The sequence below is a fragment of the Salarias fasciatus genome, chromosome 14 (genome assembly GCF_902148845.1).
Source record: "Salarias fasciatus chromosome 14, fSalaFa1.1, whole genome shotgun sequence".
In the NCBI taxonomy this organism is placed as follows: domain Eukaryota; kingdom Metazoa; phylum Chordata; class Actinopteri; order Blenniiformes; family Blenniidae; genus Salarias; species Salarias fasciatus.
Genome location: NC_043758.1, coordinates 26,903,669 through 27,047,847, shown reverse-complemented (window position 1 = coordinate 27,047,847; position 144,179 = coordinate 26,903,669). Strand labels below are relative to the sequence as shown.

At 42.8% G+C, this 144,179-nt stretch overlaps 5 protein-coding genes across 5 annotated transcripts; 2 read left to right on the top strand and 3 right to left on the bottom strand.

Annotated features, from left to right (window-relative positions):
* Positions 1 to 32,414: 32,414 nt before the first annotated feature.
* Positions 32,415 to 33,258, bottom strand: kcne4 (potassium voltage-gated channel, Isk-related family, member 4). The gene has a single exon (XM_030108889.1). The coding sequence runs from the start codon at positions 33,256 to 33,258 to the stop codon at positions 32,713 to 32,715; it is 546 nt and encodes a 181-aa protein (XP_029964749.1). The 3' UTR covers positions 32,415 to 32,712.
* A 5,432-nt stretch (positions 33,259 to 38,690) lies between these two features.
* On the bottom strand, positions 38,691 to 72,417 carry acsl3a (acyl-CoA synthetase long chain family member 3a). The gene is made up of 15 exons (XM_030108376.1): positions 72,308 to 72,417; positions 65,206 to 65,644; positions 62,287 to 62,464; positions 58,235 to 58,344; positions 56,944 to 57,082; positions 53,476 to 53,626; positions 52,022 to 52,145; positions 51,757 to 51,828; positions 47,019 to 47,158; positions 46,766 to 46,938; positions 43,371 to 43,445; positions 42,459 to 42,650; positions 41,271 to 41,385; positions 40,372 to 40,529; positions 38,691 to 39,204 (listed from the first exon to the last, which is right to left on the bottom strand). The coding sequence occupies exons 2-15, from the start codon at positions 65,578 to 65,580 to the stop codon at positions 39,047 to 39,049; spliced, it is 2,160 nt and encodes a 719-aa protein (XP_029964236.1). The 5' UTR covers positions 65,581 to 65,644; positions 72,308 to 72,417; the 3' UTR covers positions 38,691 to 39,046.
* A 21,598-nt stretch (positions 72,418 to 94,015) lies between these two features.
* On the top strand, positions 94,016 to 112,863 carry farsb (phenylalanyl-tRNA synthetase subunit beta). The gene is made up of 18 exons (XM_030108902.1): positions 94,016 to 94,135; positions 95,330 to 95,385; positions 95,530 to 95,684; positions 97,491 to 97,563; positions 97,643 to 97,758; positions 97,843 to 97,993; positions 98,079 to 98,187; positions 98,416 to 98,486; positions 98,568 to 98,629; positions 99,198 to 99,249; positions 100,737 to 100,798; positions 100,940 to 101,147; positions 101,217 to 101,297; positions 101,390 to 101,482; positions 102,028 to 102,145; positions 102,393 to 102,545; positions 111,321 to 111,468; positions 111,867 to 112,863. The coding sequence occupies exons 1-18, from the start codon at positions 94,078 to 94,080 to the stop codon at positions 112,639 to 112,641; spliced, it is 2,541 nt and encodes an 846-aa protein (XP_029964762.1). The 5' UTR covers positions 94,016 to 94,077; the 3' UTR covers positions 112,642 to 112,863.
* A 380-nt stretch (positions 112,864 to 113,243) lies between these two features.
* On the bottom strand, positions 113,244 to 132,030 carry sgpp2 (sphingosine-1-phosphate phosphatase 2). The gene is made up of 5 exons (XM_030109469.1): positions 131,722 to 132,030; positions 127,717 to 127,878; positions 119,887 to 120,066; positions 116,987 to 117,076; positions 113,244 to 114,423 (listed from the first exon to the last, which is right to left on the bottom strand). The coding sequence occupies exons 1-5, from the start codon at positions 131,923 to 131,925 to the stop codon at positions 113,878 to 113,880; spliced, it is 1,182 nt and encodes a 393-aa protein (XP_029965329.1). The 5' UTR covers positions 131,926 to 132,030; the 3' UTR covers positions 113,244 to 113,877.
* Positions 132,031 to 134,868: 2,838 nt separating this feature from the next.
* Positions 134,869 to 137,709, top strand: rnf228 (ring finger protein 228). Its single transcript, XM_030109180.1, has one exon. The coding sequence runs from the start codon at positions 135,218 to 135,220 to the stop codon at positions 135,992 to 135,994; it is 777 nt and encodes a 258-aa protein (XP_029965040.1). The 5' UTR covers positions 134,869 to 135,217; the 3' UTR covers positions 135,995 to 137,709.
* Positions 137,710 to 144,179: the final 6,470 nt, after the last annotated feature.

The window sequence follows — 144,179 nt, the reverse complement described above, 5'->3', positions numbered from 1 at the left end:
TTATGAGTTGATTCAAATTCCTAATGACACCACTAATGTGTTTGTCGTACGATTAACTCGCGCACGTTTTCCGACCCTCGTCCTGCACATAGTTTAGGAAACTGAGAGGTACGTGATCTGATACTGCACACTCTGGTACAGTAGGAGGCGGTATACACCTTAAAGCTGTTTGTGATCCACCAAAACAAAAGAAGAAGAAGGAGAAGCCCTTTGAAAAAATCAGGCATTATACATCATGTGTGGAAGCGAGTGGCCCCTCCACAAGACGGCGCCACATAGGATCCACTCCAATCCGCAGCTTCTCCGGATCTGAACTTCGAAATTTTCCATTTAGAGTAGATAAAAAAAAAAAGTGTTATCAGTTTGAGATTAACTGAGAGTTTACTATGGACAATCACGCAAAAACTCGCGATTAAATATTTTAATCGATTGACAGCCCTAGTTTATATTCATCTTGACACTTGGATGTCTCATTGAGATACTGTTGATGGATTGCCGGAGGAAATGGACTGGAAGTCATGTGACACTGTACACCACCATTGTGGTCATTGTCTATCTATTTCCACATGTGCAGAAGAACTATTGACTACGGCAGTGGCCTGCATGTGCGGAAGCGGCATTTCAAATCAGTTGCTTCTTTTTGTTTTCCACCATTTCTATGTAGACAGATTTCAAGCATTTTTGAAATGTTCCATTTTGGGGATTGTTTTCTAAAAGTTGTGTTTTCAGTGGCTCTGAGCACCAAAACACAACGAAAGTTTTGAGTTTTCACTTGGAAATATCACCATGTAAAGAAGACTGTAGAGAAAGAGTTACATAGAAACAAGTTCATTTATTATTCTTGGAAGTCACTCTTAATGTCACAATGGAACTGTATTATCTCTGAGAAGTAAATAAATCAAACAGTTTGCTTTGGTTTCTGTTCCAATGGTGTTTATTCAGGCTCATGCAGCTCTCACTGACCTGCAGTACTTGTAAACTGTGGTCCAGATGCACGTAGTTTCCTTTATTACAACCACAGAAAATCAATCCAGGAAACAAGCGAGACAGTTTCAAATTCCCATTAAGCCCAACTGACTCACACCAAAGAGATTCATTTAGATTTCAATTAAACCTTTTTTCACTTGATTTCTCACTCTATCTATTCACTCCGGGCTGAAGATGTGACTGATTGAAGTCAATCAGAGGCTGCAGGTAATCTCTCTGTCTGTCCAGTCCTGCGACTTCTTCATGCTGTGACGAATCGCCCCTTTAACACGCTGGTTGAAGTCTCCCCTAGCTGAGCGGTTGCTAAGTGCCCAGAGAGAGACAGGAAGCAGCATTAGGACTGCGGCTGTCTGCTGCATTCATCTGTGACATCCAGTGGGTTAGGGAGGGGGGGGGGTCTGGAAGTAGAGCCAGGATGACTCATAGGTCAGCTCTGCTTGGGTGAATGAGGGAGCGCGTGCATGCACCTGCCTGCGAATCCACATCTTTGTGTTTGCACGTTATGCAAAGTCGCCTGGCTTGATTTGTTTGTGAGTCTCCAGCAGAAAGCCCTCCACCTTCCTCCGTCTGAAAAGTTCACCGTCTGCAGTGCTGCAACACAGGCTGGAAAATACATTCAAGCCCTCCCTCTCTTTGTTGGAACATTTACACTTTATTCTTGTCTTCTCTCACATGTGTAATTTCAGTGTGTCAATAATTGCACGCAATTTACACTTTGAGCAAGTTAGCGAGCTTCGCTCTAATCCTCATGTCACTTTTTTAAATTATACCTTATGAAAGAGTAGGTTTGATTACTGCCAGCCTTGGATAACAACACCTACCATCATGAGTGTCTTTTAAAGGAACAAAGACCAAAGACCGAATTTTGGATTTCCACGTGCCATATGATGTTGACGACCTTAATCTCCTACTTGGTGGGTGAAAGCAGAATATCACATCAAGCTACAACAGGCTATTTCAAGAGGCAGCTACTTTCAACGTTGATTCAACAAGACGAAGGTCCTGTTTACGGTGCAATGTTTTCAAGTGAAAACGCAAAAAATTAATTGCTTTTTGGATGTCCTTTTTAACTGACAACAGAGCCACCGAAAACACATTTTTTTTTAGCAAGTTTGGGCTGTGTCGGAAAAGCTGCTATGATGCGTGAACACTATGGCTATGTGCTACAATAACAATGGCAGCCTCCAGAGTAGCATGACTCACAGTCCATATTCACCTGGAACTGGAACCTGGTAGGTTTGTCACTGAGAGTCACCCAGAATAGCTATCCATGGACAGTCTTTGTTGTCTATCCATACAAATATGCATACTCTCTGTTTTTAATGTCTGTTGCATATTGTTCTTGTCCATGGGGCTTCATTAAAAAAGGAAACAACATCCACCCACTGGTGGCCCTACAAGAAAACTACCTCGATTTCAGCTAGTCTGCTGTTTTTAAAACTAAAGCAAGGCGTTCTCACTCCAAAAGTTGGCACATAAACAGGCCTTATTCTCCCGACAGAATATGTGCCATGTGTTTATTTCCAAAAGGTTGGAATTAGGAGCTACATTTAAGTAAGAAGTACATGTAGCTTTCTGACCCCGCTCATTGCTTCAGGATTAACCAGACCGAAAAGTCAAGCCAGGAGTGTGTAAATCAGATTCTCTGCTTGAGTTCCACAGATCCACAGCCTGGACGGAATTAACACTGTACAGGAACAAAAGATAGAATCACTGTGAAACAAGAGAAATACCCATTAACCCATTGTTTTGCTTTGGGGAGGCTTTGTCTCCTTAAAATATGCCTTATAATACCTTCCCAATTGGTTTCAAAATGTTCCTAAAGCTTTTTTTTAGTAGTACAAATGGGATTTCCAGAATCCTGTTTCAACACAACAGTAATTTTAGTATATTATTCTTCAATAAATTGTAGAAAGTCTTCACCCTGCAGTTTATTGTTTTAATGTTGATTATCATGTTTGGAAGTGGAAGGTGCATGAAGAAGTCAATGAGCCAGGCACTGCTGGAGTTGCACCTTTACCCTTTAAACATGAGGGAACAGACCGACCGTATTTTAGACCCAGCTGTATCCTCCTGCTCTGACATCCTGCACAGCCCCCCCAGGGGCCCCCGTGGCGTAGAGGCCGACCTCCAGAGGAGTCCTGCTTCCAGACTTCTCCTCTCCTGGACAGACCCGTCCGGAGCCGGTTCTTGAGTCAGAGGTGATGTCGCAGTTATAATTTGTCCTGTCTGTGTTTGTGTTGTTTCTAACTTTGTCTCTCTTTTCAGGCTCTGCGGTTCCCTCTCCTCGTGTCTGATTGCTGTTCCTTGTCCTGATGTCATCCACCTGTGCCTGATTGTGTGACTGCAGTCACCCGGTGCTCTGGGTTCATAAGATGCTGTCTTTCTGTGTCTTGGTTTGTTGGTCCATCTTGTCTCCTGCTTTGGCCCGTCAACATCAGTCCATGTGTGTGTTGTATCTCTGTGTTTCTGTTCCTCGACCCTCTGCTGTGGCATTTCGAAGTTTTTGAACTAAGCTCTTGAGACTGTGGTGCACTCCTTTTTGGCATCTTTTGTTTTTGGACATCCTGTCATTGTTTTGCTGGACAATAAATATCAATTTTTATTGCACCTCTGGGAGTGCCTGGCCCCCCTGCATGAACTTTCCTCCTCTGAATATGACATAATTGACTTCAAAATGACTTTCAATGTGAAACTAACACAGATCTTTGGAGCAGAAAAGGTTGAGGCCCTGCAGCTGCATTAGATGGTATTAACTGGATTAACACCAGAAGCATGAGTTCAGTATTACACAGCGGGTGGCCATTATTTCCAGAGGAGAGGGTGATACAGCCGTTAGCTTTACCAAGTTCAACTGCACTGATTGTTCCTTGGTCATTTTGTGAAAAAAAGAGGGGGAAAAAAGACACATTATATTACATAATTTCATAGTCTGTCAGCTCATTATTGGAGACAAGATTGACAGTACTAATCTGGTAGAGATCCATTAGAGACCCCCAAATTCCCTCGAAGAAAGGCTGCACAGCACATTTCTTAAATTCCATTTCAGTGAAACAATGATGGACACATCCACTTTCACCAAAGTAATCGGTAATTGCTCAGATCTAGATTCTTGAAAGTCCCTTCTTAAAGTTTGTTTGACTTGTGCAAATCTAATTTTGACAGTCTGGGAGCAGGCAAAACGGCACCACCAAGTGTTATACTGCAACTATCCAAAAACCCAACTGTTGGATTTTTTTTCTGACTAAGAAAAGTTTTTTTTCCAAGTTAAAAATATGACACCCTGCTGTACAGGAATATTCACATGAGTCCAGATTCAATGTCTTGCATACTTTAAGTCGGTATACAGAAGGGCAATATGCTGCAAATCATATTGCTTGTTTGGATTTGCCACAGAGTGATTGGACATTTTGGTCGAGGAAGTCATGAAACATATTGCAATATGGCAGTTTTTCAGTCAGAAAGTCAATGCTGTGAGATACAAGAAGCCATTCAGAACAGATTCTAAGTGCTCAGGAGTAAAAGAAAGAAGATATGCTATCATAAATTCTCCCTACAGAAATCATGAGGAGCGAGCTCTTTAAAATGACTTTTTTTGTTTTATGTCTTATAAGTTTTCAGTCTTCTCTCGCTTTGGTTTAATGTTCCGATCGCTCTAAACCTTCTCCAGATATTTGTACCTGTCAGGAAACCATTTAGGTAACAAACCACCCACGGCGGGACATAAAACGAGCTCTGGCTGGCTGTCAGAATATGTTCGTGCAGCGGTCGAGTCTCTGTTGTCACACCTCACACAGCCGGCGGTCCTGACCATTGAAACAGCCAGTCGATACGTCTCTTCATTAGCTATGTAATCTTTTTTCTTTTTTTTTATCTCCTCTGCTTCAAATAGAACACACACACACACACACACACACACACACACACACACACACACACACACACACACACACACACAGTCTCGTATTTCTATCCTTGTGGGGACCGTCCATTGACTCCCATTCATGTCTAGCCCCTAACCCTGACCTTTACCCTAACCCTAACCCACACTAAAACAAAGCCTAACCCTAAAGAAATGTTTTTGCACTTTTACTTTTTTCAGTAACAACAACATGGTCAAGAAAACACTGTTTCTCCTACTTAGGACCGGAAAAAGGTCCCCACAAGGCACGTCGTTCCACGTTTTGCTATCCTTGTGGGGACATTTGGCCCCAACAAGGATAGAAATACGAGAACACACACACACACACACACAAACACACACACACCTTTGTGAAAAGCGTCCAAATATTTGTGTTATCTGAAGAGTGTTGACAGACATTCATTGTGAATTTAATTAGCTTCCTCAACACCAAAGAATGAGAAGTAAAACCTCTGACTTTTTTTTTTTCTCGTGTCACGTTGCTGCCCACACAAAGAATCGGATCTTAGCGAGAAAGAAAAATGACTACAATTACACAGAGTCACTGAACAGAGCGAGAAAGTACGAGAGAAGGTTGAGGGGTGTGTGTGTGTGTGTGTGTGTGTGTGTGCAAGCTCCATTGGACATATTGTACTCTGTTCTTACAGCCATATCAAAGCTGTCTCACACAATCAGACACAAACACACGCACACACACACACACAAACAGATCTTGTATAATATCTCCAGGTTCTTTGTCTCTTCCACCCAGCAGTGATTTGCTCAGGTGAACAGCTGGTATCCATGGAGACCAAAACTAGTGTTTCTATGGCTGGATGTGGACTGCGGGGCCGCTAACATGTAATAACACTGGACCGGGTGTGAGGCACACACAATACCCACAGTAACAGAGCGCTGATTGCAAACACAAAGTGTGCACATGGGAAAACACAGCAAGTGTTGATTTATCCCTGAGATGACAGCTCATTAACACAGTTTCAGTCTTACAACACAGAGGAAGGGCAATGTAAACCAGAGCAGCAACAGCTTTATAGAGATGGGTGGATGGAGAGAGATAGAGATAGATATGATAAAGTGAAGTCTCATGAATTTATGACTTTCTTTCAAATGAAACTATACAGGTCTGAAAACCACTCTGGCTCTGTCACGTATAGTAAATATACTTATATTGCGTCGACTCTTTATACCATTATGTTGATGTTTCACTAGAAGCCTGCTGGTTATGTAAGAACCTCTAAGCACCGGCCTTGAAGGCTGAATGTATCAAAAGAAACCTTTTCCAGTATTTACCACAGAGCACACACACAGTGACGGCGCGGCGAAGGAGATGGAGAAGAGACGAGCGTGGTGAAATGTCAAGGCCCGCCGCGATGCAAGACGCTTCACGTAAAGCTCTGTTACGAAAGTCCATTTTTATCTCAGGTGTGTGCCAAGTGGAGACCAGTGACACACACACAGCTCAAGCTTTGTCTGAGTTTGTGAGGCTGTAAAACTGGTTTGCAGAGGAAAGTAGGACGTGGCTGAGGCTGCTCTCATTAGAGGCAGAGGAAGTGTGTGTTCAGCTGGGGATACTGCTAAGAGAGTTTTTGTGCGTCCTAAGCTGTCCGAGGAATAAAGTTGATTTGCAGGATCAGAGGTCGGCGGGAGAGACCTCAAACCTCTCAGGAAAGAGACGCAGAGGATGGAGTGAAATTGTGGGGCTGCTGTGGTCACCACGCAGCAGTGCAATGGGATTTCGGGGATCATTTTGCGTTGCAGTCGATTCATAATCTATCCCCTCAGCTTTTCAGAGCTGGGCTCCCAGCAATGTTGTGGACTTCAAAAGGATTAGCTTATCCGTGAAAACAGTCTTGATTTATCTTCAGCTTTCATGACTTCTGTTGCCTGACTGACACAATGAAAGTTTACATTCCATCTCCAGCATGCAAAATTACTCAAAGGGACCTCGAGTCCATTTTCTCTGCATAGTCTCCAGTCTTACTGAAGGATTTCAGTTATAGACTTTTCCTTGCATGAATATTACACATAAATACTCCACCCACACGGGTATTTTTCATCTCTCCAGTTGAGGCATCGGAACTGCTTTATTGTACTGACACTCAGAGAAAAAAATCTCTTCTACAAAGACTTCTTATTTAAGTTTCCAGTCCAACAGGTGCACAAAAATCACATTAATATTAACCGCAGTGCCAGACAGAGCGCACCCGGTGCCATGAGGGAAAGCTTTTTCAGTGAGTCTACTGATAATGAGTTTTCAGGTCTTGAGAGAGCCAGCACAGACTTTATAAATGTCACTGACTCTGTCTTGCTTCACACCTGCTGTAATATTTTGGCAATTTTTTCGTCTGTGCAGTATTATCATTTTAAACTGAATGTATTCTTCAGGCTTTTGCCCAAATATTATCTTCTTCTTAGTGTCCATGAATGCTTGCTATGGTCACATTTGGTCATCCTCCAGCAGGCTGGAGAGCTCACAGCTGTGGTACAGCGTCAGTTTGATCCTGGTGCTCAAAGTTTTGAATTATGAACCTGTAGTAACTTGACCTCTCAGTTTTATTTGTTGTATAGTTTAAGTGTAAAGCGGAACATTGAAATATCGCAACAGTGATTTTGATATTTGGCAATTCATTTGGCTACACAGCAAATTTTCCAGTGTTGAATTAACTCTGAAAGTGTTAAAGAGTGGTCTCATATATACACTTTTGTAGTGTTAAAATCTCAACACTGACCAGTGTTAATTTTCTAATGCTGACACTCTGTAGAGTTATATTAATATTCCTCTCTGTTGACCAGTGTTCCTATTTAACTCTATACAGTGTTAATTCTTAGAATGAACACTTTAAAGTGTATATTTTAACACTTACGTTTAACACTACAACAGTGTATATATGAGACCACTCTTAAAGCAACACTGAGGAACTTTCAGTTTTCGTTGATTTTGGCGGCGCCACTGGACAAAAGCGGTAGTGTTTTGCCTGAAGGAATACTACAGTTCCCATGAGGACTAGCGCGTGGCGTCGTAAAATGCTGCCCCCGGTGGCATGCTGTCGGACTGAACTCGCCTACATTTGTTTCCAGTGGCTGTGTGAAGGACGGATAGCGACGAGGTAATGAATCTAATGGTGGATAAACAATGTTATATCATGATGTGACGCATGCCGTAAAGCAGTCTGCACATTTGGAGTTTTTTAGTGTGCAGGGTTCCTACCACCCTCCTCACAGCTGCTTAGTCCAAGTGAAAGCAATACTGACGCCCTCAGGCCGTGACAGAGGGGTCATTCAACTAGTTGTAAGTCGATGTATCATCACAAAAGATATTAAAATGTTTTATTAAGGTTGAAAAGTTCCTTAGTGTCGCTTTAACACTTTCAGAGTTAATTCAACACTGCAAAATTTGCTGTGTAGTGTTATTGCCATACAGCGATATCTTGTCATCACAGAGGGTTTATATCAATGTCTTTTTATATAAAAGTAACTTTTTAAAGTGTTATGTTACCATCTATGCAGTAGTTTTACCTGAAATAATTAATAGTATTCACTTACTGGCTTATTATTGTCAGAAATAGTGATGTTATGTGATAGCACATTATATATATAGCATTGTCAAACACAGCTCTTTCAGTCTGCTTTACACACATTTAAATAGAAAAAATGATGGTCAATTGTCTGCCTCCAGTTCCAATTACAGAATCTGCTTTGGGTCATGACAGTGATTGTTCACACGCTGTCATGTCTGCAGGCGAAAATACATGAAATTAATCTGCACTTTCACAAGTTTTCATTTTAAGACGCCTGTCCTTCACTGTCACTGCCGCTTTTGTCCCTCCGTCTATTAATACGCCAAGTGGATGAGTCACCCAGCAGATCGCATTTATTGTACTTTTTTTAAACTCTCAAACAGTGAGTGTCACTGTAACCCTTTGTGCTCTTGCCTCACAGTTAAAATTTTCTCAGTTAATACTAATACTGTAGAGTATTTTTCCTGAGGGAAATTTGTTTCAAGCAAACGACAGAATAATTTGGAGAAACATTTGTCACCTCACTTGTAATAAACCTGATCTGTTGTGAATTTATGCATCCAACAGTGCCTGTTTATTCATGTGGCCAGTCTCGTGGCAGCAGCTCTGTGCATGAAACCATGTGTTTTTTAGAACGATTTTATTTAGAACGATAAAATAACTGGAAAGCCAAAAAACAAATTGAATGTAGAACAGTCATGAATGTCTGAGGGCCACGAGCTGCAGAGAAGTAAAATCCTCTAACCAGCACAGATCCCTATGATTTAGCCATGATATTTCTCATTTTGAAATATAACAAATTGCATGAGTTTCACCATTATTTGGTGAGAAGTGAAAGTTTTGTTTCATTTCCATTTCACAATACATTCATTTGATGTGATTTTGTCCAATCCGCTGGAGAAGTAGCTTTAATCACCATTCAGGAGACACATCTTTGATCCCCTCTGCAGCTAAAATAACGAAGCAGGAGTCCGGAAAGATCAGGTCTCAGGGACTTTCACTCATGGATTTTGAGCGACTTACTCAGGATCAAAAATCTAAAAGATTTCCTGTTATTACTGCAGTCAAATAATATAAATTGAGATTTAGTTTGGTGTTATGTATTCATGGGAGAAATTTGGATGATAGAAATCTCAAATGGTGAATGAAAAGACTACTATTACTGCAAAATCACAGTAATTGCTAATATAAAAATTTTCCAAAACAGATTTATAGTTCATTTTATTCAGGTTTCAATATTGCATTAACTTTACTGTGCTCTTATCTCTTCTTTGTGTGTTTTTCTGAGGCAGAAAGTGAGATTTTAATCAGAAAATTTGACACAATCTTGTTCAGGAGACTTTAATGGGGAAGGTAAAGGCCACTGCTTGATCCAACAATCATCCCCACCATGGTGGAGCCTTGAGTGACGCCCCCAAACCCCTGAACATGACTATTTCAGTGGTTATAAGTAGATGATATCTTTTTTAAGTGATAGTTTTTTTTATTGGAGCTTTTACGCCAGTCAACATGGCAGCAAAATAACACATATGCTACGTGTTACTGAAAAACAACTTAACTTACAGTTTCCCTTACTTTCATACAAAAAGCATTTTTTTTCAAGGAGGCTTGATGGTTGTTTGGATAAAATGACATCTCTTCACAATGTGGCATCCTGTGATGCAACGTATGAACAAACAGTTTCATTGTGATTAAATCAAACTTTTGCAGTGTTTCATTTTCCATAAAATATTTGCTGTACTTCTTGCAACTTTTTGCTATTAAAAAAAAAAAAAAAAATCATTATCTAATCTTAAACAATCACCAGCTGCAAACAACCCCGAGTGGCCTAATTCTTGAGATTCCAGAATGCATATCTAGGGCAAATCCAGCCGACAGTGACGCCTGGTCTGAGGCGTTTTGTGTTTGTTTGACGCTGCAGATGGTCCGCTCTGCTTTTGACCTCAATGGCACAAACCCGTGCTCCCAATCTGCCCCGTGTAAATGATCCAAGGAGCAGGTGGTGTAAATGTTGCAAGAAAAGATGTTTTTGTGACCTTGTGCCCTGGAAAGCTAATCTGTCTGCTTAGTGTCTCCAGATGGTCCTGAACTGACCTAAGGGCTTCATACCAGTTGAACCTGCCTGGTAAACCCTGAAAGGGAGGCAAGAAGGATGAATCATCATGTCTGGCTCCACCCAACAAGGACCGAAAGTTCATGAAAGTACCTGAAAGTGGGGATCTAAAATGACCAGTAAACCGAGAGATTCGCTGTACTGCTCAGTTCGTCTTTCACCACAACAAGAAATGCAACATCTATGACCAGTCTCATGACCTTTATAGACTTTTATAGACAAAAGGTTACCACTGCGAGTGACGGAACGAGGCCTTTGACCTCAAAACAGATCCTAATATGTGCCATCCCATGGCTCCTTGTTCATTCAATGCAATTCCTGGAGAGCCACTGTCCTGCATGCCTGCTCTCTGTCCCTGCCTCAACACACCTGAATCTAATGATACTGTCCTCACCAAGCACTGAACAAAGGCCAGTAATGAGCCCGTCAACGCGTCTGATGGATAATTGACTGAAGAGCCACATTGAGGTATTGAAAGCTGGAGATAGACTACTAAAGTGACCGTTTAACTCCATGATCCGGGAAGAAGGACATCCGTGAGTGATCTGCTGTTACTACTGAATGGAAATGAACAGTCTACTCTGTTTGTAACCTCGACGATGGGGCTAAAGAAATCCCATCAAATGGTCCGTTTTTTTTAGATTTGTCAGCCTTCAACTCTTTTCATCTGGATCTGTTCATCTTTTCAGACAGTCTCACATGAAACGGAGTTCTGAGCGACGGCTGACCATGCACACACACACACAGCATGTCTCCCTTTAGCCCACACGTCCCCAAACAGATGGGTTCAGGAGCTGCTTAAAATTCATATGAGTAACCATGCGATCCAACTGTGCACTATGGATGAGCGCTTCACTAGAAATGGAACAAAGGGGGGTAAAAAAGCGAAGGAACATGCGGCACGTGTTTCAATATCATGCCTCACATTCAACACAAACTGTTGACGCTAATTTACAGTACGCTGACTCCGAAGAATAGATCGCGTTTACGCTGTGAGTCACTTCCACACAGCAAAGTGTCGGAGTAACCTTTCAAAGAGCTCACAAGCGATTCCCCGATTAATCACATATATACTCAAAGTAGAAGTCAAATAAGAAATTAGGCTCGTCTTCTCATCAGGGCTTCGTTGGCAAGTTTGTGGGTGAGAGCTTGTTACAATATGGGGGTGTAGTTTGGAGAAAGATACTGGGCAGGAAACATCCAATTAAAGAAGTGGAGAAAAAGTTGGATTGTGTTTTAAAAGCTTCCCTCAGAAATATTCTTCTTGCTACTAACTGCAGTGTCACTCATAACAGAGAGTTATTTTAATAACTGAATCATAATTGGGAAAAAATGTAAAAAAAAGAAACTGTAATAACAGCGTGGTGACAAAGTGTTTATGTCTAATAATAATAATAATAAAAAACAGGCTTTCAGGAAGTGTTTCTTACTTGGTTTAGGTTTCCAGCTGGTATTTTTAGATCTGTGTCACAAAATGTATTTCAAAATTGTGGTTCAGGTTGTCTTCTGAGCTCACGTTTTGAATTCTGAGTTCAATAACGCTCCTCCTGTTTGAGATCTCACCTCTCTGTATTCCACTCCTGTGACTGTCATATTTACATAAGCTTTATTGTTCCTGCTCCAGACATCTAGTCTTTGTCTTACCAGGTCTTTACAGTCATGTAAGGTCTTGAAAGCTAGGTCATGAACTAAAGGAAATGAACTTGTTGAAACTACTGAGCAGGTGGATACGTTAAAGGAGATCATGGACTCAAGCTCAAGTACTTCCCAAGACCGTCTTGTATTTGTACTTTCTACACTGTTACACAATGAAATAAATGGATTTTCATAGATCTGAGAATTAAGGAAGATATTTTGTTCTTTATAGCTTTATTTTTACTTGTGGGTCGTACGATGGACTAGTGAGGGGTACTCTGGTCTCACAGCAAGCCTCTCAGTTCTGCTCTGGCTCTGCATGGTGTGGGTTTTCTCCAGTCCTAAAACATGCATGTAAGAAAAATTGGTGTCTCTGAATTGCCTGTTTCACTCTGTGACCCCTGCGGTCGACTAATGACCTCTCCCAGATGTACGTTACCTTTACCCATCATCAGATCGAAATTGGTTTCAGCCAAAAGACGTTAAAGGTGCTGTAGGCAGGATTTTGCTAGTCATTGCTAATTTTTCTGTGTTTTCTTTGGATTAAATGTTAGAGTATCCATTGATAATCCTTCAGGAGTGTAGCATAATTGCACTACCGTGAGAGCGCAGCGTTTCCATCTGTCTCTGTTCTGAGCTGAAAAGGAATCTCGACAGCTCCAGGTATCTTTGACCAATCAGAAGAACCCATGAGGCTCTAACCGTGATTGGTCGAGGGGCGTTCGTCGCATGTTCTTGTGGGAGGAGCTTAACTTGCGTAAGGGCATGATGTCAGAGTAAACAGGACCGGATTGGCTGTGCTGAGTTTCAAATCGCCCTCTTAGATGGGTCAAATCGCCATCTTGCTTAGGTAACCCTAAGAAAGATGGCGGAGATGCAGAATCCTGCCTACAGCACCTTTAACCATCAGTGGTTAAAGTCATCAATTGAGCATCAGTGTCAACGGAAGAAAACATGTAACGTCAGAAGAAATGGAAGGATGTGTGACTGAGAGCAGAAGGTGTGCAGATCAGCAGCAGACTGGCCTGAAGAATCATGAGTAACATCATGAAAAAAATAAAAAAACAGACACGCAACAGCTTGAATCATCCCATCAGGCCACTCAAAAAGGACCAAGTATGCTGTTTGTGGGTTATCCTCCAGAAACCATTCACAAGCTCAGCGGCTGAGCCAGTAAGACTGAAGTTTGATAAAAGAACATTCAGAAGCTTTGAGAGCGACGTGCTTCACACGAGTCCAAAATCATCCTACAGGGAAGTGCTGGTCCAAAGACAGAAGCTATTCCAAGCAGACTGAGTGAAAAGAGGCTGTCCAAGTGCACTGTTGTTTTCCCTTCTACAGAGTGTCAAGTAGATGTATGTTTATTGATGGATTCACTGACACAGGAGTGTGTCAGAGGATATGGATGCAAACCTTAGGGAGTAATAGAAGGTGATTACCTGAGGACCATCTCTGAAAACAATGTCAGCTCATCAATATGGATTACCTGAAAGCATCGCTGGCTGCAATCAGTGCTGTTCCCTCACCTAAAAGAGCCGTTTCACAGCAAGGAAAGCAGAGCCACTTTCTACAGATATGACTTTTATTTGTGAATCAATTCCAACAAGCACATGTAAAGGTAAAGTATGAAAAACTAAATGATATGATAAAATATTTTTGGATATTTCAATTGTAAAATGGAACCTAAATTATTTAACTAGTAACTAAACAGACTTCATCACAGTTTAAATCACACAGCCTGCCAAAATTATAACATGCAGTGTCAGAGTCATAAGCAACAGGAAGCATGATGGAGCAAAAGACAATCTCAATGACACAGAGGCACGAAGACAATCTGGAAACTGAGCCGGGTTTAAATACTCTGACAGGAAGGGATGTGGGCAAGACAGGTGACATTAAAAATAAAACACCAAGGAAGAAAAATAGGTGAAATTTGATCTTTTTAAATGTAATAAACACCTAACAAAATAACTTTCTTCAACCATAATGAGATATTGAATCCATCACTGTAACAACATTGTACCAACACTGTATTGTCAATAAATGATTGAACAAGCATTAAAAATCTCGTTTAAAATGGTGTTCATATTCATTCATTGAGAATTCATAATACATCCTCATGTTATTACTTTACTGTCAGTTGTTGGTTGTCACATGCTGCCAATTTTATTATTTTAAAATTACTATACAGACATTTCCACCTGATAATATAATACTGGTGTGTGGTTGTGCAGCACTTCAGTCACCAACTAAGAAAATGATCATGAGAATTATGTTCCCATATTTATGATCTTTATTAGATAATCGTCCCATCCCAGCATAATTGGAGATTATAATCACTTATACCATTTATCAGGTAATATACAATTAGCCTGTGTGTGCTGTCAGCTTAAATACAGCTGAAGTGTGATAAAGAATCTAATTGATAGGGCTGCTGCCACCTTGAAGAGACATCAGAGGCTTACATACACTTCATAAGAGAAAAATCAAAACAACTCCTGCATGATTCGGCTTTGGGCACACCATGTTCCAGCGCACAACCTCTCCTGTGTACTCAGCAATGTGACTCAGACTCTTGACTTCAGTATCATGCCAGGCGGTCACAAGATCTGACTTCAGACCATAAACAGACACACACACACACCGCAAGCTGTTTTTTTTTCTTTCATAACATGCAAAACGGGTTAATCCGTCCACCGTCCGTGCGCATAATGATGCAGAAGCTTGCGTTGATGTGTGGTTGTCATGGTGACACGGCCTATAGGGGACATCACTTTCAGTGTGCAATTAGCAAGTGCAGCTCGATTTGCCTTTCATTAGTCAGGTGTGTTGAACCAGCCAAGTGCCGGTTTGTGGGGTTTTGCTTCTCCATCAAAAGAGGAGTTTGTTTTCTTTAAATAGCCTCCAGACACAGCAAGAGAAAATGTGGAGAAACGAAGAGACTTTTTTTTTTCTTTCTCCCTCCACCTTGACCGTGAACCATGACTGTGCCTCATTAGTAGAGATCCAGGCCAAACTGGTGGGAAGGAGCAACACCTCCCACTGACTTAACAACGCTTCACGCAAACAAGCTCCAGCAAAGCCGGGACCGAGTATTTTCACGACCTGGGCAGGACTTGCTAAGCCCTGTTCAGCCGTGTGTGTCCACACAGCCGTCATCGTTCACACATTAGTCAGACGCTTTTCTAAAAGGACCAGCTCATCCAGTGGGTGCCGTGGTATTTGAAGCAAGACATCTTTCTCATAATTCCACTTCTTTTGGGATAAACACAAGTGACAGAAAGCAGGAGTGAGGAAGAATATTATAATATTGTTGGGGATTAAGGGCACAGTTTGCATGACTTCATGTGAAATAAAGAGAAAATAATCATGATGTCAATCCATTCACTCAGTGGTTCCCCACTAAGTCGTTACCAGTGGGAAGCATAGTTGAAAAAAAAAAAAAAAAGAAATATGTCAAATATTATCAGTTTGACATCTTGGTTTCATTTATTTTGTCAAGTTTGATTTAATATACTTATGCATTAGCTTTGTAACCGGTCAACACTCTTACAGAGACAAAAAAAAAAATTGCATAAAAAAACTAAAAGTATCATTAAAAAAATTTCATATACAAAAAAATGTAATTGTTAAAAATACACTTTTATTGTTTCATTTTAAATAAATAAGCACAAGAAAAAAATAGATTTGAGCACAGAAAATTTTAAAAATCAACATCAGCCTCAGTTGAACTGACAGTCAGCTGAAATGTTTTCAGAAAGGTCCACCTTGGGAGCTTTTTTCAAAAAGCTGCAATTTTAGTGACTTCAAGCACTGTTGGCATGAAAATGGCCACTAAATGTGACAAAAGTTTTCTTTTTTCTCTTAAAATATTTTGGAAATGGACTTGATCCCTGTTTGGGTCCTGGGTTAATTCTCCCGTTTAGCTCCTGCTGCCTACCTGAGCATGGTGACTGGTTCAGTCTTCCAGACAGCATGTCCCGGTACCTCCTCTTTAGCAGGAAAACAATGAAGAAAGGGTTTGAGGAAACACTTTGATGTCTTGATTTGGTCTCAACTTCTGTGACCCGCAGCAAACTTTTTGGTGGGAGATCCGGCAGCACACACTCAGAGCTCTATAAGAGTCCATGCCATGATGACTGTTGGCATCATTCTCAAATTACGGGCGAATGCCGGTTCTTGACCAAAACAAACTACACAGCAAATTTCCCAGTGTTGAATTAACTCTGAAAGTGTTAAGAGTGGTCTCATATGTACACTGTTGTAGTGTTAAATGTAAGTGTTAAAATATACACTTTAAAGTGTTCATTCTAAGAATTAACACTGTATAGAGTTAAATAGGAACACTGGTCAACAGAGAGGAATATTAATATAACTCTACAGAGTGTCAGCATTAGAAAATTAACACTGGTCAGTGTTGAGATTTTAACACTACAAAAGTGTATATATGAGACCACTCTTTAACACTTTCAGAGTTAATTCAACACTGGAAAATTTGCTGTGTACCAGAGTTCAGAAGCAGCTCATTTGTACTCTTATTTCAAGCTTAAATCAATAAACAGTTTTCAAGCTGGCTCGTATTACTTATAAATAACAATCGCAGCCACGTGCAGCTCTGTGAGGTAATTTAAATTAATGAGAAGACTGACTGTCCTTTCTGTTTATTTGTGATTTTACCAGCTTTCGTTTCTCTTGCTGACTCGTGGCTATCCCACCAGACCAGCAGGACACATGCAAATTAGCCTTTGGCTTACGTCTCCATGGTAATGCTCATTAGGTAAAAAGGGTGAGTCCTGGCTGGTGTTTGTGTACTGGAAAACAAGGCTGTCTTCGAGACACATTTCATTAGCAAACGGGCTAAACGTTCCCGCCTGTTTGCTTTCTCCTTTGATGCAGAAAAGGAGCTGCTGACAGAGACTGTCAGTATAAAATTATATTCAAAGAGGAGGAGGAGGAGGTCAGTTCTCAAAGCGATAATTACGCTGCGACAAAGGCTTGAATAACAGCCATCACTTCTAGACAATATCTCATTAATACTTGTGAAAAAGTTATGATGTTTCAGGGAGGGTGGCATTTTCAATAAACACGATTTAATGAGAAGGGTTCCCGAATTAGACTCTAACGTGGTCCGAGATGAGGATCAGCAGGTCAGAGTCGATATGAGATCTCAGTGGAAAGATTTGGTAATCAGATCGTCAGCACGGCCATGCGCCTCAAAGCTCATCTCCATCCGTTCAGCTTCCGGCCGACACATTATTACTGTGGACACAGGAGGATGAGCTTAAACATGCAGGAGGCTGCTGAGGCTCAGGAGAGGAGTGCTGCAGAGTTTCAATAATGCTCAGCTTGTCAGCGAGGCGACAAAGGAGAGAGACACAGCATGAGAGGAAAGCTTTACGTAAAGCTTGTGTCTGTTTTTATGACAATGGTCGTCTGAAGTCACTGAAAACTGAACTATTTGAAAACGTCTCCCAAGGCGGAACTTTTTGAAAATGCTCCAACTCCATCCCCATAGATATGGGGTAAAACACAACTTTTCTGAAACAAATAGCAGCAATGGCAGCCTCCAGAGTGACATGACTCCCAGTCCCAGTGTGTGTGGTTTCTTTACAAGAACAACCAACTGTGCCAACTTTCGGGCTTGCATCCTAACTACATTATTCTTAGCACTTGTACCATTTTTGTGCAAACGGGCATCACTTTAAAAAGCTTGCCTTGTGAACGCGAATCTTTTCTGAAACCAAAATGCAAAAATTATGCATTTTGGCAAAAGTGTTTTCATTTGAAATGGCAAACGGGCCCTCATTGTCATGCACGCACAGGGGTAGTGCAGCAGATAAGTGAAACCACCGTTCTAAATGTGATACAAGCAACAAATTTGGCATAAATACTCCCAAGGGTTACTTAAAAAAAACATACAGACACCGGTCTCCTGAAATCCAAGAAAGCTGCCATTTTTTAAAGATGGCTTCCACAATCAATAGCAAAATAATACTTTATGCAATAAAAATGCACAGACTTGCTCAATACCAACGATTCTGGGACCAAATCATACATTTTAGATCATGAAGAATCTGATTTTTGAGAAAGGTGATGTTTCTAGAAACCATCTGGTCAACATGAATGATATAACTCCTTGTAAGTTTTCACTGTTTTGGTCTAGAAATAGTGAAAAAGAAACTTCAAATTTATGTTAGTTTTGGATTTCTTATATTTGAAAATCTCCTTTCTTATAGCAAGATCAACTGAATCGGTTAATGCAGTGACATTCTGTGGTAAAATTAGCAGGTTATATGGAAGAATGGCAGTCATCTTGAGAAAATGACAGACATCTTGAATTTCCAATGGCCGGCTTATTTAAAATGTTACCCCTAAGGAGTATTTGTGCCGACTCTGGTGCTAGTATCACATTTTCAACAATTCAACTGAAAGAAAATAATTTATGTATTGCACTAGAAAGACATGTAACCTCCACACAAAGGAATCAAAACAGGGTGGTTCTTGTTGTGAGGAATGAGTGCCTCAATGGACAGGGAGCCAACGCATTTTTTAAAAGTTGCATTTTCAATGCCTCCGAGCACCAAAAAAGCGTTCCATTTTTACTTATTTTATTCAGATGCTTTGGTTCGCCGTCCAAAAAAATAATATATTAATGAAAACATTTAAGGCTTATCCCTGACTGTAGACCGTCTGTCTCTGTCAGGTAATTCACTGCTAACCTGTCAGGTTGGATGGATGGTTGGATGGATGGATGGATGGATGGATGGATGGATAATCTGCAGTGTAGATGGATGGATAATCTAACAAAGACGTTCACATTGTACCCTGGAAATAGCCTTCAGCCTTGTGAGAGCCCGAGTGACGCAGATCTGCTGCTTTGCCTTAAATGATCCGGCATTGAATTGTAATTTGTTCCATCTTCATGACCCACATAAAGTCTGCTAATCGAGCTGCGCTCATGCCAGCTTGCACTGCAGCCGATTTTATCAGGAGGAAATGTGAATCACTTCCGTCATCACAAACAGTTCCAGTAATCATAAAACTCTCCTGTAACGTGATGTGTGGTGGTCGGATCAGGGTTACAGGATGGAGACGAGATTTTTTGCAACTTAGTACATAAATGCGTCGATCATCATCGTACAACCAGCTCAATTATATTACAAAGTATTAAAACGCATTGATTAACTTGTAAGCTTTGCACCAAACTTGACACAGCTGTTATTTGTCCTGAAAAACAGAAATAAGATGGTATTTCAGAGAAAAAAATCTGCAAATGTGACAGCTTTTTCTGTGATGTGTTTCTTTTTTGTAACAATTTAAAATCACAACAGAAAGGTATGTTGGAAAGGTGAAAAAGAGAATGCTTAGAGAACATAGCAACCAGGTTATTATATAAAATATAGGGAGGAATAATTACAATGCTGCTTTCATACCTTCGCCAGCCTGTTAACATGTAGGTCATAAAGTAATCAGCCATGAAATGTCTCAAAACAAACCTTTTTTTTCTTGCTCAGATTATTAAAACCCACTACAAATGGACCTGTGAGTTCACTTCTGCATGTGATATCTTTTTATTGTGAAACCACGTGACATGTTGGTATGAAATCATCTATTACCGCAATGTTTTAGTTATTATACAGATGTTTTCCAGCTGAGATGAAATCTGACATTCCGAACACATCTCAAGAGATATAAATAGCCTTTAAATATAACATTATGGTCAACTTTGAATGTTTTATTTCATGGAAATGCTGGAAAAAAAATCTTTTCAGTGCATTTACTTTTAGAAAAACATTCTCATGTTGAACATTGCACAAAATGTTCTGAAACTGATTCTCTGTTTGCAGTATGTTTGATGTTTGTGTTACTTGGTCAGTGAGCTGCTGCCGTTACAGATGTTTCTGGTCGAATACGGATATTGTGTCGCATTTGTCTGCAAACCAACCTTTTCCACCAAATCAATCATTGTTTTTAAATTTAAAAAAAGTACACATTAACTTTTTCATTTTGTTGAGATCATCCCAGGGGCTAGATCGGGTCCAGTTTTGGCCCCCGAGCCATATGTTGGAGCCTCCTGATTCAGCTGAATCAGCTTCAGTCGGTTGGATTTATTAAAAGCAGACAGTCACATCATAAAACTCGTCTCTTTAATGAAACATCTGCTTAATGAAAAGTTTAATGCGATGACAGACGGGAGGAAGGAAGGAGGGAAGGAGAGGAAGTGTGGGTTTGGGGGGGGGGGGTGAAGATGGAGGATTGTGGGATCTGAAAGCGACTCATTAAAGCATGAGGCCCGAGGCCGGTCACAGGCCCACCATCCACTCCCGCGGGGGGGTCATGGGTCACGTGGTGGATTGTGTGCGGGGGGGGGGGGGGGGGGGGGGTGGATGTAATGACAAGCATCCTGTTTAAGGGTGAGAGACTTTCTTTCTCATCCTCTCTCACATTTCCTTCTTCCTTCTGGAGACAACAGACTTTAACTTCCATGTTGATAATGCATGAAGGCTTTGTGTGTGTGTGTGTGTGTTTGCAGCATGAATAATTCAGCAGAGTGTTTATGTTGTACCGGAGAGAAGATTTTCATCTCTTGTGCAGCTGAAACGATGACCTGCACGGACACTCTTTTACTTTTTGGATGACTTAGCGCAGGTTTTTGGACACTGATCGTTTCCCTCCTAATAACACAACTAAATCATCAGTAATGCAGCCAGTCAGGCTGCTTATAGAGTGAACGTAATGACCATCACAGCAAGGGACCAGGAACTCTGGGGACCACTGGTCTCATTCCAAAAACATGATTTATATCCTCGAGAAAGGTCCAAAGCGAGCAAACTGAGATACAAATGAAATACAGTGAAATACAAACACAGAAAAGGTGTTAAGATGCAGAAATGAACCACAAAATAACCTCAATGCCACACAAAATTACTTAAATGAAGAAAATTCCTCAGAGGAGGTGAATAAATTGTTGATATTTGAAAACTGACTCATTGTAAAAATTAATGCAAGATTAATTACAGCACGCTTGAGTGATGATTCAATGCAAACTGAATTGCGAGTTGCCTTATGTTATGCTTGTAGTATTTTGAATTGCTGTATTGAGTTAGCTTTAGTATTCATTATGAATTTAGAGTTTGCGTACCCATTTGAGACTCAGCCTTATTGTATTTCTGATTGTTTTTTCCATCCACTGCATTTTTGAATAATGCACCAGGCCTAATTGGTTTGATGGGACGTGCTTGACCTTTTTCTTCTTTCAGTTTCATTTATGAAACACTAAAAGTGTAATTTGAGTTCCCTGATTGGGCTTAGAATTTATTTTGGACAACATGCCCTGACTCAGGTTTCATTCATCATCAATAAAAATGTGGATCTCAGTGCATCTGTATTACAATTACTGATGAGTCATGCACTAGAATTTTGTAATGTCCGAGAATTCAAAGTTTTCATTTGGGACCTACAGCAGACATAAGATGGATTGTGATTAATTCAAGTGATTAATTAAAAATCATGTAAGTAAATAGATTGATATTTTTTGATTGCCTGACAGCACTCATGTGAATACTAAAAAAAAAAAATTATAAAAAATAGGTATAACAACAAAATGTTGTTTGAGAATTTCTAATTTAGAAAAACAAAGAATTTATTACAGTGATGAAGAAAACAATGACGTCAGAAAAAAATAGATGTTTGACATACCAGTTTGACTTATGGTTTCAGTAAAATGTCTTCATCGATATGCGGAACAATAGTGGCAGCTGACGAGAGGAGGCAGATGTCAAATGTTTGCTCAATTAGCTGCTGAAATAAACTTGAAAATCATCGAAACATAACTTAGTATATTTGTGAGAATTCCCAATCGAGAGGATTTATTCCCTCCTGTCAGGAGCCAGATGCCCCCGAGCCCGTCAGCTTCTGTTTCGCAATCAATACATACATGTCACACACAGTCCGGGCGTGTATTCCCTGTGCTTGTTACTGTTGCTGATGCTGTTCTGGTGTGGTGAGCTGTCACTGCAGCGAGCTGCGGAGACGTGAGCCTGCAGCACTGCTGACAGCCTGTTTGTGTGTGTGTGTGTGTGTGTGTGTGTGTGTGTGTGTGAGGGGTGAGAAGAGTGACGCAGCTGAGAGAAAACACAAAGGAACAAAGAGATAAAAAAGCTGCACCTGTGTGATGACATCTCTCCCTTCAGTCTCTGAAGGTGTTGATGGAGATAATCAGAGATGTGTTGCATCGCATCTCTCCTGAAAGGAGGGCTACCTTGAAAAATTGACTTTTATAAGCTTTTAACTTTGTTAGTGTTTGATTGCCTCCTAAAAGCTTAATTTATGTCATTATTTCTCTTCATTTATGCATATCTGAGTGATCAATTTACAGCGGCAGTGCTAGACTTTAATTCTTGGGGTGGCCAAGGCGAGTTCAGGGGGTCCACAGACTGTGACAATAAATTAGTTTCTCGAGCAATCAATTGCAGTTGGAGTCGTTACAAACCGCAAATCATGTCAGCGACAACACACATCCCATTTGGAGACAAAATCCAAAAGGCCTCCTCAGGAAAATAAAAGTAGAAATGAAACGCTTGCTTCCTCATATAGTAGTAAATGTTCTATATGTTCATGGCAGACAGCAGCAGGAGTTTGTCTCTCTTCCTGTGCAGGACTGTACCCTTCTGTATCAACAGTAAAAGTTCGGCTTAAAGGAAAAACAAAGGCACAGTCAATAGTGAGAGACGACACAAATGCCCTCAAGGTTTTAGAGAAACAAGTTATCTACAAACTTGAGGCTGCAGCGCGGCAGTAGGTGGAAAGTTGTTAAGAGGTGCAATATCTGCATAGAAAGACGGCGGGCTTTGCCGGGTCCCTGCAGTCTTGTATTTCTTGCAGTCTCCTCTAGATAGAAGTCCACCCTCCATCTATCCTGAAGGTGTTATGTGGCAGCAATATCAGCTTGGCATGATAATATTGGGAGCAACGACCTGGCGTTAGATTTCTCAAAGGGGCTCTGAGGCTTTGGCCCCCGAGGACCCCATGGAGTCCAGCATGGATCCTACATTTAGTGCTTCCCATAGAGCCTCCCTTTGACACCTTGGCAACAGCAGAGCTACAGTGTGTGCGACGCAAGACTACTCTTCTGCTGGGCATTACCTTGGCAAAAAGTGTGGGTGATGTACACGCTTTGTCAATCAGTTCATAATACCAGAGGTGGCATCCGGATGTGAGGTGTGCCACTCTAAGTCTGAACGTTGTTCTCTTCTCTTGTTTTTTTTTTGTTTTTTGTTTTTTTGCCCAGGACAGGCGCCTGTTCAGGGCTGCCAGGGCGAAAAAGAATTTTCCCCTTGTCGGACTAATAAAGGCATAATTCATTCATTCCTAAAGGTGCCTCCGAGTCTATTGTCTATTCAGCCTATAATACCCCTTTCCCACTGAAACTAGTGGGTCGACCCGTGCTTTTTAAACAGGTTGACACCTTTCACGCTGCCTGCAGACCCGGGTCTAAAGCCTGGTCCATGCTTCCCAATTCCAATCAATCGCCTGAGCTGCATGGTTGCGTTTTTCCGCGCTGATGCTGTACCACATTGATGACATCATCTGTGTGACAGAGCACAGCGAGCTAAACAATGGAGAGAAGCATGGAGGCCATGGACACGGTCAAATTTTTTCCATTTTTTGTACTTTTGTCCCTCAACAAACAACAAGGGTCTCCTCACCTGCGAGCGTATAATTTATTGCCCAAGTTACAGGTGCACCTTTGTGACATTGAACTAAAGTTGGCCCTCTACATCGGCGTCATCATGTAAATTTGTCACGCCCTGTGCCCCTGCCACCAGGTCTTGTCTTGTGTTTGTCTGCCCTCATGTTCTCCTGCCTCCCTCGTTACCACCCTAATGGGTTGCACCTGTCCTGCCCTCTATATAAGCCCTGCTCTCCTGGTGTGTCTTGTTGGTTCCTTGTGGGTCTGTCTGCATGCTTTGTGTCCCTGCCTGCATGTCGGCTCAGCTCAGCCTTCCTGAATCCTGCGTTCCTGAATCTTGCGTTCCTGTATCCCTGCGTTCCCGTTCTTGAGAATAAAAGACCTTTTGAACTCTGCCTGGCTGCCTGTGCGTGGGTCCTTCCACTTCGCACCGTGACAAAATGACCCAGTTCTGCTTTCCCACTGAACGACGACGGCTGACGAGCCGATTCAACAAGCCGTTTCGACCGGGGTCGCTTGCAGGGTCAATCGACCCGGGTCAAAATGCTGATTAAACTGTTTCCCACTGCCACGAGGAGCCGATTATTAGCGAGTTTAAACAGGTTTTTTTGGCCAGTGGGAAAGGGGGCTAAGGCTCACACGATATGGCTCTCCAGTGAGCGTTCCTTGAGACAGGGGGAACTCTTTTACCCAATAAGAGCCCTGGGATGCTATATTGACACTACCACAGGAATTAGTATCTCCAAACATTCTTCGATCTGTTATGGAGGCTCTGACGGAGGTTCTGCTCTCTAGCAAGGAGGTGTTATCCCACTGGATCATGGATACCACATTCCTGTCAGGTGGTGGACCGCCTTCTACTTTCGGGTTTGTGCTGCCACTCCACCAGAGTGGTGTCCACACCTTGGGCCATCCTGAGGGGAGTACCCTGGGAATATGACATACATGCCACTGCCTCCTGGGTGACGGCAGGCACCCTTTTCTAGGTTGAACGCCACCACTCCCCATCCACTGGGTGTAGTCCTTGGTTCTGCAGAGGCTTCTCAGTAAGGTTGGTCTGGGATTTCTTTGTGACTATACAGGTGAACATCATTCAGTGCTTCATGGCTGCCTTCTGGTGGTCAGTATGGATGAAAAAGAATGAAAATTACGAATGTAACTATGTTCTATAAATCCCAGATGACCACCAGAATGCTCTGTCACTCTGATTCCTTGTGATCACGCAAGAAGATTCTGTAGGAGCCAAGCCTGTGGTGATACCTGAACTCAATACCTTCCTAGGGTCACCAAAGGGTCACAGGTGACCTTGTTGGTATACATACTTGAACTGCGTGAAGGGAACTTTTAATGCTTTCAATGCCGCCTTCTGGTGGTCATCTGAGATTCATAGAAACGTAGTTACATTGATAACTTTCAATTTCTTTAACAAAACTAGCTGGCTTCATTTAAAGCAAAAGTATTCAGTTTATTCTTTAACAGAACTCTCCTGCTTAATTTGAAATTGTATATATTTATAGAAAACAAAACCAAATCATTCCAATTATAATGCACATTTAGTGCAATTAGAAACGTGCAAACTAAGTCTGTGCAACAGTTGTAAAATTGTAAAATATTTGTGCCTCAAAGGGAATGACTGTAGGCTACTTTTAAGTGAAAAAGACTGAACTCATAACTCAAGGCTACACGCACTGCAGTCACCCAATTGTTTTCCATTTGTATTTGTTTTGAGTTCTTGCAGCAGTCGCGTTTGTCTTTCAGAGTAAAACTCAGAGCAAGAAATTTCATAATTTAGAGTGACAGTGAGTTCACTTCTCATTAATTCAGCAGAACATTTGTTCTGCACATCAATCCACTTATTGTTTATGAAAGAAAAAAAATCATCACCACAAACCCAATGGAAGATGGGATGCTGAGTACAAAGGATACAACAGCCTGCCTGTTGGGGAGGTCAGCTGCCTGAAGAACATGAACCCTTCTCAGTCCTGTTCCTTTTGGACTGAAACTTTTCCTTCTCCTCAGGGTCTGGGAGGAGGACAGTTATGAGGAGCTTCAGAAGGCTGTTTGCAGTCACATACTCTTCCTCAAGCTCATCCATAGAGATGTTTACCTTGCAAGAGATGAGAAATTGACCTGAGTCACTAGTGACACATCGGGCATTCAAAGTGGTATATTAATGGAAAAAAACATCAGATTGTACACATTTAGAATTTTACACAGTATTTTGACTACCTGTAGAGTTTATTCATTTATTCATCCATATATTAAGTATATGAACTGTTTGAATTTGTAGGAAGTTGTATAAAAGATTTGATGTGTGTATATTGTAAAGTAAGTTTATGAATATGTATTTTTTAGTATTAACTGTAAATTGTATTTATTTGTTCCTAACCATCAATATTATTAAAACATAGTTTATGGTTTATTCATTCCTACCAGCCAAGCAGGAGAAACTGCTCAGTGATCTTGTCCAGAGAAAGAGAAAGGGGCGACAGGAAGAAGAAGTAGTTCTCCTCTGAGAAGTCAAACCACTTCTGGACAGAACTGATTTCAGCTTTTAAGAGTCCGTAAACTCCTGCCTGGAAACATCAGCATCAGTCGGCGAGAGAAGCTGAAGCTTTAGTCTTTTGCTGTAGAGAAAAATGAAGGTGGACAAGCGTCACTCTATCTGGCCACTCTGAAGATGATGGTAGACAGGATACAGAGGAGATTTGACACCCCGAAAAAAGTTACTTCGTTTCTCTATTTGCTGGAACAGGGACATGAAGTTGCTTCACAGTGATAAGTCTGTCTTTATGTGGCTTTATATTACAAGGTCCACGGCATACGTGTGTTCTCTCGATGCTGAAAAAGCTTTTTGGACCTTGGGAAATAATGTAAATAAAATATTACAATCAAGGTCCGAGACGTCGCCCGGTATGGCGCAGCCGGGGCCCCACCCTGGAGCCAGGCCTGGGGTTGGGGCTGGCAAGCGAGCACCTGGTGGCCGGGCCTTTGCCCAAATGGGGCCCGGCCGGGCTCAGCCCGAAGGGGCGATGTGGGCCGACCCTCCGGTGGACCCACCACCTGCCGAGGGAATCGTAGGGGCCGGGTGCAATGTGGATTGGGTGGCAGCCGACGGCAGGGTGCCCGGTGACCCGATCCTCAGACACAGAGACTAGCTCTAGGGACATGGAATGTCACCTCGTTGGGGGGGAAGGAGCCCGAGCTTGTAAGTGAGGTTGAGAGATACCGGCTAGATATAGTCGGTCTCACCTCCACACACAGCCTGGGCTCTGGAACCCAACCTCTCGAGAAGGGCTGGACTCTCCACTTCTCTGGTGTTGCCCGCAGTGAGAGGTGGCGGGCTGGTGTGGGTTTGCTTACAGCCCCACAGCTCAGCCGCCATATGTTGGAGTTCACCCCAGTGAACGAGAGGGTCGCATCCCTGCGCCTTCGGGTCGGGGATAGGTGCCTCACTGTTGTTTCGGCTTATGGGCCGAGCAGCAGTGCAGAGTACCCGGCCTTCTTGGAGTCCCTGGGAGGGGTGCTAGACAGTGCTCCGACTGGGGACTCCATTGTTCTACTGGGGGACTTCAACGCCCACGTGGGTTGCAACAGTGAGACCTGGAAGGGGGTGATTGGATCGCATGGCCTCTCTGATCTGAACTCGAGTGGTGTTCTGTTATTGGACTTCTGTGCTAGTCACAGTTAGTCCATGTTCGAGCACAGGGGTGTCCATAAGTGCACTTGGCACCAGGACACCCTAGGTCGGAGGTCGATGATCGACTTTGTTGTCGTTTCATCTGATCTCCGACCACGTGTTTTGGACACTCGGGTGAAGAGAGGAGCAGAGCTGTCAACCAATCACCACCTGGTGGTGAGTTGGATTCACTGGCGGAGGAGAAAACCGGACAGACTTGGCAGACCCAAACGTATTGTGAGGGTCTGTTGGGAACGTCTGGTGGAACCCTCTGTCAGCATGGTTTTCAACTCCCACCTCCGGGAGAGCTTCTCTCATGTCCCGAGGGAGGCTGGAGCCATTGAGTCCGAGTGGACCATGTTCTCCACCTCCATTGTCGAAGCAGCTGCCCGGAGCTGTGGTCGTAAGGTCTCCGGTGCCTGTCGTGGCGGCAACCCCCGAACCCGGTGGTGGACACCGGAAGTAAGGGCAGCCGTCAAGCTGAAGAAGGAGTCCTATTGAGCCTTGTTGGCTCATGGGACTCCAGAAGCAGCTGACAGGTACCGGCAGGCCAAGCGAACTGCAGCCCGATTGGTTGTGGAGGCAAAAACTCGGGTCTGGGAGGAGTTCGGGGAGGCCATGGAGAAAGACTATCAGTCAGCCTCGAAGAAATTCTGGCAAACAGTCCGGCGCTTCAGGAGGAGAAAGCAGGTCTCTGCCAACACTGTTTACAGTGGAGGTGGGGAGTTGCTGACCTCAACTGGGGATATCATAGGACGGTGGAAGGAATACTTCGAGGACCTCCTCAACCTGTCGCCACATCTTCAGTGGAGGAAGCAGAGGCTGAGGTCTCAGAGGTGGACTCGTCCATCACCCAAGCCGAAGTCACCGAGGTGGTTGGTAAGCTCCTCGGTGGCAAGGCACCGGGGGTGGACGAGATTCAACCTGAGTACCTTAAGTCTCTGGATGTGCAGGGACTGTCTTGGTTGACACGTCTCTGCAACATCACGTGGCGGTCGGGGACAGTGACTCTGGATTGGCAGACCGGGGTGGTGGTCCCCCTATTTAAAAAGGGGGACTGGAGGATGTGCTCCAACTATAGGGGGATCACACTCCTCAGCCTCCCCGGGAAAGTCTATTCCAGGGTACTGGAGAGGAGGATCCGACCGATAGCCGAACCTCAGATTCAGGAGGAACAATGTGGTTTTCGTCCTGGTCGTGGAACAGTGGACCAGCTCTACACCCTCCATAGGGTGCTCGAGGGCTCATGGGAGTTTGCCCAACCAGTTCACATGTGTTTTGTGGACTTGGAGAAGGCGTTCGACCGCGTCCCTCGTGGTGTCTTGTGGGGGGTGCTCCAGGAATATGGAGTCCGGGGCCCCTTGTTAAGGGCCGTCCGTTCTCTGTATGACCGGAGTAGGAGTCTGGTCCGCATTGCCGGCAGTAAGTTGGACCTGTTCCCGGTGCATGTTGGACTCTGGCAGGGCTGCCCTTTGTCACTGGTTCTGTTCATAATTTTTATGGACAGAATTTATAGGTGCAGTCAGGGGCCAGAGGGGGTCCGGTTCGGCGACCACAGGATTTCATCTCTGCTTTTTGCAGGTGATGTTGTCCTGTTGGCTTCATCGAACCCGGACCTAAAGCATGCACTGGGGCGGTTCGCAGCTGAGTGTGAAGCGACAGGAATGAGGATCAGCACCTCCAAATCCGAGGCCATGGTCCTCAACCGGAACAAGGTGGCCTGCCCTTTCCAGGTCGGTGGAGAGACCCTAGCTCAGGTGGAGGAGTTTAAGTATCTTGGGGTCTTGTTCACAGTGAGGGACGGATGGAGGGTGAGATTGACAGGCGGATCAGTGCAGCGACTGCAGTGATGCAGTCGTTGTATCGGTCCGTTGTGGTGAAGAGGGAGCTGAGCCGAAAGGCGAAGCTCTCGATTTACCGGTCAATCTACGTTCCCACCCTCACCTATGGTCATGAGCTTTGGGTCATGACCGAAAGGACAAGATCCCGGATGCAAGCGGCCGAAATGAGCTTCCTCCGTAGGGTGCCTGGGCGCTCCCTTAGAGATAGGGTGAGGAGCTCAGTCACCAGGAAGGAGCTGGGAGTAGAGCCGCTTCTCCTCCACATCAAGAGGGGCCAGCTGAGGTGGCTCGGGCATCTGTTAAGAATGCCTCCTGGACGCCTCCCTGGGGAGGTTTTCCAGGCATGTTCCACCGGGAGGAGACCCCAGGGAAGACCCAGGACACGCTGGAGAGACTATGTCTCTCGGCTGGCCTGGGAACGCCTTGGGATCCTCCCGGAAGAGCTGGAGGAAGTGTCTGGGGACAGGAAGTCTGGGCATCTCTGCTGAGACTGCTGAGACTGCTGCCCCCGCGACCCGGCCCCGGATAAGCAATTGAAGATGGATGGACTTTAAATAAATTTGGTCTCGGTGACAATTTTATTAGGTGAGTAAAAATGTTGTATGATAGTCCGCAGGCCACTATTTTAACTTATGGTCTTAAATCAGACAGTTTTCCATTATATAGAGGAACCACACAAAACTGCCCCTTGTCACCTCTTGTGTTTGCTCTGGCAATTGAGCCATTGGCAGAGGCCAGTGAGGATGGCACCTGCCATACAGCATATTAGTTGATTATGAGCATAAGATAAGTGCTTATGCAGATGATGTTTTGATATTTATTTCCAATCTGGAAACATCAATACCAGTTTTACTTAGGATTATTGATTTATTTAGCAAATTATCTGGGTATAAAATAAATCTGGCCAACTCTGAATCTACTTAGGAGTCTTAATGCAGTACCATCTGCCTTGCCTTCTTTTCCCTTTAAGTCGTCTCATGCCGGACTTGTTAACGTGGGTATATTCGTAACTTCTAAATTTGAACAAATGCATAATTTTGTTCCAACATTTGAGAAAGTGAAGCAGGATTTGGAATGATGGAGTTCTTTGCCTATCACTTCAACCCTACACTTCTAACTCTCTCTGATGTGATCTGGTGGAGAAGAAACAGGTGGAAGGTCCTCCTCATGTTCTTGTCCCTGATGTTTTTCATGTGCTCACCACTTGAATCATTCTGCTTCAGGTATGTCAGTCCACCATGGACTGTTGAAATAGTGTGTTTGCACAGAGTGTGGTGTGTTTTCTAAGTATTACTGCACACTTTTTCCATCCAGGTGTAGTCTTCTTCCCATTCCTCCCAGTATTTCTGCAGTCTCTTTTTTATCCTCGATGGAGAAGGTGTAGTATCCCAGTGGTCCTGTTGAAAATAATCATTTTAAACACATTTGTATACATGAACGGCATAATGCGATCCACATTCAATCTTCCTAATTCCTGCTTCCTGTTTACTTCACAGTTACGTCAACTCGTACGAGGTAACACGTGCAGAACGAATAACCCGCTGTAAAATTTCTTCCGCTGTCAGCCGCTATTTATTTTTGCCTAAGTTTTAATATAAAGCACAATGTTATTTAATATTTCAGATGGCATTTTAAAGACTATGTTTAATTCTCTCAGTAATACTGGACAAAGTGTGTCCCTTTGTAGGTCAACAAGGGAGTTGTAGTTTTGTTTCCAAATATTCCATTTGTCAAGAGACGGTTGCAAACTTGACACAAGACGCTCCACAAGTCCACAATCACGTTCATTACTTGTTTGTGAATAAATGGACTGGTTGGGGTTGTTAATTAGCACCAGAGCTTCAGAAAGCCTCACTTTTTAGAAGATAATTAGGATGATTTGGACAAACCCTCCAAAAGCTTTTATCCACTTAATAACAGGCTTATTCTGCATCATTTTAATCATCAAGCAGGCTCATCTAAAAATACCTTGGTAATAATAGTCAGACTTCCTGCTTGTTTCTCTTCCTTCATGCCTCTACAACAGTGCCCTCTGCTGGTCACAGCTCATACAACAAAAAGAAGAGGGCATTTTTGAATTCCAAAAGACATTTATTTCCTTCTCAAAAACTACAAAGATTTGATTTTAAATTACAGTGTGACACGTTTCAACAATAACATATGCACAGTGCTTTCATCAAGTAAACCTACAAGGATTTCGAGTCTTTCAAGTGGGTTCCAGGTTCTTTCTGCTCAAGGCTGGGCCGGGCCAGTAAGAGCAGGTCGAGTCAAGTTCTGAGACCGGGGTGGAGGGAGGGCTGGGGGGACCCCCGGGAAGGCCTTCGTCCTCCCACTCTGCAGGGTGAGTCATCCTCAGCACAGAGCAGTGCGGGAGGGGGGGGTTCCAGCAGGAAGGGTGGGGGCATGATCAAGGGAAATGCAGTCAAACATACACAGTGCAACAGTGAATCATCCGGTTTCTGATTGAACGAGAAACTGTAACCAAGAACGGTACTGTGGACCAGTTTAACGTGGCTTTCCCATCAGCCTCGGCTACAACGTGTGATTAGCAGAGTACAGCAGCATGCTAAAAGAAAAAAGTGAAAATCATGTCTGAATACGTGTTAGCATCCTGACATTTCAAAAACAGAAAGAAAACTGGCCTCATCTGTTGTTTAAGTTCATGATCACGCTGCAACCGAGTGAGAGAAATTATAGTGCTGAGACAGATGTGTGTGAATATGAGACATAGAGTTCATAAAATGAAATGTAAATTCCCTGTTTGAGCAGTTTTTAACCAAACCAACTCACACTCTGGACATATAGTCATCTTTGGCTATTCCCAGGAATTTTTCAACGTAGTTGGATCATTTAACAGTGATCCCTCAATTTTTCTTGTGTAGCAGTTGTATTCAGAATATTTTTTTTCTAACAAAAATAGCCCATGTGTGAAACATGAGGTCAAATGAACTATCTTCAGTGTAAGAAAAAAAAAACCAGGCCTCAGACTAATGGGAATCCTCAGTTTCCTCATATGGTCGTCAGCTTCAGCCACAGCAGCAGTTGGAGAATCTTGAGGCTGGTGTCAAATAACAAAAATGCTAAAAGACTTCCTGGGCCACCAGGAAGTGGAGAAGGCATAGGGTGCTTTAAAGCCCCGTGTGAGATAAACATCAACCTTTTAAAAACTGAACCATCTAAATCTTCACAAGTGGAACTCCAGGATATGAAGAACAAGAGGTGGGCTCATGATGAGTCTTCTAAACATCCAGGCTCCAGCTGACGGCGGCCTCCTGTTTGATGTGAGTGGTGCACGCGGGGGGGGGGGGGGGGGGGGGGGGGGGGCTCATCCTGAATCATCCCCGCTGGTCTCGGATGCTCCCTTCGTGTTCTCCTCCGAGCCCTCCGCCGTGCCGCTGTCGGACTCCTCCTCGATGGTGAAGCGCGTGTCCCCGGAGGAGCAGAGGGAGCTGATGCTGCTCTGCTCCGTGCACAGCGCGCACGCCAGCGGCGAGGGCAGCGCGCCCTCGTGCGACAGGTGTCCGAAGTGCTTCCCGTGGTTTGCGCAGAAAGGCAAGGCCACCTGCAGGGAGGGCAGCCCGGGCGCGACGGCGGAGAACGTCAGGCTGTGCTTCTTGGGCAGCGCGCCCCACTCTCGCTGCTCCTCCTCGTGCACCAGGCGCGTGAAGATGTTGACCCTCTTCTTCTCGCGTCTCTTCGAGCGGAAGTAGCCCATCATTATACCGGAGAGGAAGATCCCATAGAAAGACATGACGATTAAAATGTAGAGGTACGCGTTTCCGCCGCTCTTGTCCGCCGGGGGTCCCGCTGCGCTCTCCGTCTGCACCGGCAGGAGTTTGGGTGACATCGTAGAGTTTTCCAGGTGCTCCATTTTTTTTTTCCTTTCAGCGTAGCCTCTGTTGAGAGCTTTAAAATTGTGCTGAAAAAAGGTGCAGAAGTAAATTGGTAAGTATCAGTGCTGCCAGGGAGTTCTTGCGCCTTTACGCACGCTTTACGCACAAAGATAACTTGTAATTATCCTTTACATTTCCAAGCACATAAAGAATCAACTTGACAATTACATTATAAATCAACGTTTCAGTCTGCTTTTACATTCCGCCATTGTAAAGTTCAATTTTTTGACAACTAAAAATGCTTTACAGGTTTGGAAAAAGTTATCATAAATCCACAAGAGCATTCCCGAGGATTAAACTCAATTAACGATTCTTGATCCAAACCTGAATAAATCTACAAAGGTTCATTCTGTAGTCTGATTTCTCAACTCACCAAACTGAAAAGCTGTGTGTGTGTGTGTGTGTCTCTTCTCCTTGCAGCTCTTCTTGGAGTTTTGTCAGAGCCTCTGAGGGGATGAAGTTATTTATACCAAGACCCTGACATGTCACGAGCCACGTGATGGACGTTCATGCTTGTAACATGAGCGCGCTGAACTCCTGAAGCCAGATGTTTTTCTTTTATTTTTTTCCAAAAAAATTAAATAAAGAGCACATTTCTCATTATTTTAAGTGGTCTTCATGTTCGGGAGTCTATTAAACTTATGCAAAATGGATAAGAAATACTCACAGTGAGCAATTAATCTCCTCCAGCGGAAAATAGCTTTAAATAACTATTTTTTAATGCATTGCACCACACGTTATTTCTCTTAGAAATCAATCAAAATTAAGTTGATATGTTGTAAAGCTTAGTGATTGATATTATCATTATTCTCAACCCTGTCTCTGTTAGTGCAACATGTTAGAGATACAGAGTGATTTGGATGTTTAAAAAAAAAAGTGGAGTTCATGGGAAGAATGATGTAGACTTATGGATATTTATATACAATTTATATACAATCTGAAAATAAAGAGTAGTAATCCAACTCAAACTGAGGCTCCAATATGGACCACTAAACTAGAAAACCAAGTATGAAAATATCAAACTCTGCGATATTTTTCTTAATTTCGTCCAAGATTGTAGTCATTTTTGTCAGCGGTTGTTTGATTTTGGTACATTTTCATCATATGTAGCTACTCTGTGCCACAACAATAGCTCGTATGCTCACAGGAAGTAGACGTCAGCACATAACTCCAGTTTTATCTTCCCTCATTGGCTTCCTATTAGTTTTAGAATCCAATTCAAAATGTTGCTGTTTGTTTTTAAGTCCTTGCACAATTTGGCACCTTCTTGTTTAACTGAGCTGATTATGCTGCGTAACCCACAAAGAACCTTGAGGTCCTCCAACCAACTTCTTTTGGACATCCCATGGTCTAATCTAAGAACTAGAGGAGACCTGGCATTTGCTATTGCAGGCCCTGAACTTTGGAATAATCTTCCTATTAATATCAGAGCTGCTTCCTCTGCTGAGTCTTTTAAATCATTGCTGAAAACCTACTTCTTTTCACTGGCTTTCAATTCAAGTTGATTTTAAGGCTTTTTGGTATTGTAATTTTATTGTATTAGCAGTTTTGTTTTAAATCTTGTTTTTAATGTTTATTATATACTGCTCACAAAAATTAAACACTTATTTTATTGGGCCTGGCATGAAATCAATTAAACCTGTGTGATAATTTTGTGGTTGGTTAAGCAGCTGAGGGCATCGTTAATCACTTTCAGCTGCATTGTTGTTCATGAAATTAACAACAGGTGCACGACAGTGGCAACAATTAGGAAACATTCAAAACAGGACTGATTTTACATGTGGAGGTAGAAGGTCCTCAACCCATCAGCAGGACCGATACCTGCTCCTTTGTGAAAGACGGAACAGGGTGAGCACTGCTCGTGCCCTGCAGAATGACCTCCAGATGGCCACTGGTGTGAATGTCTCTATTCAAACAATCCGGAACAGACTTCATGAAGGTGGCCTGAGGGCCCGACGTCCTGTGGTGGACCCTGTGCTCACTGCCCAGCACCGTGGAGCTCAACTGGCATGTGCTCAGGAACACCAGAATTGGCAAGTCCACCACTGGTGCCCTATACTTTTCACAGACGAGAGCAGGTTCACCCTGAGCACCTGTGATAGACGTGAAAGGGTCTGGAGAAGCCAAAGAGAACGTTATGCTGCCTCCAACGTCGTTCAACATGACAGGTTTGGTGGTGGGTCAGTGATGGTCTGGGGAGCCATATCCATGGAGGGACGCACAGACCTCTACTGCCTAGAAGACGGTGCTCTGACTGCCATAAGGTATCGAGATAAAATCCTTGGCCCCTTTGTCAGACCCTACGCTGGTGCAGTAGATCCTGGTTTCCTGCTAATGCACGACAATGCCCGGCCTCATGTAGCAAGAGTATGCAGGCAGTACCAGGAGGATGAAGGAATTGAAACAATTGAACGGCCTTCACGATCCCCTGACTTAAACCCAATAGAACACCTCTGGGACATTATGTTTCAGTCCATTAGGCGCCGCCAGGTTGCTCCTCAGACTGTACAACAGCTCAGGGATGCCCTCACACAGATCTGGGAGGAAATGCCACAAGACACCAATTGCGCCCTCTGTAGGCTGAAAACTTTTATTTCCATTAAAAGACTTGGCATCCTGTTGTTCCTAAGACATTGACCTGTCGTTATTTGTAGGGATAACCAACTTCATATTGAGATCTGATGTATCTAATGTGTTTCTTCAAAGTGTTCCTTCAATTTTTGTGAGCAGTGTAGTTGACCTTTTATTATGTAACGGCAGTTTATTGAATTGTGGAAAGCACTTTGGGGCAGTATGTTTCTGTTTTTAAATGTGCTATATAAATAAACTTGACCTTGACAACAAAGAAAAGTTTTCAAGTTTAAATTTAAAGGTTTTCATGGCTCTATTTCACTGGTCTGGCCGACTCAAGATAAAAACAGGCTGCATGAGGCCCCTGGACTAAGATGTGTGTGACACCCCTGCTGTCGTGGCATCATTCTCATTTAACACAACTAAACTGTAACATCTCATTAAAACATTGTATCATTAGGTTTTCTTTTCTCAAACTGTGACACATTTTTGAGGTTCATTGAATTTCCATTAGCATGTCATCCAGCTCTTCGTCATTTGGACAGTATGCTTCAGGGCGGCTCTTTTTCCATTAATGAAATCAGGATCTCTGAATGAGTGATGTAACCCATCAGAGACCACCAAGAATCATGATTTACCTCAAAAGCATCCAGAGCGCAATTGAATGAATCCTCATTCTTCAAAAAAAGATTTTAATACCATGTGTCTAGACTTGATTTCACATGCAGTAAAGTTAAAAGACGGAGAAAAGCGGACATCAAACACACATAATCCAAAGGTAACATTTATTCACTTCATTGGAGTCATTTCCTTCAAAGGCAGATTACAAATAAATAGAGAGGTGTTCCAGAAAAGTCTCTCTGAGCTGAGGATTGGTCAGAGTTCATGTTAAAGTCTGTGCAGAGTAAATCTGGAAGTTGGTTTTATGAATACAAAACACACATGAGAAAAGGTTTCCTTCAACTGTTTGGTGAATTTGCATTTCTTTTTGGTGAACAGGTGTGATGAGATGAGATTTTCTGCAGAGTTGTGCTGCTGAAGCGACTTTACACTCTTCCTTTGGATTGTGGACAGTTCTTTAGTTATTGCACTGCATCTGAATGTGAATGACGCATGGGATCAGAAGAACCCACAATGCACTGCTCTTTGGAGCTCTTTCAGTCCATTTGGACGCAGTTGTTGAGTGTGTACAGATGGCTTCACACCACACTTGCACCACCTGCAGGGATGATGTGTGGCGTTCATCCCTGATGCTGCAGCACCAAGTCCTGCTCTGAAACTGGACCAGAGCTTTTAATTCTCATCTGTCTCAGTAGTGAAGCAGACAAGCAGACAAGGTTATTCATGGGTGTCATCGAGGGACTGTCTTTGTGTCTTTTTTTAATTTGTCTTGTAATACGAAAACTGTAAAGAAGATGATATCTTCTTTAAAATGTCTAATTATTTAAATAAAACAATATAATTTCAGTTGAATTTGAAATAGTTTGTTAGAATGTTCTGTTAAAATTGTAGCAATGTGATTACAGTCAGATATGCAGTGTCTCTCAGTCGTGTAGCAATTCTGACCATTTTTAAGGCCTCGCTTACATGTTTGAAGTGAAAATGCGTCATTCTTTGCATTTTCATTTCAGAAAAGCTTCGTGTCTGCATGGCAACGTTTTTGAAAACGATGTCTTGTTCGTCGGAGTTGGATTAGTATTACAGTAACTCTCAACTGAAACTACCAAGTCCAGGAGAATATGGACGGGGAGTCACGACACTCTGGACGCAAACGTTGTTGTTATTGTCATCTACTCTCACATAAGAACCGTGACTACGGCCATGGTGGACATTAGCGGCATCTCAGAAAAGTTGAGTTTTTTCCCCGTTTCCATGGAGACAGAATGGCGTGGTTTCAAAAAGTTGTGCTATCGGTGGCTCAGAGTACTGTTGGTTTAAGAGTAACAAAGCCAATAACAATGACTTCCCATAACGCAATGAAATATGTGAGTCGATACAGTAATGACACTTTACCAGTTATTCCACTCCTGGCTGGATTTTCTGTCACTGAAATAAGTTAAATAGTTTAATAACTGAAGTTAAATTCATTCATTGAGGAAACATACGATGCAGCACATTCTCTCAATTAAGGGAGTGGAAAATTATTACATTATTGGACATATTACATTACTTTTTGCTACAGTGCTCTTAGAGATTCATCATTTATCGATGAGCCACAGTGTTCAATAAATCCTCACCAGTCACTCAGAGTTGATGGTGTGGTGGTAGATTATATTTATAGCTGCTAACTCAGTTCAGTTAACTATATTTAGCTTGATTGGTTGCCATTCAGACCGCTGCATTTTCACTTTCAGTTTCACTCCGTCACAGGCAGAGCCAGGAGAATCTCAGGAGTTTAAAACCTTATTTTTCTCCAGTTTAAAAACTAAAATCAGACGGCTCCACGCAGTCTTTAAAATACACAGCCTGCACTCATTTTCTCTCTTTTTTTTTTTTAAATTCCAGAGACTCCGAATCACAACAGTTCATCAGGTGTAACACAGCGATGGAGTCGGGAGCTGTTTATGGATATACTGAGTCATACTGAAGCGTCCCACCCACAGCCGCTGAGGATGCTGTAATTGTGCGCTGTAATGGCCGGCCTTACATGGGCAGGAATTATGCATTTCCATATTGCACTGATTTATCAAACACAACAGTGATTACATGGTAATTTCATCTCTAACACAAACACGTAGGAAGAAGGACGCTCTGCTGCTGCAGGACGGATCAGTAGACTAAACAGCAGCGCGGTTGTGCTTCTCTCAACCTTTTCTTAAAGTCCTGACGCCTCGAACCAATCGGCTCTCGTCTGCCCTCGGATGACTGAGGCGTCCCGCGAGGGTGGGAGTCTCAGTCCGACTGTGGGTGGGAAACAAAATAAACCAGACGGGACACAAAACAAAAGAAACCGAAGGGAGGTTAACCGTCTCCTGACCTGCAGGACGTGGAAAACCGGAGAGGAGCGAAATCTGAAGAGCATCAAAAGAATTAAAGATCCGAGTTCAGCATCGATAACTCTGTTTCATGACTCAACATCTGGAACAATAAAGACCTCCTGGAAGGGGGGAGGGGGTGAAAACACACCTGGCTGAGGAGGACGTTAACGGTTTCTTCACATTCACTAGTTTTTTGTGTGGGATTCGTTTCAGACTGTCATTTCCCGCCGTACATCCTCTCGATGTCGTCCAGGTAACGCGTCTTCAGCTCTTTGCGTTTGAGCTTGAAGGCGTCGGTCACTAGCCCCGTCTCCGGGGTCCACGGCTCCGGGCACAGGCAGATCTTGCGGGGGATCTCAAAGCGCTCCAGCTGGGCTGCAACAGAAGAGGGATTTAGGAAAAATATGAAGTCATGCATAGAGCAGTTCAACCAAAAGGCAAACATCCATCCACACATCTTCCACACCAAACACTTTCCACTAGATAAAGATCAACTAGAAGTATCTGATTTCTCATCTGAGAAAAAGTTTTTGCGAAGCCAAACAGGTGGACAGATGTATTCTCACCAATATGCTTGAGCAGCAGCTGTTTGACTCCGTTTTTAATGATTAACACTAAGCTGTTAAGAGAAATTTCATCTATTTTACCTGCTTTTGCTGTTTGTTTAGGTAATTTTTCACCTTTTCTCATAGATTTTAGCTGTTTCTTGTGATTTTTGCTATTTCTCATGATTTCAGCTATTCCTATTTCTTTTTTGCTGATTTAATTGCGTAAAGTGATTTTAGCTCTGTTTTCATCTTTTCCAGTGATTTTTGTTGTTTCTTTTTCACCTATCCTACTGATTTTAGCAGTTTCTCCTGATTTTATGTGTTCAATTCTTTTTTTTTTTCTTCTATTTTTTATCAATTTTAGTTGTTTTAGCCTACTTCAGTTTTTCTAACCAGGATATTTTTTTTTAATAACTCTAATAAATAAACTGTAAGATTAACATGCTTTTTTGTATATAGCATTGTAAAAGCAAAGGGAAGTCACAGCAGAGGGGCTAAAAAGCCTCGTGTGGCTCTAATATGACTCTAAAGTGGCATCGGTGCACCTGGTGTTTGAGACCTGTTGAACACCATCATCCAGCCCAGGTTCTGAAAGAATTTGTCAATACAATATTAAACCTCTTTTTGTAGTTAATCTAAGAGGATACCTCCATCTAGAATGAGTCCAGGTGATAATCTGACCTACATGCAGTCCAGAGTTATTCGACTGTTTATGAAGACAAAACAAAAAACCTAGAGACGCCAAAACTTTATGAAATTCCGGTTCCTGTTGAAAAGAGCTGAAGCAGTAGTAAACATGTCTCTGTCCAAACTTTTCTGAAGCATTTTTTTCTTGCATTCCTTTTAATTTTGCAGTCTTTCTGCAGTTCTCAATTGAAAATGACATTTTTAGGATTGCATTCTGCTTCTCTTGACTTGTTTTTGATGTGCGATGAAGCGATCCAGCCACATTCAAAGCTCTTTTCTATTGTTCCATTTCCTCCGTGACTCCTACCTGCCAGTGCAGCTTCGGTGATGACCTTGAGGACCAGCTCCTCCATGGCCTTGCTGCTGCACAGGTCTTCCCACGACCCTCGGATGTCGTACTGCTGAGCCAGAACCTGCAGCTGTTTCTGATTGGGCACCACAAAGCCGATCACGTACGTCTCACCGCTGCCGACCAGGAGAGAAAGAAGAAAAAAAAGCTGAACGACAGAGTTGATGGAGCACAAGCACTTGCATGTCTGCACGACAGAGTGAGGCAGGAATCAGTTCCTCTCTGAGTGAGACATTTAGCCCTACAAGGCGATGTAAACAATTCGCGCCTGATGAGTGTGTGACCTTCACAACCGCCGCTGTTATGACACAGAACAGAATGAACATTTCAGGCTGTGGAGTCCAACACGTCCTCGAAAACGCAAAAATGTTCTGACCCGCACTCTGGAAAACCGCTTAAAAACCTAGTAAATGTATGACAGAGCAGTTTTGGTTTCAATAGTCCAGGTTTTACCCCCCTTTCGAACGATGAACGGATTATTTCAAAGCAAACAACTGGCTATTTTTACATGTGGATAGAAGTTGTTGTTGTTAATAAATGTGTGACATTTCCAGGCAATATTTGAATATTCACTCATTTTAAGTCATTACTGAATTCAGAAATATAAAATAGACTCAATAGATGGATGCCTCTTCTAGATTCCCTAATATGATGTGTGCATTATTTGTTAACAGATGTTTTGCTTTCATTTCTTTGAATTGCAAAAGATGCTGATTTTCAAAAAGTGATCTCTTCCATTAAAAAAAAACTAAATAATGTAAACAGCTAAAACAGACAGAAGAGCTAGAATTGCTAAAAAGGATAAAATAACTAAAACTACCCCACATGTGAAACAATGTAAAATATCTGGAACACACCTGTTGGCATAGGCACAGATGTTATCAATGAGGGGGCAGTTCTTCAGCATGGCCTCCACCTTCCCCAGAGAGATGTACTCTCCGGCCTGCAGCTTCACCAGGTCCTTCTTACGGTCTGCAAACACAGCAGAGGGAGACTGTGGGCGTGTGTTTATCTGTGTGTGTGTGTGTGTGTGTGTGTGTGTGTGTGTGTGTGTGTGTGTGTGTGTGTATAAGGTGAGTTCTTGGTGGGTGTTCCAGTGATCTGTGTTTGTCTGTCTGGTATCATCAAGATGAAAAGAGAGAATGGGTTGAGGAGTTTTGTCTTGTGGAGGAATCTGGGGAAATGACGTCGAATCTGATTTGGTGGAAATTTTTCTGTCAGACTGATGAAGGGAAGCGAAAACAGAGGAGCTGAGTGGAGGAAGTCCAAGGAACTGGGTCACATAGTTTCAAAAAATGTGCTTATGATAATGTCACGATACATTTTTCAGTGGTTTTAAGGAATTTACCCCATTTTGTGTTGTTCTAGGAAGTTTTTGATCCTTTGAGTCGTGCCACAATATTCTGATATCAAACACTCCTCTTTGTCTCATGTTTGATTAAATGTATTTGTTTTGAATACTCAGATTGTGTGGAGTGCGCATTCAATACAACCGACCACCTAAGAAGTCACGTTTCCTCCTCTCTGAAGTGGTTTTGCCTCAAGTAAACTGATAAAAACCAAACATCTCTAGGAGATTGTTTCAGATGGTATTTAGCACAATGAATTCATTTGAAATATGGAAGGTCCTGGATATCTTTTGTCCTGTATTCTTTCTGCCCAGTTTACACAATGTTTCAAGTGAAAGCACATCATTTTTGCCTTTTTGTTTCAGAAACGAAAAATATCTGTTTTATATGGACATGGTAGAAATGCTAAAAATTATGTAATGAGGCTGTTGGGCCACTAGTTGGTGTTATCTGTTGTTTTTAGAATTAAACAGCATGTGAGCACACTGTTAACATTAGCAATGTTGCTTATACAGACATTCACATGGACAGACGACCAAGTTAGATTGTTTAAACGTATGGACAGGGTCATACACATCTCCAATAAAGAAAGTCATCGCAATCAGGACTGTTGCAGCAGGATGAGACTTCAAACATGCAGTAGAGCGCCTCTGCAGGACCTCAATGGAATCCTCGGATATAGTCTTGAGTCCTCACCGATGATCTTGAGGCACCCGTCCTCCTGAAACTCGCCGATGTCGCCTGTGCAGAACCACCGCTGGCCGTTCCCATCCACGATGAAGTCCACTTGGTTTTTGGCCTCCTTCTTGTAGTATCCCATGGTCACGTTGGGTCCACCGATGAGAATCTCTCCTCGTGGATGAGGCTTATCTGTGCTACGATAACCGCCTGAGAGAGAGAGAGGTTGAGCGTCAGTGGTTTGCAAACAACAAGAAATACAGGGAGGAAGAAAAGTTTGTTGGCAAAAATAATGAATGTTGTGTCCATTTTAAACTGTTTTTCCACTCTGTAAGCCAAGAAGGCAAGACGCTCTGCCTGAGAATGAAAATGCAGCCAGGCACAATTAAAAAAGATTTATGTTCTCTTGAATCTTGAAAAGACGGCGAAAAACGTTCTACTCGCTGCGTAAGCTTATGGCTCATCACCAAGTCTGTGTTTGTGTGCATGCTCACGAGCGTATGTGCATTTGCGTGTGCGTCAGAGAGACGTACTGCACAGTATGTGATTGTGTATGATTTTGCATGCAAGCTTGTGAATGTAAACAAGTGTCCTCATTAGTGTGTGTTTGTGTATGTGTGCACGTGCGAGAGAACATGCATGTGTGTGCATGCAGTGGTTGAGTGTGTGTGTGTGTATTTTTGCAGACGTGTGTCAGACATGTAAGTGAGTTTTCACCTGTTTGTTTCTCTGCGTTTGTGCATCGTGTGCTGACACGTGCACATGTCAGTTATAAAACTGTGTTTGGTGTGAGTGTGAGGATGTGTGTTTTACTCTATTCATTTTTAAACAACAAAAATGGATTGTGAGACGTATTTACAAACAATTTTTAAAAATTGCGATTTTTGTAGTGTTTAATGCGTGCGTGCACGTGCCTGTTGTCTCACTCACCCTCAACCCAGTCTTTGAGTTTGATCTCACAGCAAACGAGCGGACCTCCCACTCTCCCAGTGCTGTAATCCCACACTGAAACACACACACACACACACGCACACACACACACACACACACACACAGGAGGCTCACTATAAGCATCAGATCACAACATTCATCACCTTAGCAACTCGACCTCACTTGCTCGCTTCGCCATGGAAACCTCCTCCCTGAGGAAGTGAGTGTCGCAGACATGACAGGCGGCCTGGGAACGCCTGACCGGATTCACATCATCTGACTGAAATGTGAACAAACCCCTACAGGGGGAAACTGGGACACCACCGCAGACAAACACTGAAAAGATTTTCAGGAATAAACCCCTGTGTGTGTGTGTGTGTGTGTGTGTGTGTGTGTGTGTGTGTGTCTGACAATTTTAGAGGAATGTTGGCAAATTTGAGGGGAAACTTTTATCCAGATCTTACTGTACAAAACTCTACAGAAATATAAAACAGCCATTTCACTTAGTTTTAGTACAAACAAGCATGGATATGTCCTGGAAATGTAAATATTGTTCAAAGAAAACAGGTGCAATTTCAGTGTTAAGAGAGAGAGCAGAAAAGCCTCCCTACCTTTAGCCCTCAAGCAAGGCAGCATTCAGAAATGCAGCAAATGATGTAGTTTGCATATGATTCCACTAGTCAGTGCTGTGTTTATGTATTAAAACCTCCCACGAATACAGAGATGTAACATGTAAACGATGTAAATGTTCAAGCTTGTTTAAAATGTCTCCCTTCATCATATTTGCTCTCTCAGTGTCTCGAGTATGTAAGAAATGTATTTTTCACGTATGCAGATGGTTCAGTAAATATTCACTTTCTCAGAGCCGCAGTCCCCCAGTAGGCTACATGGTGTTGTATTTAATTATTGGGTGCCAGATAGATTTGAATTGTGTCAGACTATTATTCCTGCAAGCAGGCATTCTCTCCAGTGAGATGAGGTCCAGAAGAAGGCTTTATATCTTGGCTTAGTATATTGATACTATCCTTAGATGGATCAGGATATACTTTTTTTTTTGCAGTGCTTAAGAAAAGGAGGGGCATGCAGGAATTCTCTAAGTTAACCTTTGTGAGATCACATAGCAGTGAAGTGTGAGTGAGACCTCTATGGGATGGTCCAGACATGCTAGGTCTTCACACATCCTCTGCCAAGATGTTTGAACTGGTGCACACAGCTAAAATGAGTCATTTTTTTCATTTTCTAGCAATAAAAACGTGCACGCGCCAGACCATCCGCCCGGCTCTCCTGCTTCTCCCAGGAAACGCCTATCAATGGCCGAAGCGTGCGAGCGCGACCTCATCTTCTCCAGGCGTGCACGGCTCTGTTTACAGTTTCTGTGATTGGCCTCGCTCATAAAGCTTGTTTTCCGAAACAGTTACAGTTTCATTATGTCAGACTCGCCATCGGTAAGTACTAGCTGAAACCGAAGCTCACCGGCTACATAAACACTCTGAATGCGCACGCGCAATACGTAGAACGTGATTGGGAGCGAGCACACAACGGCTTGACGAAAGCAGCTCAACAAAATGATTGACAAACAGACCCACCAGTTATTTTGATGATCCACCCGGAACTCAAAGTAAATAGAAAATCCTGTATTACACCTTTAACAATTCATTTAATATCTTTTTACAATCTCTGAATACAATGCAAAAGTCAAACTCTTGCCAAATTCATTAATGAATCATACTCAGAAGTAGTCAGAAACAGTAATAAGATATCAAGCATTGGCTGTAATCTGAAGTGTGTTGCACTGTTGTTACAATGAAAGAGTTTACTAAAACTGAAAAATTAGTCACCATTAAAATGTTTGCTTTAAAGGTGCTGTATGCAGGATTTTGCTAGTCAATGCTAATTTTTCTGTGTTTTCTTTGGATTAAATGTTAGAGTATCCATTGATAATCCTTTAGGAGTGTAGCATAACTGCACTACTGCGAGGGCGCAGCGTTTCCATCTGTCTCTGTTCTGAGCTGAAAAGGAATCTCAACAGCTCCAGGTATCTTTGACCAATCAGAAGAGCCGCTGAGGCTCTAACCGTGATTGGTCGGGGGGGCGTTCATCACACGTTCTTGTGGGAGGGGCTTAACTTGCATAAGGGAGTGATGTCAGCGAAAACAGGACCGGATTGGCTGTGCTGGGTTTCAAATCACCATCTCAGATCGGTCAAATCGCCATCTTACTTAGGTAACCCTAAGCAAGATGGCGAAGATGCGGAATCCTGCCTACAGCACCTTTAAGTAATAATGCATGATGAATCAATCACCTCAAATACAAAGACAGGACAGGTATTCTTCTTTTTTTTTTTTGGATGAAAAAATAAGGCCCGATTTGAATATATCAGTAACTCTGAATACAAACCACTTTTATACAGTGTCCCAACCTTTTGGAGCAGGTTATACAATGATTTGTTACGAATGTTGATTTTTCCACTCCTCTCTTTCTTTTCAAAATGGAAAACACACTCCCTTCTGTTTCCGGCTCCCACGCATAATAATTCTTTTCCCCTCATCAATTTTCCATGAATCCTTCTCCTCTTCATGTCTTCTCCCACTGCTTTTTATCTCTGCTGTCACTTTGAGGAAACAAACTCTACACATTTGTTCAATAGTTTGAAATCTCTCCAAAGGCAACACTGTAACACCGCAGCAACTTCTCGGAAACGGGGGGGCGGAGCATTGTGGGCGGTGTCGTGTGGGCTCGTTCGCCCTACACTCCTGGGGTACTGGTGTGAGTCCCACACATCTAGTTTCATTCATGCCCGCTAGGCAAGCACGCACACTTCTATCCATACATCCAGAACAGGATGTGACACTGCTGTTGGTCTGCTTTGTCTCTGCCACTGCTCATCAGAACGTCAGTTATCAGTCTGTGTTTCCTTGGTGATTGCTTTCTGTAAGTGCAGCTCCGTGTTGTCTGGTTGCGCAACTGCTGTTGGTTGGGGGATTTTTGGTAACTGTAAAATGGGATATATCAGCACTAAGAGAGTTATCTGTCCCTCCTCTCCCCTCACTGCGGTGTGGCACTGCCCTCCCTGGCACATGGTAGACATTCTGGACCCAAGAGTGTTTGTGTGGAGTTTGCATGTTCTCGCGATGCATGTGTAGGTTTTCTCCTTGCTTTCCCACCTTCTCCTACAAAGCATTGCCTTCAACTGCTTGTCACGTTCATTGGTGGCTCTAAATTGCCTCGGTGGTGGATTTGCAATCTGTCCAGATTCTAGTCTGTCTTTTTACCAATGAGTGCAGGAGTCTGCTTCAGTAATACTGACAAAGCAAATAACATTGGAAAGCTGGTTGTAAATACACTACTGACGTGCTAAATGTGTCTTACTGTGAGTCTCTCATTCCTCTGCTTACACTCGCTAATGGTTCCAGCGCCGCAGGTCTCGGTCAGGCCGTACCCTTGACCCACCGGGCAGCAGAGGCACACGTTCATGAAGCGCTGAGTAGCTGCAGAAAGCGGCGCTCCACCCGAAAGCAAGACCCTCGTCTGACCCCCCAGAAGAGAACGGATTTTACTGAATACCAGCCTGGAAAAAAGGGAGATGAGAGGCACTCAAATCAGCCCTCTGACACTTTAACAAGTCATAAAAGTCACATAGAGAAGTACCTGTCACACAGAGGTGTGCTGTATCCTTTGGCCAGCTGTTCCAGCTTGTAGTTGTACGACAGGATGAAGAGCGTCCGCTGAACACAGCTCATCTCCTCCACCTTGGTCATCACGTTCTTGTAGATACGATCCATGATCTCCTGCAGTCAGCAAAGGTGAAAGAGAAGTGGGGATGGGTGAAAAAGACGTGAATTATAGTGAATTCAAACCATGTAAAGATTACAGGTGGATTAGAAATGAATGACAGTTGGATGCTGAAGGCAAGATGGATGTTAGGAGAGTGTGTTTCTTTGTACTTAACAATTAGGAGTCAATACGAGGGGGTACCGGAAAGTTCCCGGACTTTGTTTATAATTTTAAAACAAGAATGATTTCAGACTTGTGGCCGTTATATGTCGCTATAGCATAGCCTTGAGGATAACAGTGAAAAATTTCGCCTCCCAAAGACACACAGACAGCTCACACGCAGTGTTTATGTTATTACAGTCCCGCCCCCTTCTTCGAAAAATGCGAAAATGGTCCCGCGCCTCTTAACCACGGAGCAGAACCAGGCTCGCGTGGACATGTGCCAGGAGCTGAACAGGCAGCTGGAGGACGATGGAGGCTGTTTGGGAAGAAAATCACTGCTGCGGTGGCTCTGGGAGGCGGTCATGCTGAAGCGGCCGGCGCTGTGGGAGATTGGGAAGTGTTTTACGCACAGGGCTCTGCGCGTAAAACAGTTCCTGATGAAAAACGGCATGGCCCTGCTGCCCCATCCGCCGTATACCCCCGATTTAGCACCTTGCGACTGTCTGTCTCTTCCCAAGAATGAACACGGAACTGAAGGGGCGGAGATTTGATGACGTGAAGAGGTGAAAAAAAAATCGAAGAACGCTCTTAAAGGGACCATTACGCAGGAGCATGCTGACTGTATTGAGCAATGGAAATCCCGGCTGCAGCGCTGTATTCAAGCCGAAGGAGAGTACTTTGAAGGTGACAGTCTTGATTAAATGTGAAAATAAAAAAATAAAAAGTTATAACCACAGTCCGGTTTCTTTCCGGTACTCCCTTGTAAAAATATGACCTTCTGCAAGGTCTCATGACTAGAGCAAAGTTCTGCCTCCTTCAGCTCTACAATAGACTCACACTAAATCCGAACGGTGACGTTAAAACGGGACCATGACCTGGATGTGGTTTCTGATTTATGGTCTTTATCAGTTTTTCATCCTTGATGCCAATTTGATTCCAAGTTGTATCCTGTTTACATGACCTTCCAAATTATAACGCTTTTTGAATTTTAGTTTTGGGAAAGTTTTGTGTTTAAATGGCAATGTTTCAAAAACACCATCCATTTACATAGAAATGATGTAGTTATCATGTAGGGCCATTAGTGGGGGCTGTTGCTTGTTTCTGTAATGAACCCACACACCCGAGAACAATACACTATAAAGATTAACAATGGGAGTACACAGCAATACAACAGCTGTGTTGTGTCTGCGCAGTGGCGGCGTTTTAAAAACGTTTTTTTTGTCTGTTCCAACTTGGGAGCCATCTTGGAAAAGCTGCATTTTCAGTGGTGTAACAAATAACAGTGATCAAACTGTAGAACCTGAACCTGGTAGCTCGTGTGCCACACAAGGAACGCAGAGAGACCATGATCAATGCTACGAGCAAATGTTCACCTACATGCTGTGCAGATTTGCTGGAAATTGCGTGCCAGTTCCTCACAAAAATTCCTCTGCAGTCTTTTTAAGGCAATAAAACCATCTTAAAAAAATCTGAAACTATGTGCACTCTAACTTTTTAATGACATGTTCTCAACCACAGTGTTCACCCAAGTCTGACCCTTATGTGACTCCCTTTGCATAATCACCAGAAGAGAGTAAACACAACTTCATGAAGAAAAAGATGTGCACGATACTGAACAGATGTGTGCTTTTTAGCATTGATTGCGTAAGCATGAAGCTCCCTGATGAGTTGCTGGCACTAACCAGAGGAACCACAAAAACCCACAAGAACAAATTAAATCCAGAACATGAGAATTCGGGGAAATGAAACTGCAAAATTTTCTGATCTCGATCATCTAGGTTAGTATCTAACATGCTGTAAAAGAGCAAAGAATAGATCTTTGCAATTGCTTTCTGATGGCAATATTTTGAAACAGGATGAACTCAGATGATCTTTTAGTGTGACAAGGAGAAATCATCAGAATGTGCAGATCTGCATGGCCTTAAAGCTTGATAGGGCAGTCATTTGAATATTTTAAAATGAAGAATTAAAACTCTCTGGTCAACACTATTCCACTGCTTGTTGTAAAAAATAAAAACTTAAAATAAAGTAAATTTATCCCTGGATGTCTTTAACAAGCTTTCACAATCCTTTTGCCTCATGTTAGTAAAAGCTGCTGTTACTCTTGTTTGTCTTCAAAAAAAAAAAAAAATAAATAAAAAAATAAGAAATATACCATTGTGGTGTGACGTGGGGAGGTAGGGGTTGGAAGTAACCTGTCAAAAGAGGGTGTCTGCATGACAGCTGTCAGTGGTGTGTGGAAAAAAGTCTTCACCATACTCATCTGTTTCGTTTCTGCCAACCTCCACACCATGCTCTTTAATTGTTATTAAATGAAAAGTGACCACAAATGGTTTGTTAACCCATGAAGGGTTAGGCTGAGTTTCTTTAACGGGTTTGACTGATTGGGCCTCCAGATCAATAGCAAGTCACTCATGGCATTAGAATCCAAAATCCCAACAAAAGCAAAGTCAAAAACACAACGATTCCCCCGAAAAAATTATTCATATACATGGATTTAAAACCCCCCAATTGTGTCTCTGAGTGGACATTTCACTCATATGGTGTGTTTTTACCACTATGGTGCTGCAAACCAAAAGTTTTTAAGGAGGACACAATTACCCAAATCGACAATATTCAACAGTTTTGGTTTTTTTTGTAACGTAATTAAATTTAATCGAGATCAGTTTAAACCTAACTGAATGTAGTACTACAGCAGGATGGCAACACAAAAAATGTTTACTTTAATGATGAACAATAAAATGACCTGAAAATTGAGCGGTAGAGAGGTAAGTGTTTCTCTTCCTGCTTAATAAATTGTATTATAAATTAAAACAAACCCCCAACTTTAGCAATTTTAGTCTTAAAAAAAAGACTCAACTGTGCTTTTAGACATAAATATAAAGTAACAGTTATCTACTCAAAATGTAGATGTTCCTTGACACAATAAAGACTGTAGAACACTATAGAACAGGGTTAAGTTGCAACAGGAAGAGGACCGAACTGTGAAAATAATCAGTTTTTATTACGTGCTCTCGAATGGGCAAAAAGAGAAATTCTCAGATTAGAGAAAGTTTTATCAACCACATAAACACAGTGTCCAAATGTGGAGTTGTCGTTAAAAAAAAGGGAGGAAAGGACACACACATATATATATATATTTAAAAAACAGCTGTTTCCAGTGTGTGTGTGTGTATGTGTGTGTGTGTGAGAGAGAGAGAGAGAGAGAGAGAGAGAGAGAGAGAGAGAGAGAGAGAGAGAGAGAGAGAGAGAGAGGCAGTGAGAGAGGAAGTGGACAGAGGATTAATGCAACAGTTCATTGTCATATCACAGCAAACAGTGAGTGTGTGTGTGTGTGTGTGTGTGTGTGTGTGTGTCGTGGGGAGAACCACAGGGGGCTTTCTCACGTTCTGTTTACAGCTGTGAACGGTTCCAGAAACCGGGGCCCTCTGGCCTTTACACTGCGCCGCAGGGAGATGGGGGTGGGGAGGGGTGGGGTGGGGTGGGGTGGGGTTTGTCCTGGCGATGTGTGAGAGAAGGGGAGAGTGCAACCAGCCAGAGAGCATGCAGCCTGTACTGAAACGAGGCGGTACATCATCCAGCTAAAGGTGTAGCTATTACAGAAAGCAGCTTTAGCCTCACTGTGTCTTTAAAACCCAGAGTTGGGAGTTTTAGCATCATCAATATTGTGGTCCCTTTTTTTTTTTTTTTTTTTTTTTTAATATTTAGGCCAGACTGATGTGACGTCTCAAGTGAAAATATACTGTGCTTTTTCATTTCAGGAAAGTCGGTTTGCATGGCAACGTTTAGAAAATGTTTCCACAGAAATGGCAGAGAGACTGAAAATTATTTAGATGGCATGTCGGACCATTAGCGGGTGTTTGTTGTTGTAATGAAACCACACAGACATGCATGCAGATAACAATGCGCGGATTGTGGTGTGCACGTGAAGCAGCAGTGTTCCTGAAAAGTTGCGTTTTCCCTGTTCACACGGAAACAGAGTCAGATAATTTATAAAATATTCCACCTTGTGGCAAAAAGTTGTATTTTCAGTCATTTCAAGAACTTTTGTTGTGTAAACTGACGCCCAAAACACAACCAAAGCTTTCAGTTTTCACTTGAAATGAAAACGTAGTGGCGCTTTGGCCTCAACCCCCCTCAGACGGATTTTTCATCATCTTGAGGTCTCAATGCAGTGTGCTAAAACATTTAGTGGGGTGCGTTGAGCAGCAGTGAGAAAGGTTTCATGACCAACACATCTCTAACAGCGGTTAACTCAACCGAGCCGTCTTCAGACCCCTGCAGGCCCTGCGGACCCCTGTTCCAGTCTGTCAGAGCTGCTTTACAGCTGCAGGACTGTAATCTGAAGCCCACCCCTCCATCGTGTGACATTTAGACGGGACAGAGGAAGATACTGCAAATGTTCTCGCACATTAACGACATGTCGTGTTGAGAGTGTCGTCTCACATACTGGGACAGCTGCCATCAGGGTGGGCCGCAGGACGCTGGTGTCTCCCTTGCTTCCTTTCTTGATCTTGGTTGACTTTTGGTGGGGGGAAAACAAACCAAGGTCACTAAAAAGTTTAACGTATTTCAAACACTGAAGTTTTCCAGTTTTATTAAAATAAAACAGCAAACTCACTCACTCCATATTGTTTGAATATGTATTTCTCAAAATGTCCAATTAAAATGATCAGATTTACAATTTTGCCTTTTTTTTTTTTTGAAGATTTCACCTGGTCGGCAAGAGTCTGAGGAGACGAGTATCCGATCCTGCAGCCGTATGCAACGCAGACTAGCTCAGCGCTGAGCTCCAATACGTGTGCTAGAGGCAGGTAGCCGATATATGTGTCCTCCTCACTGGGAAAAAAACAAAAACACACCGTAAGGACACTTAACTGGATGCAAAGACCACAACATTTATGTTAAACCTTTGGAATTACCGGTATTTTGTTTTCTACATTAACTTTTCACAAAATGTGATTGTGCCTATATCTGAGTATTAAACACAAACTGGTAAATAAAGTAAGGCTTGAAGGCTCATGATCCCAAAAAAGATTTGAATCGAGTCTGGATTGAGGAAACCTGCAGCGAAAAGAGACGTGAAACCACTCTGTCATCTTTTTAAATTCATAGGAAGGAGCTGCTGAACTGAACATTGCAAGAAATGTTAAAGACCTACAGTCAAGAAATATTAAGATTACTATACACCAAACCGAAAGATTCAATGAATTCTTAATTGTTTTAATAATAATAATAATTGAGAGAGAATGTATTTCTCCTCAATGAATGAATATGAAGACTATCCCACCCACTTAGAAAACTGTACAAAACCTGCAATAAAGATTTTTATTTCCCAGAAATTCAGTCCTATTTATTTTCTATGGCGTTACTGGCTGCAGCTTTTACTTTTTTTAAGGATTTTTTTTTCAAATACAACTCCAATAGCTTCTAAGATTGTTGGTAAATTGTTATCAGAACAAGTCATCTCACCCAAAGCACAAAGTAAACCTTCATGAAATCTCACTAACTGATTGTTAATAAATCTTCTGACATTTATCCATCTTTTTACAACTCCCTTCCTCCCAGATCCTTCCTCCATCTCCCTCCTCCCTGTGTTTCCTCTCGCCCCCCGCCTCAGTCCCCAGAGAGCCGGGTGGGCTTTGGCTCGAATGTAAACACTTGGCTTGTATGAAGATACTGGCTGAAACTTATTTCCCATAATTCAAAGCATTCCTTTCAAACACGTAGTGACGGGGAGTTTGCACAGCAACGTGAGAGGAAAAATCTTTCAAAGTAAAGAAAGAGAATTTAGGTTGTGAGAGTGACAATCAATGAGAATCATATAACAATTGTTAAAACTGTTCTCGTTAACCTTCCCGTTAACTGTTCCCGTTAACTTTTTTGTTCAACCACGTTATTATTCTAACATTTTATCTTTAACCTTTGCATGTGCAAATATATTTCAGTAAACATTAAAGAACAAAAAAGGTCAAGATGTTATGCAAATTCATAATTACAACAATGTTTTACTGTATTCCATGTTGTTTTCTAGTACTTTTCCAAGCCAGAGCTGCGATACTATCTTTTTTTTTTTTTTTTTTTATAGATCAAAAAAATGCCGTCTAGTTACAAAAGTCATTGTTATAAAACTTCTGTAAAGGTGAGTTGCTGCGACCGTGCTGGTTACCACAGGTTGGGAATCCTCTCGGCCATCCCTGTGATGCCGGCGATGATGTTGCTGTGGGAGATCACGACGCCTTTCGGGACGCCGGTGGAGCCGCTGGTGTACATGATGACGGCGATGTCCGACGGCAGTGGAGGCTTCCGCTCTGCAGAAGCTGTAAAAAAACAAAACAAAACAACAACAACTTTGAGCTGAATGTGACTCAGCAAATCTTAGTACAATTCATGTACTGTACATTGATAAAGACAGACAGACTTTTAAAATACAGACTGAACTGTATTGGTACAAAATACTTACAATAACACACAAACATACAAGCATACCGGTAAACAAAATACAAACAACAATCTCTACTTTCATAGAATAGATATGAATGAATTAAAGCAAAAGATACGATTTAAAGTGTTTTTCTTTCAGCAGTGAAAACACAGAGGAGGCCAAAGCAATATTTGTGAGTGGGACACGTGAATGGAAAATCGTCAGCTGTGATATTAAACAACCAGGCTCTTCTTGGCAACACAGAGAGTTTGTGTTTGAATGTGAGAGCCAAAACAGCCATTTCCACTCCTTTACTCATCCCTCCAAAATGTCCCCCTCTGGACTTTGACTTTTTATTACCTTTTAGATTTATTAAGCTATTCAGTCATTCTGCTTTATATGCGATGGCTTGAAGTGACTGTGTAGCTTTGATAATTGTGAGGGACCACTGCTACAAAGTGACTTATTGCAGCTAATTTAATAAAGTTGCATATTGATTAATATTGTATATACCTAAGCTACATGTCAGGGTCCTATCTGTCTTGCTGTTTCCTGTCTGTCTTTCTGGTGTGATTTAGCCCCTCCTGTTGCCTGTGCTTAGTTTTGCACCCTGTCTGCGTCTCCCATCCTCCTGCTGTCCGTGTCCCTCCCTGGCTCCCTGTGTTATTTGGATGACGTTCTTCACCTGTTGCGTTCTGCCTCGCCTCATGTTTCTACCCTGTTATGCAATCGCATCCTGCCTCATTCCTCTGCTCCAGTGTATTTAGTTTCGTCTCCTCAGTGTGTCTTCGTCGGGCTGCCGATTCTGTTTTCCGGATCAGTCCATGTCTGATGTCCCCATCTGTCTGCCTCATGAGTTCAGGGTTTAGTTCTTTCCATACCTGCATGTGGATCTGTCTATCTGGTTTTGTGAACCCTGATTTTAGATTACCCTTTCCGGACTTGCATGAAATAAACCTTTTGGATGAAATAAACCTGTTTCTTGGCTCAAGTCGGCTCTCGTCTGCATTTGGGTTCTACCTGGTTCCTGACAAACTAAACCAACATACATGCATTTGACGTTATTACATGGAATTAACCTCAGTAATTCTGAATATCTCACTGATAGCAAATTAAATGTGTTTAAATGGATCATCATTCAACCATTACTTTTCAAAATTATAATTTATTGTTAACAATGTTAAATTATAGTCTAAAAAATGGTACATATAGTTAATGTTATTATGATTTTTTTTTTTTTTTTTTCCATTTTCTTGCCTTATTTGTCACAGAAAATGTTACAACACAACACAGCACTGAGACCAGAGCTGCAATATGACTGATGCTGAAAGCTGGGTACCTCACTGCTCACAAACTGGCATTCGCCTCACCTTCAAGCTGTCACGGTAAGTTTGTAAAAACATGCATATTGCAACAGCTACTGGAGACATTTCTGTATTTTGCACCAAAAGGTATCATTAACATTGGCTCCAAATTGACACAGTACATTTTCATTTCATTTTCCATAGTGATTGTTTCATTTATTGAAATGATAGAGATTTTCATCTCGTCTGTCTAGTCTAGTCTTTTCTGTGACAACAAAATTTAAATTGAAAAGTGACAATAGCACTATTTTACAGATGAATTTGTAGTATATGCAGCTCCTGAACTGGAAATTACTTGAAACCAATGGTCTGTATACAGAGTGAAACACGTTATGTGGTCAAGTTGTCCTTCTATTTACATTTTACTTTACTGAATGGACGAGAGCTTCATTTTTCCCATATGATTCATTTTTCTGTTTGGATTCTCCCCCCCCCCATTAGTTAAGGGTCACAATCTCAACATCTAATCAAAGCAGAAGTTGCAAAGCTCAGAGTGACGGAATCCTTCCTCCTGCTTCCTCTTCCACTGTTTGGATAAATGTCTCCAAAGCTGCTCCAAAGTTTCAGAGAGAAACAAAACCGGAGGACACGTGACGGATCGCTTTTGTTTGAGTGTCGTGTGGAGCGAAGACACTCGAACTCATCCGAGATGAAGGCAGAGTGAAGTCCATTTCAGTCCCATGGGGACGACCTCGGTGCTCTCCTCCGCTCTGACTGCAGCCATATTGGATGGAGTTCATGCTCCGAGACTTGATGTCATGTGAAGTTAACGCCGCTGTGTGTAAACACGAGCCGCGCTGCATCCCAGAGCTCCATCCTCCCTTCCTGAGCCCGCTTCCTTCTCTCCTTTATCTGCTCCTGACACCACCAGCTCCTCATGTTCAGGGTCGGGGGGTTCGAAGGGCCTCAGAGAAAGGGCCGCTTTTCCTGCTCCTCTATGTGCGCCACATCGACCTTAATCTGATACAGATGTTAGCACTTCCTCATTCACATGACCTAAAGGAACTACTACCAAGCCGCCCCATCCACCCACCTCCCACCAACATCTCCTCTGCTGCTGGAGGGGGTCTCGCTGCTGAAGATGCTGCTGAAACAAAACAGTGTGGATCTTTATCTTATTCAATTTGGGTTTCTTCAGCACGGCAAATCCTTTGCTTCTAACCGAAACATTTTATTCTGTGATTACAGAGAAAAAAAAATTGTCTTGATAATTATTGTCTTGATTCCCAACTTCTATCTACCTTCTGTATGCATTACATTCTTAATTTGGTCAATTTCTATGGAGCTTGTGGATACACAACAAACAGCGTAATACCACTGATGACCTGTGGGGGCAGTGTTCTGGCGTATAGCTCATGTGTGGCCAGTGAATGGAACAAAGGAAACAGTGAAGACAACACGGTCTTCTGCTGAGTGTCCCGACAAGCAAGAATACTGACTTATAAGACGAATGACAATATTTGAAATCGACGTATCGATTTACAGGCGTGAAAGAAGCTTGTTTGGTACTTTATGGACTGACCGACAGGATGTAGCCTGCCTTCATCTACAGCCAGCAAACGGCTCCAGCTGCTGTCAACACAATTAAATGTAAAAATACAGGAAGTTTGGGTTTGAAGTTAATTACTTGAGTTTCATGAGAAGTGACTGTTCAGTTTTATTTTGATTTTAAAATACATGAGGTGGTTGAGTTTTGTCTGGTATGCTGTTCAACTTGCTCTGGTTATAAGTGTGAATGTAACAGACCATGTAAATAAAAAAAAAGCTGACGTCAATGAATGAAGAAGTGCCAGTAAACACTCCGCTGTTACTACCTGATTAATAAATCCAGCTTGTTCACATAACTCACCATTCTCCGGCCGGGCTCCCAGCTTCTGAACAGCCGCCATGTTGTGAATGCTGACGCCTCGGGGAAAGCCGGGCCAAGTGGTCGGCGTGTCGTCCACCACGATGATGTGCTGCAGCCTGGGAACCTCGACCAGGATGGCCTGATGGACACGTGGACGCACACACGACAAACATCCACAGGTTGTGTTTACACTCTCAGAGATGAAAAGCAGAGAGGGAGTAGAGGAGCTTCTTGTTTATGTCTCTTCATAAAACGGGGGAAGATGAAACTTCAGAGCACCGTTTGTCTTTGAGGATTGAATCTGTTCGAGTGGCTCTGTTGTCTTTTTTAAGCTCTCTGACTGCACTCTCTCTCCTCAGTGAACACTCGACAACTACATTTTTTCCACAGACAAAAGGTATTTAGGAAAAGTTTTAATGTAGACCAGATTAGAAACAGATTATTTAACTACTAATATTGATGTTTTGATGCATTTTTCTAATTGTTCCGGGATCTGAAAATTAAGTCAATCACCCTAGGCATTTTTTTTTTTAATACACAACTGCTGCTGTAGCCTGGATGGGTTATGATACATAGTTTGGATAAGGGAAGGATGGAGTATAAGGCTAAGGAGAGGGCTGGATGGAACAGAGAATGAAATGAAAAGGCAAAAACAAACAAAAAAAAATAAATCTCTGGTCTGTTTTCAGGTGACCATGGGAATTTTAAAGCGTCTGGATCCATGATATGTCCTGAAATCTGCACATTACATGTAAAACCCTGTCCTACTGGATCTGTATAGCCAAGTACATGGTAGCACACAAGATCATTTGAAACAAGACATGAGTTTCAGTTTTACTAAAAGACATCTGGAGCTCCTCGCCTCTGCTAAGCCTCACTTTCACCCTGGATTGACTCCAGCAGTGTTTCATACACAGAACTCTCTGGTCTCATACAGCAGAGCATGTTTAAGAGGACATACAAGACAATCAACAATTAAGGAATACATAATGAAGAAGTCATTTTGAAGGTAAACATGGAAATAAAATGTAAATTTTAGATGGAAAAGGTATTAGGGTCAGCCTATACCCAATCCAAAAAAAAAAAAGAATCTGTGCCAAAATGTCTGATCACTTCATCTCTATGTTTTTTTTTTTTTTTTTTAATTTACACTTTTTGGCCAATCTGTCTGTAAGATCTAACTACACACTGTAACATGATGCACGTACAACGCTAACTCTTATTAAGGTTTAGGCGAGTAGAACTCAATCTGCAGCATTTACTGTGTTTGTGTCACCGAAGTGGCTCAAACCTTGAGTCTGGTCTCCAGGAGCTCTCTGCTGGTGATGATGTGAGTGACCTGGGTTTCGTTCAGGCCGTGAGCTACAGCCGGACCTCCCAGGGTGGAGTACAGGGTGACCACTGTAACACACACACACACACACACACACACACACACACACACACACACACACACACACACACACACACACACACACACACACACACACACACACACTGATGAGAAAATCTGTGTGATGATAAACAGCTGAAATATAACTGCATTAGTTAATACAGTTTCAACTATTCGGCTGGAGTGAAACAGCGAGGGGCAGCATGAGTATTCATAAAAAAGAGATAAAATGTGGTTTTATTTTATTTATTTTATTTCTTCAGTTTTTTTTTTTTTTTTTGAAAAACTTGGTGATGAGTCAGCTGCTTTTCATGCCACAGATAAACTAAACATCAGAATATGAGACTGCAGCATCAAGTAATCCTTGAACCCTTGCCTCTGCGTCTGTATACAGTAGCGCAGTTGTACGTGCGCTCTGTCTGCGCTGCTCAGACCCTCGGAGCTGGCTCTCTCCACACATGATATCGTGAGCACCACCAGAGACCTCGAAGCCGAAGGGATCCAAGCTCCTGCTGCCTGAGAAGCTCTTTGCTGGGGATACGAACACCACTGGTATGTGAAGTGTGGGAGGGGGGGTCGGTGTTATGACTGGGAGTATAAATGTCTGATGGAGAGCTGGAATGTGCGGCTGCATGGATACATCCGCTCGGGACTGTCATAGCTTGAATCTCTAGAGGCTTATTGAGGAAATTATTTGAAAAAAATTAAATAGAAAAGTGTTTAAGTGGTAGTTTATTGTATCTCCAAATAATTAAGATGAAGATGAATTTCCCTGAAGTATTAATTCTAGGAAAGAATAATTTAACACGCTAATGAAAAACATGCAAATTAGCTTTTTATCTTCCAATCAAAATCATTCTCTTGTCAGTGTAGTTCATCACAGCTGGAATATCGTGACCATTTAGGTATAAAAGCTTGAATAAAATACTTGAAACCTCAGTGATTTCTTATCACTGGGGCAACACCAAACAAATTTGAATGATATCTTGGGGTAGTTTCCACTCATTGGGTAGCGCACGTTCCAATAGGAAACTAACTTCCTTGGCTATCACAACTTCAAGTTTTCTCCTAAAATTAAAATAAAACTTACAAAAAGCCCAAATCTGTAAGAAAAGGGAACTAGAAAAATAAGAAAAATGGTTGCTATAGTAGAAGGAGAAGCATAAGATTTTTGGGAATAAATGTGTTTTTTAGTTTTTTATACTACTCCTTTTGTACTATTGTTTTTTCTTCTCTCTGTCTTTGAGACCAATCTGATTGGACATTTATTGGATAAACAGGAAATAACAGTCCACAATGGGATTTTAAAAAACTACAAAAAAAAAAAAAAACCCTCACTTTTCAGCAACTGCATTGACTTAGCAAAACAACTTAAAGAGAAACTTAAAAGTACTGTGAACAAAATTTGTAGCAGGAAGAAAATATGCAAATAAGACAATGAGGTGCTTCGAAAACTTGGAAATGAAAACTTAGCAGGATAAAACTGATAAAGCTAAATTAAAAAGTGTAGAGCCAGAATTCTCCAGATGCTGCCATCTGAGATGTTCTGGTGTAGTGACTGTTCAGTCAGGATGTCTGTGCTCACTACGATCCTCTACTTTCTGAGTAAAACACATTAAAGTATCTTTGTTTCACGATCGGTCAGCAGATCAACGCGATAGTGAACCACCGCAGTGCCTTCTGTTGGATCACAAGGAAAACTACATCTGAAGCTCTTAGTTGAGCGACATTTTAAAACCGGTGCCGGCGTGCATGTGTGCGTCTGGCATGTGTGCGTTTGGCGTGCATGTGTCAGGTCAACCTGAAGCGTGTGTGACAAAACAGGAAAGGAAAAAGAGGTGACAGGAGGAAGCAGCAGACTCTTTCACCCTGCTGTGACACGCTGGGCCTGGAGACGTCACACTCCTGCGTCATGGAGCCGCCAGTCTTCCACTGTGTGAAGACGAGGGCCGCGACACCTCCAGCCGTGAGATCTAAACACCCCGGCTTTCAGTGAAATGTGGCGTACAGAAACGCTCTGCGAGAGAGAGGTTTTTCACGTGAACGTGCAATCAGGATCTGGGAGGGAGTTCGGCCTTCCAGCTTTAAGGGATAATCACACAAGCGGAGCTAACACGCTAGCTCCGAGTGTTTGAGTTCACGGGGGTCCTTTGGCTGACTCCTCCATGCCTCTGTCAACATCAGTTGCTCACGTAGACCCTCTCACCCCTCTTCTGACGCCATCGCCTCTCGCTTTCTGTCCTCCCCTCTTGTTTCTTCCCCGTTGCTCTCTTCACCCTTTAGCTCCTCTCTCTCCTCTGTCTCTGGTCCGCCCCCCCGCCGCCCCGGCACTTTTCCACTGCTCTGCTGTTTGTGTTTGCAGGGGGGGATCAGGAAGATGAATTGTTGACTCACAGCGCTTTCTAAAAGTTTATTAGAGTCCGCACTGAAGCACGCAGACCAAAAAAAGGGTTCGTTATGGATACAGATGCAAAACTGTTCTTGAATACTTTATGAAGAGTAAATGAGCACAGATCAATAAAAAGCTGCAGTTTCAACAAATACATTGTAAAGATTGTAAAGAAAGGAAGCAATATCCTGAACCCATAAAACTCACAATGTATGAACACGGTAACATTGAAACAAAAAATCTATGCTTTAGGAATATCTGAATATTAGATTTTGATGACAAATATTCACTTGATTTTTTAGAATCAGTGACAGCGACACAACTCCATTTTCCGATCAATTAGCTTAACAGGAAATACCATGGGTCTAAAAAGCTTTTCAGACAGGCAGACTGGGGTAAAAATAGGTAAGTGTCTATGAAAACCTTTCTAAAAACCATGTGACAATTAAATCTACATCTGTGCCTGAGAAAGACCTAAAACATGCAGAACTTTAGCCCTTGAGGACTCCGAAAATGTAGTCTCTGTTGGGCTTTTTTCAGTGGCTCAGATCTGTTTGCGGACCAGAATATACACCAGCTCCGTTTCCATCTTAAATTACCCTTTATCATTCCAAAAAGAAGAGACTACAAACCTGAAATAACCATTTTGGGTGACACAAGAATCCTTTTAGTCAGTCATTGTGCGAGATTGTCGTATTGTACAGAAATGTCATGTGAGTGTTTGATTCTGTTCGGTTTCCGTCACAGGGCCAAGGATGGAGAAGGAGAAGAAATGGGACACTTATGTAACAAAGCAGAAGGGACAAAGTGACCTTCTTCTGGCTCAGCTGCTTGTTGTAAGTTTTCCACATGCACGCGCACACTGTTTGGTTTTTATGCACTGACTTGTGGTTATTTTGTCCTCACAAAGCCATCTATGAGGTATTTATGGTTTATCATGTTAAAAATGTTATTTTGTATGGGAGCAGAGGTAACAGCTCTTCTGTACTTCAGATTATATTATACATTTATGAGGTTGGTTTGGTTTCTCTAATAGTGATTTAATTTTCATCATTATTATGGAGGGATTCATTTTAACTCTTAAATAAGAAGGAAAATGATGAGTTTAACCAGAGAGAGGAGCGATGCTCCAGCAAAGAAACTGCACCATGAAGAACACACGTATAAAATCTCCAAATACTTCTGCAGATTTTAAAATGTGATCTATCCTGAGCAAGAGTTAATTCATGTTTCAAACTGTAACTGAAAATTGTCGTGTTTTGGTGTCCATTTGTGTGGTCTCTTCAAAAAACCAACAGCATGCGAACTACATTGTTTTCACTACTTACTTTAACCACAAGATGGAGTGATGAGTCTCTGAAGCATGTTAAACGCCCACAAAGTAAAAATATCTGCATCTTCCTAACTGTAACTGCTGACACCCGAGCTGAGCAGAAGGTTGCAGCTACAATGTTACATTACTGCTGTAACATTTGCGTTATTTCCCGTTTCCATTGAAGTTTCAAATCATCACCTTTGTCTTGTGGTACTGCATCAGACTGAACACACTGTGGACACTTACATGGGAAGTTGTAGGCGAAGCAGGCCTGAGCGGCTATCAGCCATTCGGCTCGAGTCTCACAGAAGATGGCTATGTTGGATTTGGGCTGCTGCCCCAGCGAAGCCAGACCGCTGCCCAGACGGGTCGCTGCTGTCAGGGTGTCTTCATAGGACAGCCAGCGGTACTCCCCGAGAACCACCTGCAGGGGGGGCACCAGAAGAACCAGAGGGGATTTTCTTCTTTTCTTACAAATTCATGGATGTTTAAGAGTCGAGACAATATCTCAAACAAACTAACAACAGATCTGCATCCCCCTTCATGTTCATCGATTCCTCATGCATATTCTTTACTCTCACACATCAATGAACCCATGGAGCTGCCTGTAGGAGCATCAGTGAGGTTATACTGACTCCTAATGGTTAAAAAATGACAGTGCACACAAACCACACAGTAACGACACCCCCACAGCACTGTTTACCCCCTACTAGAAACAATAACAGGGGCTAAATAGCTAAGCTATGCACTCTTGCAGCAATGAGTGTTACAACAATGCAGTATAAATGGATTAAAAGGATCAGGCTGCTGGCATTAGTGGGGTGATTCAGAAGTAAATGCTAATAAGCCTGGACTATGCAGGCACCGTGCACTCAAAACAACCCCATTCACAAATATTTAGATCAGGAAAAATAGCCTTTCCAAACATATTTTTAGAGTTACTTTGTTTTTCCAATGCCAAAACAGCGAAGGCATCAGAGGAAGCTCAAATCTCTATTTCTTCTTCTTCTTTTTTTTTTTAATCAATATGTTAATAACTTTCAAAAAACATAAAAAATCCCAACTGTGTTTCAAGTAAACTTGACTTAGTTCCTTTTAAGTTGACTAAACACTGAGTGTATTTAGTTGTCTTCCTTCACGCCACGTCATTGCACCGGGTGACGTGTTTTGCTCTCACACTGGGGCTGCTGGGATTTGTGCAGTTTCCACATACTCTGACCTAAAGTTGAAAATAACCCATAATAAAGGCACTCATTAGTGGAAGTGCATTAAAGCCACTGGGGATTAAACAGCTGACCCCAAAGATTACAAAAGATTTCAAAGTTCTGCCAAAAAAGCACAAACCTGATTACTTACAATCCCTTTATTTTACTAAGCTAACAGTAGATGGGGCAATTCAGGTTGGCCATGGTTTAAAAAAAAAACAAAAAAAAAAAAACAAGGCCTTCAGCTTTTGGAGACATTGATGCAAGCTAAACTTGGATCTTTTTAATGCTCATCTAGCCTTTCTCCTGATTCTAACATCAGTTATTCACACTCATAAACTTCCTTATATCATCTTTGCAGGTCATATTCAAGTATTCCTATATATTTAAAGTGACTATATTTTGTGGTAACTGTCCTCTCCCTGTTGTTGTTTCTTTTTAACAATAATACTAATAAAAGCATTCATGTTCTCTCTGATTTGTGGAGGGGAGCTAATGAAAGATGCAGGGTATTTATGCAATGTTGAAAAAGAAACAATAAAAGCCAACTAAAATTAATTAGCTTAAATGATCAAGTACGCAGCAAACAAGAAACCCTGAATTTCTACCAATATTATGACAGAAGAATTTGTGGAAAAATATGCAATTATTGGGAGCTTCAGCCCTTTAAGTAAATCCATCCATAGATCTTCTATACTGAGCAGGGCCGCAGCGCTGGAGCCAATCCCAGCTGAATATGCACGTGGGCAGGATACACCCTGGACAGTCCATCACAGTACAAACACACACACACCCGGGGATCTTCAATTAACCTCACATGCGTGTTTTTGGACTCTGAGAGGAAACCAGAATACCTGGAGGAAAACCCACACAAAACTGAGAACAGGCATACTCCACACAAAAAGGCGTGACTGGTATTCAAACCCATAACTTTCCTTCTGGGAAGCAAGAAAGCTAATCACTGTACAACCATTAATGTAACGCAACTTTAACTTCCAATATCTTGCAGTCATTCAATGCTACTGTTTTACTCAGAAACAAATATGCTGCATGATGGCGAATAATTGCAATTATGCAGAATGAGGTTCGTGAGAGGCTGTAATGACCATTTTATCAGATTTGCAGATATTATAAATGGTCATGAGTCATGGTTATGAAAAGTGACCTTGCTAAATCCTGTAATCTATGACAAAATAGGAATGAATCATGAACTTTTAGAGAGGCTGAATGTTTCTGCATGGCTTAAATGTCTTGATTTAATCATCGTGTCATCATAAATCTCTGCAGAAATTTGATAAGAAGTTATGAGGACACACGAAAACCAAGCAGGACCGTGAAACAGTAGTTTCCACTTCTGTTCTGGAAGAGCACATGCTGTCTTCCTGACTATCATTTTATAGGTTGGGCCTGGTTTCTTTCAGCAAAATGATGTGAAATGTCTGCCCTGTGGTTGCTGTGGAAAACACCTCATATTCACCCTTTCATATGCTCAATCTTTCACACACTGTGGTGAACCTACCATGAAAAGCGAGGGATCAAACCATCAATACTGGGACTGGAAGACAACCAGCTCACTGATTCAAAGAAGACACGAAACTTTGAGAGCTGACTTCCAAATACCAAAATAAAGTCATTAAGGCTGTTTAGGACAGCGTTTCAAGTGAAAACACACTGTACTTATGATTCTGTTTTGAAGAAGTGTTGTGTTTACACGGAAATGGCAGAAATAGTTTAAAAAATGTAGTTTTCATGTTTGTGGGTGCTGTTGTTTGGGTTAGTAAAGAAACCTTAATGTTACAATTACAGGTGATTCTTAATGATAAAATTAAAAAGTCTCAGGAGAACATGGACAGAGAGTCATGCCATAATAACACTGCATCATTTCTTTACAACTACTGCATCAAATTTTGTTTCATCATTGCTTTCTGACGATGTACACCCTCGTTACATGGTTATTTACCTTTTTGAAGACTTTGCCGTTGCTCTGCCGCTCGTCCTCCTCGCTGATCACCTCCCTGGTGCCGAGGCAGTGTCTGAGGGGGAACCTCGCAACGGCGTACTCAAACATCTTGTCCAGTGTGTCCGCTCCCGGATGCAGCGATGTGACCAGCCTCTTGGCGGCGCTCACCGCTCTGTACGGTCCCTCTGGACGTCCAGAAGTCGATATGGCCTTCGGCCTCTTGGCTCGCTCCTCCTCGGAGCCGTAGAAGCCGTCACCGGGCTGGAAGACCCAGCTGAAGAGGTAAGAGGGCAGGAAGCTGATGACAGTGTAGATCCACACCATGAGGTGGAAGAGGAGCAGCAGCATCGGGTTCAGGTCCTCCTTCAGCTTCATCTTGGTGGAGCAGTGAGGAGAAAGTCCAGAGGAGGCTCGTCTGTTTCAGCTTCTCGCTCTCTGTCTGAAACGGAATACAGATCTACTATCAGGATTCCTGGAAAATGAAAGTAAAGCACCTGGATTTAGCCGAAATAAGTCATTTTTGTTCAGAAAAGTTACTCTTATAATAATCCTGAGGTTTGACTGGATGGCTGGCTGGATGGTCGAGATCCTAAGTTCATTCTGAAACCAAAAGGATTTTCAGTCTGAATGAAAACATCGTGACACAGCAACTTCTCCTCCCTGCAACTCCTGCATCCACACTGTCAATGAACACGTCACCCATCAGTGTCAACCGCGCTTAGCATCAACCACGCATGAAGGTAAATCACAAAGTCAGGGAGGGAATGAGAGGAGACACAAACTGGGAGGGAAACAGCAGAAACTCTCGACTTAAACCAAGGAAACAGCTCAACAGGACAAGAATAAAGTCAACAGTGTTAATGCTTTCTGGCATGTCTAAGTCCAATTTAGCTTTTTTCATTGTGAATAATGTCACATTTGTGATTCTAAATCTTTTTTTCTTATCCCCATGATGTGTATGTTCTGCAAATATTGTTGGACCATCCACGATCCATGTTATAAACATAGGAGTGATTAAGATCCAAAAAATTGCAAATTTGCAATTGAGCTAATTAAAGTTAAATTAATGACACTGGAGAAAAATGGAGAAAAAGTGCAGTCTTCCAATTCAAAAGATTTGTAACTTAATCAGCACCTTTTTAATTATTTAATTAAATAATGAATAATAATAATTCTTCATTTTGGCCAGTTTGCCAGTAAGCAGTGATAGTGGCAGATGGAGTGGAAGAATCAGGACAGCCCGAGAGTAACAAATAAACTGTTTCTGTGTAACAGTATTTTTCAGTTTTTCAGTTTTCTTATTAAAATAAATAGTGATCATTCATAAATGACTGCTTTCAGGTGTGTAAATATGTTTTTGGCTCTACTTGGAAACACACAAAAAAAAAAAAATTACTACAGGTAATGTTAGAACTTCCACCAGTCGACAAACACAACATAATCACATGACATACGAATAAGCACAGTAAGTACAATTTCTGTCAACAAATACAGCAAAGTTTCACCTCATTTCATAGACCAGTGCGAACAAAGAACTGTGCGAGTTTGCTTTTGTTCAAGCAGAAGAGGCGCTGGACTGTAAAATGACATCTGCAATGGTCTGAAACTTTTAACAAGACAAGCGAACACACTCAACAGCACTTAGGGCCTCAAACTGAACCAGCAATGTCATTTCATTAGAGAAAACGTGGCGCTTAATCAATAATAAAAAAGAAACATTCATACAGCTGTTAACTCAGCCAGCGAACAGCATTCTTAAATCACAGGAAAATGACAATATTTGATTTGGAAAATTGTAAACAAGTTTTGCACTTTGATCACCTGCCTAAGAAGTCTCATTTACATGACATGAGTTGCATTTTCAGTGACTTTGAGGTCCACTGTCGTGTAAAAGGACCCCAAAAATGCAGCAAAATGTTTCGATTTTCACTTGAAAACATGGTGTAAATGGAGACTATAAATGTGAGGGTGAGCAAACGGGAACAGGCCTTCACACAAAGGAAGATAGCTGAGACAGGAGCTGTGTCTCAGGCATGTGGACAACATCCTCAAGCTGCATTGTGCCCAGCAGAAATGATGTAAGACTCAAATGCCGAGTAATGAGGAAAACTCAGATCAGCCGTAAACACACCGAGAGAAAGACATGAGCTGTGCACTTTCTGTCTTCTCTACACTTTTTCCAACAACAGCAACATTGAAGTAGCAGCTGACACAGTTTGACGGAGTTCAGAATGAAATATTCACCATATGCCACATCTTGTCCCTGACATCAGTTAACTGTTACTTTTGGAGAAAACTAATTCATTGAGTTGAGTGTTCACAGTTTTTCCACAGATATGAGGAGCAGATAATGGAATGACAATTTGACTTGTGCTGGATGTATTTGCTTAAAGGTGTGCATGAGGGAACGGCTTGAGTTTCATCTCCATGTCTGAGGCCAGTGCACGGTTTAGAGTTCACTAATTTTACCCTTTTACCGTATTCTGCAGTCAGGAAGCTAACTAAGCTCTTTATGGCTGATTAGCAGAAACTGTGGCCTTGCTTTGCTTTTTATTGAAAAACAACAAACAAGAGACTGCAATGTCAGCCTGACAATCTTTTGCCTGGAACATTTAATCTGAGGCTAAACACAGTATGTGATTTGAAAGACTCCACTCAGAGTCTTGATACTATTTTGCAAATTATTTACAAAATTTTAGGATAAAGTTTCACAATACAGGAAAATCTATGAAAACTTCTGATGAGTCACAATATTATTGTCTGGTTTTTGGTGCACAGTAGCTACTGATCGCCTCTGCAAATGGACTTATTTCACAAGTACAAAAGCTCCAATACTCCTCACCATTGTTCCTCTAGCAGACGTCACATGACTTCTGAGTCAGACGGTCTTTCGAGGCATCATTAGAGATCACCAGAGGATCACCAAACTCGTTTCTATTCAGGCCATCAAGTTTTGTTTGTAAATTTGGAGATGAAAAACAAAATGCATCCTTTATCAAGAATATTTACGAAGTGACACACAAACACAATCTGAGGTTCTCCATCAGTTCGTTTTTGAAGAATTGATTCATTATTCATATGAGGGAGAGGCTCATCTTGCTGCCCTAGAGCACCACATTGTTCCCATGGCTGCCTGAGAAGACACACACACACACACACACACACTCTCTTCCCAGTGTGTCATCCTTCAAATGTCCCTTTGAGACTCATAAATAAATCACAGATTTCACCAGCAGTTCTCTCCCTGTGGGATGCGGGCTCTTTTCCATGATCTGCTGTGTTTCTGCTTGTTAAAGGGCCAGGACTACATGGATAAAAACTGTCCCCTGGTGGAACAGATGTTTCAGTCCGCCGCCCGTGGTCATCCGTTTAGTGCACAAGACATCAGAGTGAACGAGACTGAGAGGAAAGATGCAGTCAACTGGCGATCAGATGAGAGCAAAAAGATCAGAGGTCAAATTTTCCTCCTGCTGTTTGAGCTGTTTGTAGTCTGCAAAAGAAGAGACTATTGGTACCCAGGTCGCACGGTGGTTAGCGCTCTTGCCTCACAGCAAGAAGGTCCTGGGTTCAAATACCGGCCGGGGCTCGGGGCCTTTCTGTGTGGAGTTTGCATGTTCTCCCCGTGTGTGCGTGGGTTCCCTCCGGGTACTCCGGCTTCCTCCCACGGTCCAAAAACATGCATGGTAGGTTAATTGATCACCCTAAATTGCCCCTAGGTATGAATGTGTGAGTGAATGGTTGTTTGTCTATATGTCAGCCCTGCGACAGACTGGCGAACTGTCCAGGGTGTACCCCGCCTTCGCCCACAGCAGCTGGGATCGGCTCCAGCCACCCGCGACCCCGAAAGGGATAAAGCGGCGGAAAATGAATGAATGAATATTGGTACCCAAACAGGAGAATTTACAAATACTGACAGAGGTTTAAGGCCTGCAACCATGCTTTTTTAAAAAGTAAAGTTGAATTTGCAATGTTTGAAATAAAGATACAAAAAAATCCTAGATAATCCAGCTTTCAGCTGGTTTAATTGATGGCTGAATGCAATACGAAGAAAGAAGAGGCAAAGTCTTGATTTTAGTACTTGAAATAAAAGTCAGAAAATTGACCAAAATGCTATGAATGGCTTAGCATTGCGTAATTGTTTGAGACTGACATTCTTTTTATTGATCATCCAGAGTGTTTAAACATGTGTTATTGTGCATGTCTGTACCTGAGGGATCGTAGGTTCTAGCGATGAGCTTCATTATGAGATGGCTTCATCGTGTTACTGTGCTCAGTTTGTGTTTTTGTTTCTTGCTTTACATGAAGCTTTTCTGAAACGAAGGCCACAAAAATGACACGCTCTCACTTGAAACCTTTACTTAGGAAGTCTGTGACGTAATGGTGACACATGGACAATAAAAAGTTATTCTGAAAAAAATGTAGATATTTTATGTGAGTCTAAAACTTCTTAAACAACATAGAACAAACATAAATTTACTGAACACACTGACGACGCAGGTGCTGGAGTCCACAAACAGACCATCCATAATTCATTTATGACAATGATGAGCTCGATCAGCCAGTTAACAGCCAGCAGAGACAAGTTCCAAACAGCTGTCGGGGGCTTTCCAAAAGATCCAATCACACGTTGACAAAACCTACTCCTGTCTGCCTCTGCAAAGAGGCCAAGCCCCCAAATTGCATAAGTAAGATTTAGTCTAATCTCCAGCCTTGGAAGGGTAGTTTAAAATATGCAAACTCGTAGTTGCTCAATAAACGTTTTCCTGCGGCGAGCAGGCGCTCTGGCTGGATTAATTGAGTAATGTAGTGGCATGATGTGCGTGTCGGTGGGGTGAGCGGGCGTGCGTGCGTCTAGGACAATCATGGCTTCCTCAGGGTATGGAGTCAATGGGGTCTTTTGTGCGCACACGTCATCGCACTTACACCCACTCCGCTCAAGTCTTGCGGAGACTTGAACACAGCCATTGTGGCCAACACGACCTGCCACCAACACGGCTGAGGGTCAGTGTGTGTGTGAGTGTGTGTATGTCTGTGTCGGTTGGATTATGCAGATCACACACACACACACCGGTCAATAGCGGCTTAAGAGCGAACTTTAAACTTCTGGAGTTTGGAAATTGTTTGCTGGCTCATCTGGAATGAGTCAATAAATAATAATGAAAGCTCTCCAGACATCCAGACATTAATTCTAGCAAATAGTCTATATTTTAGCCTGTATCTTAAATAACTTACAAAAAAAAAAAAAAAAAAAAAAGAAAAACACAAAAAACTGTGAAAATCTGAAAAAGCTGACCCAATTTTCAAAACTGATTTAGTTTGATAGTTGGGTTCTGTGTGTTGTTGTTCTTTTTTCCAAAAAAATCATATTTTGTTTAGGTTACTGGAACTACACAAACAGACCTAAGCTTAAACCTTTCTAATCCAGCAGACCAAATAGTCTAAATCCTGCTAAAAAATGTTGTTATGAAGCGCAACTTCACTTAACATAACATGCTGTGCAATAACAACCCATAAAAATAGAAAGCAATTGTTTTTATTCAGCTAATTTTAAACCTTAAAGATTTTTGCTGCAGTCGATTCAATAAGAAAAATTTTTGGCTTTGGTTATTTAACATCAGATTTCAATATGCAGTACAACTTTTTTTTTATGTTTCTACAATTTAATAACCATGTTTTTGCTTGGTCATTATTGGATTTGTTCTAGTACGTTTGTGATGTGGCAACTATAATTTGATAAAGAGCATGAAGACTAGGATTTTTTAGGTTTTGTAACACTTCTTTCTCAAGGAAGTCATATGTTATCACACAATAATGCAAGATGTGAAAATAAAACAGCTGGTTGTCAAATCTCAGCAATGCTGAACCAGCATCTTCCTTTGCCTTTTACAAAACAAGTGACAATATATGTTTCTTTTGTATCTTCAATGTACAATGATATCATTAAATTTGGCAATTCTGACAGCATAATCTCTGTCCAACAAATGAGAAAAGCACAAAACTTATCAAACATATGCCTAATACTGACCTTAAGGAACGCAACAATATCTCTAAGCGAAAATGCAAAACTTTCTGTGTTTTGGGGTCTGTGTACCTGTCAATGGTGCTCAGATAACTGAAAACACAATTTCCTTAAAATGACTCCCAAGGTGGAACTTTTTCAAAACACTCCAATTCTATCGTCATGTAAAAACTCAGGCTACATCTACATCTTAACTGCAGAAATAACGCTACTGCGCATGTGCACTATATAGTTCTTCTGCATAGTAAATGGAGAATAATAACAATGCCTCCAGAGTGCAATGACTCCCAGTCTATATTCTCCAATTGGTCCTCAGCAAGTTGTCACTCAATCAGAAGGTAATATGTAGAAGCACCCTTGAGCACAATGCTGATCCCTAAATTGCTCTTAACTAACCTAACCCTAACCCTAACCCTAACCCTAATAGATGGGCTGACAACCATTGCTTTGCAGCCACCTCCACTGGTTTGTGAATATGAATGGCTGAATGTGATTAATAACATAAAGCCCTTTGGGGACTTCCTCATACCATGTTGTCAATAATTTGCAGGAATCCAGTGAGAAAGTAATCCAATTTGAGACTTTTTAAACCAGAAATTGTTAAATGTGTCATCCTTGATCACTTTAATGCTTTTTAAAAACATTTTATCATGTATCAATGGCACAAAATAGTATTTTAACTCATGAATTGAATCCTTATTAATTCAGGGTTGATTGGTGCATCAAATATTAAACCGTGTTCGAAATTCTGGTGGTTCTAAAAGAATATGTCATAACAAACCTGCAATAGCTTCTGTGTGCAACTATTTAGAGTGGCTGTACTAGTGTTAAAAATCTTATTTATGAAATTTTAGGAATGATCACCCAACATGCAATGTAAAATATTAATCATAATAAATAGTGCCAAACGTCAAAATTCTGACGTGGGAATATTGAAGCCTCACTCTGAAATTGTTAATCTTCTCCAAATGCGTATAAAAACGCTTTAAAACCCATCTAACATAATCCAGCAAGAAAGTTTATTTCTTTAACAACGTGACGCTCGCGCAGCATCTCATGCGTGTGCGTGTGGACAGGACTCACCTGGCGCGTGCTGGTGGTGGTGGGCGGAGGATTGTGGGACGTGTAGTGTCCCGTTACACCGGAGCCGAAGCGCTTCAGACCTCCTCTGTGAAGCCACGTCCATCCACCGGCTCCCGGTCAGACCGACGCGGCTCGTGCTTCGCGACGCGAGGCGTGGCGTCACGTCTCGCGTCGCTGGCTGTGGATGATGATGGATGCCAGCTCGCGCGGCAGGGACGGACGGGGTGAGAGGGGTAGTGTGGGTGAGGGGGGGTTCCCCGCGCCTTATGATTGGACTCGCTGAGGTGGCGCGTGCAAGGGGCCGGACCTCGAGCCGGCTGCACGGGTTACTGACGGTCACGAGGAGTCAGAGGCAACACGCGCACTCAAGACACACACATATAAACTGCATGCACACACTTTTCCTTTAACAATTTCTCCCCTATTTTTTTTTAAATATTGTGACGTGCTTGCCTCGTGTTATTTAACTTTATTCCATTAATGATCATTTTAAATCTTCATTCTTCTCAGGATTGCTCACTGGAGCTGAACAGTTGAAAAAATATCTTGGCCAGGTCACCTATCATATCAACATTTATTCACACCAAACTGAAAGTAAAGCCCTATTTACAAAGTTTCAAGTAAAAACGTGTGATTTTTGGCATTTCCCTCCTCACAAATAGCAGAATTTGGAAAATAATGTTCATTCACAGAAATGCTACAGTTGGTTTAATGACTGTGCACTTCCACTAACTGGCTCTGTTGATTATTGTTGCTGTGAGGAAAACAGCACAGAGAACAATCCACTGCATACATACAAGGACAGACAGCAGTTTGATTGCTGCTATGGTGACTCTCAAGTATAAAACTGCTACTACAAGGAGAATATGGACTGGGACTCATGTCACTGTGGAGGTCACTGTTATTGTTGTCCATACTTTTGAATGTGCAGAAGAACTATTTGCTACAACTGTGGTCCAGCATTTCATAAAAGTGGTGCTATTACCCATGTCTCTGGGGATGGAGTCGAACCATGTTTCAAAAATGTCCACCTTGGAAGTCATTTTCAAAAAGTTGCATTGTCAGTGGCTCTTGCAACCTACAGTACGACATATAAATGGAACCCCCAAAACCCCATTTCAAAAAATTCACTTCAAGGCTTGGCCTTGCCTTGGGATGGTCTGGTCTATACCTCAGGTAAGATGGTGTCATGTCCCCCCACCTCAGCCGTCACATAGGGGCAGCATTGCCCTGTCTTTCCTCCTTCCCCCTCCCTGTCTGTGTTCCTCAGGTGGGCCTGTGTGATTTATTGAATGCAATGTTGAATTGTGCAAAATACAATCAAGTTTCACAAAACCCTCACTCTAAGAAATGAAACGCTGGTGTTGTTCAAATTAAATAAGTGCTTTATGGTGAATTTACTACGACTTATTCATTTTTGACAGTCAACACAAGTAGATATTGTTGCATTTAAATAAAAATGTGTGATGTTAAGGTTAATAAATAAAGCTGTTTAAAACCAATGTAACCCACTTGCTTTAAACGCGCCATCCCTTTAAGTGAATGAAGATTGTCCCAATGCGCTTTCCGTACTTGCACATGCGCTGTTGGCTCCAGTTGCAATTTGCACTATTGTTTTACCTCAGCATCTGTGACATGTGACTCGGAAAATCTCCATCACCATTCATCTGTGAATTGGTCAGTTTAAAACTGTAAATATATTCCTAATACAACTCAATATCTATGAAAGTATTTATATAATGATATATTATGACATGTATACATGGTCTGTTGAGGAAAATATTTCAAAAAGTTTTTTCTTCAGCCAAGAGTACGTTTTTAGCAGGTTCTTACTAGGGGGGAGACTACTTGTTACGGATAATGCATTTTTGCCGAATCCGAGCATTGTCTGTCATTATTCATTCTGCGCCATGCTCGACTGAGACGACAGAATCCTTGTGAGAGAAGCCTATCGGTGCTGGTAAATTAAAAATTTGTTATTTTATTTCTTTGTAGCATGCATTCTGCCTGAGGAAGATCTTTTAAGGTTGAAACATCGCGCGACTGTGCGACGGTTTTGTTTTTTCTTTTGTTCATCTGGATAAGCGTAGAAAATGGGTGGATGAATGTATGGATAAAATTAAAGTAAGAGGCTGATTTAAGCCTTCTGTCTAGTCCTTTCATTTTTATGAAAATTTTTTAATTAATACGTTATTCAAAATTTTTTTCTTTATTACCTTTAAATTTAACCTGAATTTAACTTTTAAGTTACCGTACTTTAAAATACGTTTTGGTATCTCACAGAATCCCAGTGTTGAAGTGCGGCGGGGATGCATTCTGAAAGCCGTGTGCCTATACTTGAATGAAAAGCCAGACAACGTCATCAAGGAGTAATTGCAAGATTCCTCCCTAAGCACTTACAAGATTTTGTAATGCGAAAAAAATAAATCCAACGTTTTTGATGGGTTTATTTGAATCTCTTAGCTCAGCTTGCTGATGGATTGATGGATTTATTCACTGTGTGTGATATCATTTTGAACTTCATATGAATAGTTCAGAACAACAGATTCCAAATAGAAATATCACTGAAATCTCAACTTTAGAGCTCTTATCTGCTTACTTGTAAATTATCTCACTGAATATAACACCCAACAGTGAATAGCCAGTTGTTGGTTTCTAAAATTGGGACCATGAATATTTATAGTTATAATCAGAGCCAGCCTGAAAAGTGATATAGAAATTGTGCTGTAATATAGTTACATAGTCAACAAAATTTCAAGATTAAATTTTTAACTAAATATGAAGTAATCTAGACTTAACAAGTCTAGACTTAACAAATCGACAGTGTGATTTTGGTTTGCACCCATCAACTTTTAGTTTGCGCCCATAAACTACTGCAATGTAAATGTATGCTTCTTTCCTGACATAATTTATCCATCCATCCATCCAGCCATCCATTTTCTACCGCTTATCCAGGGCCGGGTCGCGGGGGCAGCAGTCTCAGCAGGGATGCCCAAACTTCCCCGTCCCCAGACATTTCCTCCAGCTCCTCTGGGAGGATCCCAAGGCGTTCCCAGGCCAGCCGAGAGACATAGAATTATATTATTAGTAGTATTAATTTATTATATATTTTTTAAATAATTTGACTAAACTGGTCATGCTGATGAATGTTTTCAAAGTAGATGATAGTTCTATGTAAACATATAACTTCAGCTGCGTTTACTTCACAAAGTTCATGTCTGTCATCACTGCCTTGTCTCAGTGACGGTGGACATGCTCACTAAAACTGCTGCTCTGAGTTTCAATCCTCCTTTTATTTACATAGAAATGAATCCTCTAACATCTGTGATGGCGTTTTATTGATTGATTGAATCTTTCTGGCAAGCCGTGATATGGACAGAACCATTTTGGGAGTCTACGTCATCCAGAGTGAAGGAGCCGACGCCACAGATCCACCCGAGGATGTTGGCATCATTGTTGAAGGATGCTCAGTGCTCCAAGATTTGAGAGACCTGGCAAGTGGCATTGCACTCTTGCTTGGCATGACATACTGTCTGAACTTGAGCTATCCCAAGGACCTGAAGTACACGTTCGAGTTTTTATAAAAAGTCCTCATGGATTTGGATGGGAAGAAGCTCTCCACAAAGGTGCAGGTCCTCAAGAACAAACTGAGTGAATAAAGTCATACGGTTAGCCGAGGCTAACGGCAGGCCGTTCCCGCCCGCCACCTTCTCAGTCCTGGAAGCGGGAATCACGCTCCTCTGCACGCCGGTGTCACAAAGAAATCTGCATCCTGAGGCGATCTCTTTGATGAAAAGCAGCCTTTCGGGGTCGCCGACGATAGCGGCCACAAGCGAGCGTCGGCCCCCTCCGTTTTCTGACGGTTTGAAGCAGCAGGGAAGACGGCAATCCTTTTCTCTGTCCCCGAAACGCACGTTGTAAAAGCACAGTCCCTCTTTCTCCTGCGGCTCCGATGGCACGCCGTCCCTCTGAGAGCGCGCTTTCCTCGCGGGGTTGGCGAGGCTGAACACCGCAGCCGGCACCTCGTGAAGAGGGTGATGTGCCGCGAGGGAGAAACGGTCAGCTTCCGGGTCCAGCAGGGTCGGTGATGGTGGTGTTGGCCAGGGCGGTCTGTACAGTGGGCGGCAATTGGCACAGGAAAAGCTCCATGAAGAGGAAATTAGGCTGCTCCTCCACTAGCAGGTTTAGTATCTCTTCCATGAGCTGCGATGGCTTTCAGTTGCCGAGGCCCTGTATGGCTAGCAGCCGGCGCGCCCTCTCTTGTCTGGACAGTTCGAAGGTCTTGAGGAGGTGGGCTTTGAGTTCGGTGTATTTGCCGTGAATGGCAGGGTTGGAGATGAAACCCACCAGTCTGGCCGTAGTAGAGCTGCTCAAAGAGGCGACCACGTGGAAATACCGCCGCACCTTGTCGTGCGCGCTGCGGCAGGCAAAATGCACCTCCACGTGTGTGAACCATGCCCTGGCATCGTTCTCCCAAAACTCCGGCAGTCTCACAAAAGCATCATTGTTCCATCGGGTAATCCTAGGAAACTTCGGCGAAGAGTCGCGAGTCGGGGTCACCAGTGTGGTGCCGAAGAACAGGAGTCAGAGGCGGAGTGAGCTGAACACACTGATCTTCTTTATTTTCCATAACCAGGAAACACCACTTACGCACACTTGGTGCAGCGCCTTATATGCGGAGTCGAAACCCCGCCCCTCAGTCTGAATGGTGGATTCTGTCCACATGATCACCACAATATAATATTTTGCTTCTCAAAAAATGTATGGTTTTGTTGATAAATCAAAGCATCATGCAGCATGTATATTTTCACATATTTGACCACATGGTGTAAATTGGATATGTTTTAACATTGCAGTAACATTCAATTTACATGGCGTCGTTGTTAATGCGCCACATAACAGACTCTCACATCACAGTGCAAGTTCTGGGTTCAGACACGGCCAGAATCTTTCTGTGTGGAGTTTGCACTTTCTCCCTGTGTCTGCTTGGATTTCTTCCAGTTAGTCTAATGTATTCCCACAGTCCAGAAACATGCATGTGAGATTAATTGATGAGCCTAATTTAATCCTGGTTGTGTGTGGTTGTTTGTCTTTAATGGACTGGTGACCTTTCCTCGTCCATAGATAGCTGGGATTGGCTCAACACCCTGCAACCCTGCACAGGATTAATTGACTTCCTGGATGGATGGCTGTTCATTAATGCTATGGCACCAGCAGTACCCAAGCTAGCATTGCTTCTACAACACGGGTTATTTTTTGTTCAAAGATAATGCAGTCCTGTTACTGAATTGTAAATTTAAATGGCATTAATATTATTTTTCTGTGATGAACAGATACTCCAACTTTGGTGGATTCATGTGGTCAAAGGTCAAATGTTTTCGTTATTCCTTTGTACTGGGTACAAGAACAGAAATAGTGTAGTCCTCAGTTAAAAAAGTAAGACAAATGAAGGAAAGAAAGGACCTTCCTGTTCAGCTGCCTCCTATAGTCAGTGCAGCTGCCAAACCAGGAGGTGAGGTTGTTGGCCGGATGCTCTCCACGGTGCCCCTGTGGAAGGTGGTCAGGTGAGTGGTTGGGGGACTGGCCTATCCTCAGTCTCTCCTGAGCATACGAAGTCTGTGCTAGGCTTTCTTTGTGATGGAAACTGTTGGTTGCATTGGACAGATCCTCTGTGAGGTGAATTCCCAGGAGCTTGACACTGCTTCTCCTCTCTGCCACAGCATTGTTGATAACGAGCAACCAATGGTCCAGTCTGCTGGATTTCCCAAAATCCATCACATTCTCCTTTGTCTTTCTCACATGAAAGACGAGGTTGTGAGATCTGCACCAATATGTCAACTAGTCCGCCTCCATCCTGTATGCAGCGTCATCCTTCTCGCACAACTTTTGTGTCATCTGTATACTTTATCTTTTTAGAAGTATGGGAAGCAGTACAGTCATGTGTGCACAGCCCTGGGAGGATCCTGTTTTCACAGTGATGCAGCTTCATGTTGTTTTCCCTGTCTTGATTGTCTGCTGCCTTTGCGTGAGGAAGCTGAGGACCCAGTTGCAGACACTGGTGTCCATAATCTTTGACCTCAGCTTCTCCACAATCTGTTTCGGATCGATCGTACTAAAGCCAGAGCCACATTTCTGGATGCAGTTTCATGTGAACTCAAAATAGTTTGCAACCGGGATTGCTGTCCTGTCTGTGTGGACAAAGTCTGAATGACTTTTTCTTCAGTTTGATGAAACAGCTCTGAGCCATCCAGAAACACACACACACACACACACACACACACACACACACACACACACACACACACACACACACACACACACACACAAGCAGACATGCACACTGGGATTTACATCTGTCAAAACACTTGTTGTTGCTTCAGCAAACACGACCATGGCTTCAATGTCCTTTTTCTGAAACTGTGTCATTGTCATTCCTTTCCTGCATTTTGTACATTGTTGTTTGTGTTCAAATTGTGCAAATTCCCTGTCATTTTCTACAACTCTGATGCATTGTCACTAACACCTGTGAGTTGTGGACATCCTGGTTTGAGTTGAAAGCTTACAGATGCCTGAATACCGTGTGTTTTTCTGTTGAGGCTTAACAGAAGGCAGCACTTTCTGCATTTTTCCCCTCACCAACTATGTTGAAGAACTATCCGGAGGGACTCAAAGTAGAGCAGCTACATACTTGAATTGAACAAGTGGGATCCTGTTGCCTCCTGCTGGGAGTGTACAAAACAACAAGTGAAGTCAAGACTACATTGATTTGGATTGTCTCTGTTGAGTATTTAGATGGATGGATGGATAAGAAGAAGGGAATATGTGAAGCTGTGTGTCAAACAATTCTAGATTTTCATTTGGAAATCCATCAAAAGTTTTCAAAACCTGTGCTTCTGACTGCCAGTGTTTGCCTGTTATCATTATATTATTAAATTCTTTGTATTAATTTGACACAGGTGATGCAAATGCAGAAAGAAGGTTTTTCCAATCCAAAACACAAACACAGGAGATCAAAGTGAATTGATTCATTTGTGTTTGTCACTAAGCTAAGGCTGTTTTGTTGTTGGTCTGGAGTGAGACATTGTGAATTAGCATGCCTGAAAAACTAATCGCTGTTGTTTTTTGTATTTTTTAAATACACTCACTTTTTTGGGCTTGATTGCCTGTTAATGAATAAATGAGGATGAGATCCAAGATGGCTGCTGCAATGACAAACTGGGTTGCTCAGCTCTGGCAATCCACAAAAAATCTCCTAAAGAAGCTACCATCCAAGCCTTTAACCAAGCATTTGCTTGATAAGGTGAAGTCTTGTCTCCAATTTGGGCTTCATTTTTGACAAATGGTGAATCAAGAAGTAATTTTGGTGATATGTGCTTTGCAGCCAATAAAATCAAATTACCTTAAAGGTGCATTAAGGAGTTTTACAACCTTAAAAATACTTATTTTCCACCATAAATATGTTACACATTTTTAATGATGTGTACAATGTGCCCTGACATATTCATTACAAGTACCTCTAACAGCGCTAAATTGTCACTTGAAAGTTGCAGTGCCGGTCCGGCACCAGCATTTTTTTGGGGAGAATTTGAAAGGAATGATGTAATGCGCGCTCCGGCTCCTTGAGTTTCGATTTGTCCGCCATTACTCCGCCAGATGCTTAGTGAGCAACAACTGAGCAGGATCTTCCAGAAAGTAAGAAAAGACTGGCTTCTAGCACTGCCACAACTCCAGCACAGACTCCACCAGGTAAAAGAAACTTAAATCTTACTTGAGCGCTTCTAAACGAGCGAAGACGGAGTCCCCCTTTTCCTTGCATGCCAGCCACAGGGACGAGTTTTTCACTAAGCTGCATTATGCCCAAGGCCTGCAGGGGGCGATGTTTCGCATAAAACGTGCAAACTCCTTAAGGCACCTTTAACATAATTTGACCCAGGAATATAGAAAGATGGCAAATAAGGTGGGAGAGGATATGGAGGAAGTGAAAAAGCCACTAAACCTTCTGCCAGGAGAGCAAAGTGCTGTTGTTAATGTAACCCACCTCCAGAAGGGTTAAAATATACAATCCATTAATTTCCAATCCTTATTTAATAGGGCTTGAAAGGACACGTGATTTCTCGCAATGTATTGTGGGCAATACGGGAGTTCACGTTTACAGTGTTTACCGTGTATGATCACGTACCGTGCTGTGACAGACAGAAGTAAACACGAGGAAAAATGGACCGAAACAGGAAGGCCACGGACCGTACCGAGACCAGCTGGACCCTGTTCAGACCCGGTTGGGCTCAGGCTGAATCCCATTTCACCCCTTAGTCCAGGGGTGGGGAATCCTGGTCCTGGAGGGCCGCAGACCTGCATGTTTTCCATGTCTCCCTGCTTCAACACAGCTGATTGCAATGAGGCTCGTTATCTGGCTTTCTGTTGGACTTGGCCATGAATCTTGATTCGATTCAGGTGTGTTGAAGCAGGGAGACATGGAAAACATGCAGGTCTGCGGCCCTCCAGGACCAGGATTCCCCACCCCTGCCTTAGTCCTTCCCCTTGGCCCTACCCCTTGTTTTGCACGTTCACGTGTATGGGTAGGAGTGTCCCAATTGTCATTATGACATAGAGGTAGGGCCAAGAAGGAGGGCCAGTCACCCCTCCAAAAGGATATTCTCCCGCGGTACACTTCAAACGGAGGGGTATGATCCAATGGCGGCTGGTGGCGAGGGGCGCTTGTTGTGTCAGCCTACACCGTCAGTGGCGGGCGGGGTTACTTCACTTCCGCATTGGCGGGAGTGATCGTTTCCACACCCGCGCATTCCCGGCGCATTCCAAACACAACAGATAGACGATTATTTTCAGTAAACTGGTTTCTTCAACACTTCCCGCCTGGAATGCGCGGGTGGGAAACGAGCGCCCCCGCCAATGCGGAAGTGAATTGACCCCACCCGCCACTGACGGTGTAGGCGGACAAAACAAGCGCCCCTCGCCACCGGCCGCCACAGATTTCCCAGAAAGCCTTCCAAGATTGGCAAGATGGCGGCGTCCGCAATGAAAGAAGTTCATAAATGTAAGTATTTTGGGAAAAGAAAAAAAAAAAAAAGCATCGCAGCAGCATGGCGCTACAGGCTTGTCAGGGCACAAACTTTTGTCTGGACTTCAATGATGGGCATTTTGCCTTGAAGAAGACACACAAATACTACAGCCTGAGCCAGACAGACTCAAGTTTTTGTGACAGCTGCAAAGTTTTGTGACTTAGTTGTGTGGACGCCGGTGGACAGCAAGGTGTACATTGTTTTCCTTCATTTTATTTGCAGTGGTATTTGTTTATGCACAATCTAATCATACTTTATATATTTGCAGTGATATTTGTTTGCACAAAGACTTTTGCACCTTATTTGAACTGTAACTATAACAGTGTCGTTGCACTACACAAGAAGGTTTGTTATAAACAGAAAAGACTTTGAAACAAGAAATAGTCTGACATTACTGCATGGGTAAATGGCGCAGTCTCACAGAGGATTTCCCATTAAAATGAAGTTTCATAAATAGCTATTGAACTACAATATTTATTTTCACCATAGTGAAGGCATACAGGCACCGCGCTGCACCGCCCCACAACTCTCCCCCCGTCCGACACCGCATGCAGGCACCACACAGCGGCATGCAGGCACCGCTCCACGCCGCTCCGTGCCGCTCTTATCTAAAGATGTCATCCCTTCATTATTTTTTTTTTTTTACTGGAGCGATCGTGGGAACAACTGTGGCAGTTAATGACACAGCACGACTGCACCATGTTTGTAATTTGTAGAAACTCGCCAAACAAAATTTAAAGAGCAACACGAGAGCAGCATCTTGCCTATAGCTGGCGTAAACAGACGCTACCGCATCCCGACTTGTCCACAATGCATTGCAGTTTTATTCCACTGCTTATGTCATCCTTTCGAGCCCTATTATTTCTTTATGTTTATAAGTGTTTTGTATTTTATTTTGAAAAACCGGAAGTTTATTTTGAAGACAGGAAGTAGTAGGCTGCACTAGTGAAGCAGCTTAAAGCTAGGGTAGACGATGTTGTCCAAAAGCACTTTTTGACATACTGAGTGAAATGCTCCTTGCCCCCTGGGAGAAGTCAATACATTATGTGGACGGAAAAAGGTGCGGAAAAAATCTGACAACTGTAGCGGCCAAAGGACAGTAAAAACTCCGACCAATCGTACCGCGCGGACCGCTCTTAAGAAACCAATCAAATCCCTTCGCCGTTCTACCAGCCCCCTGTGCGTTCATTTCAATGGCGTGCACTGGCCCTGGTTCAGAGCGCGCGCGCGTTGCCAAGGAGCTCTCGGCGCTCGCAGCTCGCGTGAAAAATAGAACGAAGCGGAGCGGGCGCGCGGCGCTCCTATGCGCGTTGTGTGCGGGCAGTCAGAAAGATTAATAACATTGGAGGCGATCACAAACTCTGTGCGCGTGGCGCTTCCGTGCGCGCGCGCGGCACTTCCGCGTCCAGTGTGTTCGCTCCCAACGGGAGCTCCTCCAATGGGGTGGGAGCTGGGCGGAGCCTTGGGGAGATGCTACATTCGTGCTACATGCTAGTTTTCCAAGATCGTCGACCCTAGCTTTAACTTCACTAATGCGTGTCTTAAATTCCTTGTGAGAGAGAAAAACAGGAAAAAAGGTATGAAAACTGTACATTCAACAGTCAAACTGAGAAATGAAGTAGTTGTTGATACCATGGTCCGAAAATTCCGTTTTAGAGAGAAGAAAAACTGTCACTGAAGGACTTTCCAGCCGCGTTTCTGCCGAAAAAACCCTTGGTAAGCTAGTCCCCTGGTGTTGCAATGTGTGTGTATGTGGAGATGTCACGAGGTGACCATGCTGTTTCAATTAAAGGTGTTTTGCACATTTTAAGTTGTTTTTGATTCATCTGTTGCACTTAAAAGCTTTTATTTTAATGGATTGATAGTGAAATTTGTGTTAATTTGCTCAATTTTACTGGAATGAGCCCATGTGAGAATTTTACTGTGAAATGCCTCATCATCTTTTGCACATGTGATGGGAAGTTAAATTGTGTTCAAAAGGAGTACAAAAGTTCATTTAAGTTGACCAGAAGCACCAAAGCTGTAATTTAAGTTACTTATGTTATGAGAACTGATGTATTTCAATTAAAATCTCTACTCTGATGTTAAAAAAGGATTGAAATTAGAGAAACACATGAAGAAGGCACATGTTATGTCTTCATGTGGAGGTAAGAATTCTTTGGTTGAATGAAATCTTGAAAACATTATTTCTTTTGATTTGAATTGATTGAAATAATCCATTTTGACGTGATAAACTCTTGATGGTTAAGATTAACTGTGGGTTTCAGTATGTAAGCCGTATTGCGATCTCCTGTTCGATAAAGATCTATCAGTGTTGTACAACCATCTTGAATTGAACATTTCAAACACTTAGATGATCATTTAAAGATGTTCTATGCATTTGAATTGGATTGTAAAGCTGTTTTCTAAATACAGGTCAAGTTTTTTTGTGATGCTTGGAAAGAGTGAAGCTTCAGCTTTCGTGCCCAACGAGGCTGATGAGTGATCCAATTGATGGCGAGCCTCCCAGTGGACCTTCTATGCTTCAAGTAGAACTTTGAATTCCACCACACCACTCAACGGATTCAGTGGTAGGATTTATGTCAGTCCAACTGACCGACACCAACGAGAGCCTTCATCGGAAATCCTTGACTTTTGACTTCTGACTTAGACTTTTGACTATTGGATCCAAACAACCAAGGAACATTCCCATTTGGAAATTTATTTCATTTTTGTTTTCTTAGTTAATGGGCTCTAGGTTGTATTGTGTGTTTTTGTATTATTCAGATAATTGTGGAACTAAAAAAGAGTTTCAAATCATTCCTGCCTCTGCGTCCAGTGGTTATTGTTCTACTCTGAGCTCCTACGAACCTAGACTGTGACGTGTACATACCCTGAAGTGGGTTACATTAAACAAAAACAACTGTTGAAGTTGATTGAGGAAGAGTGGCAGCTGAGAGAAGTTATCTGAGAAAAGGATGTAAAGATTGAAGAACAACAGAAAGTAGATGATCCGGAGCAATAAACAAAAAAAAAAAAAAAAAAAAAAAAAAAAAGCATGATACTGGCTTCATGACAACCCACCGCAACAGCAGAGGAGAAGGAAGGCGAGGATACACCACCAGGTTAACTACACACACTGGAACAACAAGTCATGAACTTCTTTCAAAATAAACACATCCCACTCGACAGCAGAAACATATCTGCCTGTCACACTATTCCTCAAAAACAGAGCAACATCCCAAAGATCCTTCAGCTGTTGAAGGTAGCGAAGAAACTGAAGGGCACAGGTGTCTAAGTAAATGAGCACCTCACAAAGTGAAAATAATGACCCACCACTCCAGACAATTTCATCATTTAATCACATTTGGTGGTTCAGTGTTACGCCCTGTGCCCCTCTGGGCATGCGGGGGCTCTCTGGGCTGGTTTTGGTTGTTGTTTGCTCATTTTTGCATGCCCTGTCTCTCCTGCTTGTCTGTTCATGTTCTCCTGCCTGGTCACCCGCCTCGTTATTGCCCTAATGTGTTGCACCTGTCTTGCCCTCTTATATAAGTCCTGCTCCCTTTGTTTGTCTTGTTGGTTCGTTGTGGGTCTGTCCGCGTGCTCTGCTTGTGTGTCCTGGCCTGCCTCAGCTCTGCTCATTCCTGAATCCTGCATTCCTGTATCCCTGCGTTACCGTTCCCTGCAAATAAATGAGTTTTGAACTCTGCCTGGCTGCCTGCATGTGGGTCCTTCCCAACCCTTTTGCATTTATACTGTGACATAATTTCAACTGTTTTCTATTATGAAAAGTGTGAATATATTTAAGATGAAGAGACATTTTTTTCTGCCTGTATAACTGCAGCTGATTTTGGTAATGTGGCCTGTTTCACTGTGTTACTTCAGAAATTAATATTCGTGGACACAGATTACACAGTGTCGGTGATGTGCAGAGCCAGTGCACCTACCAGTTTGGTCCTTGTCACACTCAATCAACACTTCGCCTTAAAAAAAGAACGTATGTCATGTTTTGGTGTGAACGCAGCCTTTGTACATGAGTCCCTCGTGCATGCAGCCAGCTGATCAGTGCCTTGAGAGGACTTTGTAATATTTGAAGTTCTGATGTTAGATTCATTTAAGTCTTTGTATATATAGCAGCACATCTTATGAGACTGTTCGGGGTAGGCATATGTAAGCAATAGCTTCAGCCTACTCCTGAGCTATTTGACTTCCTTTTTTTTTTCCATCCATCCATCCATTTTCTACCGGTTGGTGGGGGCAGCAGTCTCAACAGGGATGCCCAGACTTCCCTGTCCCCAGACACTTCCCCCAGCTCTTCTGGGAGGATCCCAAGGTGTTCCCAGGCCAGCCGAGAGACATAGGGTGAATTCCAATTCTCCCCTTCGCCCTAGCCCTTGGCCCTAACCCTTCGTTTTGCGCGTTCACATGAAGTGGTAGGGGTGTCCCGATTCTACTTCTTCCCCCTTCAGACCGAGGGGGAGGGCGAAGTGCAAGAGCTATCTGGCCCTTGAAACAGAGATTTTCCCGGAGCACACTAGAAAACGAGGGCTATGTGAAATTTCCCACAATGCCCTGGGCAATGCCGGCAAAATGGTGAAAAAAAAACATCCGAGTCAGCGAAAGAAATCTACAAATGTGTTTTTTGTTTAAAAAAATAATAAAACTGCTATTTTGAGGTCGCTGCAATGTTACGTGACAGCTAGTTGTTTAGCGTTGAGTGCATCTGCTCATGTCTCTAACGTTACGTTAACAATTAACTTGTTTTAATTCTTGCACGACCATTCACATATCACAGCTGCACCCCTCTTTTGTGAAATAACTTTTCACTCATATTTCACTTTACTTTTTATACAGGGCGTTTCTCAGCAACCTGGGACTTCAGGGCAAGGTCACCCCTCAGCAGGCTGCCAGAAAGTGGGAAAATTTAAAGAAAAAATACAAGGTAATCAGAGGAATTTTAATGAGATACATAACAGCTCATAATCCTTAAGTGCACTTAAGTCCACTATAAAATGGCCCTGAAAACATAATATAACGATTTGCAATGTGGGGTTTTATATGTGTTTGTTGCAGGACCTAAAAACTCCTAAAACAGGATCAGGGAGTGACAGTGGGGAGACAACGGCTCGGTGCCAGGCCTTCAATTCAGTGGTGGGGCAAGGGTCCTTGGGGGCTCCAAGCAAGAAATTCATCAGGCCCCCACCCCATCTATGTACACCGAAAAATAGCTTTTTGCACATAATTTGCACCTAGGAGCCCCCTAAAAGCCGGGGCCCCAGACAAATGCCTGGTTTGCCTGTTGGCACGCCCCGCCTCTGCTTCAATTGAACCTCCACTTTTGGTTTCATCCTTTGTGGCTGATGAGGATCCTGTTTCAGTACTTTTGGTGAGGCTACTGAAAAGCATTACAAAAATTAAACAGTAAAATGCTCTGTTTATGTGGAATGATGTGATTGGTGAAGCTACAGTTATATTTTTGTGGCCGTATCACCTAGTTCTGGCATATATATCCCTGTCATTTCTTCCTTTTTTCTTTCTGTCAGGAAATGGTTGAGCCCCGAAGGATTGAGACCCCAGAGCCGGGCCCCTCTATCGCCTCCACCTCTGGCATCGCCTCCACCTCAGGGAGCACCTCTACCTCAGGGAGCACCTCAATCTTAGGCGCATCCATACAAGCCCGCAGCTCATCCTCCGCCATGGCTACCTCCACCCCTCCAACCCCTTCCCCTAAGAAGAAGAAGAAGAGCAGCGACCTACTGAAGTTCTTGAAAGACCAAAGTGAAAAGGAACAGAAGCGCCATGAAGAAAGTGAAGCTAAAACCGAGCGTTTCTTGAGGCTTTTTGAGTACATGGTGGACAAAATGCCAGAAGCAAACAATTAATTGTTGTTATAAGCAACATCCTTCAAAGAGGGAAATTATTTTACAGCCACTCAAGGTAACAAAAAATGAAATAAAAGAGAGACAAAAAAACCATGTACAAAGACAATCATCTGTATTCAACCATCACTAAGGTGATTTGGATATGTATGAATGTGCAAAATGTCAAATGTAAAAACAAACATTAAAAACAAAACCTGAGACAGATGCAATAAACTGGCATCTGTGCCTTAAACAAAAAATGTAATCGCTTCAGTACAGTACAGTACACACTTGTCAGTCTCACAGCTTTGTTGCTACAGGACATTCACTGGCCAGAGACCAAGGCAGCCAGTCTGTCTCTTGTAGCATTTCCAGATCTCTCATTATGTGCCAGTTGCTCACGGGGAGGTTGGGGGATCAGAATATCCTGCAACACATCTGCATCTGGTTCCAGCATGTCTCCATTTTCAATACACACATTGTGTAAAAACGCACATGATGCAATCACCAAAGGTGCACATGTGGGCCAGACTTCCAGTGCCTTGAATAGTGTTGATCTCCATCTCGTCTTCCTCATGCCAAATGCTCTTTCTATGATGCTGCGTCCTTTGGAATGGTAGAAGTTGAAGGTGGCTTGGATCTGTCCATTAACGGGCTCTCTGTACGGTGTGATGAGTGCGATTGGTTGGTCCAGACAGGGATAGCCGCCATCACCCAGGAGGATATAACCTGCAGGAAGGTAGTATTGTGTCCTCAAAAAGCTGCTGTTTTTCAGGACCTGTGTGTCGTGTACCGAACCAGGATATCCAACAAAGATATCAAGGAATTTACCCGATTAATCCCAGATTGCTTGCATATTTATTGAGAAAAATCCCCTGTAGTTTAAATAGTCAATTTTGTGATGATGAGGGGTTTAATCCGGACGTGGCAGCCATCAATAGCACCCACAACAGTGTTGAATACCGGGCTCCCTGCTAGCTTGCCAAATCCCTGTCCAACTGCTGGGAGATCTTCTGGTTTCGGGAAAAATATAGCACATTGTGCCATATTTGCTGTGCAACCCTGTGGACTATGCGGTGGACCATTGTCTTTGGCACACTGAAAACAGCAGACACAACCCGGTAGGAAAGGCCATGAGCAAGCCAATATGTGGAGATCAGCACCTCCAGCTGATTACCCCAGCCATGGTCCTGGTCCCTCTGCAGTAACCTCTGCAAGCCCTGCATGGATTTTCGGCTGAGACGAAAGTCCTGCTTGAGTTCAGATTCAACATTGATCTCTGAAATAAGTTATCGTTTATTGTTGATAACATTACATGAAAACGAGTTTACTGAACATAAATCACAACTGTAGTACCGTTGTCGTGCTGGCATGCTAATGTGTTAGCTAATGTGGCTAACGTTGACGACAAAACATTTTCGGTCTGCTGTAAATACCTCCAGTTGATGCAACAGCGTTCCCAGGTGTCAAAGGCATCTTCTTCTTCTTATATTTTTCTGTTTCTCAGAAGATAGCACAAAAAACAATCCAATTGCCCAGGAAAGGGAGATTAGTGCAGCTGGAAACAGCATTGTGAGCGCTTTTTGAAACAATACTGGTGTCAGTTTAATACGTCACGGGCAACTACTGATGATGCATGATGATCTCGGAGGGTTGTCCCATTTCTTAGGGGGGAATTCAGGCACTTCCCCTAGACACTCCCTTTCAAGGGGTAGGGCGAGGGGAAGGGTTAAGGTTAGGGGAATTTTCTCGATGATACCCCCTGCCTCGCCGAAGGGGTGTCAAAGGCAATGCACTGGCTGGCGCACGTCATCTGTAGCTCACCCCCCCCCCCCCCCCCCCCCGCCCCAATATCACCTTGAACCATTTCAATTCGATTAAGTTTTATTTGAACCAGGGAATGGAGATCAAAGGTAAAAAATATACTAGATTAACAAATAAAAATGCCTGCTTGAGTTATTTTTGGTTTTATTTTAGGTGATTTTTAGTTATTATAGTTGTAGTTCTTATCTTTAGATTGCCGCTTGCATCTGGGATCTTGTCCTTTCGGTCATGACCCGGAGTTCATGACCATAGGTGAAGGTGGGAACATAGATTGACCGATAAATTGAGAGCTTCGCCTTTCGGCTCAGCTTCACCACAATGGACTGATACAATGACTGCAGATGCTGCACCGATCCACCTGTCAATCTCATGCTCCATTTTTCCCCCACCCGTGAACAAGACCCCAAGATACTTAAACTCCTCCACTTGAGCCAGGGTCGCTTCACCGACCTGGGGAGGGCAGACCACCTTCTTCCGGTTGAGAACCATGGCCTCAGATTTGGAGGTGCTGATCCTCATCCCTGTCGCTTCACACTCGACTGCGAATCGCCCCAGTGCATGCTGCAGGTCTGGGTTCGATGAAGCCAACAGGACAACATCATCTGCAAAAAGCAAAGATGAAATCCTGTGGCAACCAGACCTGACCCCCCCCCCCCCCCCCCCCCCCCCAGCCCCTGGCTGTGCCTAAAAATTCTGTCCATGAAAATGATGAACAGAACCGGTGACAAAGGGCGGCCCTGCCGGAGTCCAACATGCACCGGGAACAGGTCTGACTTACTGCCGGCAATGCGGACCAAGCTCCTGCTTCAGTCATACAGAGACCGGATGGCCCTTAACAAGGGGCCCCGGACTCTGTATTCCCGGAGCACCCCCCCCCCCCCCCCCCCCCCCCCCCACCAAGTCACCACGAGGGACACGGACGAATGCCTTCTCCAAATCCACAAAACACATGTGAATTGGTTGGGCAAACTCCCACGAGCCCTTGAGCACCCTGTGGAGGGTATAGAGCTGTTCCAGGACCAGGACGAAAACCACATTGTTCCTCCTGGATACTGGGTACTCTGCACTGCTGTTCAGCCCGTAAGCAGTGAGGCACCTGTCCCCAACCCGAAGGCGCAGGGACACGACCCTCTCGTTCCCTGGGGTAAACGCCAACACATGGCAGCTGAACTGTGGGGCTATAAGCAGACCCACACTAGCCCGCCGCCTCACACTGCGGGCAACACAAGAGAAGTGGAGAGTCCAGCCCTTCTCGAGAGTTTGGGTTCCAGAGCCCAGGCTATGTGTGGAGGTGAGCCCGACAATATCTAGCCAGTACCTCTCAACCTCCCTCACAAGCTCAGGCTCCTTCCCCGGCAACAAAGTGACATTCCATATCCCTAGAGCTAGTCTCTGTGTCCGGGGATTGGGTCTCCGGGTACCCTACCGTCGGCTGCCACCCAATCTACATTGCACCCGGCCCCTATCGTTCTCTCGGTGGGTGGTGAGCCCACCAGAGGTCAGGCCCACGTCGTTGCTTAGGGCTGAGCCCGGCCGGGCCCTGCGGGCAAAGGCCCAGCCACCAGGCGCTTGCTTGTGAGCCCCAACCCCAGGCCTGGCTCCAGGGTGGGGCCCCGGCTGCGCCATACCGGGCGACGTAACAATCTTTGTTTTCATTCTCATAAGGGCTTTTGAACTGGTCTCAGTTTGGCCTGTCACCAGTCTTGCCCGGTTTTTTTTCTTGTTTCCTTTTTTTACTTGTTCCAATTGTATGAGTTTGTATAAACAAATGCTCAAATAAACCTAAACTTGAAAAAAAAAAAAAAGTACAAGATGATCATTATAAATGATTGGCATAAATAAACATGAGACATACAACTTGACATATGACTTGGTGCGATGAGATCAGGTTTGATGGTCATAGCGGCTTTCTGTGTAGCTCTGTCTTTTTTTTTTTTACCTGTCCTGTATGCTGAGATCCAGGGTGTTGCAACCCAGGGTGTTCAGGGTTGATGATGGTGGCTGTCTGTGCGTGTGTTTTGCTTTTTTTTTTTAACCTATCCTTTACCCCAAGATCCAGGGTATTGCAACCCCCAAAAACCTCACATCTGCCACCCTCAAACAGCCCCATCCCCACCCCCCACCCCCCCCCCCCCACACACACATTTCAACCCTCCTCCTACCTCCCACTGACTCCCACCCAACCCACAGCTGGCCCAGACCCCAGGTCCGTGGGGATGTGTTCAGGGTTGATGGTTATGATGGTTGTCTGTGTGTGTGTTTTGCTTTTTTAACATATCCTTTACCCCGAGATCCAGGTTAGTACAACCCCCCAAAACCCTCACATCCGCCTCCCTCCCCTCCTCCACCGTCTTCCTCCTCCCTCTCACTGACTCAGACCCAATCCACAGCCGGCCCAGACCCCAGGCCCGTGGGGATATGTTCAGGGCCGATGGTCATGGTTGTTGTCTGTGCGACGGAGTTTATCTTTGGACACTCGGCGTCTTCTCTGGAGTCGGAGTGGTGTCCCTTGCGGCGCTTCGTTCTCGTTGCTATGAGCAGTGCCACAGCTGTGCTGCTCCAAATCACCATCACAGTGCTGCCTCTCCTTCTTCTTCTTTTTCTTGTTCCTCTTTTGTGGCTCACTGGCTCCATCTGTGTTGACATCCAAGGGTCTAGCAGGAGGTAGACAGAAAAAAATCTTGGTTACACATGAGCCGTGGATCCAGATGTCAGATGAGGTGAAAACAAAATCCAGTATCAATAAATAAGTCCACAAAGCTTCCAGGGCACCTTGTCAGCACAACTGCATGTCACTGACTCCAGGACACATATTTAGTGGAGTGGACCCCAGTACGACTGATCAGCAGAAAGACAATGACAGATCACTTACCCATCGTCATCTGTCCTCTTTCTTTTCTTCCTCTTTCTCTCCTCTCTTGTCTGTGATGAAGTCCTTTGCTCTGAAGGGCGATGGTCCTTTATCACATTGCCGCTGTCCAATTCAGTATGGTGGGAATCACCAAACACCCTCTGCTCATGACACGCATCATCCCTTGATGTGTGCCTGCTGTGGTGGCTATGAAGGGAGTGGTGGTCACGACTGTGGTCTCCAGGGTGCTGGCAGGCCTGTCCCTGCGATGCTCCACCTCTCTCGAGCTGTGCCGATGTTCATGGTTGCTGTCTGTGCGGCGGTGTTTTCCTTTTGAACACTCAGCGTCTTCTCTCCAGTCAGAGTGGTGTCGCTTGCGACGCTTTCTTTCCTCGCCGCTATGAGCAGTGCCACGACTGTGTTGCTCCAAATCACCATCACAGTGTCGCCTCTTCTTTTGCGGCTCACTGACTACATATGTGTTGATATCTAAGGGTCTAGCAGGAGGAAGACAAAAAAACATTTTGGTTAATCATGATCCGTAGAACCAGATGACACATCACACAATCCGGTATCAATAAATAAGTCCACGAAGCTTCCAGACCACCTTGTCAGCACTACTGCATGTCACTGACTCCAGGCCACATATTTAGTGCAGTGGAGCCCAGAAGGACTGATCAGCAGGAAGACAATGACAGATTCACTTACCCGTCATCCTCTGTCCTCTTTCTTTTCTTCCTCTTTCTCTCCTCTCTTGTCTGTGAGGAAGTCCTTTGCTCTGAAGGGCGATGGTGCTTTATCCTGTTGCCGCTGTGCGATTCAGTATGGTGGGAATCACCAAACACCCTCTGCTCATGACACGTATCGTCCCTTGATGTGTGCCTGCTGTGGTGGCTATGAAGGGAGTGGTGGTCATGACTGTGGTCTCCAGGGTGCTGGGCAGGCCTGTCCTGACGATGCTCCACCTCTCTCGAGCTGTGCTGATGGTCATGGTTGCTGTCTGTGGGGCGGTGCTCTTCTTTTGGACACTCGACTTCTTCTCTCGAGTCGGAGTGGTGTCGCTTGCGGCGCTTTCTTTCCTCGTCGCTATGAGCAGTGCCACAACTGTGCTGCTCCAAATCACAATCACAGTGCCGCCTCTTGTTCTTTTGCAGCTCACTGGCTCCATCTGTGTTGACATCCAAGGGTCTAGCAGGAGGAAGACAGAAAAACATCTTGGTTACTCATGAGCCATAGATCCAGATGATAGATCAGGTGAAAACACAATCCAGTATCAGTAAATAAGTCCATGAAGCTTCCAGAGCACCTTGTCAGCAAAGCCACTTTCAGGATGGAGCTCCTGCTTCATCGATCAGTTTTCTGAAGCCCAACCACCAGCCTGAGGTTGGATCTGTTCCACTTTGTCCAGAAAATGCTCAAAACCTGCGTAAAAGATGTATTACCTCATAGGGGCACAGTAGCAGTCATGAAGTTAAAAAAAGGAAGATTTTTTTTTAAAGACTTCATAATGGCCTACGATTTTTATCACTGTTTTGAGTGTTTAAGTTTAAGCTGAAGCAGCCAAAAAAAACTTTCAATGTCGAAAGTAACAAGATAGAGTAGAACTTTACATGTAACATTAATCATAATTAAAATTTCTGTACAGCAATTTGAGCTGAAAATCTTGTATAAACAGCCACCATACTATACAGCGTATATATAATATACACATTAAGTTAACTATTATTATTATGGCTCAGGGTCCCATGCTGTCTGACTACCATCGGTCTGAACTCTGACACCTGTGCAAATGTAAATAACTTCAAAACTTTTGTTTTTCAGCTCATATTCATTGTGTAATTTCTTAATATCAACCAATTGTTCTTGTGCTACTGTTTTGCTATCTCACTGTTCAATTTTTTTTTCTGTTTATGTCTGTTTATATTTTTTATACTTATTTTACACAATATTATAGCCAAATTTTAAACTGTTCATCGGGAAAGTGTATATATTCTCAATATTTTCGACAGCAAGAGGAAAGTAATAAACGTAAACATAAAACGTAGTGTATGAAATTAGTATTTTTACAGAAATTACAAAAGTTGCATTTTTTGAGCAGGCAATTGCTGCAGACAGCCTTCCTGCAGCTGGGAGGGTCCTTTTCCACGGGGCTAAGCAGGATTAGCATCAGCAGCTAACATGCCGACTGTCGGAGTGAAAAGAGATCTTCTCTTCAAAGCTTTGGGAAGAACTTACAGTGAGTCTTATCTACTTTGTATTCAAGTGAAGAACAATCTGTCCATTTCTGATTTTTACTCTTGAAGACAGGAAGTCAGAGGAGTGTCTTGACTGAATGCCTCAGTGTCAGCATGTTATGTTAGCATGTTAGCTGCTAACCAGCTTGCTGACTCGAATTCATACTTTTTTGAATGAAAATTAAACTTATTTCATGGCAGATTTAAAAAACAGAAGCTTCTCCTGTGATCAAGTCATATCTGCTTGTGGTGACAAATGGACGGGGACGTGAGCCTGTTGATGTCAGGGAGGTTGCATCATTCATTCCCTCTGGTTGCTGTCATTTAAATGTGAGTGACAGCAGGTCGTCAGGGTTCAGAATATCCTCACACATCACCTGTGAATAGCTCAAACCAGCTGGAACCGTTTATTACGATTCGTTTACAGAAGCTTTGGTGGATATATCAGCCTGCAAACATGTATATTAACCTCCTAGATGCAACTCCCTGACACTGATTGATCCGTCCATCTGATCTCTTACACGTCAAAACTTCTCTAAAAGAATCATCTTTAGCTCAAAACACCTTGATGGATACTTGAGCTCAATCATGACTTTGTTTTATTGGATGTGCAATTTCCCTTACTTAGATGCAATACATTCCCTTTGAAGTCACGTTTTGTTACCCTGCCTTGCGCCTGTCTTCCTCAAAAGTTTTGAATGGCTGTAGAGTTTATTTTTGTAGAGCCAGTTCATTTCTGAAGATTTTCAGTTATGGGATGCAGCTGGTTGCCTTCCAAGATCAAGGCTGTGGGTTTGCTCCTTCATATGGATTCCACTTATATAGCATTTTCCACTGCATAAGACCCCACAGTGCTTTATCAGGTCAACCCCATTCAGGTACAAACCAGTGGAGGTTCCTGGCATACAAGGCATTCAATTCATTGATTTGTAGTAGTTTGGAGTTCAAAGTCTGGCTCAGGGACAGCTTGACATGCGGTTTGTATTCTATTCCATTGAATTACTTAGCATCATTAAAGGTGGCATAATTATAAAGGTGATGCATTTTGTTTTGAAATATTTTTTTTCTTCTGTGCAGTTAAATCAATATCATGTTAATACAAAATGAGTTAATTTGCTTTTATTCATGATGTTATTGTAAATTCGGTGACTCAAACTTAGGATGCTTGGTAATATGTTTGTTTCCTTTTGTTTTAGCTGATGAAGAGTTTGATGAGCTATGCTTCGAGTTCGGGCTGGAGCTGGATGAAATTGTAAGTACATGCTTTCGTTACTGTTCCCTCCTGAATCATTTTGTGCACATGTCAATAAATACAACCCCATGGTTGTCTAGTCAGTGTATCTTCTTTAAAGCTTCTGCCACAAATGCAGAAACCTTGTATGTGTCTCCACGGTAGACATCAGAGAAGGAGATCATCAGCAGGGAGCAGGGCGACAACAAGGCTGTGGGAGCTTCCGATATCATCCTGTACAAGATTGATGTGCCAGCTAACCGTTATGACCTGCTGTGTCTGGAGGGGCTGGTCCGCGGACTACAGGTCTTCAAGAATAAGTGAGTCATGTTAAAAAAAAAAATGCTGATATTAACAGTGCAATTTGTTTAAAAAACAGACTCAACTTGATTATGTGTGAACGCACCTGCCTCAACTTCAGGCAGGTTGTTAAGAAAAATAGACTCTTTTACGTTACAGCAATGCTTTCTTTTCTTTCTTTTCTCTCCCTTGTATGGCGAGAGTACTGCAGAATGCATTTAAGGCAAGACATTGTCTGACACTGTTCACAGCGCTTTACAAGGAAATCATAAACAAGGCAATTAAGAAAGGCATAAAAAAAGAGGATGAATAAAGGCTTTATTATCATTAAGATTAAGAAAATATATAATTATTTGGAAATTCTCAGCAAATAATTATATATTACGTCCAGATTTAAAATAAATTAGTGTGTGTTTCAGGAGGTGAGGAGCAGAAGAAAATCAGAAATGTAGCTTGACCTGTCACCAATCGAAACTTTATAGACAAGAAAAAAGATTTTGAATTGGATCCTTCGACACACAGGCAGCCAGAGCAGAGACTGAGGTTCAGGTGTGATGAGCGCCACCCTCTTTGTGTTGCTGAAGACTCTGGATGAGCTGCAGCTGTCCAATAGATTTTCTACAGAGACCTTTAAACACACCGTGTGAATAATCCAGCCTGTTGAAAATAAATGCATGAATTAGCAACTTTAAACAAAGAAAACCCACACTTTTGGAAACACCCCGAGTCTAGACTTCAGCATAATAGAGATGCTGTGGAGAGAGCTCAGGAGACCCGTTCAAAGCAGATCTTTGAATAATCTGGGCCGAAGCAGTCTTATAAGGTGGAAAAAAAAATCATGATCAACAACTACTGGAAGAACTTATTCAGTTTATTTCTGCCAAAGGAGTCAGAGCCAGCTGTTAAATCCATGTTTTACTTTCTTTTTCAAGACACGCTGTGAATATTTAATAAAGATTTAATATTTTATCATGGTGTGTGTGTGGCATTAGGTTGAGTCTTTCTGTTGTCAGGGGAAAGGTCATGAGACCAAGTGACCTCAGACAAAACAGGGCGTCCTTCGCACTGTGTTCCTGAGAACTTGAAGACAAAGCATTATTCCATATCACACGATGTTAAAGCTCGTGTCCGGAGTTTTGAAAGAGAGAGGTTTTTTTTTAATCCAAAAGTCTCGAGGTTCCGCCCTCCCCTCTGCTTTCATGAGCGACCAAGCCACGCCCCTTCAATTGTGCACGCAAATTATTTTTCGGGTAAAAATGAGAGCCTCCGAGTCCTACAGCATCCTCCATGTTTACGGTGGATGTTCAGCAGACAGTGGATATATTCGAGGTAAGCGGAGCGGCTGCAGCGTTGCGAACTCTCCTCTGCCTGGGTGAGCGGCCGTGCTCTCTGACTGCTCCACACTTTGATTGACAACACGAGAATGCGGAAGCTCGAAATCTATTGGCTGACACTGACCGGCGCTTTTTCGGATAACATGGGGGTCTGTGAGACGAAGGCGGGGCTCATAAATAAATTTTTATATTACTTTATGCTAATATTATATTGTAGTATCGAACCAGACTAACACATTTGAGCTCTGTTGAAAAATGATACATACATTGGAAACGAACGGAAACTCCGGACACGAGCTTTAAGCCATGTAGATCAGATAACTTTTCTGATGAATTCATGTAGAAAACAAGAAATTTAAAACCATTCATGGACTTTTTTTATTGTGACTGTGAGCAGTAATACAGTGCACGTGTGTTGTCATTCTTCCTGTTTATATTGTAATACTTTGTCCTGTCTTTGTTCAGCATCATCATAGATTGAATTTGTTTCAGGCTGGATGCGCCTCGCTACAGGCGCGTTCGCCCGGTGAGCGGAGAGCCTCAGAAGCTGATCATCACTAAGGAGGTTGGTGCAAACACCGAAGAGTGAAGAAGCAGCTTGCGTCCTGCTGTCATCTTGAGTCGTCTGTGTGTGTTTGTTGTAGACGGCCGCGGTGCGACCGTACGCCGTGGCCGCAGTGCTGAGGGACATCACCTTCACGCAGGAGCGCTACGACAGTTTCATCGAGCTGCAGGAGAAGCTGCACCAGAACATCTGCAGGTCAGAGCACAAGAAAACACAGAAACATCAGACGTGCGCCTTCAAGGTTTTCCCCTCACTCCCTTCCTTTAACCGCCTGTGCAGGAAGAGGAGCCTGGTGGCCATCGGCACCCACGACCTGGACACCATCTCCGGCCCTTTCACCTACACAGCCAAACCACCCGGAGACATCTGCTTCCAGCCTCTGAACCAGACCAAAGAGTACACGGCCACGCAGCTCATGAGCCTCTACAAGGTGATGCATTGCTGGTGTGACGAGCTCATCCTGTCTTTTTGAACGTTTGTGGTTAATGAGCGTTGTATCTCATGAACTCCTGCAGTCAGACAACCACTTGAAGCATTACCTCCCCATTATTGAAGACAAACCGGTGTACCCCATCATCTACGACAGCAACGGCGTCGTCCTGTCCATGCCTCCGATCATCAACGGTGAGAGCTGCACTCCTTTATTGTCCGCTCCGCTTAAATACTGCGGGCATTCACTTTTCATTTCATCAAGTCGTCATATGTTTGTGGAAAGGCAAGTCCAAAACATTGCCGTGACGGGAAATCACATCTAAATATCCATACCAGGACATTCTGTTTTAAAAACAAGGTCCTTTGATTCAAGTTAAAAGGCCTCAAGCATTGTGTTAATGATATTTATGTGTGTTTCAGGCAACCACTCCAGAATTACCCTGAAGACAAAGAACGTGTTCATCGAGTGCACGGCAACAGACGTGACCAAGGTAGAACCCGGTGGAGAAAGACGGCAGGAACCCAGAAGTCAGAAATAAGTCAGAGTTAACTCTCAGCCTCTCCCCCTTCAGGCAAAGATCGTGTTGGACATGATGGTAACCATGTTCTGCGAGTACTGCTCACAGCCTTTCACGTAAGTCTTCACATCTTAATGTCTGTTGGTCGCCTCCGTCTGCAAAGAGTCAGAAGCTCAGATTCAATTAAACCAGCAGCAACAAACACGTTAGTTACCATTTAAGTTTAAATTTAAATGTTTTTATTTGTTGCATCGCTGAGTATGTTTTGAAAAAGTCAAATGTTTTTGCTCGTACCAAATGTTAGTCTAATTCTATACATGAAGACAATTTGAACCATCTGAGAAAACTGGGTTAAAATGTCAGTAAAGTCAGCTTTTTTCTATTTTCTTGGTGGTTTGGTGGGGTGGATTAGAGCCTGTCGTAGACCTGATTTGTCCTTCGGGCCTTATGATTGACAAGTCAAAGTCACTTAAATAATTCTGCATCCAATTTTCAAGAAAGGACCACATAGCTTCTTTCTTAGCTGAGGAGACTTTAGATCAAAGTTATTCACTTACCGAAGTAGAGAGGCACTTTTTTGCCTGTTTAGTATTTCTTTATATCAAGATAATTTTTTGCTCTGATATTTTAAAGTGGAATAACTCTTTTTTTTTTTTTTTTTCCTCTGCTCTCTTGGTGTTTCAGGGTGGAGGAAGCCGAGGTTGTGTACCCAGATGGAAAGACCTGCATATACCCGGTACTCCATCCACCGTAACTTCTGCTTCACACACATGCATGTAGAAAACAATACACTGTAAATACCGTTTTGGCCTGAAGATACAACTCTGATTATAAGACGACCCCTATTTTCCAAATATCTTTTTGTGAAAAGAAAAATATGTTGAAGACAATAAGGTTATTAACAAAGGAACTTTTTTTATTGTACAGTTATTCTAAACTCAATAACTCGAATGGCGATAACATTTTACGTGATTTAAGATAAAAAAATATTACTGCAGTATTAACTAAAAAATAATATTCTTTTTCTCAAAATAAGCAACAATTAAGTACCCTCAAAGGTTTAATAACTTCATTAATGATGTAAATAACTTTCTAACCATCAAATTCAAGTTCCATTCAACTTCATGAACATAACAAGTCAGTATTTGAAATCAAAGCCGCTAGCTCAATGCTAACTATTAATGGAAACGCCATTGACATGCTAACGGAATTAGCATCTGCGTTGAAACTTCAAAACAAACAAACTCGCAAGTTTCAATTTCATCTCTATCCTGAACATCAACTAAGTATATTCGAGTACTTGCCGGCATATATTTTCGGTGGGCTGTTTGAAATGAACCTTAGAAAAACAAACACCAGCTCACTGCTTAGTCTTCTTCTCACACTGCTGTTCTGTCCAACTCACTACCTTCCCCTAGGGGTGGCTGAGCCACTGCATGCAAGCAGAGGGAGTACATTAAAAGTATAGTGGACGATTTTCTCAAAACTCGAAGCCAAACGTCTGTTACTCGCTTTTTGAAAAAACGCGCATGCGCCAGACCATCCTCCCTGCTCTACTGCTCCTCCCGAGGAAACGCCTCATCTTCTCATCTCAGCTCATCTTCCCCGGGCGTGCACGGCTCTGTTTACAGTTTCTGCAATCCGCCTCGCTCATAAAGCTTATTTTCCGAAACAGTTACAGTTTCATTATGTCAGATTCGCCATCGGTAAGTACTAGCTGAAACCGAAGCTCACGGGCTACATAAACACTAGGAATGCGCATGCGCAGATAACGGGAACGAGCGTGCTTGACGGCGTTACGCAAGCATTTCTCCCACGTGATGGACATATTGGAGGACCAATAGTTGAGATTCGCATCCCGGAAGTCATAGGCTAAGAACATCGTCCACTATACCTTCAACAATTCAGTCTAATAATTCTTGGCCGCTTGGCAGTTGTTTGTTGACTCTGCTGCGTTGATTACTGTCAGTTTAAAGTTGGCATCAAAACATCGCCTCTGTTAAAACTTCACATTTCAGAAGAATCCTGCCAGGGAGTCATGATACTCCGGAGTGAAATGTTATTGTTCATCTACTTGCATGTGTGGCAACGAGCTGAAAGTTTTATGTTTTCGCTTCAAAACGTTCCTGTGTGACGAGGTCCTGGGTTTGTGCTTATTCTTTTTTTTCCTTTGACTTGTGACGGCTTTAGCATGTTTTGCGCTCATTGTTCTGTTTCCTGCAGGAGCTGGCCTACAGGAAGGAGAAGCTCTCCAGCGACTTCATCAACCGAAAAGTCGGCATCAAGTAAGACATGAAGCTACAGATTCTTAAACTATTTGAACTTTGTCTGTCTTTGTTGTCATTTTAAATGTCTTCACCTCTTTACAGAATAAATCGGATTACATCGACTCTGATGTTGTTGTTTTTTTCCTTCCATCTGGACAGCGAGTCGACGGAGAGGATCGCTCAGCTACTCACCAGGATGTGCCTGCTCTCCCAGGCCACCGGCGTGGGCGACGAGATCGAGGTGGAGATCCCGCCCACGCGCTCCGACGTCATCCACGCCTGCGACATCATGGAGGACGCCGCCATCGCCTACGGCTTCAACAACATCACCCGCACCACGCCACGCACCTACACCGTAGCCAACCAGGTCCGTTTCCTCCTCCATGTCTGTTGGATTGCCAGAGCGCTGTTCTCATGATGTGCTCGGTTCGTTCAGTTTCCCATTAACAAGCTGACAGAGCTCCTGAGACAAGACCTGGCTGCTGCGGGGTTCACCGAGGCGCTCAACTTCGCCCTGGTGAGAAGAACATCAACACAGAAAATGACAAAAATGGTTTAGATTTCGTGGTCTTAAGATTTTTTTTTTTGTGTGTGTGTGTGTGTTTGTAGTGTTCTCAAGAAGATATAGCAGACAGGCTTGGAAAGAAGATCTCAGAGACCAGGGCAGCTCACATTTCCAACCCCAAGACAGCAGAGTTCCAGGTAACATGAACAAGACATGAATGCATCAGAGTCTAATCCATCAGGATCAGCTCTTCCATTTGGTTTATGAATACGGTCAGCGACTACTAACAAGGCTCTCGATGAAGTGGTGACCTTCAATACCTGTTTCTGTCTTTGTTTTTGTTCGTGTTTTGTCTTTCAAACAACTCCAGAAGCTTGTCTTATAAAGCAGGGTGCTTGGTCTCAGTGTGGTGAAGCAGTGTTGACGGCTTCAAGGCTTCATTAGTTTGAAAGTCACCGCACCACAAGTGGATTTGGAGCATGTGATGCACTGATTGAATCCTTTAAGTAGAACTCTTGGTATTTTCTTTTAAATGTAGATGAACTTGGGCTGTATGTCGCCCTTGACCCAATGAGTTTGACCCTCGTGATTCATAACTAAAGATCAGTTAAACTGCCGCGTTGATGAACACCCGTCTCCCGTGTTGCACATTGTTCAGGTTCCCTCCACATGAGGGCGCTCCCTTTCTTCCTAACAAACTGAGGCCACACTTGTAACCGTTGCTGCTGCTTGTTTCCACCAGGTGGCGCGCACCACCCTGCTGCCTGGCCTGCTGAAAACCATAGCTGCCAACAGGAAGATGCCCCTTCCCCTCAAACTGTTCGAGGTGTCTGATGTTGTCCTGAAAGATGAGACCAAAGGTGAAAACCTGATGATTTCTAAGACTTTATCAGTGCCGCATTTCAGTCGAGAACACTCAGATTAACAGTGATTGTCTTTGCTTTCACGTTTAACTGAAGTGTGAGTGTAATTTATAGATTTAATTTCTCATCCTGCATAAGAGGATTGACAGATGATTGATGGAAAGATAAGTATCCATGCTGTATCGGCCCTCAGTGGTCTCCCGTGCCCCTCACGCTACCCTCCCCTCGTCCTCCCACCGCACAGATGTCGGAGCGCGGAACAGCCGGCGTTTCTGCGCCGTCTACTACAATAAGAGCCCGGGCTTCGAGGTGATCCACGGCCTGCTGGACCGAACGATGCAGCTGCTGGAGGTGAAGCCGGCCCGCGGAGAGGGATACCACATCCAAGCTGCAGACGGTGAGGAGAGGGGAGGGCGGGGCGGCGAGGGGGGCGGCGAGTGGGGCACCCACTGGCAGCTCTGTTTCAGCACATGGCGGATAACTCAAAGCTGAGTTTATGGAGGGAGGAGAAAATCCCAGCAGCAGATTTGATCCCATGCCATGGAGAGCATGTTTATGTCCAAGCTGGCGATCAGAAGAATCTGGGTCATGTGAGGGTAAAAGGCAGGTTTTGTCCAGATTATGTAAATCCAGGCTGTGATGAGCAGTTACTGCATTGTTGTGTTTGTTAACAGGGAGTCAAGTGCGTTGTTTCAGTAGAGAAACACTTCTTCCCTGGTGGTGTAAGACACAATGTGAGCAAGGAGTCGTCTAATATAGAAGTCTTACAGCCGATGAATAATACCAAATTAAAATAAGCTTGATTTTGGGGTGAGTCAAGAAAATCCCCACACAGAACATGCAAACTGCACACAGAAGGCCCAACCTGGACTTAAACCGGGGATGCTGTAAGATGAGAGCGGCAACCATTACACCATCATTGATGTGTGCGTTCATCCTAGAGTTGTAAATGGAGTAGATTCAGAAATGTGTATTCGAAATGTGATTTCAAGACTTTGATACTGACTAATGTGGTGTCAGGGCATCCCTGAAAAATACTGTTGAAAAGTGAAGGTAATGGAAATGATTTAGAAAATTATATAGAGCTCAGTATGTGACACAATTAGGCGTGGGAACCGAATTCGGTACTTTTCTAGGTAACAATAACCGAGTCACATAAAATCAAACGGTATCATGTGTATCTGAACGCATCCTTTTGTCTGAGAGGGAGTGGAAGAGTGGTGGACAGGAATACAGAGCTGCATGCACAAGAAGGTAATGACGTCAGGAGCCGTGAGTTCAGTCAGCAGAGCAGCATGGCTGAGAGAGAGCACGGCTCCACTCCTCAAAATGTGATACAGATTACACTCGCTGCAATATTTGTGTTGAAAAGTGCATATCCTGAGGTGGGAATACTTCTAATCTCAGGAAGCACCTGGTAAAGCACAAGATTTTTGTCAAGGTTGAGGAGTGCAGCATTTTCTACATCTCCTGCATTCAACACCGCTAGCATCAATTAGCAACTCATCGTCTGCATTAAGAATCAGATTAACATTTGTTACCACATGAACGCCCACAAAAGTACTGAAAATTGGTACTGGTGGGTTCTGGTACCGAGCATTGGTACCATATCGGTTCATATGTGAATGGTACCCGTCCCTAGACGCAATATGGGATTTTAATTTAAAACAATTGCCTTTAATATATAGAGCTATCTATAGAGCTAGTTGAAAACTTTCATGTCAGTTTGGTTGGTTCACTCCGGGACACTCAAACTCATGATACATTATTTCAGCCATTTTTTTTTTTTTTTTTTTTTGATGTAAAACAGAAACTGAAGATATACGTCCCTTTTGGTTCTGCTGTCAATAAATACAAATCTCTCAAGACCAAAGCACAATGTGGAAATAAAAAAGAGCTCAAAATACAGTCAGTGTAACATGTCCCAGTGCATCTATAACCAGATTAACAGAAATAAAGCAGTGGTGTGCGTACACTTTCCTTCCTTCCTTCCCTGCGTCCTTCCTCTACATCTGCTGCCATCAGACGCCGTCTCTTTTTCTGCTTCTGAGAGAAAAAAAAAGAAAATATAGAAAACAGACACAAGATAAATAAATCATGGATTCAAGTCGAAGCCACTGAAAGAAGAAAGTGGAAGGAGTAACTGCATAAAGCAGAATTCAGTTTTATCAACTTTCATCAATTCCAGCCGACTCCTGACATTTTTACAGATGAACAAAACTAAAGTCAAAGGAAAGAGGAAATCAGAGGAAGAAGGATTTAAACAATTAGATTATCTTACTGGCTGCAGATCTGATGAGTGAAGGAAGCACAGCTCACACCTGATAGTCCACAGTTTTTAGAAATCCTGAGGAGAGGGCTTAGAATACTGGAGAAAGACAAGTAAGTCACATGATGTCTCCATATCAATGTAAGGAGAGTGGTTTCGATTACAGGGATATCTTTTTAAATGCACTTCTCAAAGACAGCCTAACCAAGAAAATGGTCCCTGATCACTTTAGCTAGCCTCTCTTTTACCAGTAAAGAAAAAAAATATAATAAGAAATACAGCTTAAACTATCTGTGAGCGATAGAGAGAAGCTAAAACCTGATTGGTTTTTTTTTCATGCCAACCAGCATTTGTTTGTGTCAGAAAGTCACAGTCCTCTGTGATCTGATGTCAAATGGATGTTTGTGCCAAGTAACAAGGATTTCTATGAGTGTTGATGCCTTCTAATAAAATCTACGTTTCTCAGGCACAAAGTTTGTTCCAGTATATATTAGTAAACCGGTGGATGTGTCAGAATTACATGCACAGATTCAGAAACAATCCTATTGGTAAAATTTACCTTTCAGACTTGTAAAAAAAAAAATTTCTTGATAAAGCGTCGCTATAATAACTCCCTCTGGCTGTTTCAGCAGTATGCAGGGAGGACAGAGGCGGTCCACAGCAGACCGCAGCAGAGATAAATAAACCGAACGCATCGGTAACAGATTGAAGCTTTAAATTAAATAAATAGGTGTGTTCATTCATCTGTTGGGTTCAGTGTCTTGCTCAAAGATACAGAGATCAGCTCAGGTCTTCTAGCAGTTGAACCTAATAGCAGCATAATCAATACAATGTTCCTGACCTGAAAAAAATCGACCTAAACGAGCTTTAGGATGAAATCGGGATGTTTTAAGCCTCATGCTAAAAATCTAGAACTTTACCTTCTGTTTTGGATGATGTGGTATTAACAGGCTCTTCAAGGTTTCATTTACTTTTGTTATTTAACGATGATTTGTAAATTCCTTGGTGGACTGTCCAGTGAATCTAAAGAAGAAAATCCAATATGACAGGATGTATGTTTGACAAGATTGTCACTTTTTGTGACATTCTGGGTGAAGAGTTCCAGACGTTGCTGCCGTCTTCTCAGACTTTCCGACTGTCAGAGAACATCAGTGGGAAAGCTTCCTTTACACATCATCTGGACATTCTTCCCCTTCTCTTGGATTTCTGTTCTGCTTTATGTCCAAATGCAGCAGGTATACAAACGTAGATTAAATCGGCGTGACATCCCAGTTTGTCCTTTTTAAACCATAGAACACTGAAGTGACGCATATCTTTAATCACTTTTGCTCCAAAAATTCAAAAGCTTTCATCAGCATTAGAATTTCATTGGCTCTGGGCCGAGAATTCTACTTGAGGGTTACTGTTAATTCATCTTCTGTGACATTAATTAAATGAGTTGCACCACCAGCCCACCTCGTCAGCTCAGACCCAATGACCTTAATGCAGAGAAGTTATACACTGCTGCTTCACTGAGTCTTTTGCTGACTGGTTTTATGAGGTGACAAATGATTGGCTCACCGACGCGCGTAATGGAATCGTACGTTGGCAAATCATGGAATGACTCATCTTTTTGATGCAGGAGTTCGATTCCTGCAAGATTACTTTATTAGTGTTCGACTTGTGCGTGCAGAAGTCTTTCACAGGCTAATTGCGATGCATGGCTCCTATTGTTCCCCACAGAGACTCAGTTTGGACTCGTCAGTCGTTTCCTTTTGGCCAACCGCTTTCCCACAACACTCAATCTTCTCTCCTTGGCTTGCACGCTCCAAGGTCACGCCGTGGGATGTCTACCGGTACCTCCGGCGGCCCGGTCAGACTGCTAATCAATGGGCTCAAGTGTCGGTGAATGGGAGATGAGGATCCAGGGAGGTGGAGGAGGCAGACGGGGAGGATGGAGAACAGATGAGATAAGACTTGAGAGTGCAGATAAAGAATGACGGCTGGAGGTTTTAGAAGAAGAAGAAAACATTCGAGGAGAGCGCAGTGTGGGAGATGCACCGAGATGCACATCTTCTCACAATGCACACCACACACCACACACACTCAGTCCATCCTCTCCATGCACCATTAGCCTAATCCTCCCTCTCCCCTCCCCCATCCAACCTTCTCCCACACACACATATGTCAGCGTGTCCTTAACCCCATTACAAGGTCGTGACCGCGGTGTAAGAGCTCACCTGATGCAGACACACCTCTTTGGGAATGGGATTCATCAGCAGAGCTCACAGCTGCTCCTGGGGGGGGGTTCAGGCAGGGCCCAGTTTCCGCCACTCAGCGTGGGGATGAAGTGATGAGTCAGGGGATTTGGAGCTCAAGCGAAGGAACACTTAAGAAACAGATGCTCACGTTTCGCTTCACAACTGTGTCAAATCCAAGGTCTTGACCCATTTCTTAGCAGAGACATTGATCAGGTGACTGCTTTTTGTTTTTTGGATGTACATCTGTGTGTCTTTGAAGGTTAATATTTAAAGATAAAGCTGCTGTGTGAAGAGAACTACTGGATGTTTGTGGTTCTGACCTTTTATGGCTGCCCTCTCTGCTCACACAGTACAGTTTTTAACACACACTAAATCAAGTAAATCAGATCTTGACCCACTTTCCCACGGAGACAGAGTGTCATCAAAAAGTAGTTTTCTTCCAATTTTCCACGGAGTCAGAGCATTTTCATAAAGTTCCAAGGCTTGAAACTGCATTTCAAAAAGTGTTTTCATGGACCTCCTAGCACTGTTGTTGCACAAATGGGCCCTTAGACTATCTAACGTAGGGCCATGGAGCGTCCTTACAGGGTGCATCTGAGACCACTAGTCCATTACACGGCAAGCAGAGGCAGAAAATGACTCACATTCACATTTATCGGTGATATTAGTCGCAGATTAAATTAGTTAGGCAACCAGAGTGCTTGGAAAAACAAAGGTATGTTCACAGAATATACAAACTCAACATGGAAAGACACAATATGTAGGACTCAAAGCAGTGATTTTCTTCAGTGAGATGCGTCTCGAAACCTTTACAACCCCTTGTTGCCCTAGTCCATTAAATAAACAGTTTTTGCTGTTTCAGGAATATCCAGTTTAGAAATAGAATGCCAAAGTATTGTAAGTAATACAATCTAACTATACTTGCAATCAAAGTTTGAAAACTTGTTCCTTCTAGGTGTTCTCATCGAATTTAAACTATATAAATCAGTACTTTCAAAACCCTAAACCTCGTTCCTGAAAGCTGGTGCTATTCATGATTATTTCCTCGGCGTGGATAAGCTGCAATGATGAATCTGCCTCAATCAGCTTTGTTACAGCCCCATTATGAATTTGCGTGAATCCCAGTGAAAGTAGTAAGAGACCTTGTGGTAAAGCCGGCACGCTGCACTCCGTGATGCATCGATCCAAATCTCCCCTTCTGCTGAGAGCCCTGCTGTAAGTTGGAAGCAGAGTGGGCGGAAAGTGGCCTGGCTCAAGTGTAGGATTTTCATTGACTGATTGGTTATTTAAGCTGTACCGGAGCTATTTATATAGTTGCCATGGCATCCCCGCTCATGGTGCAAGTGGATGACGTGAGAACCGACGCAAGCGCTTCACTTTTCCACCAGTTTAATATCCTTAACAGGCGCGGAACAGGCCACTGAGAGAAATGCTAGAATTTCCCTGCTTTCGGAGCCTCTTTACACACACACACACACACACACACACACACACACACACACACACACACACACACACACACACACACACACACACACACACACACACACACACACACACACACACACACACACACACCAGCTGTACAGTGCAGCATTGTTAGGCCCAGTCCTCAGTGCAATGCATTCTCTCGTCCTTTTACACAGCTGTAACAGTTCCCTCTAAATCCTTCAATAGTTGTAAAACAGAAGAGCCAACATTTTGGTCCTTCCAAGACAGAAGACGCCACAAACAATTCTGTTTCCAGGTTTCAGATTCCACTAAGATGGCGAAAAAATGAAGTCACACACTGATACTGTAAAGCACAGGGCGCCGTGGATGGAGTCGGCCTTCGTACAGAGTGATGAGTGAACATCGAAAGCAGTGGGCTCTGGAACCTATTAGCAAGGCAGCGTGGGAAGAAGCAGTGCACCATGGGAGAGAGTGCCATGTCTGTGTGAGTGTGTGGAGCTGTTGTCATGGCAACCCCCGCATCTTGCCATCTCCTGACAAGTTTGTCTTTCTGTCGGTTCGCATGTCGGTGTGTGTCTTCGACGGAAGTGACGTAGCCTTTACCCCAGACTTTGAAACTCCTCCCACACACCAAGACAGCGAGAGATGAGTGGAACATTCATTTGATGATCTTTGACACACACGTTGGATTGATTAATATGAAAAAATTGTTGAGGATCCAGTTTATTTCCCAGTCCATAACAGATCTGTGTTTTGCCACTTATCAGCTTGGGGTTTTTTTTTTTTTTCTCAGTGAAGGTGGGCAGTTATGGATCCGTTTGGAATAACCGATGTAGAGCGTAATTGCCGATAATGAACGTGGGTGAACAAATGATCATCGGGGAGGAAGCAGTAACGCGGGGTCGCCCACGCCGCTAACGATTGACTCACGATCTCTCTGATGCGAAGGAATCACAGAGAAACACCGTCAGCACTTCAGGAAAACACACACAAACCTCGGCTGGCAGACTCCGGGCGGCCAAAAACGCCGTCCAGAAAACGCAGAGATCACGCAGATGGCGCGTTAGATAGTAACACGGTGGCCAGGAAGAGTTTGCCAGCACACTTTGGATGCTGCGAACAAGCTTGTGAAGGTGATAATTGTTTTGAAAAAGGGAGCTGCACTCGCAGGGGCTTGCGAAGTGTCTCAACAGTCTGAGATGCTGCTCGACAAAGAGTCACTGCCAGTGCGAAGGATTAGCTGCCAAGCGATGTATGGTCAACTGCGACTATAAACACGCCCAGAGAGAGAATTGGAACACTGGCGAATCTTGTCTGTGTTTGGACAAGTTTGATGGGATTAAATGTCTTCCTGGTGTTGAAGTTCTTAAATGACTAAAAAAAAAAAAAAATAAACACCCACAATTATTTGCTTAAAAAAAATCCGGGTATCATAAACGGTGTAGGGTTTCTGGATTTGAGACATACTTGCGCCACATCCTGTCTGCCGCTGTGGGAGTAAAAGTGTTCATAAAGGTGCTTTTTAAAAGGAAAAAGTCATGAAATGCAGTTTGATTGTTAATCTGTTTTAATTAAAGTAGGCAGTGATGCATGTTCAAAAGTAAATACATCCCATAAAATTCTCTTTCATTTTCTACACTGAGTCAAGTGACTGTCCTGGTTAACAAAGGAAGAAACATCCGGCTGACAGGCAAGCATGTCTGTATTGTGGGAGGAAGCCCAGATACCAGAAGAAACCCCCCACATGCAACCAGAGAACATGCAAACTCCGAACAGAACAGCCTGCAGAATGTCACCATCTTCCTGTGAGGCTGCATGAGAATTCACATATAGTCTCTCTGTAAAATAAGACCCAGAGATTCTAATGTCCATCAAATCAAACATTCAGCAATGTCTATTAATCCTAAAGTAACAGTAACATCAGACACCCTTAATTCATTAACCTTGCGATCTATTGCCATTGTAGCAGGGCATTGAGGTTAGCTGTATATGAGCAGTACCTGGTGCGTCTGGACGGGCCCTGACAACCACGCTCTGCTGCTTTCTATTACAGAGAAAGAACGAGCTCTCAGAGAGTTCAAGTCTGACGTAGGGTTTGAAATTCTTTCTCAATTAGTCTGAGAAACAAACGACAAATAAATTCACTGAACGTGATGTGGAGTTCTAATAGCTGTCTTATTTGTCACTAAGGGTGCTTTCACACCTACAGCATTTGGTCCGCTTAAAGCGGACTAGCGTCCCCAACTCCTGGAGGTTTGGTTCGTACGCGCTGGTGTGAAAGCGGACCAGTTAGTTTTGGTCCGGGACAAAGAACCGCACCGAGACCTCCTTGAGGAGGCGGTCTCGGTGCGGTCTCGGCGCGGTCCGCTGCTGGTGTGAACGTTGACCGGCCTCGGTCCTGTCCGCTCTGTTGTGGAGAAGGCTTTTTGGTCGGCAGAGGCTTCCGTAGCAAGCCGCGCGGCGCATCACGTCACACATGCTGGCCAATCAGGGTTCACTTCCGCCACCCAAAACACACTATTATGTGAACAGCACCACCAAGGGGCAGGAGGGTCATAGTGGATAGTTCATCTGCAAAAACAAGTGGTGTGAATGAACCAAACTAGTTGACAGCTGCAACATTTATGAATAATTTATGTCCGAACCGAACCACTCTAGCGGACTAGTAGGTGTGAAAGCACCCTGAGACAGTCTGACTGTCCCAGCAAATGAATCCAAACAGCGATATGTCTAATGGGAAAGCGCTCATAAATATCTCCGTATGAAGAGGAGGGAGCTCGGAGAACTGTTGGTGTCCTGCTGTTGGAGAGATGTTTAACCTGCATGTGCATGACAGACATCCTTGGACAAAATGAGCAGACATATTCACAAGCTAGGTCAGGTTTTCAGTGACAACTGATGCTCGAAATATATGAAAAATTACCATATCCTTGGAGGAGTACTTTGGCCACATTTACCAAATACACATTTCAAGTGAAACTAGCAGAAAAACTTTTGTGGCATTTTGGGGGTCACAGCTTTTTCAGTACAACGCCCAATGTGGAGCTTTTCAAAACTATCATACTCCATCTGACGTGTTAACTTGAAACCTCGTGTAAGGAGGGCCTTTGTGCTGTTGTTGATTGTCAATATCATTACAGATTCTTGGATGGATATGAAACCAGACTGTCTTCTCCCTGGCTAAGAGCTTTGTTTTCCTTTTGTTTTTCAGATTCTACCTTTTTCCCCGGCCGATGTGCCGAGATCTTCGTTCGTGGAAAGAGTGTGGGCCGACTGGGAGTCCTCCATCCAGACGTCATCAACCGCTTCGAGTTGACCATGCCCTGCTCTGCCCTGGAGATGGACATCGAGCCTTTCCTGTGATTTCACATTCCTAATCTAAATCCATACGTATCCCTCTTTACTCTCCCCTTGAAAAACATTTGCAACAGGATATGGGGATTTAGTTTTCTTAAAACAGTTGAGATGAAGAAGATTCTCTATTTGGTGCATGAATAAAACTTCAGGACCCATCTGTGCAGCATCACATGGAACTATTGTTTTCTACATATGGGTAACAAGGCTGTTTTTACTAAATTCATAAGAATTAAAAGTTAACAAGACTCCCATTGTGTGTGTGACATGAATTGTGCGTCTGTGTGTGGGCTTGTGCTTGCATGCCTGGTCTTAATTTAGACTACTTGTGCCTTGGGGTTAGTGCATGGTAATTAAACTCGGTGACTCATTACCTGTTGCTTTGTTGCCTTGGTTCTTCCAGTGGCCACACTGCCGAAGCCCTCCTCACGCATGATGTCCCCATGCAAGAAGCCGTCAAGCACAAGTTCAACACTCGCGGTGGGTCCGGGCAGACGCTGCTCCCTTCCCCAGCCTCCACTAAAACCGTGTTTGGAGACATGAGTACACAAGCGGGTCTGAAGGCTCTCAATGATTTTCTGGCCGACAAGAGCTATGTGGAGGGCTTTGTTGCATCGCTAGCGGATGTCGGCGTGTTTGATGCCATCCCCACCCCGCCCCCGCCAACTTTCTCTCACCTCAGGCGTTGGTACAGTCACATTAAGTCCTTTGGGGCAGAAAGAGGAAATCTCCCATCATCCAAGCGCCAGTTTGTCCTCCCGGCTGCCCCGGTCCCCTCGGCAAGCGAAGACGACGACGACATTGACCTCTTTGGCTCGGATGACGAGACCGAGAGCGTGGAGGCGGCCAGGATCAAGGAGCAGCGCCTCGCCGAGTACGCCGCCAAGAAGGCCAAGAAGCCGGCTCTCATTGCCAAGTCCTCCATCATGCTAGACGTCAAGCCCTGGGACGACGAGACGGACATGGCTAAGCTGGAGGAGTGCGTGCGCAGCGTCAGCATGGACGGGCTCCTGTGGGGGCAGTCCAAGCTGGTTCCGGTGGGCTACGGAATAAAGAAGCTCCAGATAGGATGCGTGGTGGAGGACGACAAAGTGGGCACGGATCTGCTGGAGGAAGCCATCACTGCCTTCGACGAATATGTTCAATCTGTTGACGTGGCTGCCTTCAATAAGATCTGAATCATCCAGACGGGGAATTAATTGGCTGAATGCTACCATCTGACGTTCTGTGGGCTTGGCTCCAGATTATTGATATATGGAATGCTCTGTTCAGTAAGTATTTCATGATCTGTGTGATAGAACACAAGCTCAGGTGCTTTATGTAAAAAAAAAACAAAAAAAAAAACTTGTCTTTCTTTTGATACAAGTACAAAAGATTGTCTTCTTTAGAAGTCTAATAAAGCCATTCTAACTTTTCTCTCGGAGTGTGTGGATTAATTCTGTTGAATTATTGACAGTTCAAAGGGAAATTATTGCAGCCGGTGGACTCCCATCGCCGTGCAGATAAGCCATCTCATAAATGAGGTCTGACAGGTGTTCCGGCATTCCTTCAAAGTCTACTGTAGCAAAGCAGCATTAACTGTTTCAGTCCCACACTGCAACTGAGCCAACAGATGTTTTGCTCCACCCTGCTGATTGATAGGGCTTTGAGCACAAAGACGGGCAGTGCTGCAGCGAGGCTGCCGAGGTTTCCGTTAAACTGGTTCTCACCTTATTTCCTCGGGCTGGTATGAGCTTGTCTGGCAGATGAAGTTTTGAAATATGCAACGGTTGAGAAAACACGCTCTGATCTTTACTGCTCATATCAAATAATCCAACAGAGATTTGAGTTAATAAAACTTTATTGCAATGTTTGCTTCCAGGTCAGTCACAAGATGTGAATCATTCCTAGTGAGACACTAGTGTCTATGAAATTCTGAGCACATAAAATATGGAATTTTAGTAACAATTACATAAATATGAGGTTCTTATTTCTTCAGCTCTTTGTTCATCAGTTATTTCTTGGTGCGATTTGTAAGCAGACCTGAGAAAAGGGATGTTTATAAGTCCTTTTTCCTCTTCAGCTGCTATTTCGGAGGCTTTCGGGTCACAGTCGGGAATCGGGAACAAACCTTTATTCCATTAAAATCCACATGTGTAACAGAAATGACAGTTCACATCTTTGAATGTGAATTTCTTGAGGAACAGATGACCGGAAATCGTTGCTGAGCATGAAATACTACATCCTGCATGGATCTTTGGTCTTTAAATGTAATGTTTGATATTTGTTGTCTGGTCTGTAGAAGTAGCTTTGATTACGACGAGAGGGAGATAGATTTGAACCTCTACTGAAACAGGACTCTGCAGAAGAGGGGATCTTTGGATCAGAAAGGGGGTCAATCCACCCAAATCGCACCCTGGATTTTTATTAATAGGTCACAGTAGTCTCAATAAAATAAAGACCCTGTTGACCAATATGGAGTTCACAAGTCCAACTGAGGTGTATGTGACAAATTTATAAGGTACTTCAATCTCTTTCCTCCTCCGGGCAGCATCGTCGTTTATCGGCACCTTGTACCATGAGTACAACATCCCCAGACTCGCTGTTTTCACTATTTTCCGGGTTCCCAACAAGGCCACGACTCCCAGCAGGAAGCGACCGGTACCTAGCGCCAGGCCGCTGGCCGTCAGCACGGGCAGAGGAACGGGTAACATCCCCTGAGGTTCAAACGTTTGTCCCAGCTGCTCGTTCACCCAGTATCCCACGGAGCACCCGGCGCACGACCCCAGGATGGTGGTGGTGTCCCCCCGTGTGGTACTGTAGTGGTCCAGCTCTGGGTACGAATAGCTCAGAAAGAGCAGCAGGGTCAAGGCCAGGACGGGGGAGGCGCTGCTGGTGAGCTGGAAGTGGTCGAAGGTGTCCCAGTAGGGGTAGGTGAGCAGCATGAGGGCAGCCGAGATCGAAGCGCCGCAGATCACGTCCTGAAAATAGAAGGTGGATGATAACTGAAAACACATTAAATAAGACGGTCTCTAACTTGAGTTTGTCTTTTACACGTGAGGCTACAGTATCTGGGTAATTTATCCAATAAACTTGGTGTAGAGACTCATAAAGTTCAACCACAAATGCCCTTAGGCATCAGTGACTAAGCTTGATCTGACTTCTGAAGAAAGAAAAAGTTTCTTCATTTTCCTCCAATCTGTGGCAGCTCTTAGCTTGTTGCTATCACATTAATTGAAGATGACCCAAAGAAGAAATCAAGGGTTCACAGTACAGCAAGATAATTTTGAGCTCCAGTGACTGTTTAAATGGTTTTAAATCATGAATAAAATCCCTCTTAATTATCCCTAATCATGCTCAATTTGCTGAAACAAACACTTTCAAGAGCAGACTTGTTGCTCTCGTGCTTCGGCCTGTTGGTGAGAATGTTCACCAGGGTGTGGCACCACTGAATTTACAGAAGACATTGTGAGAACCTCCAAAGATGACGGTTGGGAACCTCCACTCTCAAACCACTCCCTCTGGGCTATTCAAATGTGTGTTTTTCTGAATGTTTTTGTGGAATCTTTCCATCTGTCAGGACGAGGATCCACCACGACCTGCGCCCGGATGTGTTGACCACTGAGAGTTCAAGGTGACAGCAGACTAATGGCACCCATCATGGTTGAAGCAGCTGGAGAATTGATGATCGGTAGACCGGCACTTGGCTTGTTGTCTACTAGCGCTGATGAGGCGAGGAGCAGCTGACCACGGCTGCATGTTCAGTGTTGCCCTGAAGAAAACAGGCACGACCTAGAACAATGATGTCTCGTTCAGGTTCCGGGGCCACAGCTCTGATCTGGAGTGGGCTGGATCAGTAAAATGATTGTGTGAAAAGCAGATAACTGCAACTGAAGTTTCCCTTCATTTTAATTTTAGTGCAGGGAAATACATTGTGGGAATGTTCCCATTTATTATATCATTAAAAACCCAAACAAGCTGTAATGATGGCTTAAAAATGGGTGAAATTTGAAAAAAAAAAAAAAGTATTTGATGTATCTCCAGTAATATTGTATCTCTAGTTGCTCTTTTTATCTTTGCTTCCAAAAATGAACAAATGAGTTGGTTTATAAAGCAGCAACATCAAAATCTATCTCATGGTTTATCAAAATTGATACTTATTTTTAATTGAGTGCTTTTCGATCACACCGTGACAAATTCAATGCTAACTGCAAAACAAAAAGGAGACAATGGAGAGGGAGATAAACCTGAGAGTGATGTCTCCGTGCCAAAGCTACCTTGATAAATATGATAATGTGTACTTAAACATAACAGAATACTGAGTCGTAACTCCTTATGTCAAAATCAATATTTCCTGTTTAGGAAATGGCAGAATGAAGTCCCTGTTGAATTTTGAGAGTTGGCTCAAAGCCCAGGCAGTTTAACCAGACAGATATGAATTATAAATCTATGTTGTATATACACTGTGAGAGTGAGCAAACCTCATTTTTAACCACTATAATCTTGCTGGTCTACATTTTAGATAATGAAAGGCAGTTCATGCACATATTCCAATGACATTGTTGTAATTTAAAACAAAGCTGGACAGAGGTAATATTTAAATTGTTGAGTTTTTTTTAAAAAAAACATCAACAAGACATTTCAATCCATAAACAAAGTATCAATTTTGTTTGACAGTTAGAAACAACTGGCCAAAACTAGTTTGAAAAAAATTTGATAGCAAATTAAAGCTATGCATCACCTAAATGCATCCCAGGACTGCCTACCTGTCACTGTCACTACTGAGAAAATGACGTACACTCAATAAAGAAGCAGTACCCGCTGACAAAACCATTAATTCAGTATCTGGTGATGCTGAAAACTGAGCAGTGACCACCCTGCTCACCCTAAAACACAATTATCCAGAAGTTATTGAACTGGAAGTCGATAATCTACTGTCATTCACCAACCCAGTCTGGACAGGAGCCTTTGAAATATGTGCCAACGGTGCCAGAAGAAGCAACCTGGGGAGACGTCTCCTCCCAGAAACAGAGAAGGTTTAAAGGTTCTTTATTGTCATTATTTTTAAAAGAGCTGGAAACAGCAACTCCAGCACCATAACGAATAACTTGTAAAAATACAAAGGCTTTCATTTCACAGCGGTGTATAAATAGCGACTTAATTTGTCTCATTTTTATTCCTACCCTTGAATATCGGAGTAAAACTCAACATTTTGTGGGGTCAACTCATATTAAGGTAGTTTATTTACTTATCATGAACGCGTTCAAGGAATTGATTGAACACCATCAGTTCTCAAATATACTAATATATCAGTACACTGTGAAAACAAACAAGCTGGCTCAACTTCAAATATATTACAAGCCAGCAAACAGGATGTTCAGCTCAGACTCGTGCTACTAAAACAAAGTATTTTGTGCAAGGAGTCAATTTTATTCTATTAGGACACTTACTTAATGACTCTGGAAAGTGAAACAAGGTTTCTCAAAAATAAGATATTTTAATAACGATGAATAATCACGTGTTCCGGGAAGGGGAGAAGCTCACCAGGACTGAGTGCATGCCGGTGTAGAGACGGCTCAGACACACCAGGGACGACAGTATGATGGCGATCAGCGCGCCCACCTCGAACTGGAACTGAGACACAAAAACATATTTGAGGTCATTTACCTCGATTAAACACACACACACACACACACACACACACACACACACACACACACACACAAATCACTTCTCGATAACACCAGCCGAGTGCATATATATGTTTATGTCTTTCCTCATATTTCCTCTCTGTGTCTGCTCATATATGCCTGTGTAGACAGACTGTATTCAGATGAAAGCACAGGTAGATATAGTATATGTAGACACAGAGAATAAAATATGAAAAATATGAAAAGACACTCAGATATAACAAAAATAAGCACATAATTAATTTTCCCTATTATTTAAAACAATATCTAGTGATCTATAACAGTCAGCATAACTTACGACACGATGAACAAATATTCTTTATTGTTCCAAGAGTTAAGCGTGAAGTAGGTAAACACGCATTCTGTGTTCGGGCTCCTAATGACTGGAACAATCTTCCTGTATCTATTCGTTCTATAACTTCATTAACTTCATTCCGTAGTGCTCTATTAACACATCTTCAAAATACTTGCAATTGTTTCTAGTTTGCTCAAACGGCCATAAATGACTTTTCTTTGTACGTCCATAAACGAAAAGGTTCATGTGATTTAAATGTTTGTTGTGATGTTGTGTTTTGACTATGTTTGACTATGTTGTGCTGACTTTGAAGGGTGCGGAGAGGTGAACATTTAGAGCTGGTTTGTGTGTATGTGTGTGCGTGTGTTGTTTCGTTTTTGTTTATTGTCTTTTTTTGTTAATTTTTTATTACTTTTATTTTATTTTGTTTGTTGTTTTATCATTTATGTGTATTTATTTTATTTTTTCATATGTATATGTAATTTTGCTATCTTGTATTTTGTTACGCTACTCTGCTCTTTATGTTGTTATGAATTTGATGATCCCTCGAAAACGAGACAACTTATCTCAAGGGGTTATTCCTCGTATTAAAGAACTGTTAATTAATTAATTTACATAGACATAATAGAAGTAGATACGCTACATTAAGTACATGCATAGGCACATTTAAGCACACAGGGGAAAAAACATGTTTAATCATATACATTATTTTTGATGGAAGAATAGGATTCAAAAAATCTTTATTGTCATGATATTACACTGTTAGATGTCGTGGCTCAAAGTTCTTTACTTGAGACCCAGGAGATACAATAAAATAGAACATTATATAAAACAGGATGGAAAAGTAATACGAATAAAGACCTTGACAAAAAAAACTATATATGCAGTGTTTACTATAGGAAAAGAAAAGACAGATTCCAGTCTATGCGTCTACTTTGGGCCAGGTGTTTAATTACACTGTATATGTCTGTTTACTATCAATGCATCCATTTATGTATGCTTATCTTTCAATGTTTCACTTATATTTGAACATGTGGCTGTTTGTGTTTGCTCCTGCTAATACAAGTCTCTGTGTCTGCCTATATCTTGTCGGTGTGTTTACTTCTTTACGTCTGTCCTCGCAGACTTCTGAAGTTCTGCCTGTTGTCGCCTCTCAGCTCGTTTCGTCCTCCATTGTCTCTCCGCCCTCCATCCCCTCCTTTACCTATGGTGGCAGGTTTTGTTGCCCCCCATTTCAATAACAGTGAGAAGAGAGGCCTCATGTATTCATTCACCTCCTCTGCCCTCACCTCCTCCCCCTCCTCCCCCTCTCTGTCTTTTCCTGTCCTTTGCAGCTGGAAGCCTATTCACTGGTAGTTCATGAAGAGAGGTTTCTTCATGAATGGCCACAAAGGGGTGGCAGGAACAGGAGGGAGGAGGAGGAGGGTCTCACTGTGATTGACTGTCGTGACCTCCGACCTGCTCGGGGTATGGGCCGAGTTGCCCTGAAGCCTTTTCGTGGCTATTCAGGAGCCTCCGCCGAAGCCCTCTACTCATCCGTGACTGTGTGCGCGCTTTTCTTTCAGGAATGATCCTTCAGGAATTTAAGGTCACGGTTCAAGAGCTCTACTGTACATGTGAGAGTCGGAGGTCGGCGGTCTGGTTCCTTTGACCTTGAGAGCAGACGTTTCCAAGAAAATGTGACGAAATGATGGGAACACAAATCAGTCGGACAACTCTAAAAGGCTGTAATCTACTCAGAGGAAGATCAGGCGATCGCTGAGTCCTTCATTACGAGAATCTGTTGATTAAGACCATCTACAACTGAGCCACAGATTGCCTTATTGATCCGGCAGACGAGTGTGACGGCTGAGGAGCGGAAGAGTCAGAAGGAGGGAGATGTGTGGGGATGTGGACTGACAGTCATTGACTCATTGGAGTTCATCAGACGACCAAACAGCAGCCCGACGGGGCCGCCGGATGGTGACTGATGGTGACTGCTGGCCCCGCCCCTCCTCGCCCTTTGTCCAACGGCTCAGTCGGGACTCTCTGATGGACAGTGGGGCCACTCCCCTCATCCATCTCCAGCCACAGGCGCCCCCTGCCTCAGCCTCATTAAACCCTGTGGCTCAAAGCAGCTCGACTCATTTAAAGGTAACTCCTGCTCGTGTGGAATTTCAAACATCCAGTTTTGGAGGGTTTCAAGAAAAACTTCAAAAGCAAACTGGGTGTGAAACCTCACATTGCTAACATTTTCAGTGTCTGGATTGTAATACCATTTCGTACCACAAGACGGTGTGATGAGTTGTTCCTCACATTTTGAGATCTCTTGTGGCAAAAACCACTCCCTTCAATAATTTTCTGAGATTAGTTCTGTTCATGCAGCGGCTTTATGAATCTTTGCAAACTATCACCCACTGTACAATAGAAAACAACGTCTTGACCTGCTTTCCTGTGACCGGATGCTGCAAGCCGCTCACCTGTATTCTGGAGGGGGCACTCAAGAGAAAAGTGAAGGAGATGGCGGTGGCGGCCATGGCGTGGGTGGAGGGTAGTCCATACTCCGCGTCAACACGGGTCTCCAGCTTCACCACGGGGGGCGATCCAGGGCGGGGGAGCTTCAGGATGTCCTTCATCACCTGACCAATGTACATCACCAACTGGAGAAGACAGAGCGAGAGTGCTATCATCAGAAATCTTGACTGTTCTACCATATTTGGAAAAATAATTCCTTTTTTGGATACAGTTCCCACAGTAAAAGATAAGACTCATTACAAGTATAAGTCAAACTTTCCAACCATATAGTCAATGGTAAACAATTTTTCAAACTTTTGATCAAATTGGGAATAAACTATTAACACAAGCCTTTTCAAAATCGGTTCTTGTGGATGGTCACATTTCACATTTTCAATATAAACTTACAATTTCTTCCTTTCTTTTGCCACCAAATTCTTCATTCTTCTAATCAGTGGGTGTCTTTGCAAGTACATAAAATTTGACTCATGAATACATTCACTTATTCCTTACTCAAAATGTAAGAGTAGTTTTTGAGGTACTGAAAAAATGTGTTCTTTTGAAGATTATGGTTCAATTAAAACCTCTTAATATTAAGCACACAGTTGTATGATTGCATTGTAAAGACACATTTGTTGACCTTGCAGTGTTTTTCAATCTGACTGATCTATCTATTGACTTCAGCGGAAGTTATAGTGAGAGAAAGATGCTCTAATATTTTAACATTTGTGCTTCTTCTACCAAAGTGACAGATGATGATAAGAAGACAGAAAGAAAAACACGAGCTGAGAAACGAACAACTTGCAGACAGCTCTCTGTGTACTGGAAACTGCAGATAGTGGTTGATGGTGAGTTACTGACATGGCTGCCCCATGTACTGCAAATTTGTTTCTGTCTAATATGTCCAGCATGCATAACGTAAAAGCCCCACTGAACTGCAATGAATTGTGTTTTGACGCATTGGGCAGAAGCTTAGAAATCAAAGAAAACAACCAAAATGAAACCAATGGTTGGTGCAAATTAAAACGTTAAAACATCTCCTTTGACTATTTTTCCTTGAAAAGTGAAGATTTGTACTTCAACTGTTTTTTTTCCAATGACTTCGCTCAACACACACACACGAGAAAAAAAAAACAAAAACAACAACAACCATCTTCTGTAAAGGCAAAGTGAGAAAAACAAAATAAGTTGGCATTATGGAAATGTCATCCTAATATATAAGCTCACTGTTGGACACTGTTGGAACAAATTCCAAAGCTCAAAGACCCTAACATCATCTGCATAAGATTTATTTATTTATTATTTATTTATTTATTTTTGACACACTTTACATTATCTTGTGCTTTCCTGACATCTGGCATTTTTCTGTGAACAGGATGAATTTAATTTAAGCCTAAAGAGGCAATCCTGGTTTAGTAACCAGGGGCTTGATAAAATAGTAACTGTGCTGGAAGATTTTAACAATTAAATGTCAGTGAAAGAAACCCAACTGTTACAATTATGGTTTTTTGGTATGACTCTGTCTTTCTTAGTTTTGCTTTAGCTTATTTAAAATTAGATATTTAGATTGTCCTGATTTCCTCCCACAAATGTCTCTTGCCTCTTTGTAGCTTAAAAAAAGGCAAAGACGATTGTTGGACTGTGCTGGGTACAAAAGCTGCAATTAAAATGGGAGGAAGATGATAAAATAATGAGGGGAAGTAAAACCCTGATCAGTCTGGGCTTTAAAACTCACCACATCCTCTCATGAATAAGTTATTGCCGTGCCCACTCGCTAAAAAAGCCGCCGGAGACAGGAGAGGAATTGCGATGAGAGGAGACCCACCTCGGTGCAAAGTGCAGATGCTGCAGTCCAACAGAAACCAAATCTATTGTAAGTAACGGAGAAGCTAAGAAACGCGCCTTCGCTGACACAGCGTCTTCCTCGGCTGAGGTGAAACAGAGGGCTCCTGACACAATGACACACTCAGTGTAAGGTGTAACGGGAGGGTCCGAGGGAAAAGTAAAAGTGAGCGTCCTGCCTATTCTCTTTCATGAGCTCCCCGGCGGGCCTCGGAGGGCCTGCCTGCTCCAGCTCCGGGTTTATTTAAAGCTCTGCCTCTCTGTATATTTAATGACTGGCTGTCTTAGCAAGGAGCGAGAGGAGGCAGAGCGCCGAGTCGGAGCGCGATCCTAATGTGTGTGTTTAAGGGAAAGAATAGAGAGCTTGTTATTACCGTTCCCACTGACACTGTAATCAGAGAGCGCATGTTACCATGGCAAATGAGGTTCAAATTACATCCAGAGACATGCTGTTAGCACATGACGTTTAGACAAGAGAAGACGCAAAGGGATAAGACATGAGGTCTCACAGTGACTGACTGACTTGAATCAGCAGTTTTTGACTAAATTATCAGTTTGTCGCTCTTAGAATTTAAAGTGGATTCACTGTTTCTCATTTTGGGGAGCAGTTTGTCCTCTCAACCCATGATTGAGAAATTATGTGCCAATTATCAGGCGATCACACTCCTCAGGGATCCTGGGAAGGCTTCAACCAGGGTGCCGTTTGGAGACTTTCACCGACAGTTGGACATCAGATTAAGACCTCGTGCACAAAACAATGTACTTTGAAAACTGGAAAACTATTTGTGTTTTGGGTGTCCGTTCACATGAAAACAGTGCTTGGAGCTGCAGAAAATGCGGCTTTTTGAAAGTGACACCCAAGGTGGAATTTCTTGAAAATACTCAAACTCAGCAGAAATGAGGCAAAATGTAACTTTTTGAAAACAAGTCCCACCACCCTAAATTTGATAAAGCAATGTGATGGATGGATGGATGGATGGATAAGAGTTTGGCTGATTTAGGCTGAAAATCCATGTCAAATCAATACGTCCCTAGAAACTTGATAAGAGCCATCTTTCACCTCAAGGACCTCAAAGGTTGAATAAACCCAGAATGTTTATTTCGTCTCTAGAAATAAAGTCGGGTAGTTGGTCGTTTCTTGGTTCAATTCCAGCTTTCACATCAGTCTGCCAAAGGGTCTGATCAATTAAGGGTCTCTACATATCAAAATGGAAAAAGTCTGATATTACATACACACACATGCAGAAGCTTTTCTATCAGAACAGGTTTGAGTCCAACAGATGTGCAAAGTAAAAAACTATAGATTTAGTATTTTTTCCTACATGAACATTGAATATGTGCCAACAGATTAATGTACAACAGGCAATGCTCCTTTTGTCTGAAAAGAAGTTGCGAATCTGAACTTTGCTCACCCCCAACAACTTTTATTTGCAGGCTATCGTGACATATTCTTGGTGCTGTTCCAACGTCTCAGATCTCTTCATCTTCTTTTTCTTGCTCATGCTTTTCCCACTTTGCAACAGACCACTCCATGCATCAAGCTTTTTGTTGTTTTTTAGTCTTGTTTGCCAAATTATATCTTATTCTGAGTTCATCGCCCACAAATCACTTGACTGTAAGATCAATCTATTTGCATGAGTTTTATGAAAATGCATCCATTATACCTAAATGCTGCTGTCTCCCAAATGTATCACCGGTTGCTGTTGATGGCTGGTTGAAACAATTTTTAAAACGCTGATGTGCTTCTCAAAGGCCTGCTCTGAAGAACGAAGGCAGAGATTTTACAGAATTCTGGAATAAACACAGATCTGCTCGATTTCAGCCACATGAGCAATCGTTTGGATCATCAGTGATGTTATGTAATGAAACATGAGGGTAACGCCACAGAGGGAGCAGTTGTTTCAATATGATAGAAAAAGACAGAAATCTTTACTGCATATCTGAACCCTTGAACCTTCACAATGCCGGAGGGGGAATACCATGTGAACCAATGAAGCTCAGGCTGAAGTGTTTGGGAAACATGGAGCATTTTAATGGTGTATAGTTAAAGTATTATAGAAGTTCTGTTCATGGTGCAAAAAGATGAATGATTTGAGGCTCACAGAAAGCTTTTCACCACAAGCAAATCTACTGGGCTTCATCTGCTTACACTGCCAGGTGAACCTTGGTAGAGACAGTCGCTTCAATGCTGTGGAGCAAAGAGGAGCCAGAGTCCTTATTTGGATCAGCTTTGCTCACACTAACCCTGCTTCTGCAACAGAATCCATTGTTTTTCATAAGAATGGGCAGAGTCACCGTTATGTCTTGAGGAGGCTCAGATCATTTGATGTCAGTCCAGTATGAGGCAGGAAATTGGACTTGCTGGAGAAGTTTATGAGTAACATACAGTGCAGGATAATGTCAGGATGTTTGTCCACCAGTTACAGTTCATGCTGGGTCATGCAGCAGGACAATGGCTCTAAACATGGAAATAAATTTACTGAAGAAATCAACTTTACGGAGCTGAAGTCGCTCATCTATTTGAGTTCGTTGCAGGCGAAGAAGGTCCAACAAGCCACTAAAACCAACTCTCTGTTCCACCATGTGAAACTTTTAGCTTCTGTTTCTCTCTCGTGTAGTTTTCTCTGTTACAGGCCTGATTTATATGACAGCGTTGTAAGAAATAAAATCCAGATGATGGTGTAGTAAATGTAAACTTTATTGGAGAAGTACTGCTAAATTCAAGAGCACACGCTACGTTCATTGTTACAAATGAATGCTTCTCATGCTGCCATGCTATTATTAAATATTATCTCTTACCACTGGGGTGGCTGTGGGGGTTCAATACCCCATCTTTCCTCTTCGAGAAGCAAGAACTGAACCAACTGAACTCAAACAGTGAAAAAAATTCTCTAGAGTACAATCCTGTCATCATCACACACTGAGTTAGCATGCTAACATCGCCTACATGGCCATACAATCCAAACTTTTGGCCAAAGCAGAAACAATCACTGGAATGGACTTAGAAATTACTTCATTTACGTCACACAGATCCACTGAAACAATTTTATACTATTCACGTGAGATTTATTTCTAGTGTCTTACTGTGAGGACCTTTTTTTTTTTTTAAGTTCTCCTTTTTCATTATTTTTTTTCAAGTAATGCAAAATCTCTCTGAGGTCAAATCTCTTAATTCAACATTTGTTTCTACTTCTGCACGCGCCCAGCCAGACGGAATGCTCAGCACCGCCATATGGACAACAAATAGAGCGCGGACAACGCCGATCTCATGGAGCCTGTCTAACCCCGTTCGCTGGCCGTGACTGTGTGTTCGTCCAACAATCCTTACTGTGTGCTCATGATCCTCTGCCTGTCTGCGCTCGATGAGTCTGCCCACCAGTTCAAGTGCTTGGATGATATGATACCCCCGCCCTCGGCATCCACCATCAACACAAACATCACATTCAGCTGCCCCCAGTAAAAGGAGCCAGTGCTGCGGTGTCTCCTTGGTGTCTTTGTGAAGCATTCCATCAAAAGACGGGGCAGACCCCGGGGACCGTCTGGTCACATTAAGAGAAGAGTTAAAGGCAGGCCAAGACATACAGTGTGTGATCTCGTGAATGGACACATTGATCGAGGCCGGCGCAGTGCTGTACTTTGATCTGTCAACATGTAGATGAGACTGTTATGTGTGTGTGTGTGTGTGTGTGTGTGTGTGTGTGTGTGTGTGTGTGTGTGTGTGTGTGTGTGTGTGTTTGTGTGGGGAGGACTGGCGCCTGCACAGGCCTCGGTTTGTAAGGAGAAAACACGTGATGTTAGGTTTGCTCCATGGCACAGTGATAAATAGCTAGTTGAGCTACTTTCTCATGTCTCTGTGATACTTATCAGCGTTGTGACCTCCGAGGTATAAAGAAAGGCTGAAAACAAACCAAAAGGCGCTGGGTTGAATGTTCAGTCATCTATTTGCAAAAAGTCTGTGAGCAATAAAAGGTTACCATTTTGCTTCAAATGCACATTTTGTCGACTCTGGGAGGAAATTGGAGTGCTTGGATTAAACCTGAGCACACAGGGAGAACATGCGACCCTCACACAGAGGGAGCCTGACTTGGACTTCAACCCACAACACCCTTGTTGTGATGTGAATGTTCAGACCACGACACCTTGACTCATATGAGTCAGAGAAAAAGGCAGTTGCTCTTTCAAAACTTTGTACTTTTTCCCCCACCTAGAAATGACGACCCAGCGGTTCAGTATTGGTGTTAACTCCACTGTGGGCTTGTCAGGACACATTAAAGGGATTAAATTAAATCCAAAGCAGAATTAAAATGTCTGCAAAGTTGGATGGACTTTTTGCAACTGATTGGAAAAAAAGTTTCTTTCCATCTTAATGTATTTAATAGCTGATATATATGCATGAGTTTCACTCTTCATGCATGAAAGTTGGTTGTTCTGCTTCACCTAGACTTTAAAGTCAATTTATTACGTATATTTTGTCCAATCTGCAGGTGAGGTGGCACTAATTCCTACAAGAGGGAATACATATATTTCCTTAATTATGAGTTTTTTTCAAAGCCAGGTTGGCGTGAATATTTCGGACTGATTTACATGTGATCAAATGATCACGTCCCACCCTGTTCCTGACGGTCTTTAGAGTATACGGATATAGAGTATATACAAATATTTAAGGATGAATCTTCAAACGTGATTTCAGTTTCTCCTCTCTAATGTTTCATTCACAGCTCTTCCGAGGACTCTGGTCTTACCTGGTCCCGTTGGTATTCTGAACAGCAGGGTAAGTGTACCATTTGCATAACACTTCGCTGCAATTACACCATGCAACCCCGCAATGTAATTCATGACCATATGGTTAATGACAGTCGCTGTTTTCTAAGTCAACCAAAGTCACGCTGCGAGTAAAAGCCAACAGCGAGCGGTGAAGGACACAATGGCACATGTGTGTCGCTTTGTGCTGCTGGTTGCGACTTGTTGCTGAAGTGCATGTGCGCGCTTGACAGGGAGGAGAAGACAGAGCGTACCCAACCCTCAATGAACCTCAGATCACTCCGACAGCCGCACAATGGCAGGGTGCTTGTGAGAAGATAGAAGTGCAGGGTGACGCGCCCCGAGGGCCGACACGCCAAATGCTCGGTCCAGATACAGAAAGCTCAAAGCGCTGATGAGGCCAATAAAACATTCTGCTGGTGGACTTGGGGGGGGGAGAAGGCCGAGTAAAGCTGGTAATATCTAACTAGGGGGAGGGCTATGAGTGTGTTTAGTGGACGAGGCAGGGAGTGCCAGCGTGTGTGTGTGTGTGTGTGTGTGTGTGTGTGTGTGTGTGTGTGTGCTGGAGTTTGAAAGGAGTTCACCCAGGGCAATGGTTGCAACCAGGATTCTATAAGAATGATAGCTTTTCCCCTCGGGGTGAAACAGACAGAGGAGGGGGCAGACAGGGGGGTTCAGACTTGGGGCGCCCACCAAGCGCTCGGGGCCAGGACGCAAAGGGCACGAAAACAGGCCACAGTCCACACAAGAGAGAGGCAACCCAGCCGTCCGTCCGAGTCCATCCATGTGTCATACTGACGCCTTCTGGAAGAACCCGCCATGCTCTCCGGGTCTCTGCTCACAGATTCTGTCGGAATCAACATCTAAAGGGGACATCACAGCTGTACTTTTCCTGCGACCGCCGGGCCCTGACGTGTGGCCTCTTGGCAGGTCGGAAGGGTAACCCTGGTCAGGCTGCAGCAGCCCCCGGGGCTCAGGGATATATAGACTCGGTGGTGTCAGAGACAGGTCACTGAGAGGCAGGGGTTAGGAGGAGAGGGATGAAAGGAGGTTGAGAGGTGAAGAGAGAGCGAGACGGACAGAGCGAGGGACAGAAAAGAGGATGCATTGTGAAGGGGACAAACATCAGAGCGGAGACCGCACACCCCGAGGTGCTCCCGCCACAGACTCCCCATCTCCAAGCCGAGACTTACGGTCCACACGTTGACGAGGCGGCGGCACAGGAAAGGGTCCAGATTCCAGTGTATGCAAGGCAGACAGGTGATGTAGAAGATTTCATGGCCAAGTCCAGCCGAGAACAGGAAGAGGAAGTGGAGAGGCCAGTTCCTCACCTGGTACTGAGGCCCGCTGTGGACCTGCAGAGATGCAAACGCAAGATGAGGGCAGAGCGCGATGGAAGCACGGGTCTAAAAATAGCTTCCGGAACAGGATCAGACCAAATCAGATCGCCTGTCTAATCCTGCAGTCACAATCTTAGCTGGCAAGGCATCGATCATTTTCTGCAGCGTCTCCACTTCACAATTATACAATAAAGTACGTGGAGTCCCAACATTGGTCCTAAAATACTAAGACACCTCTTCAAATGTAAATAAACAAAATGCAAATCAATCATTGAAAATAGTAGGAAGAAAGAAAGATGCTGAAACTTGACAGGTGAACAGTTTTTTGTTTGTTTGTTTTTTTCCAACAAAATGCTTGTGCAGTGTTTCAAAAGAAGTTGGAATATTGACAAGAAGTGATGGAAAAATCAGGAATTTACACCTGGCACCGCTGTAAAATCTCACCACACGTTTCTACCAGGAGTTGACTTTGTTATTTTTGGTCATTTTACTCGATTCAAACCTCTGACCTCTCCTGAGTTTCACCATGTATGGCAAAATGTTGAAATAATACGAGGACGTATGGAAACATCCTGTCAGACTCCATCTCTTCTGTTATCAAAAATAGACTGAACACAAAAACCAGAACACTAAGTGGGCGTGTAGCTGATGTGCTGCAGAGTTTTTAGTGGACAGATCGTATTAAATCAGTGAAATCAGTCCAAGTGCCTGGTGTAAACTGTGGGTTAAATTTCTGGCTGCACCGCCATGTTATTGTCACCAATGGAAATGAAATGACTGCTCATCACTAAATACACCCGGAATACAATCGGAAGTAGCAGTCAACATAAGCTGAATAAACCACCTGATGGAAGGCTTTACACTGAACTGCGACCAAAGGAGAAGATGAAGAGGGAATTCTTCATCTCTGAAAGACTGGTTTGAGAAATAATGCAACATGGACCCATCTTGTGCTCAAAGGGGGGTACATGGACCCCTGGGGGTACATGAAGGCATGTTAGATTTTTTTCTTGAAGCAAATGAACAAATTGCATCAATCTAGAACTCAAATTAAGAAAAAATGAAGAGTGGCATGAGTTCTTAGACTGAGTTTAATATTCAGGCTTGTGTGCTTCTTCTTATTTTTGATGTTTATTTTACTGAGTTTAAAACAGATTGTTAATATTAACAATATTAATATTAAGACGACAAATTGTTTTTGGTAAAAATCTTTATTCATAATCTCTTTGATGAAGAAGTTTTCAGTTTAAGTGTAATGAATCAGTTTAACAAGTCACGCACTGACCTTTGACAGGTACACTTCTTAAGAAATGTTTTTCACTGACAAAATCTTGAGGACCACTAATGGGTCGCTTCATAAAGACGCCAATCCATCAGAGGGCAGAAACAAAGCGTCAGACAACGACACCTATTTACACCTATGGCCAATTTAAACTGGCTGACTTCCCTCAAACCACTCAAAAATAATGTTTCTTCCTCAACCGTGTCAAATAGCGTTGAAAAACAGTGGAGACTCTGGTTAAAAAGTTGCTGTATTCAAGAGAAAAGGCTGAAATACGAGATGGCTGTGATTTTAGGGCCTCTCAGGCAGCGCTGCATCAGAAACAGACATGAATCTGTGGTGGTAATCACCAGAGGAAGACGAGCAGCACAAATCCTATTTAAAACTCAAGCAGAAGAACAAACTGACAATCTGCAGAGACGCTGTCATCTCTGTGTCGAGGGTCATCCGAGTTAAACTGAAGTGAAGGAGTCACGACTTCACTACTTTGTTGTACTATCCAGGCTAACTCAACAGCCTTAGCATGTAGTGTACAGAAAGAAAACATCTACAGCATGTTTGAATAAGGAAACTTGAACATCTGTTGAGGAAAAATTAGGAACTCTTTTGATCATTGAGGAAAGATGAAAACTTCCATATTGCTGCAAGATGTATAAGATGACTTAACAAGATTTGGAAAAGATTCATTCTAACTTTCACAACCAAAGAAAATTCCCTCAGTCGGGGTGCAAAATGCTTTAGACAACACAGCTTCTTATGGTCGATATATCCCTCCGTGACAGCAATTAAACAGCAGAATGGACAAAGAAATAACGTAATAAATAAGAAGAGCAGAGCAGCCACCTCTCATACAGAGAGCGAAGCACGTGAATAACTCTAAACTCCAAGTCACACACCTCTGTGACTGAGTCACACCGAGAGAAGCTTTGGTTGCCTGCCAGACTTCCTGTAACGTTGACCTCAAAGCAGAATCATCTGTCGGCAATAAACTCCAGGTGCCGAGAGGCTTTCCTTCGGCGAAAGCTGTTCGCCACTTTCACTACACTTCGCTGTAGGTCACTGTAAAACATTCTGACTTATTTTCAAATGTCAACCCTTCAACAGACAAGCAGCCACATCTGGTCACTGTGCATTTCTTCTTGTTGCCTCGTGACTAGCATGCTAACTCCATAAAAATAATAAACAAAACAAAAAGAACATGCCGAATGCGTCTCATCGAGTGTATTTTCTTCATATAATACATATCACACTTCAAAAAAATCCTGTTTTGTGACATGTTAATATAACAAAATGCAATATAGATGTGATTTTGGTCCATTTTATATCATAAAAAAAACACACACAAAAAAAACACCCAAATTCTGAAATACTCTTCAGAATAAAAAAAAAAAAAGATGTCTGTGGATTTCAATGAACACCCATAAAGGGATCATTGGTCATGGTTCCATTTATTATGATTTCTCATTAAAAACATTAAGTAACAAATTGTATTTGAATAAAATATTTTAACTTACGTGGTGATAGTTATATCGCTTTCCAGAAAATTTCAGTGTTTCAAGCAACCAGCAATCAAAACTTTCTAGTGACTTCACAATGTTGTTGATTTTGGTTTTAATGAAGGCAATAGCTTGAGGCAGCATGGTAATTTCAACAATATTTCAATGTGTTATATTATTATTGACTGTCTATTACATTGCTGAAGTTGAAAATGTAATAGTACATAAACAGGACTATGAATATATTAGAAATAAATACATTTTTGCAGTTTTTGTACAGTTTGCATATTAAAAAATGACTAATAGATGGATGAATCATCTTATTCATTAATTGAATATCAAGAAGCATTTTTATTAATTATTGTATTTTTCCCACTATTTTATCATATTAGGATTTATTACATTATTCAAATAATGAAAATTCAAAACATAGAGTGCAATTCTCTGTTGGTTTCAATCACTTGTATGGATTCTAATTTTGTTTTTATGTACTGAGAAACAATGAACCAGCACAGACTTCTTGTTTTGCATTTTTCTCAAAAAAACATAAAAGGTCAAAGTCATAATTTAACATCACTGTGGGCGTTTTCTTATCAATTCCACTTTTGTATTCTGGCTGCATAACAGTCCCATTTTCTCTCAAAGTGACATTCTTTGAGCTATTCCAGCTGGCAGAGCTCTGCTGCTTTAACTTTATCAAGAGATCAGAGATTCCTCGGTAAGAATGTAACTCTGCATGTTCACAAAACGAGTTTTTTTTTTTTTCTTTAGTGGAGAAAAGCAGAAGCAGAACTATATGCTCACGTCCCACAGCTTGTCTTGAAGCGGTGGCTGTCACAGTCACCCAGAAAAACAAGAAAAGCCAGTAAGGACTGGGTTTGCAAACACTTTTAATTAAGCTCGTTTTTTTATGGATTCATGTACAGTTTATTCAACTTTTGCAGTATTTTACTATAATAAATAACTTCTAATGTAATTAGTTAAGTCTAGTTCGCATTAATTAAATGCAACTAAGGCGTTCTTTTCTTTATTATAATAAATTACTTCAAGGTTTCTAATGTTCTGCAGTGTGTGACTTACATCAGCAGCATATCCGCTCTCCTTGTATTCATAGTTGGAGTTGTTGTCCTGGTGGTCCCAGCGCCCCCTCGGAGGTCCACGTGTTCGGTTCCCGGTCCGCCTCCCCTGGTTATGATGCGGAGCCTCGACGAGGAAGAGCCCGCAGCGCCTCTGGAACCGGGCCACCAGCTCCGGGTCCTGCAGGTACGACAGCAGATCCGGCATTTCGGCCAGAGAGGAAAGGGGAGGGGTGCTGGAGGCCCTGGAGGGGTCCTGGAGGGGTACTGGAGAGATCCTGAGTCCAGACAGGGCGCATCCCCGGCGCAGGGTACAGAGCGCACAGGTGTGCGTAACGGGGGCGGGGCTTAAAGCGGAGGGTTGGACAGGTAGTGTGGATTCATAGTAAAACTTTTCCCCAACCTTTACCCTGACACTGTGCAGCAGGTGTTATCATGGTCATGATTTACTGCTCTGGTTACTGGGACAGTGGCTTTTTTTTTCTTTCCTACACAAAACAAATCCAAGTGCAGTTTGTTTCTCCAGAGCCAGATTTAAGGGGGGATTTTTTAAACATGATGCAATGCTGCTTTGTTTTAGCTGTTTTCACATCATTTCACTCCTCAAATTATCTACATTTGACCTCATTTGAAAAGAGGTAACATGTAGTTAAAAGAGAAAAGAGTCTTTTCACATTTAAACTGATTTAACTCTTCATGTTTTTTACCCACATTTCATTTTATTTTTGCTGTTTTCACATAATTTAAGTAATTTTTAGAACTTTTGAATAGTTCACCCTATTTGACATCCTTTCTCTTTTTGTTTAATTCCTTATTTTACCACTGTTTAAGCTATTTTCATATTGTTTCTGTATCCTCATCGTTTAAACTTATTGTTTCACACCATTTTGCATAATTTTAGACTCCTTCAAGCTGCTGTAGTGATTGTACATTGTGGGTTTGGCTCTTTTAACATTGTTTTCGCCAATATATATATACATATATTGTTTGAGCTATTTTTAGGTTATTATGGCCACATTTGATACTTCATTCAAAACAAATAAAGATAACTCATTGTGTGCTCGTCCATCTCTCTGTGTTTCTGTCTCCTGTGATGGACTGGCAAGACCTGTCATGAAACCATTTAAAGAGAACTTTAACACATAAAGCTTTCTTGAACCAGACGTTGTAAAGTTTAATGGAAAGCAGAGGTTTTACACAGTGACATTGTATTAAAGTGAAATCTCCACCTGGCACCTATCTAGGTGTGAGTGATGACAGCAACATTACTAGAGAGTTAACAAGTTTTCGTTGTCCAGTTTGGACAGAAAAGTCTTTAATTATCCCAGTGTTTTTATCATTATATCATCCTGACTCTATGTGACTGTTTGATGAGAAGTGGATTTCTGGATTATGTTTCAGGAAATAACTGGTGTTTGGTTTTTGAGGACAGAGTCACCTTTCCTGTATTTGACTATGTATTTTACAATCTACTAATGATTTACATTCCCCTTCAAGTATAAGTGACACTGTTGACACATGAGTGGCGGCAGTATAATGAGCAGCTCCTGGTGGCAAACCTTTAATAACGCTCAATTCATGTTGACTGACAGCCCTCCTGTTTTTTATTCTTCACTCTGTGGCCATTCTGTGACTGTTTTTGGTCATTTCAAGTCTCTTTAGTGTAATTTCTTGCTGCTTTATTGGTATTTTTGTTTCATATCTGGTCATTCATCAGTTTTTTGTGATTGTTTTGTGTTTTGGCCGCTTTCTATCTGCAGGTTTATATTTAACCTTTAAAAGTTGTCTGTTGTGAGCAATAAAATTTGCAGTGACATTTGAAAGTGTTTCACTTCTGTTGAAGATTTATACTTTGTGCTAAACTTTTGAAAACATTTGTGGTGTTTTTGTGTATTGCTGTTTGAGATGATTACGTAATGATTTGATGCCAGTCTTTGGTTACTTTGTGTTTGTTTTCGTGCCTCATTGTGATTGTTTTATGTGCCTATAAGGCCTTCTGGCCATTTTCCATCTCTGTGGTGATTTGGTCTCTCTTTATGAGCGTGTTTAAGCATGAACAATGACTATTTTTCATAGTTCTCTCTCTCCTTGCAGCTGTTTTGCATTTCTTGATGTAATTCCAAATCCCATCATGTTAATTTCATGCTTCATGTTTCTGGGATTGTTTGTTTCGTTGTTGTCATTTGGTGTCACTTCTGTATCGGGTTATAACCATAGTGTCTTGTAGCGCTGTTGTTTTGTAGCGCTGTCTTTATTTACCTTTTCTTTAGTGTGTGTTCTGTTTCCCCTGAAGATAATCGCCTTGTTTGATAGGTTCTCTGTCTCTCTTCACAGCTGTCGGTCTGATTTAAAATCTCTTTGAGTTAATTCCATGTTTTGTTATATTTTGGTTGTATTAAGGTGTTAATTCAGGTCTCATTGTGTTAACTTCTTATTTCCTCATGGGATCCTCGGTTTCATTGTGACCATTTAGTGTCTTTTAGGGAATGTTGGAGGTATTTTGTTGTTGTTTTTGCAGCTTTGTGGTTGGTTGTTGTATTTTATTTATTTATTTTTAGACATTTGCCTTATGTCTGTCTTGCTTGATGTAGTTATGGGCCTAAATTCCAACCTCTTTGTGCTCATTGCATGTTGCTTTGTGGGATTTTCGGTTCCATTTAGCATTTTTTTGTGGTAGTTTTGCATCTATCTTTACACCCCCCTCCCACTCAGATCCAGTTTTGGCAACGTGTGATGTTAAAAGCTCAAACCCAGCAGTGAAGACTAATCTGATCTATCAGAGAGCATGAGAGCATCCCTCTATATTGTTGTGGCTCTCTCTCTTTAATAATGACTTCATGGATTGAGTGGCTGGTTAGATGATGGACCTGTGTGCTGTTTTTTTCTTTTTTCTTTCTTTCTTTTTTCCTGGAACATTATGTGACTTTTGATGTTCATTGTTACAGGAAACAGGATCGACGCCCCCGCGGTTGACCAAATTAGCGCATCCTTTTGTGCGCCGGTGTGTGCGTAATCGCGGTCGAGCGTGGATGTCATATGCTGTCCGCGCACAGCCGCTCAGACAGTTCCTCTCTCTTTAAAGGGACTTTAAGGCGACACGCACGTCCCCCTCCCTCCCTCCCTCCCTCTCTCTCTCCCTCTCTCCCTCTCCATCTCTCTCTCTCTGTCTCTCTCTGCTTTATGCTCAGACCCTCCGGATGGATGCCACCATTACATCATCTGTTCCCACGCAGCCGATCCCGACGTGAGAGCGCGTCTTTTTTAACCAGCGGGAACCGAACCGGGAGCGCAATTTCCGCGATCACACCAAAACAGAGAAAAGGAAAGAAAAAAAAAAGGAGAGAAAAAATCCACATACACACATCAACAACGTCTGCCGGGGTGATGGCGATTCAATGAGAGGGGGAGGAGGAGGAGGAGAGGAGGGGGAGAGGAGGAGAGACGTGCACCGTCATCAGCATCTGTCCGCCAGCTCCCTTTGTGTTCACCGGAGAATGTGAATGGCGAAAGATGACATGGCAGAGGTAGATCTGGCACCGAGCGGAGCGGAGCCCCCCGGGGAGGCCTCCTCGGCGTTCCCCTACGAGGAGTACGAGTGCAAAATCTGCTACAATTACTTCGACCTTGACCGCCGGGCTCCCAAGATCCTCGAGTGCCTGCACACGTTTTGCGAGGAGTGCCTGAACACGCTTCACCTCCGAGAGGAGCGGCCATGGCGCATCAGCTGCCCCGTCTGCCGCCACCGGACCCCGGTGCCGGACTACCGGATACAGAACCTCCCCAACAACACCAAGGTGACGGAGGACTTCCCCCTCTACATCGACTCGGACCCGCTGCCGCAGGACGCGCTGCCGCCGTACCCTCCGCCGCTGCACCCGGCGCTCGTCGCGCTCCGCCGGGAGGAGGCGTCCGGCGCGGCGTCCAGCGCCGCCAGCCAGGCCACCCCCTCCACCACCGTGTCCACGGCCACGACCCTCTCCCAGGACTCGGTGCGCTACGACAGCTGTCAGAGCTGCAAGCGGGTGGCGCTGACCACCGGCTGCGTGTGCGTGATCTTCTCCTTCCTGTCCATGCTGGTGCTGCTCTTCATGGGCCTCATCTTCGTGCACAGCCACAGCATCCCCCCCTCGCCCGCCGGACCCATTTGCCTGTCGGTAGCCAGCATCCTGGCCATGTTCTCGGTGGTCGTCACGTGGCTCATCTGCTGGCTCAAATACAGACCGGACCACGAGACGGGCCGCGCGTCCGCCACCAGTAACTCCCGGAGAAACGCCTGACGCGCGGGCTGCCGCCTCCCACTGACTGCCTCGTCTCTTCTTCTCCTTCTCGTTGTACATAGTGCTGGCGACTGATACTCCTGCTCCCTTTACTTTTTTTCTAGGAACAAACCCTGCCCAGAAATGGCCTTTTTATGAGTATAGCAAACACCCGCAGGCCTTCATGTCGTTTGGAGCAATAGGCCAACATGATCCTTGATAATCTTTCTCCTATAGAAAGTTGTGCACTTGAGTTTTGAAGCAGGCTGGATGCTCAGCTGGGCTTTCCTCGTGGGGGAACTTAGGATTCGGGCTCACTGCCGCTTGTCTGAAACTAAGCTGGGTTTGATGGCTAAATGTGAAGTGCTTATTTCCATGCTCTGACCCCCTCCTCCACCCCAACCCTGCTTACTAATATGCATATCCCACTATGCCACTCACTGTATGATAACTGTCCATGATGACTCACTCATATCTCAAAAAAGCACTATTGTATTGTACAGATGTTTGGCAATGTTCACCTCTTTTTTTTATTATTATTATTATTGTTATTATTTGCTTTTCTGGAGGCTTGCTGTGTAATTTAATGTGGGAAGCTTCTGACAGAATCCAGACTTGTAAATAGTTCCCAGGCGATATACCAGGTTGATGTGACCAGTCCTTTGTTCTTCTCCAACACTTTCCTAAACCACGTGCTTTAACTCCTGCCCTCCCGGGATGGCACTGTTTCTGATGGCACGCTGGGAAATTTGCACCAAAAGTGGGGACGAAAAGTTGAGGAGAAAGAGTTTGTGATTATTTGTTTAACTTTTGTTTTTTACATTATTGTTATTTTATTTTTGCATGATTGGCTACTGACAGGTCAGGGCTTTCACTTTTTCCTTTAATGGAAAGGACCGGTGTGTCTCCTGACTCTTGTGCCTCACTTGTTGCTGAAAAAAAAAGCAAAAATTTCACTGTCGAAAGAGAAGAAAAGAGCCCGTTCCTCCTCCGGTCACATCGTTTATACACCTATAGAGTCTGAAAACAGGGTTTATAACGTATAGCACCTTTTTTAATATATACATATTTGTTGGACTTTGGAGACAGAGAAAGGGTTGTTTTAACGGTACGGTATGTAATATTTGCAGTCAAAATGTGTAACACTGTGAGAAGACAACATTCTTTATGTTATCTAATTGATCTGTGAGCAGGGATATGTAGTACCGCTGTCAACCACAAGATGGTGTCTAACAGAAAAGGGCAGTGACTGACTGCTGCCATTTAAAGGACAAAAATCTTATATACTGTACCTTTAAAGCGAGTTCAACCCCAGACTTCACCTTTCTTCTTCCCTCAGAGCCATAACGACGTGCTTTTGACACAAGGTAGAAAATGACGCATTAGGTGTTGCTCTGGTTAATCTTGGACTCTCACGGGTCGGAATTACCTATTTGCAAATTCAACTTAAGGCCCCATTTATATGACAACGTTTTCAAGCAAAAAACGGAAAACTTTCAACACATTGATCATCTTTTACCACGTGATCTCATTACAAAAACAAACAACAGCACCCCTTAGTGGCTCAACATGAAAACTACATCTCCTTGTGTTGTTTCCGAGCAAACGCAAAGCTCTTCCGTTTGCACTTGAAAAGTTGTCGTGTGATCAAGGTCGTAGAAAACAATGAATTAAAAAAAAAACAAACCTGCACTAATGCAATGCAAATATGAAGATTTTCTGAGCAACAAGCTAAATTACTTTATATTTATGTTATTTCCCTCAGAAAAAAAATCGACTCTGTCTTTTCAGGGGGAGAAATCAGTGAGCTTCAGACCACGCAGTCATGAAAAAAAGCTCACGCTCAGCGGCCTGTAGGGGGCAGTCTTCTTGTTCTGATTCTTACTGTGAACTTTTGGTAGAGATTCTCTTTGGTATTGTTGTAATCTGTATAATTATTTATTTAAAAACCTTGTTTGTGGATCAGTGCAAGACCCTTGTTCCTGTCAAGTGTGAATTGGAATACTGTGTAAACTCCTGGCTCCCTCTCGGCAAGTAGAAAACAAACAAAAAAAAAAGTCGGACGGTCATCAGGACTCCAGTAATGGAAGCACTTATTGCACGGTATCATACCTCACTGCAGGGAGAAGAAAACAACAGGTTGACATGACTGCTATAGCGCACCTCCTCCCTCCTCTCAGTCTGACTGCTCATGCTTGCTTCAATCAGTCCTTCCAGCCCTCCTTTCCCCTCTCGAACCTCTAAAGCGATGCACTTTCACCCTCTTATTTGACACAAATAACGGGGTCGACCTTTTTGACAAACAAATGTAAGCGTGTTGTATTTATTTCAGAGGACCTAGACGATGTTTTTAATGAGAATCTGTGGTTGTTGTTAAAAGTACCAAACTGTATTTGCACAGAGGAAACGGTCTTCGACGTGCTGTTTTACATACATAAACACATTTCAGTAATAAAGGAAACATGGATACGCTTTGCACTCATTATTATTTGCCCCACTGGGGGTGGGGGGGTGGGGGGGGGGGAGAAGAGAAAAACAGCTGATGGGATGTTTTATGTCTTACATAATGACTGATAATACACTGTGCATAATCCAACTTGGCACACTAAGCTCCCTGCTGTGCACCAAACACGTCCCCTACTGGTGGATTAAGGGTGACACACGCAATCACAACATTGCTCACACTGGCGTACACTGCTGGTGGCTGAAGCCTGATTGGAAGTAAATACATTAGGCGAGCTGGCAGCGATCACACACTGTCATTTGTAATGCGTGTTTGCGTCTTTTAGACAAGGCTTCATTCACTGACAGGATTTTCATTCAGACACAAACAGCGGAACACACTAGCAAGTCTGTGTGGATCAGACTGTGTTTAATACCTATCAGAAAAATGTCATGCCGCATAAGTCAGCGCTGTCCCACAAGAGGGCTTCCTCTCATACTGTGCCCTCTATGTATAGCAGGGGAGTCAAAATAAGGCCCATGGGCCAAAACTGGTCCACAACAGGCGCCAATGCGGCCCGAAAACACATCAAGCAGATTGTAAACATTTCAAAGACAAAATGATTTTTTTTTAATAACAATTTTTTTTTTAGTTTGTAAGAACAAGCAGTGACAGTGAATGGATGCCTGAGACTTCATATCAGGGCTCATGACTTTAATAACAAGAACTCAAATTGTGCAAAAAAGAGGAGTGCGGTCAGCTGCCACACCCCTCTCACCCATAGTGTTACACAATTAGAACATAACCTGCACTGAGCGGAGTAACAACAGCAGAAACATTAAAAAAAACCACAGGTATGGCTACAATAAACTTAGAGAAAATTAAAATCCCCCATGCCACATGCCCCAACCTACAGCACCGCAGTCATCCCACAGCAAAGGCTACAATATTTTAAACAGTAGGTATCCTTAATATTAGATTTATGATACAATTGTAGTTATTTGCATCTGTTTGGATTTGTGGAAATATAGACATTTTCATCATATTCACTCTGAACCACAATAACAACAGCAACAACAACAAAAAAAAAACATTCAAAGTTTCAATTTGAAGGATTATTATTCCACTAATTTATGCGTAGGCTGCATGTGGCCCCTGAAGTTAAATGTGATTGACTTGTTGGGCCCATGGGCTGGACCCAGCATGTCGGAGGGAGCAGTTCGGTCCAGGGACAGCATTGGAAAATCTAACAAGAGAAGAAACATTCAGCTGCTTTCATTCTTTCAAAAACAGAAGAGCCGTTTCTGCCGGGATCACACATTTATTGTAAGAAAAAGCAACTCTTAGACAACAGTGACACAGAATTTAAATGTAACTGCTATTTTAAGAATTATTGCGGGAGTGAGATTGGGAATGGTAAAAGCTGCAGGAATCGTGCCGTGCAGACGATTCAGCAGAAACACTGGCAAAGAACACAGTTTTTTCAACATTTGGTACACATTAGTCAATATGTTATATTTAAATTACATCCATTGATCTGTAAGAATATCACTTTCTTCAAGTTTTGCAAGATTTATTTGCTTAATGTGAATAATTCTCACATTGTATTTGTGTCCTTCTGCATTAAAACAAATAAAAGTTTATCAGAGATTGTTGAGATTTTTCTTTACTCATCCAGGCTTCTCAAGATCAAACTGTGTATGATGACGTTTTCCGCACACATTTCCCAACTATTGAGTTCAAAAACCAAGTCTGATTGCGACAGATGTGTTAGCTGTGTCTATGGTCTCTACGGTCATATGGTGTTCCTCCACATTAAAAACAGGCAAAGACATGTTTGAAACTGAAGGTGTGTGTTTCCTGTTTATCCCAGCTCTGTGTCATACTTCCAGCACGATGAGAGTGTGTTTGGGTGATTCTGACTCACCCCAGAGGAGCAGCACCACACTGGCGTCTATTGTGCTCGGGCCCAGCTGAGCTTCCCGATTAGCCGAAGTCACACACGCATTAGTGGAATATAGTTTGAGGCAAGTGTGAGTCCACAAATTAACCATCAAAACAAAGAGATGCAGAGGGCTGACCTTGTAAATTTGAATGCCTGGAGTTAGATGTCTGAAAATATCTTATAAATAAACCTAACTGAGGCAGAGAATTCAATAGCCTGCCTGAAAATCAGTTCATAACAATTTGAATAGTATTGCAAGAATCAAAGTATTTCTGACTGAAGAGATTCAGAGAAAACGTTTTAATGTATTTATTCACAGCAGGTTGAATCCTTGTAATGGAGTGTTTACATGTCTCTGTTTGACAGCTGCAGCTCATCTTCACCAGTCTCTGCTCTGGCTGTCTGTGTGTCAAAGGATTCACTGCAAAACCGAAATTCTGGTTTATAAAGCTTGAATAATCTCAGGCCTGAGATTTACTATTACATGAACTATCCAGACCTCTGAGGTCCTCAGGAGGAAGTTTACTAAGAGTTCCCAGAGTCAGAAGAAACACAGTGAAGCAGCTTTTAGTTCCTACACTGGAACAAACTTCCTGTTGACACACTCACTTCTTTGAAATCAGGAATTAAAAGATTTCTATTTGTTCAGGCTTTCCATTAAACAACATAATTAGCTTATTTTAAGGTTCTTAATGGCCTTATCTGAACACATTTCCTTGATGATTCTTTTAAAGCTATAGAAGTAAATCTGCTCGTCTTATTGTCAGGTGGAGTAACTGGTGAGCTACTTTTGTAAACATCACTGTTAAATACCAAATGCAGTTTTTTTAAGTGGATGAAAAAAACTGAGTGTTGGGGCTATTAATATTTTTATTAATTGTTGGGTCGTGAAAACTGAACTGCACCCAGAGTGGAGTATAATAACATATTTCAGATTAGAGTGAGACCACTTTCACTTCCATTGCTTTCCATCAGCTGATAATGACACTAATAGACCTGTGGGAAACTAATTGATTTGACAAACGCATTTTTGTGACTGCCCTCCACACCCAGCATGTGATGCAACTCATTTATTTCTCATCAGGAGAGATTTCTGACTTTGAATTTCATCCCCCCGGTAATGGATTGGACACGGAGATTCAGTGTCGCTTTAGAAGAAAAAGGGGACTGAGGTATGCATCATGCCTTCCTCTCTGTTTTCCATTTGGATCCCCTCGGTGTGTGTGTGCCTGTGTGTGTACACACAATATCCAGTTTCAATGAGATCTCTCAGAAATCGTCACGTTTGTCTGCATAAAGGGGACAAACGTTACACTTTTGTAACTTCTCCCACAATCAGGCTGCACAAATGTTCAATGAAATACACATTTTTCCTCTTAATGCAATCCACAAACACACTGATCTCACTTTAATCAAAGGCAACTTCAAAAAGAGTCATTCTGAGCCATGACAATGATCTTTTTTCCAGGAGTAGCAGGTGAAATGCTCCTTTTAAAACTCATTGTTCAAGTTTTCTCACAACAAAAGAGGCGAATGTTAATTGAAACCTACTTAACCTGTGGGATATCTCCTCCCAGCTGAAGGAAGGTGGATGACAGCGAAGCCTCCTCCCCCCTCATCCCTGTCTGGACTGGGGGGGGTCAAAGCCCTTTCAGTGGATCATCTAATGCTGGTTTGTCAAACATAAGTCCCATGGGCCCCAAAACTGGCCTGCAAGACGCTCCAATCTGGCCCACAAAACCATCGAGTGAATTGTCAGAATTTCAAGGGAAATGTTCTTTCGGTCGGATGTTTCAACAGCAGCACACACAAGACAACACTGACCGAGCGGAGAAAAGCTTCAGCGGCCATGATAGCTACCAAACAGTGAGACTGTGCGGGAGAGTTTGTCAATAATGCACCAGGACTTTTTTTTTTTTTTTTAAACATTTCAATGTGTTTTGTATCAGAAGGTATCTTTATGTTAAAATTGTCATAATTTTCTCCAGTAATTGTTTAGTTTTGTGAAAATATAAACATTTTCATCAGATGTTTGTGTTGTAACAAAGAAAAACTTTCAAGTTTCATGTTTATATTCTTATGGCACAATTCTACTAGTCCTAACATCAAATTAGACTGTATGTGTCTGATTTAGAATTAGACTGACACCCCTCCTCTGATGAAACTACATCATAGCAAAAGTCAGTATTATGCGGAAAATGAAGCATTTACAAAACTATAAATCAAAAGGTTAGTGAGACTCCATAAGCCCAGAAAATGATCTTGATTTTTAGTTGAAGTTTCTAATTGAAAAAAAAAAACAAGCAATGATGTGAAATTTCTTTCCTTGCCTATTACACATGCATGCTCTCAGGATTTTTTTTCTTCCATTTCTTCTTTGTAAAGGTACTGCAGTGCCACACAAATACATGTATACTATATTACACCAATATCCAGCCTGGATGTCATTCTGAAATGCCCCATTAAATACTGATTTTAAGTAAAATTAACTGAATTTCCTAATTTATATTGCAGGGATTTTATGTTTTCAGTAAGAACAGTGGAAAAAAACACAACACTGAAACCTGAGCTGGGAGATCAGTGACAGCTATTGATTAATTATCATCACCATCAAAACCAAACTTAAAGGGTGAATTCGCATGGAGTCTGCAAAACGCTCCAAACATTTTTTTTCCACCAAATTTTTTTAAGCTTCTCTGAAAACATTTTAAGTTAAAAAAGGATCACATACCTCTTTGCACACCGACAATAACAACTTATTTTACTTTAATTTGAAGATCGTCATGCTGTCATGTTGCTGATAAGGGAGACAGAATGATGGAGTTGTATAACCAGCATGAGTTTGACACATGCAGCATATGGGTTGCACGGATAAGATAAGACGAGATAATAAGCTTTTTTATTGCTTTATATAATTCATAAAATGCATCCTTTGTGACACATGCATTAGAACAAGCGCGTTTACATTTAAATGTCTGAAATGATGGTGGGACTGTTCATTTGGACATTTTCCCCAATTAGTAATAGGGCAATTTTCATTTATTCATTTATTTATTTATTTATTTTTAGGTAATAAGGCGATTTGTTTTGGTTTTGTGTTTCTTTAATAGCTACTCCATGACGCATCCCTCCAAAATAGTCTAAGTTTGACTCTGTAAATCTGTAAATTCCAACTTTGTTGGAATGATGGACAATAAAGTCAAACGGGCCTTTGTGTCTCATTTCAAAGCTTGAGGAGCTGCTGAACCTTTGCCTCTAAAGGATGCTGTGACCCGCGACACGCAGCGCGCAAACACAGAGGCTGAAAGAGAAACAACGATTAACCCCCCCTCTATTGTCTTTATTGTGACAATATTGATTATTAGACATTTTGAGAGGGGGCAGAGATGGGAAATAAAGCCGCTCTGGAGCTAGACGGGCTTTACGGCCGCCCTGGCGTCGTCTCCCGCTGTGGCGCACGTCCCCCTTCACGCTGTTCTGGGCTGGTTGGTTCTCCGAGTTGAAAACCCACAATAAATTCCTGGAGGTGCACACACTTTAGCACCATTTGTGTCATATATGAGACCGCGGGGTGGCAACAAATTAGAGGTCGTGTGCGATAGCGTGCGTAAAAACACTCCGGAGCTGATATCAAACGCACTTTTGGTAACTTTGGAGTGCGGTTAACCCTATTTTCTCCAATCAATTATTGCTTAAATATGAGAAAACAACAAATGTGAGGTTTTGGTAAAGGAAGACAATGGTAGTTTTTTCCTGGCAAAAATGTAAAACAATCTCTATGGGCAAAAACAAATTCAGGAATTAATGTTAAAATTCAG

Bases quoted from the DNA above. Each gene is read 5' to 3' on its own strand.
- acsl3a (XM_030108376.1), bottom strand. From the start codon at position 65,580: ATGAAGCTGAAGGAGGACCTGAACCCGATGCTGCTGCTCCTCTTCCAC. The intron at 58,345-62,286 runs GTAAGTGTCCAC...TGTGTGTTACAG, and splicing joins CTTCGCCTACAACTTCCCAT to TGGTCACCCTGTACTCCACC. The intron at 47,159-51,756 runs GTATGTGAGACG...TGCTGACTGCAG, and splicing joins CCCTGATGGCAGCTGTCCCA to GAGATCATGGATCGTATCTA.
- rnf228 (XM_030109180.1), top strand. From the start codon at position 135,218: ATGGCGAAAGATGACATGGCAGAGGTAGATCTGGCACCGAGCGGAGCG.
- sgpp2 (XM_030109469.1), bottom strand. From the start codon at position 131,925: ATGCCGGATCTGCTGTCGTACCTGCAGGACCCGGAGCTGGTGGCCCGG. The intron at 127,879-131,721 runs GTAAGTCACACA...GCATCTCTGCAG, and splicing joins AGAGCGGATATGCTGCTGAT to GTCCACAGCGGGCCTCAGTA. The intron at 114,424-116,986 runs GTGAGCTTCTCC...TTCTATTTTCAG, and splicing joins CCGGCATGCACTCAGTCCTG to GACGTGATCTGCGGCGCTTC.
- farsb (XM_030108902.1), top strand. From the start codon at position 94,078: ATGCCGACTGTCGGAGTGAAAAGAGATCTTCTCTTCAAAGCTTTGGGA. The intron at 98,188-98,415 runs GTGAGAGCTGCA...TGTGTGTTTCAG, and splicing joins CATGCCTCCGATCATCAACG to GCAACCACTCCAGAATTACC. The intron at 102,546-111,320 runs GTGAGGAGAGGG...TTTGTTTTTCAG, and splicing joins CCACATCCAAGCTGCAGACG to ATTCTACCTTTTTCCCCGGC.
- kcne4 (XM_030108889.1), bottom strand. From the start codon at position 33,258: ATGGAGCACCTGGAAAACTCTACGATGTCACCCAAACTCCTGCCGGTG.